The 144,179-nt window shown below is 35.5% G+C and overlaps 5 protein-coding genes across 8 annotated transcripts in view; 2 read left to right on the forward strand and 3 right to left on the reverse strand.

Moving 5' to 3' along the window:
- Positions 1 to 1,073: 1,073 nt before the first annotated feature.
- On the forward strand, positions 1,074 to 24,254 carry fbxw8 (F-box and WD repeat domain containing 8). Its single transcript, XM_058777531.1, has 11 exons — positions 1,074 to 1,678; positions 1,760 to 1,864; positions 1,994 to 2,158; positions 2,560 to 2,648; positions 2,749 to 2,900; positions 3,292 to 3,488; positions 3,684 to 3,908; positions 13,092 to 13,219; positions 23,271 to 23,444; positions 23,575 to 23,691; positions 23,776 to 24,254. Exons 1-11 carry the CDS (start codon positions 1,292 to 1,294, stop codon positions 23,927 to 23,929), a joined length of 1,893 nt encoding a protein of 630 aa, XP_058633514.1. The 5' UTR covers positions 1,074 to 1,291; the 3' UTR covers positions 23,930 to 24,254.
- A 753-nt stretch (positions 24,255 to 25,007) lies between these two features.
- Positions 25,008 to 33,072, reverse strand: tesca (tescalcin a). The gene is made up of 8 exons (XM_058776752.1): positions 32,947 to 33,072; positions 30,497 to 30,566; positions 30,184 to 30,264; positions 28,677 to 28,816; positions 26,092 to 26,153; positions 25,902 to 26,009; positions 25,763 to 25,810; positions 25,008 to 25,672 (listed from the first exon to the last, which is right to left on the reverse strand). Exons 1-8 carry the CDS (start codon positions 33,005 to 33,007, stop codon positions 25,589 to 25,591), a joined length of 654 nt encoding a protein of 217 aa, XP_058632735.1. The 5' UTR covers positions 33,008 to 33,072; the 3' UTR covers positions 25,008 to 25,588.
- A 1,172-nt stretch (positions 33,073 to 34,244) lies between these two features.
- On the reverse strand, positions 34,245 to 44,353 carry fbxo21 (F-box protein 21). 2 transcript variants are annotated; one of them, XM_058777718.1, is made up of 12 exons: positions 44,103 to 44,353; positions 43,294 to 43,429; positions 43,019 to 43,113; positions 42,805 to 42,926; positions 42,039 to 42,185; positions 41,632 to 41,768; positions 40,937 to 41,073; positions 40,246 to 40,425; positions 39,802 to 39,934; positions 36,958 to 37,148; positions 36,210 to 36,367; positions 34,245 to 35,929 (listed from the first exon to the last, which is right to left on the reverse strand). In XM_058777718.1, exons 1-12 carry the CDS (start codon positions 44,324 to 44,326, stop codon positions 35,691 to 35,693), a joined length of 1,899 nt encoding a protein of 632 aa, XP_058633701.1. In that variant the 5' UTR covers positions 44,327 to 44,353; the 3' UTR covers positions 34,245 to 35,690. The 2 variants fall into 2 exon arrangements, with proteins under 2 accessions (XP_058633701.1, XP_058633699.1); XM_058777716.1 differs by having other exon boundaries at positions 43,019 to 43,128.
- A 480-nt stretch (positions 44,354 to 44,833) lies between these two features.
- nf2a (NF2, moesin-ezrin-radixin like (MERLIN) tumor suppressor a) lies at positions 44,834 to 82,096 on the forward strand. Of its 3 annotated transcripts, XM_058776300.1 has the most exons (18): positions 44,834 to 44,994; positions 45,332 to 45,712; positions 48,532 to 48,657; positions 49,628 to 49,750; positions 54,391 to 54,474; positions 61,879 to 61,947; positions 63,671 to 63,753; positions 65,277 to 65,352; positions 65,678 to 65,812; positions 65,897 to 65,971; positions 66,427 to 66,540; positions 68,926 to 69,048; positions 70,972 to 71,088; positions 71,179 to 71,279; positions 72,280 to 72,385; positions 74,995 to 75,122; positions 76,039 to 76,198; positions 81,286 to 82,096. In XM_058776300.1, exons 2-18 carry the CDS (start codon positions 45,599 to 45,601, stop codon positions 81,334 to 81,336), a joined length of 1,785 nt encoding a protein of 594 aa, XP_058632283.1. In that variant the 5' UTR covers positions 44,834 to 44,994; positions 45,332 to 45,598; the 3' UTR covers positions 81,337 to 82,096. The 3 variants fall into 3 exon arrangements, with proteins under 3 accessions (XP_058632283.1, XP_058632284.1, XP_058632285.1); XM_058776301.1 differs by lacking the exon at positions 54,391 to 54,474 and having other exon boundaries at positions 44,835 to 44,994; XM_058776302.1 differs by lacking the exons at positions 44,834 to 44,994; positions 45,332 to 45,712; positions 48,532 to 48,657 and adding an exon at positions 63,514 to 63,571.
- A 48,747-nt stretch (positions 82,097 to 130,843) lies between these two features.
- The window catches only part of LOC131540807 (uncharacterized), a 15,463-nt gene continuing 2,127 nt past the window's right edge, over positions 130,844 to 144,179 (reverse strand). Inside the window, exon 4 of the mRNA XM_058776066.1 lies at positions 130,844 to 131,007. Coding sequence (XP_058632049.1) covers positions 130,844 to 131,007 — 164 coding nt within the window. The remainder of the gene's footprint in view (positions 131,008 to 144,179) is intronic.

Below are 144,179 nucleotides of genomic sequence, written 5' to 3' on the forward strand. Positions count from 1 at the left end.
TTCTCACTTATATTTGAATATCAGTTCAATTTAAAACTGATATATAGCCTAGCTTTTTTTTAAATATGTATTACAAAATAAAATAAAATATTTTATATATATATATATATATATATATATAAAAGAAAAATAAAAAAACATTTTAAAAGACAGTTTTAAAAATGACATTCCAAAAATGTAACAGATACAAAATAATACTTGTAACTACACATACTGTTCTCATAAAATATTAAAATTGTATTGCATTTCTGATATACATTGTATCATGACATGAAGGTCCTACATTTATGTTTCAATAAATATTAAGTAGGCTACATTTAAATGTAATTTTATTTTTACATTTCACCTGCATGCTGCAACTTCAACAACATTGCTCTTCTTTTGTAATTGTACTTAGATTTTTTTCTGTCACAACCATGTCAGTTTTGTTCTCAGAAATTGTAACGATACTATTTAGAATTTTTACATAATTTACCCAATTTCACCTAAGATTTTGTCAACAAGTTAGATTTTGTTTTGCTTAACTGTAGTGACAGTTCGATATAAGAAGCTAGTAATGAAACCAGTTGTCCCATTTCATTCTTTCAGTGACAAATGCTGTGTCATAAATTAGTAAAATATATATACACTATATGATAAAATATATGAATTGTTATAATATATTTTGTTAGTATTTATAATAAAATGTACACCTTTTTTTACATCTCCTAATGCTGACTAATATTAAGTGATAAACAAAATGGAAGAAGCAGGTGATGCTGAACACATTCATCCAAAATAATTCCCTGATAGCCATAAACCGATATTGTTTTATTGAAGCCTTTGTCTCAAACCTTATTAATCAGTGATGTAATATATTTTGGGCATCGTACACGAATGCACAATAGAATAGAATAGAACAGACAACGTATCCCTTTTATACGCCTATATGACCGTTGTTGGTATATTGTGTATTAAACATGTCTATACATTTAATAATTGTTTGTCTTACACACGGGCAGTTTTATGTACTATAGTTATCGCGGGTTCGCTAGGGATGTTCGAAATGCTGTCTATGTAGACAGCTCACTAGTGTCTGAGACACAGCCTTTGTCTTGTGTTGTAAATAATTGTTCGTTTGGGTGGGTGAGGAATAGGCGACTTGCGGAACGCTTCCGCGTGAACACGATGTTCCAGCCGAGGCCGTTTCACGGTCGGATCGCTGTTTGTTTTGATGGCAACAGCGGGGTTCCACAAGCCTTGCGTTTGAATAAAACGTCTGTAAATATGAATGAAAACGCGACGTGATTAAATGGGGATGGAAGAAGACGAGCTTGCGGCCTTCCGAGAACGATGGAAACAGGAGTTAACGAAAAATACCGAGACATCAAATAAAGACAAAGAGGGATATTTTGGGCATCCCAGCAAAGACAGCTCATCTCTTCACCAAAGCACAAACTTTTGGGAGAAACAGAGCAGTTCGTCTCAGCAGACTCAGCCCACACCAAAGGACCAGCCGCAGTACGTGTCGATCGCCGAGGGTTTGTTGGACGGAAGAAGCAGTCCTCTGCTGGACAGAATTGAGCAGGAGCGAACGCGCAGGAAACGCGCTCCCTGGAGCGAGGCGCTCAACACAGACGCGCCCCCCCAAAAAGTCAACAAGTGCAAGAAACTGCTTGAGCAGTTCCTTCAGGATTTGGTAACGCTACTGTTAAATAGCTGTTCTGTTCATGATATTAACTGTGCTTGTCTTCATAATAAATACATATAATGTGTTTAGAATGAGGTGAATGACATCCCATTCTTTGATGTGGAGCTGCCTTATGAACTGGCGCTCAAGATTTTCCACTTCCTGGGCAGAACGGATCTAGGACGATGTGCTCAGGTAAACATGTATGAGTGCATAATTGCATATTCTAATCTATTCTATTCTACCGTGATTTCCAGGTGCTATTTTTATTTTAAAGTGCTTGAAGTACAATGGTTGGCATTATCTTCATTTCTTTTGTTCCAGGTGTCTAAATCCTGGAAGGTGCTGGCTGAAGATGAGGTCCTGTGGCATAGATTGTGCCTGGAAGAAGGTTACAACAATGGGGCAAGTATCTCTGACTCCCCCTGCTGGAAGAGCACACTCAGAGACTGCCGCAACACTGAGAGCGTGGTGAAGTCAAATTGGAAGGTCAGCGGTCAGCACCATGCCTTTACAATCCCAGAAGAAAAAACAAAATAACAATTATTTTGAGTCTTGATCACAATAGGGCTAATATTTATTTTTATATTCAATGAGTGTATGGTTTTATTATGAGTTTTAAAATAATACAATTAAAAGTTATCTAAAATAAACAAAAATTTAAATTTAAAAAACTGAGATGCAAAAGTAATTTAATTTGTATTCAATTAATTCTCATCTAAAAATGTATTCCCATCTTCTTTCTCCCTCTCTTGTGGGGTTCCTCAGGGGTCTATTTTGGGGCCGTTACTCTTTAATCTGTACATGCTTCTGCTCCGTAATATCATTAGGAAATATAACATTTCATTTCTATGCTGATGATTCTATTTTTACACATTTTTAATTAACAGAATCGTGTTGGGTCCATTCGCCACCTGCAGTACGAGTTAGGAAAGGTCTTGTGTGACGTCAGTTCCTGTGCTGGTCTTGTAATTGCTGGGTATGTGTTACTAAGGCACATATAATTAATTAGGTGTATTTTTTCTAATTATCCAAACACTATGTATCACGTAATCATTGTGTGCGTCTGTTCTATACAGCTACACCTCTGGTGATGTGCGCCTGTGGGACACGCTTCACTGGGACAAGTCTTACCTGCACCCCACACATTCCATCAGAGATGAAACCCCTGCACCTTACGTTAGTCACGTACGCGTCAATAAGACCGTAGCCACAGCTGCTTATGAGAATGGTAGGAGATTTTGGGGTTTTAGGACACGTTTTCTTTCTGTCTGTCTGTCTTCCTTTCTTTTAAAAAAATCAGTATCACTTTAAATTAAGGTTTCATTTGTTACTATTTAAGTTCACCAAATAACAAGAACTAACAATGAAAAGTCCTTCAGAAGCATTGTGTTTGCGTCACATGCTAGAGCAAACCATCGGTTCTTGGTTCAGTGGTTTGCATGTGCATCAATTGTTGTTTAGATGTAAGTAAAAGCCTAAATTAAATCTGTTCATCATATAAAGTGATTGATTAACTCAATGTTTTATACAATATAGGGTGAGTAAATGATGATATAATTTAAATTTTTGCCTTTAGTGTTAGTTAATGTTAATGAGAGAATTTTGTCATGTATGTTTAGGCTGTGTAGATGTGTGGAGCACTGAAACCGGTCATGAGCCTATTCATCAGTACCAGCACCTCCAGAGGGTTCATGCTCTGGATCTAAATCCCGACAGTCCGGCTGTGGCCTCTGCATCAGGACCGGACGTGCGGGTGGACGCCCCAGATGAGCATGGCTACTGGAGATCACAATGTCTCGTTCAGTTACCAAAGCCTGTAAGTTTAATCTGAGACGAGCAGAGCAGATGCCAGCCATAGTAACAGTTGACAAAATGAGTCATGCATGTGGGCGCTTTTAGCACCAGAAAGGCATTCCATCGATTCAAGCTGGTTATTGCATCCACAACTCAGGCAGAATAATGCATAGCCACAAACCAATCATGCATTGATCAGAGAAACTGTGTTTTGCAGGTAGATGGGATATTGGTGGTACCAGGGAGGCGGGACGTCCCTTTGGTCACAGCGTGGGCAGATGAGAGTGTTTACGTGCTGGACTCCAGATGGAATGAAGAACAGGAACCAAGAGTTCTTCATTCTGTATACGGCCATCCAGTGACCTGTGTGGACGTGTCTCCCAGCAGAGCCGCCCTGGGGATCAAGAGCTGCGGATGGGGCATGAACGACGGGGGTAACAAGGTATCTGTACAAACCCATGGTGCACTTTTGTGCAATGTAATAAATAATAGCAATAGTAAATAAATAATGATAATAATACACAGAATACTTTTATTCAGTATGTAAGCATTAAAGTGATCACAATTGACAGTAAGGTTTATAATGTTGCAAAAGATTTGTATTTCAAATAAATGCTTTCTATTCATCAAAGAATCCTTTAAAAAGAGTATATTTCCACAAAAATATTATTTAACACAACTGTTTTCAACATTGCTAAAAATCTGCTTCTTTAGCAGCAAATCAGCATATTAGAATGATTTCTGAAGGATCATGTGACACTGAAGACTGGAGTAATGATGGTAATGATTTGCATCATAGGAATAAATTACATTTTAAAATATATCACAATAGAAAACAGTTAATTTAAATGGTAATAATATTTCACAGTATTACAGTTTTTACTGTATTTTTGATCAAGTAAATGCAGCCTTGGTGAGCAAAAGAGACTTACTTTAAAAACATTTAAAAAATCTTACTAACCCCTATTATTATTATTATTATTATTATTATTATTATTATTATTATAGATTTTCCTGTTTGGTAAGAATGATGTAAAAGATCTCTCACATCAAAACTGACCATATTTACTTTCTAAATGCATGTTTCTGGTCTTATTGTGCTCAACTGTGCATCATTTCAAAATGACTTTATTATGTTGTCTGACGTCACCAAGCACTCTTATTTTTCAATACCATTCGGGTATGCAATGCCCACTTTTCATAATCCAGTGAATTTCTAATAAATTAAATCAAGCCCTGCTATACATTTTTCCTGTTGAATATCTTATTGTCAATATAAGAAATCTTGCAGTGCTGTATACAGATTAGAGAGACTACTTCTGATAAATGATTGGCTATTTATACGGAAGGAGGCAAATTACATTTCTTTCTCCGTTTCCCGTTTTCAGCTGCCTTTTGTGTTGCATCATTTGCATATCCAATCTGATTGGTCAGTTTATGCATCAGAATAGACATTAGGGTTTTTGAGATTTGATTATTTAAAGCAGCCTCTTTCTAGAGTAATCTCTGAAACAACATTTAATTAGATTATTTTTGTTGTTAAATTTATATAAAATACATTTTCGAGGCTTACCCTTTCAGGCTGTTCAGATGTGATGGTGCATTTCAGCAAATGATAGTGGTGAAATATACACTTTGTTGACTTGTTTTTGATTGTACTTGACCTTCAAGCTGACTGAATAGTAGAAATCATGGCTAATTTCAGATTTCTATGACGTTCCAAACATTTTTCCGTTGGTTAGACAAGGTCCCTCCTAAACTCCATCCAGTGAGTAGTATTCAACATAGTCGGGCGGTGGCACAGAAATAACACATTTCATCTTTTAATTGTGCAAAACTATACTGCATAATGTATTTGCAGATGATGTTATCTAACGTGAATGACAGTAAATTATTACAGGGTCACTGGGGAGTAAGCTGAGGTTTTGAGCGTTGCTCAAGGGCACAGAAGTGATAGTTTATCGCTCATCCCTCATGAGTTTTGTCGCTACAGTTTTTTGGCTTACCAGCTGAGATCTTTAACCACTAAAGCCACACCACCACATGATGTCAACAAGTGCGGTCTGGTGATCTCATGTGGCCGATCACTGATGTTTACATAATTTGAGCCCACCAGTGAGGTTCAGTGTGTCCTTATTCCCAAAGTCACCATAAATAAAAAGTTGTTGTTATCTTAGGAATAGACCTGTTACTTAATTAACCCAACCTGGGGTCCCAGTGCTCCTAAGAGTCCCTAGTTTGTTGGCATGTGAAGCTCAGAGATTCATTTAGAGGCCATAGATGGTGCAAATCAGCATTATTTTAGTATGTACTATTATAGTTTTTGTTAATATTTTGAATTAAATGTTATTTTTATATTTTCTGTTTTAAATTTTATTTATTAAAATATGTATAAATTGTAATCAAAATAAATCTAGTTTTTATTACCTTTTATTTTTAGTTATTATTTAGTTTACATGAACTAAACGCAAATGAGAAATGTTTCATTATCAGCTAGCTGAAATTAGGGTTATTATTATGGTTAACTAAAACCATAGAAAATGTAATTAGTTGAAATAAAATAAATGATAACTGAATGACTTTATAAATAATAAATGTTTAACTAATGAACCTTATTGTAAAGCGTTAACCTGAAATTAAATAGAAAAAAAAAAAAAACTTATTTTATTTCAGCTAGGCCCGGTTTCACAGACAGGGCTTAGACTAAGCCAGGATTAGGCCATAGTTGTGCTTAGGAAAAAACATTACTGGTGTGCATCTTGAGACAAACCAAAGACACTGATATATTTTAAGATCAGTCAGTGCAAGTTTCTTTCAGTTGAAACAGCTCAGACTTACATTTTAGCCTAGGACTAGGCTTAAGCCTTGTCTGTGAAACCAGGGGCTAGTTTCCAAGGCAACATCTCATTTTCATTTAGTTTAGCCTAATGTAAAATAAGTAAAACTAGTTTAAAATTAATAAAAAATATATAGACTTATTTCAAAACAACTAACACAAATAAAAAAAAAACACACAACAAAATTACTAAAACTATAACTAAAATAATACGAAAGCATGAAATATAAAAATCCAATTCAAAATATTAACAAAAACTATTATCTCAATGTTACTAAAATAACACTGGGCAAAATAAAATAAATCTAATAAATAGCAATACATTATTTATGATTACAATTATCATTCTAAATTATAATTATTAATAAATAATAGTTAATAAAAAGTAATTAAGTAATTTAAATGTTTTATGTTTTTAGTTTTGATTAACAATAGCGACCCTAGTGCAAAGTTTCTCCAGAGCTTTGAGTTTGAGCCGGTGCGATCTTGTTCTCATACTCTCCTGATTAAAAGCTCAACTATCATGTGAAATAGAACTTAAAATAAACTTCTCCAAATCACAATAGCCTTCACGGCAAGTCCCCTGCGTATTTATGCAAGCGTTTAAATAGTCTGCGCTCGTGTCTGGGGGCAGATCAGCGCTCGAGGGGGAGGGATGGGTTTACTCAGGGGAGGCTGGTAGTTTTTCAGTGAAGCGACAGGCGTAGATGTTGACAGTAATCAGATGAGTGCTTGATAGATGGTTGCAGATGGTGTCCTGTTGTATCACACAATGCTTTGGCTCTCCTTCTCCACTGACATCACCCTCATTTAAACACTCTCATTAACCAAACGGGCACCGGAGCGGCTGTTTAGAGGCAGCTGAGAGTTTGAACGACAGGACAGTTTGTCAAAGTCAGGCTCTGCTGGACTGTCTTGTTTTACTTCTTATTTAATAGAAGGTGTTACAAGAATATCTCTTGTTGCTTATCTTGTTACACTGATTTTTTGAAAAACACATTTTTGCATGGCCTAACAAAATAGTGCTGCTTTTTTGTCACATACTTGCAGTACATAGGCAGTGAATTGCTTTTTCTGCTGGTCTGTGCCTGTTTAAACTGTGCATTTGAAAATACATTGACATAATAGAAACTTGTTGCTATAAGAATATAAGAAAAGGTTAAGAATAAAAATGAAATCATAGAAAGAAAGAAGACCATGCCATAAATGTTTTAGTATATGGATGTTACTCCCTGCTGAGAAAACTGGTTTGCTGGTCTTAGCAGGTTTAAGCTGGTTTAAGCTGGTCTAGCCAGCTGAAAAGTGTCCTCCAAAACGTCTGTAAAACCAACCAACAGACCCGCTTGACCAGGAGATCAAATAGAACAGTCAAACCAACTTAGACTGGTTTTCTTTTAAAATTTTAATTTAATTTAATTTATTATGTAAAATTTTACAATTCAGATACTTAAAAAGGGATATCATTATATTGCAATTGTAAGAATGTAGCACATTAACCTATGAATGTTTTACTATATAACTTAACTATACTTATGCCATGGTCTGTCTGAATACTCGATTCTGATTGGCTGGCAGACCATGGCATAAGTATAGTTCTGTATTAATGCGCTTCCTATAAACATTGGTAACCATAGTAACAGACAGTTAGTTGAATAGTAATACAGAGTGAGACAGTTACAGTAAACATTTCCGATTTACTTAGCTAGGCTAAATAGATGATTATCAAGTGTCATTTAATATGTGAATGCTGACAAATGACCATGGCATAAGCACTAGATTTTTAAATTATATGTAAGGGATAATCAACAGCTAGCTGTGCATTAAACGATTTGAATGCACTTCGCGGAGGCAACCACCCGACGTGCAACCTCCACGTCGTGCATTCAAATCGTTTAATGCACAGCTAGCCGTTGATTATCCCTTACATATAATTTAAAAATCTAGTTGTATTCAAAGGTTAGTATGATTTTTTTTTAAATAATTAATCCGATAAAATCACAAAAAATACAAAGCAGCACAACTGTTTTCAACATTTGTAATAATAATAAGTGTTTCTTATGCAGCAAATCAGAATATGGAAATATTACGCAGAATTATACAAAATATTACGCAGAATGATTTCTAAAGGATCATGGAGTAATGCCTACTGAAAATTCAGCTTTGCATCACAGGAATAAATGACATTTTAAAATATATTAAAATGGAAAACATTTATTTTAAATTGTAGTAATATTTCACAATATTATTGTTTTTTACTGCATTTTTTTAATCAAATAAATGCAGCCTTGGTTAGCATAATCTTATCAACCCAAAGCTTATGAACAGTGTATGTTAATATCATGGTACCTTTTGTAAGTATGATATGTTCTCAAACCTCGTCTAACAAGAAAACAACTGCTTATGTGTTGTTTTCCACTGGTCTTTATCATCATTTTACTTTGAAAAGTGAAACTGTTAACCTCACTTTGATTTGGTGCATCCGTCTTTAGTCTTTCTAGGATCTCAGCACTGTATCATGCAGCACATTTGCAGGAATTATACTCTTTGTTTCATGTTGTGTCATTCCTCTTCGAGTTTCCATTCTACCAATTCATGATTAGCACCTTTCCCGTCCGTGTGATGTCATGTCTGTCAGCCGCGGTGCATGTTGACAGGATTTTCAAACTGCGAGAGGGAAGTCAGACGTGCCAGAAACGACGCTGGTGAATCCAAGGTGTTTGAGTAGTTATTAAATGAGAAGGCATATGCCTCATTAAAACTTGTCAAAAACAGAGTTCACTGTCTGTGAGGTAACAGAGTGAGTCATAGCACGCTTTGGTGTTTATTTTTTACATTTATTTTACTGACTTTGAATTACTGTTATTACCAATGCACATCTACAATAATTAGGATGAGACTGGGATCTCAGCAGTTTTTACCAAGATGGCTAGTGTCTAGACGCTTTTAATCTGGTTTGTTTTTCTCTAGCTGCTTTATTTAGTGTATGTGGGAGTTATTTGTGTTATTTCAGCTTTTTGTTGTCATCGTCTTTGTTTTTAAGTTGGAGGACTGGAAGCTCTGGGCATCTGTTGTGTATGTGCATCACAGTGTGTGTTTGGAGCGCTGACCCAGACACACACACACACACACCGCAGATCATGCTGGCAAACCCTGAGGCGCCACTTTCATGTTTAACAGCCAGATAGGCTGGTGAAAATGTGGCACACTGTTGCACCTCCAGGTGCAGAAATTCAGAGACGTGGAGCAGTGTCTCGTGAGATCAGGATGAATCTGTTTAACAAGAAATAAGGGCTTGAAAATCTACGATTATACAGAATATAAAGGGACACACTACAGGAGTAAATGATGATTTTAGTTGTATTTGAGAGTTTTGGTTTCTACAGAGTAAACTTTGTTGACTACAAACATCTTTTTAGAAAATATCCAACTGTTTGAACAGCCAACTATTTTAAATTAATCACTTTTATCCAGTAAACAAAGTGCATTGGTTATCATTTCTCAGTTTTTTTCTTTTTTTTTTTTGATTAGTGTTTTGCGTCATCATAGGGACCAACATTTTATTTTAGATTTTGACATTATTTATTAGTTATTAGTTTGGGGCTCATTATTATTATTTCATTTTTTACATTTATTTATTTACAAATTGTACACTGTAAAAAAAAAAAAACTAAACTTGTCGTTTTAAGTTTATACAACAAAAAATTGAGAATCTCCCACAAAAATAAGTTGAGCAAACTCCAAAATCTACTGAAGCTGGTTGCCTTAAAATTTTAAGTTGGCTCAACTATTTTTTAAAGATTTTTTTATTTGTCAAATGTTTTAATTACATTTTTAACCTGTTTGCAGAGATCTGTGATGATTTCCAACCACAAAGTTATTGGTCACAAAAACATTAAATAAATAAATAAGACAAAATTATTTATATAGGTATTTTTAAATTTAATAGGAAACTTGAAAAAAGCCACAATACAAAACATACTTATACTAGAAAATTTTAAATACCGAATGTATTTTTTTAATACACTACTGTTCAAAGGTTTGGGGTAAGATTTTTGTTGTTTTGACATTTATTTGATAAAAAAAAAGTAAAGTAAAATCATTATTAAATGTTATTTTCAAATATTGTTACAAATATTACTGTTGCAAATTAAAATAACTGTTTTGTAGTGTAACATTTTGTAAAATGTATTTATTTCTAATTTGGTGGTCAACGTTTCTTATTAAATTTGAAAACATTTGGAACTGCGATACAGATTTTTCAGGTTTATTTGATAGAAGGACTTAACAGAAAATTCAAAAGAACAGCATTTATTTGGAAACATTAACATTTTAAATGTTTTTACTTTCACCTTTGATCAATATAATGTGTCGTTGCTGAAAAGTATTAATTTCTTTCCAAAAATAAAATTGGCCCCAAATTTTTGAAGAAATGTACATTTTAATAAAGTGAAAATCGAGTATTTTCACATGGCAAAGTTTAATCTTGATACAAGCAAAGGTGGTGATGTGTGTATGAAAATGCTATTTGTGAGAAATGCTCAACCTCAGCGCAGCAGCTAAATCATTGTTTACTTGTGTAAACGCCTCCATAACCTCCTGAATCCCGTAATGATGAATAAATCCCAAACATAATCCCAGTAGTCTGTCTTCTCGCCAGTGACATATGCACTCATCGCCGCTTCATTCTAATCAGCTTTCCTCCTCAAGTCTTTACATATTGTAGCTTTACATATTGGAAGCTTTTCCTCATGTCTTGATGACAAACTCCGGTTGGCTGTAATTTTTGGGTCCTCTCAAGGATTTTGGCTGGCAGCGCGGTGGCTCGCAATTAAGTGTGTCTGGCCCAAACTGGAGGCACTAAACAGCTGGCACGAGCTCAAATCTGACATCATGCAGTTCTTCTCTCTTCTCTCTCTTTTGTTTAACATCTCTATCTGTTGCCTCAATAATTCGCGTCCAATTTGGCCCGTGTCGTTGTCTTTCCTTTGCTCACTGTTTAAATGGCAGCTGATGCAATCAGTTAACCAATCTCTTTTTTAGGACTGAATTACCTCAGAGATGGCATTTAATGTGAGCGGATTGATCAAGAGCTTCAGATGTTTTAAAGCACCTGGATTGTGGGTACAATGGGCTCATAAAATACTTTGTGTCTTCAGAAAATTTTGATTTGGTAAAGTGAGGTGGAAGTGCGTGTCAAGACCTGCTTCTTAATGAACTGAACTGTAGGAAATTAAATGAATGCACACAAAAGTTATTAGAAGGTAGGCCACTGCTCTAAAATATCAATGCAATATTGTAAGAATTATAATATTGATGATATTATATTATAATGCTATAAATATAGACCATTTAGTGACGTAGACTTGATCCACTGAAAATTTCATCCTTTTTTGTTGTCAATAACTTAGCGGTTGGTAATTGTTTGTTTAATTTAAAAAAATGTAATTCAAAAAATAATTAAATGAATTTAAAAATCTCTTTAAAACACACACACACACACACACACACACACAATTTTGTGTATATAAAATTAAAACGGGCCTTTGTGCCTGTTATGACATTTGCCATACAGGAAAAACATTAAGAAAAAAGTGAATTGAAAGATGCTAACTCAAGCACTGCCCTACTATATTTTCCACTTTTTTTATATCCTATTTTTATTTTTGTACCCATAAACATGTGGTTTGTCACTTTGCATGTTTTAAGACAGCACTTTGGTGCTTATGACATCACAAAATGGCAAGGGCATATCTCGTGAATATTAATTAGATCATTTTTAAATAATTTAACATGATCTTTTCCTGTTTTGATTAATAGGTAGTTTGTGTATGCAGGTCTGTAAACAAGTATTTGCTCATTTCCAAGGCAAAACTGAATGAAGTTTCAATAGCACAATGTATTTTGTTTAATTTGACCTGATAAATGAACTAACGATTAACTTGATTTGCCAAGTGTTGATGTAAATGACAAGTTTGGCTAAAGTAGAAGTACACTATTGTTCAAATGTTTTTAATATTTTCAAACAACATCTGCAATTATTTGATTACAAATACAGTAAAAACAGTAATATTGTGAAATATTATTACAGTTTAAAAGAGCTGTTTTCAAATGTTATAGATTTTAAAAATGTAATTTATTCCTGTGATGCAAAGCTGAATTTTCAGTATCATTACTCTAGTCTCCAGTGTCACGTGATCCTCTGGAAATCATTTTAATACGCTGATTTGCTGCTCAAGAAACGTTCCTTCTTATTATAATCCATTATGAAAATAGCTGTGGAAACCATAATTTTATTTCAGGGTTCTTTGATGAGTAAAAGTAAAAAAAAAATAGCATTTATTTGAAATAGAAATGTAAAAGTATTTACTAGCACTTTTAATGGGTTTAATACATCTTTGTTGAATAAAAGTATTCATTTATTTAAAAAACAAATCTTACTGACCCCAAACCTATCAATTATCTGTGCACTTATCAATTCAGTGGTCCCTTTAACTGAGAACTTCAAATCCCTTTAGATAAAAGCCTCTGCATAATGAGCAGCTTTTACATGCTAAAATGCCAGTTAAACAGGTTGCTTCTGATGTTTTGAACTGACTGTGTACCTGAAATGTTAAAAGTGTGTTAGAAGTTCATAAGAAGGCGTGCAAGACTTGTGAAATGTGTTTTCTGGCATCTGTGGATGCAAGCTGTGGGCCTGACATTTGAACCTTAGCAGGTGTTATGGCACAATCCTGCCAGTTTTACAATCTATCTTCCATCTCACCAGGAGCAATCGTCCTCTCTCCTCAGATTCAGGTGTACAGCCTGGAGACCAGCCAGTGCGAGCTGACCGTGGGGAACTCGGCGGGAGACTTCACCTGCGTCAACCTGAGAGACAGCCACCCTCACCTGCTGGTGTGTGGGAACAAAGACAGGAGGTACGACACGCTCGCAAACATGTGTACCTCATCTATCACTGTTACGTTCACACACACTCGCTAGTTTCTGTCTTCTGTCTGGCAACTTAAAGCCTCCTGTGAATTGAGTTTCTTAAACATGGAGAGTTTGATGAGTTCCGATGGAATAGTAGCGCTCTCATTTACACCTGCAGCTGGTGTGAATTCTATTATTTTAGGCTGCATTACATTTCCCTGGAGCAGCTAGTTTTATTTTTTAGGATTAGTGGGAATTAGGGGTGTGCGATATGACGATTCTTGATCGTGGACGATAAAAATGTCTCCATGATCTGCTTTTGAAGAAATATCGTAGTATCGCACTACAGCGCACATTCTATCAATTACAGTTCTGGTGCTGCCATATCAATATACTGTACAACACCACATACATTCACATCAGTGTTAACTCAGCGGTGGAGTTACTCTCACGGGACACTACACTTATTCGCAATCACAAAAGTACATTATTTGCGTGTGTTTTAAAGCCTTGCCGGTTTAACGTTTCATTCACACTCTCGTCTGACGTGTGCCAAAGCGTGCGCACTAAAAGCCTGTTAAACAGCTAGTTAAATGCCTGATTACTGGACTACGTTATCTTTTGTGCTAATACTGTCAAAACACACAAGGTTTACATATAGACGCAGTTGGTTATGTCTAAAATGAAAGTAAACAGTTGAGAGAAAAACGGATGCGTGCAGGTCTTAAAAGGACAGTACTAAACATGCTGCTGTCTGTAATTAAAGAGATAGTTCACCCTAAAATTACATTTCTGTCATTATTTACTCATTCACATGTTGTCCCAAACCTGTATTAATTTCTTTCTTGTGCTGACACAAAAGAAGATATTTTGAAGAATGTGGGTAACCAAACAGATGCTGGTCCACATTGAATTCGATAGAAGGAAAACAATAGTGTGGAAGTCACTGTGGACCAGCAACAGGTTTAAAACTAATTTTGAGTGAGTAAATGATGGTATAAAAATACACAGACAGATTTGTTATTATTTAATGTTAAAACAAATCGCAAAGAGAAAAAAACAATAATAATACAGTGGCTTTAATAGGAATCAATCTATAATGAGTTTTATTTTTATATTTGTTCATTCAGTTTCTTGAATGGTCCTGCTAAATACACCTATTGTACCTTAAAATAAAGCACTGTTTGTTTTATTTGTGTATATTATGTGTATTTGTAATGTGTATCTTTGTTCATATTTTTAATAACAAAGATAAAATAATGACAAAGAGTTTTTTATCTTCGCCCACTTTGGCCTAAATATCCACCATTCTTTTTTATATTTTGTTACCTTGAAAGGCTTTGTCTTTATAATAGGGAAATTATTTAGGCTGCACTGCTCAGACAAAATAGTAAAACCAACATGACAAAGAATTGTGATAAAATCGTGAAATCGTGATAAATGTTTTTTAAAAAAAATCATGGTATGATATTTTTGCCATATCGCTCACCCCTAGTGGGAATGTTTTGAATGGTGTATCTCATGAAGCCTGGAGACACACAGAGACTTGTTTCCTCAACTCATTCTCTACTCTTATCCCTCTGTGGGTGAAACTCACAAAGCATAAATAAAATTGCGTAAATAAAGTGATTTTCATCACACACGTGTGTGTGTGTATATATATATGGGCCAATGACGAAATGCCTAAATTTTCTGTCCGATTGCAGTTAAAAATTGGTTTAAATGCATAAAGTTGCCATATATAAGTAGTACCTATCCCACATATGTACCAACTTTAACTTTTCAAAAAACATTAGTTATTTGTAATTTTTCTGTTATTCAAAGTGTCAAAACATCATGTGGTGCGACCGTCCGGCCATAACTGTTGTTTTGGAAACATAGTTGAAATTACCCTAAATTTATTCAGTTTAATTTTCTGCACTATTTGGCATGATTTCCAAAGTCTTCTGTAATCCTGTATAAAACTGCAAAGCATTTGTATTTATATTTCCATCATAATATTCAAACAAACTTTGTCCGATAATCTCCATTTTATAATATCATGTGGTGCGACCACCAAGAAACTACCATTTTGGGACTTTTATGTTGAAATACATTCAAAGATAGGACGTTGCATCATATACCAATTTTCCAAGGACCTGTAGAAGCTTCAAGCAGGTTTGTAACTCTCTCTCAAATTTTGAAAAAAAAAAACCTTTTAATGACTGGTATGTAGTTACCACATTTGGATGTCTTGTGGTATGACCTCAAAAAAAAACAAAAAAACAGTGAATATTAAGTTATTTCTACAAGCATTTATTTTTATTATAAATTTCATAGTGACCTTTCATGGGAAGCTAGCTTGTTTTGTTTAGGTGGCTAATTCTGTGCTTGTACATTTTGTCTGAATTTGAAAATGTCATGTGGTACGACCAAATATCATCAACCACTGCAGAGTGTTTTCCATTATAGATACATGTCCCAGATTGGCTGTTTTTGTGCTTTTATTTTCAATTAATGGTTTATCTACACAAAATACTTTATTTTTTTAATTTATTTATTTATTTATTTTTAATCTTTGTACAATGAGAAAAAAGCAAAAAAAATAAATAAATAATTTAGAGCATGTAAAATTATGCATTTATTAGTAATTTATATTTATTAATAACTATTTTAACCTATTTTACCAGATTCCACTGCCAAGCAAAGTAAAATAAATGCTCGCCATAGGCAGCATGTTAATTCTGACCCTGCAGTCAAGCACAAACTCCAGATGTAGTTTTCTACTGTAAGAAAATTTTTTATGATTTCATCTCAGAACCTGAGCCAGCAATTTCCCGCTACTCTAAATTTACCCTTCGCAAAGACCTGCCCTTAGTTACTGTTGCTACGTCCGACAAACCATCTGACAAACCATGGGATTTTTATGCCACGCGTCATGTTCTCATGCAGTGAAAATACATCACGGAGCAAGGAAGACACTGACAATGTGCTGACATACAAGACAGAGCCAGGGTACTTTTGGTATTAAACAAAGTTTCAGAGTTCAAATTTTGTCATTTTTTTAAAAAAGAAATTCAGACAACAAATACTGTTTTGTGGCTCTTTAATGTGTTGTGACAGATCGCTGTAGCACCTCAGTTCAAGCGGCATGTAAACCGATCATCTCTTACTAGTTATAGCACAAAATAAACATAAATGAACATCAGAAGGTATCTTGTTTCAGCTGTAAAAAGATATCAATACACACTGTTTTTCACATTCAAGTCCATTGATGTTAATCTAATCTCTTGTCTGGTTTGTTTGTCAGACAAAAATGGCAGATTTGGCATTATGATTGCTCAGATTGCCTGTTAATCAAACTCCCAGCGAAAGATCAATTGAGCAGCCAAGATTGGGGAAAGTTTAGAAATAACTGGGTCTAAAAAAATAAATGCAGTTAATGCCATGTGCTGCAATTTTTCTAAATCTAAATTTCTTTAAATAGATTTTTAATGATATAAGGTCTTTGTGTCATTTGGAGCGACCACTCATCATGTGTTGTGACCAATAATAGCAATAACTGTATTAAATTAAAAATACATTTTCTAATTTCTGTGGCTGAAATATGAATCACTGCTACAGTATGCTTATGTGAATGGTATTTTTAAAGTGTTTTTATCAGTTTTATGCAATTTAGCCTACAGAAAAAAATAAGTCTCTGAAACTATAAAATTAAACAACTCTGAAATTACAGAACAAGAACAAAAATATGAGATCATTATAAATCATAAGATCATTAAAAACTCAAAAGAAATGCAAATACTTTGTTTTTAAACACTTAAATTACTGAGAACATCTAAAAAAAATGTTAAGCATGTTAAGGAAATTAATTAATTTGAATATAAATCACGGTTGCATCACATCACTTTTTTTATGGCTACGGCTGATTCATCTAGATGAAAAAACACTAAAATCACTTAATTTTAAATTTTTAATATGAATTTATGTGTACACAACATTCTTAATATTTGAACAACTACAAAATATATTATTATCCTATACGTCAATGACCCATATATAAACTTACAACCAGTACAACACACATGTGACCCTGGACCACAAAACCAGTCATAAAGGTCAATTTTTCAAAATTGAGATTTAGACCTCATCTGAAAGCTTTCCATTCATGTATGGTTGGTTATGATTGGACAATATTTGTCCGAGATACAACTATTTGAAAATCTGGAATCTGAGGGTGCAAAATAAAAAAATTACAATATTGAGAAAATCGCCTTTTAAAGTTGTTAAAATTAAGTTCTTAGCAATGCATATTACTTACTTAAGTTTTGATATATTACAGTAGGAAATGTTCAAAATATCTTCATGGAACATGATCTTTACTTAATATCCTAATGATTTTTGGCATAAAAGAAAAATCTATCATTTTGACTCATACAATGTACTTTTGGCTATTGCTACAAATATACCCCAGCGACTTAAGACTGGTTTTGTGGTCCAGGGTCACATATGACTATAAAGACTATAGTCTGTTATGCTTCCTAATTAGGCTGCATTTATTTGATCAAAAATACAGTAAAATCTGAAATATTGTGAAATATTCTTAGAATTTAAAATAATGTTTCTATTTTTATGTCTTTTAAAGTGTCAGATTATTTCAGGAATTGAAAAAACATAGAAATTTCAAAAGAACAGCCTTTATTTGAAATATATGAATGTATGAATAAAAGCATTAATTGCTTTAAAAAATGTAAACATTTTTCTCTTTGAATTTTGTTAGAAAATGTGACCTGGGTATGTTTTTAAAAGGTTTATTGAGGTTCATCCAGAGATTTATCAGGACACGAGCCGAATTCGAACCTTCCACGTGCACCACAGTTCAATATCTGAAGGTTGTGCGCTAACTGCTAAACCACAGCTCTGAGAACACAAGTTTTTGATAAATTGATGGTTCATTGTCTACTGGCTACATACATCACTTTTGGACAGAGTTTAATAGATTTGCATTAGATATCCAAGATTAAAGCACTTAGAATAAAACACACCTAATTATGTCCAAAGCGGAAAAACTTTTTTATTTCCCCCACAGCTGTGGCCCTTTCAAAGCGCGACGAGCACTCGGGCTTGCTCTCGACTATTTTTGGCTTACCTTGAAAATCATTTTACGGAAAGCATCTGAAAAGCTCAGGCACTTATAGAAGTGGGAATGGGAATAATGAAAGCTCTCGGTTTGAAAGGATGGTGTTATTGTCAGCGGTGCATCACTGAGGGCTATTGATTTAGTGGACAAAGAGATGTTGGAGACGAGGAGAGATGCGGTACATCTGCCCAGCGGACTCCATACAGAATCCCATGCGCGGTCCACATCTGATGCTTGCGTCTCAATTAGTCTTCGCCGAATAAAGAGCCATTTCATTGACACTTGTGACAGCGGGAGCGCTATTTTGGCAGGTGGAGAGATGCTTGGCAGGTCTTTGCAAATAAATTCCAACTACATCTTCGCTCAGACACTATATAGAGTGCCAAGAGGGAGGACACGATGTCTCTCTGGCCAGCTGCGCTCTCTTTTAAAACATCCCTCTTTCTTCGTCCGTCTTTCCACGTTTCCGACAAAGCGAATGCTCTCACCTTTTGTTCGTCTTTGATGAATGAACGAAGCGAAACACTCCTTGGAGTGTCATTTTGGCTGTAATGATTTGACCCCATCTGATTCATCTGCGGGCAAAACACCAAGCAGCCCAGAGGAAATGAGGGCCCAGGTCCTGCCCTTTATTAGCGTGGCCAAAGGCCAGGACCTAATGCATCGCTTCTGCTCTCTAATTTGTTCAGCCTCTTTTGCTGTGGAGAGAGCGGAATCTGTGTTTGTGTTGTTGTGCCTGATTGGATCTGCCAGGAAGTGAGTAGGAGCCATAAATGATTGGTATGTTCAGCTCCAGGGATGAAAATTGAGAACAGAACAAGGATTGCTGTTGCTTCTTTAGAAACTGAAGCATTTATGATGAGTGTCACTAACATTGCTTCTGTCTTCTGATTTTATTAGTCATTTAAGAACCCTCCCGGCTAAAACCAGGCTAAGATGGATGTAGCTGGTTTTAGCTGGTCTCCCAGTCAGGCCAAGCTGCTGTTCAGCTGATTTTACACTCTTAAAAATAAAGGTGCTTCACGATGCCATAGAAGAACCGTTTTGTCTAAATGGTTCCATAAAGAACCTTTAACATCTGAAGAACCTTTCTCGAAGGAAGGTTCTTCAGATTATAAAAAGGTAAGAATGAGATGGTTCTTTAAAGAACTTTTGACTGAATGGTTCTTAGTGATGCCATAGAAGAACCATTTTTGGTTACACAGTGAAGAACCTTTTGAAGCATCTTTATTTTTAAGAGTGTAGCTGGTTTGTTAGCTAGTTCCCATCTTGGCCTGTTAAAGAAGTGGTCAAAACCCCTCGAAAACCAGCCTGTAAACCAGCTTTGTCCAAGCTGGAAAACAGGTGACTAGTTTAGGCTGGGTTCAGCTGTTCTTTTTTTTCTGCTGGGCTGCTTTATAAAACTAAAAAATTGCGTATAGATTTGTTTAAAGGGGTCATATGATGCGATATCAAGTTTTCCTTTCTCTTTGAGTGTTACAAGCTGTTTGTGCATAGATAAGATCCCTGAAGTTGCAAAGACTAAAGTCTCAAAACCAAAGAGATATTCTTTATAAAAGTTAAGACTCGACCACGCCCCCCTAAAACGGCTCATTCAAACACGCCCCCACATGTCTACGTTATGGTGTGGGAAGATTTGCAAAACACCGCCCATACGCAAAGAAACAGGGCGTGTCCTGGAGATGCTGTGTTTCGTTGTGAAAGCAAAACTACTTTGTTTGGGCTTCCAAAAGAGGACACAACTAGAAATCAGTGGTTAAGTTGTATTTACAACACTGTTCCAGAACGGTTCAACCCAAATACTGGAGTGTGTGTATTAGATATTATTAGAGCACATTTTATGGAGGACTATTTCCTGAACCTGGGAATAGCCTGCCAGTGGGGCAATTCCAACTTTGCAAGGACAGTCTGGCGCTTCTGACTCTCAGCCTGTAAGTATGTTTTCATATTTAGAGAATTTGCCACTGACTATTCAAACAGGAGTTTTGAGCAGTGTAGAGTAGTGCTTGTTGTTTGTTGTTTCTCCGATCACAAATGCAGACATGGTAATGTAAAAAGACAGTATAAGTCATTATAATAAGTAATTATGTCCCCATGGGATGCAACAAATGCCTCGTTTGTAATAGGTTTTATCATTTTTGTGTCGTTGCGCCGGGACACAGCATCACAATACGGTAAGGGACGTAACATTTCCGTCTCACGCTTGAGGTATTCAGCCAATCACAACGCACTAGATAGCTGGCCAATCAGAGCACACCTCGCTTCTCAGAATGATGAGCTTTCTAAAAATCGGCGCGTTTCAGAAAGCCGGGGGCATAGAGCAGCAACAATAATGTACAGTATGTGGAAAATGTTTTTTGAACCTTAAACCGCATAAACACATTGCATTACACCAAATACACAAAATAATGTAGCAACGTCATATGACCCCTTGAAATTGCTACAAATTTTATTCCAATTGTTAAAGCAGTTGGAAAAAAGGAATGCCTTAAAACTCTTTATTGCTTTCATTATATACTGATTAACGTAAAGTTTAATTTATGTATAATTTGCTAGTTTGCTTAGTATATACAGTTGAGGTCAAAAGTTTACATCCTCATTTCAAAATCTGCAAATTGTTAATTGTTTTACCAAAGTAAGAGGGATCATACAAAATGCATGTTATTGTTTATTTAGTACTAATTTATTTTAAAATGACCGTTCAAAAGTTTACATAATGATTCTTAATATCCACAGCTGTGATTTTTGTTTTTTGTTTTGTGATAGTTGTTCATGAGTCCCTTGTTTGTCCTGAACAGTTAAACTGCCTGCTGTTCTTCAGAAAAATCCTTCAGGTCCCACAAATTCTTTGGTTTTTCCAGCATTTTTGTGTATTTGAACCCTTTCCAACAACTACTTTATGATTTTTAGATCCATCTTTTCACACTGAGGACAACTGTGGGACTCATATGAAACTATTACAGAAGGTTCAAATGCTCACTGATGCTCCAGAAGGAAAAACCATGCATTAAGAGAGAACTTTTGAACAGAATTGAGATGTGTACATTTTTCTTATTTTGCTTAAATATATTTTTTTCATTTAGTACTGCCCTTCAGAGGCTACAGAAGATAGTTACATGTTTCCCAGAAGACAAAATAAGTTAAATTTACCCTGATCTTCAAATTCAAAAATTTTTCACCCCCTGGATCTTAATGCATGGGGGATTTATTGTGAGTGTTTTTAACAGTGATAATGCCTGTTATTTGAACAGGTTTAATAAAGGTTTTGAAAAACAACCTTTTTTTTTTAAACAAAAGTAATTTGACGATGGGCACATGCGTGCTATCCGTGTACATGTGCTTTTCATGGCCGTGTGGTGTTTTTGCTCACGGTTGGTGGCACTGGAAGTGCCTGTGAACAATATTCTTGATTAATTGAAGGAAGCCTGTCTGCTGACAGCTCAGTGAAACTAGATCTTGTTTTAGCATTAGATTTATGACCACTGCAACCTGCCAGTAAATATGTTACAGCCTCTTACAAGAATAAATGCTTCGATGAAATTAAAACAGGACAATAGATAGGCACATCCACATAATTACTTGCAGCATTAAATCCTGCTTGGCTATGCATTAACGATTCATTCTGACTAATATCTTTTGTCCTCCAAGTGTTGTTTTTTTTTTTTGGTCCAAGCAAAATTTAATTTTGTCGATTATCTTTTGGAAAGCACCAGCATAGAGTCATCCTTTGGCTGCCTCCAGTACCATTAAAGAGGACAGATGGAATTGAGCTCCTTTGGGCCTGTAAAAGTAATTTCTTTATACCAGCTACTAATGTCATCCCACAGTGGTGCTCTGTTAGAGGGGAAAGCTGTCATACTGCAGGTTCTATAACACATTAGTCTTGTGTAATCCGACTTTTGACTAAAGTATGGTCCACTTTACACTTTATTCTGCCCAAGATTTGACCATTTAGAGACTGACCAACCACAGTTCATTTTGTTTTAGCTTAGGGGCCAATATATTTGAAATTGGTTAGTACAGTCAGTGTTATTTTAGAATAATTGAGACACTATTACTAGTTTACTAATACTAGTTTTGATTAATATTTGGAATTAGTTTTTATTTTTATATTTTATCATTTTCTTTTTTTTTTTTTTTGTGACGTTTTTGTTAATTTTTATTTGTTTTGTTTTTAAAATATGTCTATATGGTTTTTATTAATATTTAATTAAGTTTTAGTTATTGTAATGCATCAAATTAAACAAAAATGAAAATTATAAATGTTGCCCTGGCAGCTAGCTGAAATAAATAAAATAAGTTGTAACTTTTTATATTTCAATATATTTCAGCTGAAGTATTTTTATTTCCAGTAATGAAATATGAAATATTCCAGTCATTTTATGGTTTTAGTTTTAGTTAACTTAACTATAATAACCATAATTACAATACTTTGTATATTAATATATTCAAAATGTGATTAAACAAATTCCAGGTTTGCTGTGCTTTTTTGTAGCTGCCCAATTTTGTAATTATATATCAATATGGCAATAAAATAATATGAAATAATAATCGGTATTAGGAGTAAATAAAATAAAAAAAAAATAGAAAAAAAAATATTTCTAAAAGAAATTATATTTCACCAAAAATAGTACAAAAATAAAAAAAGCATTTTTGTTTTACATTACAACTATAAAATAACAATTCTAATATTTATGGACATTTTATTAATTTTCAAATGTTAAACCTTTTATTTTGACGTAAATATATTTTGGTGGTGCGTATATTTATTTAAACACAGCAATTTCAATTTGATAATTGCACTAAGCCATATTGTGAGTTGGGTTTTATTTCAATTAATCATGCAGCCCAATTAGACGGTCTGTGCTTGAACCGCTGCCACTTTCAGTGGATCATAGGTGTAGTGATAATGACATTGAGTTGCTTCTCTATTTCAGAGTGAGAGTGTTTGACTTGCGCACGGGCTCGTCAGTGGTCTCTTTATATGCCCATCACATGGGCGTGACCACCGTCCAGGCAGATGATTGGAAGATCGTGAGCGGAGGTGGCGAGGGATTGGTCAGTGTGTGGGAGATGAGGATAGGAGCCAAACTCTGGGAAATGCACAACAGGTGAGAACGTTCATTTTAGTAACGTTTGTAACAATTGAATGAGTCAAAAAGACAAAAAGATAAGGCATTTCAGCCTTCACGGGGTTAAGACCATCCTGATGACACACAATCGTTCTGTGTGTGTGAACAGACACCCGGTTCGCCACATACGATTCAACACTAGCACCCTGGTGACGGCCAACGTCCCTGATGAGAAGAGCCCTCGCGGGGCTTGTATCACAGACGATGACCTCACCGCTCACCGCAGGTAAAAACATATATTACATTATGTTGTGCTGTCTTTGCTACTATGTTTCCACCTGTTTATTCTGTACTTTTATTATTTCTTTAGATACAGAGGGCTGATCTGTCACTATGACTTCTCAATGGACTCGTCTACCCTGGATCACATTCTGCCCATCTGCAGGTCCAACTACACCGAGTCCTCTGGATACAACTATAACATTGGCTTGGTGATGCCGTATGACATACTGAATGACCCTTAGATTGGCATTTGATACTCTGTTCTTTTAGGAGCAGTTGCACTGGAAAGATTGGCATCTTTTATCTTTAAGAATTTGCTGTTTTAAGATGATCTGGGGTCATATCCCTTAAAACTAATCAATAATTCAAACATGATTTGTGTAATTTCAAAATTGTGCGTTTGGATGACCCGTTAAGATCTATGGATTATACGGACTAGAATTGTATACATTTTTGCTTATTATTGATTGTAGATCTTTGTTTTTACATGTGTTGTTATCATATTCTTTAGTATGCAATATAATATTAAATCACCATCTGAGAAGATGAAATACAAATGATGCAAAATGGTTTCATACTCTCTGCAGTCAGTAATTCACCACACAAAGGTAGCATGATTTATTTATTTATTTCATATTTGAAAGAATTCTCGCCAAGTCTTATTTTATTTGATCTAAAGTATTAAAATATTTTAATGTTTTTTTTAATTGTATAATACAATTTATTCCTGTGATTCAAAGCTGAATTTTCAGCATCATTACTCCAGTCTTCAGTGTCACATGATCCTTCAGAAATAATTCTAATATGCTGATTTGCTGCTCAAGAAACATTACTTATTATTATTATTATTATTATTATTAATGATGAAAAACAGTTGTGCAGCTTTAATATTTTTTGGTGAAGCAGTGATTATATATTTTATTCATAATGCTTTGATGAATAGAAAGTTCAAAAGAACAGCATTTATTGGAAATAGACATTTTTAGAACATTATAAATGTTATTAATGTCACTTTTTAAATCAATTTAATGCTGAATAAAAGTTTTATTTTCTTTAAAAAAAACCTTTTGAACAGTAGTGTACTTTGTAGTCAACACACAAAGTTTACTGTTACAAGTGAAACTATATTTAATCTTTAAAAATTAATTTTTTTTTTTTTTTGAAGACATTGGCATTGAATATAAAAGATGAATTTGCGCCAAAATACCACAGAGTTCGACTTAACTCACAGTCTTTGACTAAAAATGGTATGGAATGTGTTTTATAACCTTGCATAGATTCATGATTTCTGACAGAGCGCTTTCACAAAATGCACAAAAGGAAAAAATGCTTTTAAAACTATGATTTTTATTCATTTCAGTATAAAGAAACGGATTAGTGTTCGTGCTAAGAGTTTCAATTAACAATAATATACACAATTATCATACTTTAATATCCTACAGTAAATGCGGTTGCTATAAAAACTATACACACCCCTGTAATAAATATTAATATATAACTTTGGTGGAAGGAAGCCAGATGAACTTTGGGTGTGGAATGTTTCAGCACTGGTTTGATTGTTGATTTTGTAAAGACTTCCTCCATTATAAAATGAGCACTTTGCTCAGAAGGGAAATTTGTGATCACACGGCTCAATTCCACAGTATACATAGCATCTGAAAGTATGTATGAATCAAAATGCCTTGCATTGTACATATGTAAATATATGAAGTCACAAAAATAGCCAGGCTTCATGTGGCTGATAAATGTCTTGCAAATACATAGAAATACTTTGTTCACTGCCTCCATATCTTAAGCATTCAATACTAAGAGTTGAACCCACGAGACGAATTTGACATGTTTTAGGTCTAAAATAAAGACTGTGCTGAAAATTAAGTGCTGCTGTGAAGCGGAAATGACTCTCATTTCCCACATGGCATCGTCCTGGTGTCCAAGTTCCAGAAGTGAATATTCATCTTGGTCTCGATCTCTAAACTTTTCAATATCTGTGGGAGAGATGTTCAAGTGCGAGGTATGAGCAGCGTGCATGTTTTACAGTTATATTTCATTATAATTCATATTATAAAAGTGCAAACCTGCATGAACTGTTCAAAGGTGATTCCCTCATAAAATTCATCAGGACCCTGAAACATAAAAAGTACCAGATCAACAGGTTTTAATTTCAAAATCACATTAGAACTTAATGTCAAAGCCCATCACAGATCGCCAGCGTACCATCTGACCCACGGTGACACTCGCCACCTCCAGCATTGCAGCATCTGAAATGGCTTTGGCGGTTTCTGCTCCTATGGTTTCATAGCTGGACAGCAGCTCCTCCACCACCTACGACCACACTGACACTGCGGTCAAACAAGCCATGACTGCGTTTGTAGTTTTATATGAAATAAGGGTAAATATATCTTACACGTCTGTATTCGTCCAGCGTGATGACGCCATCATTGTCAGTGTCATGCATGTTGAATAGAACTACAGAGAAGAAGATATGCTTTTACCAAGAAGTTTAAATAAAAAGGTAAACCTCAAAAATCGATTAATCGCATCCAAAATAAACGTTTGTTCCCATAAAATGTGTGTACTGTGAATATTTATATGTACATATAAATACACACACATACATACATGTGCTTAAGGAATATATGTGACCCTGGACCATAAGGGTAAATTTAAATAAATAAATAAGCTTTCCATTGATGTATGGTTTGTTAGGATCGGACAATATTTGGCTGAGATACAATTTGAAAATCTGGAATCTGAGGGTGCAAAAAAATCCAAATATTGATTAAATCACCTTTGAAGTTGTCCAAATTAAGTTCTTAGCAATGCATATTACAATCAAAAATGAAGTTTTTAAATATATGTAGGGTAGGAAATTTACAAAATATCTTCATGGAACATGAAATTGAATTGAAAATGAACATGGTTGGCTATTGCTACAAATATGCCCGTGCTACTTATGATTTATATATATATATATATATAATACAATACATATTTATGCAGAATATACATATATACAGTGGGGCAAAAAAGTATTTAGTCAGCCACCAATTGTGCAAGTTCTCCCACTTAAAAAGATGAGAGAGGCCTGTAATTTTCATCATAGGTATACCTCAACTATGAGAGACAAAATGAGAAATAAAAATCCAGAAAAAAAAAAAAAAAAACACATTGTAGGATTTTTAAAGAATTTATTTGCAAATTATGGTGGAAAATAAGTATTTGGTCAATAACAAAATTTCATCTCAATACTTTGTTATATACCCTTTGTTGGCAATGACAGAGGTCAAACGTTTTCTGTAAGTCTTCACAAGGTTTTCACACACTGTTGCTGGTATTTTGGCCCATTCCTCCATGCAGATCTCCTCTAGAGCAGTAATGTTTTGGGGCTGTCGCTGGGCAACACGGACTCCAAAGATTTTCGATGGGGTTGAGATCTGGAGACTGGCTAGGCCACTCCAGGACCTTGAAATGCTTCTTACGAAGCCACTCCTTCGTTGCCAGGCGGTGTGTTTGGGATCATTGTCATGCTGAAAGACCCAGCCACGTTTCATCTTCAATGCCCTTGCTGATGGAAGGAGGTTTTCACTCAAAATCTCACGATACATGGCCCCATTCATTCTTTCGTTTACACAGATCAGTCGTCCTGGTCCCTTTGCAGAAAAACAGCCCCAAAGCATGATGTTTCCACCCCCATGCTTCACAGTAGGTATGGTGTTCTTTGGATGCAACTCAGCATTCTTTCTCCTCCAAACACGACAAGTTGAGTTTTTACCAAAAAGTAAAAACTCAACTTGCAATCCTCTTCTGGATCATCCAAATGCTCTCTAGCAAACTTCAGATGGGCCGGACATGTACTGGCTTAAGCAGGGGACACGCCTGGCACTGCAGGATTTGAGTCCCTGGCGCAGTGTGTTACTGATGGTAGCCTTTGTTACTTTGGTCCCAGCTCTCTGCAGGTCATTCACTAGGTCCACTGTGTGGTTCTGGGATTTTTGCTCACAGTTCTTGTGATCATTTTGACCCCACGGGGTGAGATCTTGCATGGAGCCCCAGATCGAGGGAGATTATCAGTGGTCTTGTATGTCTTCCATTTTCTAATAATTGCTCCCACAGTTGATTTCTTCACACCAAGCTGCTTACCTATTGCAGATTCAGTCTTCCCAGCCTGGTGCAGGTCTACAATTTTGTTTCTGGTGTCCTTTGACAGCTCTTTGGTCTTGGCCATGGTGGAGTTTGGAGTTGGACTGTTTGAGGTTGTGGACAGGTGTCTTTTATACTGATAACGAGTTCAAACAGATGTCATTAATACAGGTAACGAGTGGAGGACAGAGGAGCCTCTTAAAGAAGAAGTTACAGGTCTGTGAGAGCCAGAAATCTTGCTTGTTTGTAGGTGACCAAATATTTATTTTACCGAGGAATTTACCAATTAATTCTTTAAAAATCCTACAATGTGATTTTCTGGATTTATTTTTTTCTCATTTTGTCTCTCATAGTTGAGGTATACCTATGATGAAAATTACAGGCCTCTCTCATCTTTTTAAGTGGGAGAACTTGCACAATTGGTGGCTGACTAAATACTTTTTTGCCCCACTGTATATACACATGTAAGTATTTCTTAAATTTCTTATACACGTATGTGTGCGTATTCATAAATACATATAAATATACACACATATTGCATAAACAAATTTTTATTTTGGATGTGATTAATTGCTATTAATTGATTTGACAACATTATTAGATATTAAAATAACTAAAAATAAACCATATATATATATATATATAGTATTTACACATATATTTGAATAAAAACTGTGTAGATATATACTGTATTAAAAAAAACAACAATAACACAAAATTACTAAAATTAAATTCAAAATAATAACAAAATTATAATAGTATACCAGTGATATTAAAATAACACTGATATCTGTAAAAAAAAAAAAAAAAAAAAGAGAGCTGCAATAGAAAAAACATCTGTATTCTCACAACGTAGTTTCTCCTTCTTGATGTTTTTCATCTCCTCGTCAGCAGTGCGTGGTTTGGGTGGTCTGAAGAAGGACAGGACAGTAACGAATTCCTGAAAACCGATCTCCTGCAGACAGCCCTTCTCTTTTTCACCCAAGTTCCTGGATGAAAGCACACAGACGTTATCATTCAGCATGTTAAGAAGCCTGACAAAATGATTTTAAAGTTGGATACACTTTTCAAAATAAAGATCTGAAAAAGGGGTTTTCTCTGCAGTGCCATAGAAGAAGAATTCTTGGTTCCCAAAGAACCTTTCAGTCAGCTTATAACCATTTTTGTTTCTTAGTGTGAAAAACATTTGAACAATGTAAAGATCTTTTTTTCCACTATAAAGGACATTTTGTGGAATAGAAAGGTTCCATGGATGTTAATGGTTTTCATGGAACCAATACGTCCAACTTTATCTGCATACAGTATACTTGCACAGAGTGAAATATACTATATAGTGTATCTCAGCCATTTGATTGCTTGTAACATGGCAAAATGTAAACTATATTATCACCCAGCTCTGCTACATGTGACTAAAGGGCATGAATACTGTATATTAAAAATATTATAAACAGTAACATCATGCTTTTCTGTCAAGCTGCTTTGAAATAACTATAACTTTTGGCTAAATAAATGCTATAAAGGTTCTCTATTATTATTCATGAGGGACATTCATTAAAGTTCATTAAAGGCATAGGGGGTAAATTTTGACAGCTGGAACCTATGTTTTTGAGAAGAAGACATTCTTGTGAAAAAAATAAATAAATAAAAAACAGGATACTATGTATCAAAGTAAATTTAAAATATGTATAATAATTTATTATACATTTATTTTAAATATGTTGTCATAAATATGCCGTCTTCCTCAACACATCTGTATTTAAAATGTATTTTAGGACACAATTGCTTTTCAGCTAAACCTAACGGTAAAACAAACATAAAACACAAAATGTTTGAAAATAATACCTTAATGTGAAATATAAAATCAAAATAATTTTAAATAAATTTAAATGCATTTAAATAATTAAAAATTAAATACATTTAAAAAATAAAAATAAATAATAATAATAATTTAATATGCCATCCTCCTCAATAGGTCTATATTTAAAATTTATTATATGACACTTATTTGCTTTTCAGCAAAATGGTGAAAAAATAACTATAAAAAAAAAAAAAAAAAAAAATTGGGAAAAAGCATTGGACGTTCCTCTCAAAGTACACTGTAAAAAGTGATAAGCTGACTTAACTTAAAAAAATTGAGGAAACCCGTTGACTTAAAATTTTTAAGTAAATGATAATTAAAAAAATAAGTTAAGTGAATTTTCAAGTTCGTTTAACTTTTTTTTTTTTAATTATTAGTTACTTAATAATTGTAAGGCAATGGGTTTCCTCAATTTTTTTTTAAGTTAAGTCAACTTATCACTTTTTACATTGTATGGACCCATAAGAGTTTTTTTTCTTTTTTCTTTTCTGAACGCACCTTTTATCAAAGAAGGCCTCAATGATCTGTCTTCGGATTGGGTTGAGGGCCAAGTTGCTAATATTCTCAAGGTGTTCACGTCTGAAATGTGTATTACACTTCATTATTACAGAAAATGAATCTCATCTGGCATCCTTTTCAAAACACACACAATTCAATAATACGTCATGCATCCTATTCTGCAACGCATAACTTGATTTAAAATCAGAAGTGAAACAGATATAAACAATAAAACAAGCGTTAAAATAAAGACAGATAGAAAATGAGTGTGTTAGATGACTGGTTATGACAGTGGAAGTCATTTGTACACTACCTTAAAGTGTCTTCATCTTGAGTCAGGTACATAAATCTGTTATGGAGGTTATTTATCTGCTCTATGGAAACTAAAGTGAGAAAAAGACAGCAAATTCAGGAACGTTTCAAAGAACTTCACAGATGAAGAAGGTCGCTGTGGTGACAGTCACAGCTGTTCTGAAGGAGTGATGGAGACAGAATATGTGTGTGTAGGTGAAGCGCAAGACGAGCTGATAATGAATAAACTCGTGCAAGGAATGCGTGTTTCATTCGGGTAACCATCAGAAACTCTAATGCCTCAGATTACATAACATGAGGAGAGGAGGTGCACAGATACACTCACAACACCGACAACATGCAACAATACAAACCGTATTTATAGAGATTTAGTCGACCAAAATAGATGTAATCAATCCCTGATCTTATGACAGCTGTCACCAAACCAGAATACTCTGCTATCTGTCACTACTAGCATCACTCATGTTCAGTGTGTGCAAACCGTATACTTTAAAAGTAAATGCATTTAATGGATTTTATGTTTGAGAAGAAAACACCGTGCCAGACTTTCTGCTTCAAAATTTCACATTTATGCGCAATTTCCATTTCTTTGTAATTATTTGTGAAATTTACTAGCAGCGTCTGAATGAAAACCTTTCAAGATTTTAGTACTTTTATTTTCAAATTAATTATATATTTAACATTTTTAGAGTTTCCCTGCCATACTTATAGACCAGTGCTTTCTTCTGGCAACTGAGAGACAGAAAAAAGGTACAAAGCCATCACATTATCCTAAGGTACAAAAGTTTAACATTTCTACCTTATTTACCCCTAAATTATACATATTAGCTATGTTAAAGGTACATATTAATGCTTTAAAAGTACATATTAGTCCATTTTGAAAGGATGCCAGCCCAGTGACCAATTTGTACCTTTTTTCTGAGAATGTGGAAAGGACTTGAAGAAGTCACGCACACACAAGAAAGGAAAAAGACAGAAAAACAAGTAAAACCAGAAAAACTCATGTTTAACATAGTAGTGAAACATATATGTCTGAGTTATACTGGTAACACTTTGCAATAAGGTTTCATTTGTTAACATTAGTTAACTACAGTAAACATCAACTAACAAATAACAATACTTCTACAGCCTTTATTTACGTTTATGTTCATTTCAACATTTAACTATTAGTCAATGTATTGTGAACATGAACAAACAATGAAGACTTGTCTTTTTAAACTAACAAAAATGCATTTATGTTAATGAATGGGACCTTATTGTAAAGAATACTGTTCTATTCTATTCTATTCTATTCTGTGAGGTAGTACAGTTAGTTTTGAGAAGATTTACTCTGTGTAATATGTGCTTGGTATTCGCACATTCACAGCTTTACAGTCAATAACTGTTGTGAAAACGCTTCTCCCCGATGATAGATATGAATGGGATTACTTGTGCTTCTCCAAAAGTCCTCCTACTTCTACATTCCAACTGAGTGACACTTTTGGTTCATTACATTTAGGCTGTCGTGTGTGTTCATGACGGTTAATCACTTTAGAGCCTATCTAAAGCCTATTTTAATATATATTTGTTCAATACAGTTGGAACTTAATAATAGCTTTTATGTCATAAACATATGTGACCCTGGACAACAAAACCAGTCTTAAGTCGCAGGGGTATATTTGTAGCAATAGCCAAAAATACATTGTATGGGTCAAAATGATAGATTTTTCTTTTATGCCAAAAATCATTAATATATTATGTAAAGATCATATTCCATGATGATATTTTGTAAATTTACTACTTTAAATATATCAAAACGTCATTTTTGATTAGTAATATGCATTGCTAAGAATTCATGTGGACAACTTTAAAGGCGATTTTCTCAATATTTTGATTTTTTTGCATTCTCAGATTCCAGATTTTCAAATAGTTGTATCTCAGCCAAATATTGTCAGATCCTAACAAACCATACATCAATGGGAAGCTTATTTATTCATCTTTCAGATGATGTATAAATCCCAATTTCGACTTAAAATTGACACTTAAGACTGGTTTTGTGGTCCAGGGTCACATATAATACTTAACAGGTCACTAGAGTAGTTAATAGACATTTAGTTATGTATTAAATCAATGTATAGCCTATAAAAATTTACATTTTAGTTTAATCAAAAATAATGAGTTCAAACAACTAATAATTTGTTGTATAATGAGTCATGTTTTATGAGATTTAAAAAAAAAAAAAAAAAAAAAAAGTCATTACCTCATAAAATTCACACAAAACACATTAATTTCTGTAAACTGTATGTTATATAGAATACAGCAACTTTTGGACAACTTGAAACAGTGCCATGATACAACCTTCTGATATCAGCATGTTACTTTGTCTGTAAGTGTAAAGTCACTTAGAAACATATTCTAAGCACCTGAGAAAACGTCGCTGTCTACATATAGAAATGTTTTATGGATACTCACAGCCAGTTTTATCAGCCAGATCTTGGAACATATGCACTCGTCCAGACTGAGAAGCTCCCATTTTAACGTCCGGAAGAGATCAGAAAGAAAGTCGTGTGAAGAATGGTCAAAACTTTCACAACTTGCCCTCAGACTTTGATAGCAAAGCTCCGCCCGCTTATGAAATATGCAAATACGCGTCAGTGACACACCTGAAGTTCTCGTCCGTGTTTTTTTTTTTTTTTCTTTTTTTCCCTGAGTGCGGGATCTGAAAATTCTTTTGAGACCCAGAAATGAAATGGACATTTGGGTTAGGTATAATCTCCATAATTTCTAAAAAAAGAAATCTTCGCTTTCTTGTCATAGCAGATGTTTGTGGTCGCTGTCAAAAAGATCATTTGTAAATAAACGAAATAATACTTATTTCAATATAAATATATAAAATATATATTAATGAATTAAAATAATGTTTTAAATAAAATAAATCAATATATTAAATACATAAAAATTAATTATTTTATATGATTATTAAAATAAATTAACTAAAATATTAATTTGTATCATTAAAGTACCTTAAATATATTTTGTTCTTAATATTAATGAAAAAATCAGTTCAAATAATGTTTTCGTGATATTCACCCAGGTATAGTGTGGTAGATGCTTATATTTGCATTATAAATATTTGAGGTTGCATGACTTTGGATGAGTATTCAAGTTAATGCAAACACACTCTGCTTTGGATACAAGAGGGACACCACCCTGACTTGTTTGCCATTCATTATCAGACTTTCACTTTAACAGAGCAGGGAAACAATAATCAGAAGCGACTAGTGAAAATGCTTCAATTTAGCCTTCTTTTCTAATCAACATAATATGCAGCATAGCAATTAAAGTAAAATGTTTCATTGACAAATGAAATTCCAGAACGTTGGAATATTTGATTGACATGGACATGACATGAACAAAACATGACAATCATGTTCTATAGAATGACTGAAGAATATTGCAACTTGTGCTTCATTTCACATGGTCAATGTCACAAATTTGCCTGTATTTGTATTTTGACCTTGAAATGCAATCGAAATATTCAGTTTGTTTAAGAGTAATACATCATAAAGTTTGGAGCAGACGTGCTCAAATGTTTGCTGATATACCAAATTAATATTTTATTTACATATTCCTGGGCAATCTGGAAGGGAATCATGATTAGATGAACACATTTAAATATTTAGTTCTATAAAATCTCTACACTTACAAAACAAGTAGATAATTCATAAAAAATAAAATAATAAATACTGTAAATAACCAGACCAGCAAAGTAGAGCTTATTCTTTTATTGTGATTCATTCTCTTATATTCTCAATACTTTTATATTTACAACCACTATGAGCCAAGAATTCCTTGAGCCCTTGTTCTCTAGGTTTTTTCTTTCTTTTTTTTTATAACTTTGAAATAAACATTACAAAATATTTTAAGGTGACAGCTTTAGATATTTTATCTCATGTCAAGTGCATGTTAGTTAACATATTAACATATGTGACATTAGTGCATTAGTTCAGTGAGATGTGTTATGACTGATGGCATAAGGAACGGGCCTGAAGCTGATCATCAACACATATACAGATATTCAGACCCTCTGTAGTGTAAGTTCACATAGTCTATACATACTATCTAGAGTATATTTTGTATCTGCACAAATACTGTAACTCAACCACATCATTTATACTCAACCACTCAAATACAACACATGTAGTTTCTTTCAGCTTAGATTACATTTGCAGCTCTGGGTCAAAGTTGCGTTTAAAACTAATCTAGGACCAGGATGTTGTAGTTGAAATGAATTCGAGAAAGACTACTGATCTTAGACTGGTTTTTGCCTTAAAGGAACTGTTCACCCAAAAATGAAAATATACTCATCATCAGGCCATCCAAGATGTAGATGAGTTTGTTTCTTCATCAGAACAGATTTGGAGAAATTTAGCATCTCTTGCTCACCAATGGATCCTGTGCAGTGAATGGGTGCCGTCAGAATGAGAGTCCAAACAGCTGATAAAAACATTACAATAGTCCGCAAGCAATCCACACATCTCCAGTCTGTCAATTAATGCCATGTGAAGTGAAAAGCTGCATGTTTGTAAGAAACAAATGCATCAAGATGTTTTTTATCTATACAATTGCTGTCTCCAATGAAATCTGGAGAGAAATATGCACAGATCAAGCACCGTTTTCCAGGGAAAACAGTTCAAAACAGTTCTGTCAGTGGATTTAGATTTTTTTGGGGGATGGACTTTTTCACTGGACAATGCATTATTTTGGATTATGGACTCGTAATTAAAGTGATGATTTAAATGCCTTAATGATGCATTTGTTTCTTACAAACATGCAGCTTTTCATTTCACAAGACATTAATTGATTGACTGGAGTCGTCTGGGATTACTTGTGGATTATTATGATGCTTTTATCAGCTGTTTGGACTCTCATTCTGACGGCACCCATTCACTGCAGAGGATCCAATGGTGAGCAAGTGATGTAATGCTACATTCCTCCAAATCTGTTCTGATGAAGAAATAAACTCATCTACATATTGGAAGACCTGAGGTTGAGTAAATGTTCAGCAAATTTTCATTTTTGGGTGAACTATTCCTATAACTAGTTCTTCAAACTTCAAATTCAGTCCCTTAACAGTTGTAACAGTTCAGGAGAAAGTGAATGACATTACGCATCTACAGAGGGGAGGGAGGGAAGGAAGGAGGTGGCATTCCTGTCTATGGATCTAACAAATCGTGGTCCTGGAAGTTGGCGGTGGGCTCCGGTGTCTGCCCTGAGTTGGGGTTGAGACCGTGGTAGAGCTCCTCTACAGTCCTGTGGGTCTTGCACATGTCCTCTGGGTAACGCGCCTGGAGCTCTTCATTAGCGATATAGTGTGTGTCAGAGAACTCGGTGAAGTAGCGGCCGACCTCAGGGTGAGCGATCTCCAGCGGGGTGGAGTGAGGCTCCAGATTCTCTACAAACGAAAAGAGAAAGTCAGGGTTTCTTTTTTATTTTAAGACTGCAATTGTCTCGAATCAATTACGACCTCACCCATTTGCCCCAAAAGAAATGATTCACTGATGCTGATGAAATTGAGAGCAATTAGGACAAAGACCTAGTTTTCAGATACCAGAAAGTTATAATAAATGAGTCTCCAAAAGTATATGCACAACCTAAAACTATGTTAGATTAAAAAGAAATGAAAAATCGAGTCATTTCCATTGCCTAAATCTTGAATAAATGGAAAAACTCACCTTGCGCAGCATATCTACATGTCCCATCCTGCACTAGGACGTTGTAGAATGGCTGATCAGCCCCCTTAGACAGCTGATGGACCCTCATAGTGTTAATCCACTCCTGACTCATGGTGCATTTAGGGTCCCACCCGTAGATAACACAGTTGTAGCCTGACCTATGAGAAACATCGGTTTGTGAATTTTAAATGTGATCCTGGAGGACAAAACCAGTCATATCATAAGTAGCACAGTTATATTTGTAGCAATAGCCAACAATACATTGTATGGGCCAAATATTGTCCTTTCCTAACATTCCATACATCAATGGAAAGCGTATTTATCCTGCTTTCAGATGATGTATACATCTCAATTTCAAAAAATTGACCCTTATGACTGGTTCGGTGGTTCAGGGTCACATATATTAAATATAAACACGTGTTTCATCTACAGTCTACCTAAAGTTATGCAAAATAAAAAAGTCTTTTTGGTTTGAAATCAAGATTGCATTGCCATCCTGTGCCAATAAAAGTCTGATTTTACACTGTATTATTTGGCCCAGAACTGTAGCATGTTTGCATCATAAATATGAGGTCCACCTGGAGAAATGCAGTAAGGACAGGTGTTTATTAACAAGTTACAAATTAGCATCACTTCTTTTTATAGACAGAAGTTCATGTTCCCCTTGCTGTTCTCAAATTTCAGATTAAACAGAGTTTCATATTCCACTTAGTTCATAAGTTTACCGCTCACACAAGCAGAAACCCACCTCTTATGCTTCATGATGAGGCCTACAGAGTACAGTACGTCTCTGTGCTCAGGCGTGCTGCGTCTCTTCACTTCCGGCTCTACCGGATGCCTCTTATGCTGGATATGCTCGAGAGTATGCTGCACCAGATACCCGACCGCTCCATGCTGAGACGGGTCCAGAGCCTGGATATGCTGTAGGATATCCAACACCTGAGATAGAGAGAGAGAAATCAAACAAACAAACACAGTGGTTATACTTTTCTCCCATGAGAATATTTACATAGACATGATGATGAAATTCACTTATTAGCCTTGATTATACAGTTCATATTTTGTGGTTTAACTGCCATGTTCACCAAATGTTCAATGCAAATGCAACATATACACTCCCTTATGAGTCTGTTGCTGTAAGGTGTCAAAGTGTTCTATGTGACAAAAAGTTTAAAACCCATTGAGAGACCCCATGTTCAATATTCACCTTCCCTTTTATTTTTTTACATAGTCAATGCATAGTCATTTTGTGACAAAGTGTGACATGCTAGAGCTAAACAGGTACTATTTTTGCAATAAGCTTCCCAAAGTTAGTAAAAAAACAAGTATCGGATGTCATTCAGCAAATATGATGCAGGGCGGTGTAATATAGTAAAAATAGCATATTACTTTTGTTTGCACACTTTGTGAATAGTACTTATTACTATCTGCAGTGTAACCAGGGTGGTATTTAGTACCAGTTATACGTGGAGCAAACAGTACCTACCTTCAAAATAGCAATTATCTTCTTTTATACTTGTGTTACTAGTGTAAGAAGTCACCACCTTTATATTTAAAGGCCTTTTTTATGTAATAGCAGAATGGAAAGTGATAGGAAAGTATTGGAACAGAAAGCAGAAATGGGATTAGGAAATTATGAAAGATGAATTCAGGGTTATTATTATAGTAAACTAAAACTAAAATTGAATTATAACCACTCATTACTTAAATTATTAATTAATTGGAATAAAATAAAAATTGATTTCAGCAAGTTGCAGCTAGTTTAGCTTGATTATTAAAATAACTAAAGCTGAAATAAAAATGATAATGATAGTCATGGCCAAAAATATCGGCATAATGATCAAAGGAGGCTGTGAAAATTAACCTGCATTTTTTTATCCTTTTGATCTTTTATTGGCACAATTATTGGCACCCCTAGAAATTCTTATGAGTAAAATATTTCTTAAGTATATCCTCATTCATATTCACAATTTTGAGCACTACAGGGTGATTATGAACATGAAATTATCCAGCCATGGCTTCCTGTTTCACAGAAATATAAATAGGAGGAAAACAAAGCCCAAATTCCTTAATCATCCATCACAATGAGAAAAACCAAAGAATATATTTCTGATGTGCAGCAAAAGATAATTGAGCTTCACGAATTAGTGAAGTGGCTTTAAGAAAAGAGCTAGAGCAGTGAAAATTCCCATTTCCACCATCAGGGCAATAACTAACAATTTCCAATCAACATAAAATGGACGTGTGTCTATATCGTCCTAATGCACAGTGAGAAGGAGAGTTTGAGTGGCTAAGGACTCTCCAAGGACCACAGCTGGAGAATTGCAGAAAATAGTTGCGTCTCGGGGTCAGAAAACCTTAGGAAAAATTGTCAAACAGCACCTACATCACCACATGTTGTTTGTGAGGGTTTCAAGAAAAATTCTCCTAGCTCATCCAAAAACAAACTCCAGCATATTCAGTTATCAGACACGACTGGAACTTCAAATGGGACTGGCTTCTATGGTCAGATGAAACAAAAAAATGAGCTTTTTAGCAGAAAACACTTGAGATAGGTTTGGTGAACACAGGGATAAAAAGCACCCCATGTGTACAATGAAATATACTGCTGTATTTTTGATGTTGTGGGCCTATATTTCTGCTGGAGGTCCTGGACATCTTATTTAGACACATGGCATCATGGATTCTATCAAATACCAACAGATAAAAAATCAATAAGTTACTGACTGTTAGAAATCTTATAATGGGCCATGTTTGGATCTTCCAACCGTACAATAATCCAAACACAAACCTCAAAAACAACACAAAAATGGGTCACTGAGCACAAAACCAAGCTTCTGCTATGGCCATTCCAGTCCTCTGACCTGAACCCTGTAGAAAACGAGTGGAGTGAACTGAAGAGAAGAAGCACCAACATGGAGCTGGGAATCTAAAGGGTCTGGAGTGATTCTGGATGAAGGAATGGTCTCTGATCTCTTGTCAGGTGTTCTCTAACCTCATCAGGCATTATAGGAGAAACTTTAGAGCTGTTAAACTGGCAAATGGAGGTTTCAAAAAGTATTGAATAAAAGGATGCTGTTAATTGTGGCCAATGTGTATTAGAGAAAAACATTTATTTCATAATGATATTTCTCCCCATTTTAAATTCTTATTATCCTATGAAAGGTTAGATTTTTGTGCATTTTTTTAAATAAAAGATCAAAAGGATTAACAATGCAGATTAATTTTCACAGCCTTCTTTGATCATATTTACCAAGGGTGCTGATATTTTTGGCCATGACTGTATATATACATATTTATATACAGTATATATACATAAAAAAACAAAAACTACTAAAAATGACAAAAACACAAAATTCCTAATAATTTAAATAAAATGAAAATGAAATAAAAAAATAATTCAAAATATTAATAACTATAATAGTATCTCAATGATACTAAAATAACATTGGACGAATTCAATCTAACATCCTTATGAGAGTGCATGTGTGCCAACGAGATGTGTTATCTTTTTGACTATTCTTTAATAAACAAATAGGAGAATTATGGACTGTTACTGACATTCAAGTCTCATCTGTGTGATTGAACTCACTTTCTCAGGCCAGATGCCCAGGTGGAAGTAGAGACGGGCCTGCAGCAGAAGATACTGCACATTATCAGGGTTGATAGTGAGGTAGAGATCCAGCGAGTCCCGCAAGAGCTGATATGATTTCTCATTCCCTTCCCTAGACAAAACACAAATGCAAGCACATTTTGTAACAAACGTGGGTCTGACAACTTCACAAAATCAGCTGACAGCCAAGAAAATGGATTTTATTTACATAAAACACTGTCTATAACTGCAGAATTCCCTGACTGGCTTACTAATGAGCATACAAGCAAGTCTTTTAAACACCTCCTTCATTATCAGTAAAACTTCAAGTACAGAGATTTAAGGAAACGATCATTAGGCAACACTACAACAATATGAATGTAAACAACATTTCACAACACATTGACTCATCTAAAGTAATCAAAACCCATGTGTGATTCTCACCCTCTTTTGCCGATGTTAAGCAGGTTTCCCACCATCCGCAGCAGCAGCTCGCTGGTGCTTATAGCGCTGTAGTAATCTGCTCCCACCTGGTGTCGGATCAGATTCTCACACTCTTTAGCAGCCAGCTGCTTTCCTTTACCAAACGTGTCAATGTATACATAGTCGTAGATGTCATCACTCCTGCAAAACAACTCATAAGTCAACTTTCATTGTAGTTTTATTTTTAATGCAAGCACAGCACAATTTTTTTAAAGCATATTGAGATTACAGCTATATGGGTATATTGTTGGAAAATGTAAACTATATTATTGCTCAGCGATAAGTTGGATATATAGTACATCCTACTTTAACTACTTAACAGTATGTTCACGTATACTACGTAGCAAATCTTGGATGCAAAATGTCCAACTTTATCTGCATATACACAGTATACCCACACAGGGCAATATATAGGCTACTATAAAGCAAATCTCAACTGCTTGATTGCTTGTATCATTGCAAAATGTAAACTGTATTATCTCACAGCTCTAAATGTGGCAATGAGGTGTGAAGATATCATAAACATTAACATCATGATTTTTGTAACAGCTTTGTAAACAGAGCTATAACAATAAATTTGACTTGAAACTGACTGGTGTTTGCTATGTAATTTCATTCTGATAGACTGCAATAGAATGTGTTAAACGCCCACCTCCTTTGATTTTGGCACCATCGGAGCAGGAAATGGTTGGGGAAGTTGACAGGCTCCAGAGGAACTCCTAATTTCCTGGCCAGAGTCATGTAAAGCACAGAGAGGCTGATGGGAATGCCTGTCTGACGGAGCAGCACCTGACCACAAGGGGGCACATTGTGAGAAATAAAGTACATTTCTTAAAATGTACACATTCAAAACAATGTTTTTTTCTTTTAGCACAATTATATGGACACATTTAAATGGTAACATGTTAAATTACTTCAGTGCTTTGTGGATTTTTCTTTTTTTTTTTTTTGTATTGATAGTGTTATACTTTTCTTTTGCTTTAAATAAGTGCTTATCACACCAAAATCCACTAACATTCAAACTTACATTGTTACAAAAAACTTTTATTTCAAATAAACACTGTTTTACCATTAATTTACTGTACCATTCATCAAATAATGAAAAAAATAAACTATGTCAAAGTTAAAATTAAATTACTCATACTTCATGTCATAAAATGCTTGCAGCTGTATTTTTGGAATAAATTGTATATATTAGAAATGTTACTTATTTTACAAAAATAATAATAATACAAAATACATGTTACTTGAAAAACTAATTTGTTTATGTAATGCAAGTTACATAATTATATAATGCATTGCCCCTAACATTGCCTAACTTATGATACCTATGATATGATATTATACCTGATGTATATATGAGTTGAGTGGATTGTAGTAGTCTCGCTCATTGCCCTTGTACTGTAGCTGGTCATACAGCACAGTATTCAGAGCACATATGACTTGCCTTTGAAACTCCAGGTTTTCCAGAACAAAGCAGTCACCTGGAAAAACACTCCAGTGAAGACACATATTGGACGCTACAGCTTTAAGAACAACAATGCTATTGTGGTTGCCCAATGCAGTCCACAGTAGATTAAAAAATGTTGAAAATTAAACTAGGAGACCTCCAAGACATTTTTTTTTATCTACATTAAGCTGAAAGCTTTTATCGGACAACAGGGAGAACACATGAGCCTGGCTACACAGGTCTGACTAATAGACCTCATGAGAATAGTAAATTGAATTTTCCGGATCTCTCCTTGTGGACTGACCTTGACTGGCTCGTAGACTTGGATGTGTGGCATTCTTTACTCGCAGACACTTCTTCACCTTGTCAGTGATTTCTTCTATCTGCGCAGATATGCTCTCAAAAGTGATATCAGCCAGAGGGTTGCAATACTGATCGACAAAAACAGCACCTGGAATTGGAGAGCAAACAAACGGATGCGTGTTATTTGATGTAAATCATTGAACCTCTATCATCCATAATAATATAGTGAGGAGTCGACCAACACTGCTTAATTCCATTGCGAATATTGTGATGTGCATGTCTTTGCTAGAAATTTTTTGATAATATTACAAAGCACAGTATGCAGCATACATATTTCAAGTTCATCATGCATGTATTTGAACTATTATTATTATATATGATAACAGTTACAGCACAACAGATATTATCATTTAACCTTGTTGCTGGTAAGATAAAGCATTATAAAGTAATTATTTTATATTTTTCAATTAAAGGAACAGTTCACCCAAAAGTTGTTTCTTACAAACATGCAGCTTTTCACTTCACAAGATGTTACTTGATGGACTGGAGTGGTGTGGATTGCTTGTGGATTATTGTTATGTTTTTATCAGCTGTTTAGACTCTCATTCTGACGGCACCCATTCACTGCAGAGGATCCATAGGAGAGCAAGTGATGCAATGCTACATTTCTCCAAATCTGTTAAATTTTCAGCAAATTTGAATTTTTGGGTGAATTATTCCTTTAATAAGAAATAAAACATTACTTCTTTTGTGAGACATCAGCTTACCTTCAAGGGCTGATTGTTGTTCTGGTGGTCTCTCAAGGAAAGCCTTCAAATTCCTCAGAATGTTCTGCTGCCGGAGGAAGTACAGGATTTTCTTTGCATAGTACTTAAGTGTCAAACATTTCCTGGGAAAGAAGGAAATGCATTCATTCAGTTAAAACACTTCATTAAGTGTTAAAAGAAAATAAAATAACATAATCGTGAGCTCCTTTCTAACCTTTTGTCCGAGTTCAAAATGCCAAGCAGCTCATCCTCACAGAAGTGTTCTGGAGCACCAAGAGACTCGATTTCCGCAAAGCTGTCTCCAAGAACCTGACCAACGCAAGGCTGAGTTACAGGTCTCTGGGTTAGTGACTAAAGCAAATTATTCAATCCAACTTACCATACAAATATACCTGTCCAACCGTAGCGTAATGACCATACCAAAAAGATAACAATTTTTGAGAAAATTATAAACTGCTTTGTAATTTAGTCACTTTTAAAGCCACTTACAACTTCTGTGAAGAACCTCTTGGAAATAGACTCTACTGTTCTTCTTATCTGTTGACCAACCATGTGCCGGGTTTTGAATTCTTTCAGCCAATCGTATGACTCATTTTGCTGATAAAATCTCTGCAGCCTGGGCCACCTAAAATATTAATGACACAACAATAATGTTTGACCTTGAAAAAGGGGGATGGCAAATATGTTAAACCTATTCCTTAAATGGGGCTAGTGTAATGTTGTGTGTCTTATTTAAAATTATATTTGTGCTAATATATCTCCTGAAGTAAAAATAAATAAATACTTTTAGTAGAGGGTTGCGTTTTGTCAATTGAGTTTAATGCAAAATCTACCTAAAAGGCTGTAGTTTGCAAGTATCTGTTAAAACACAATCGTAAGTAGTTACTGTTACTATAATAACTCTAAATGTAATAATCTTAAAACCATACTTCTGTTTAAAGCATCTCATGTTAACTTATGATGATTTTAATTTATATGATTTATTATGAGCACATTAGAAAATCATGCATTTCAGTGTTCAAGGTCACTTAACATTATCAACAATTATAAGTGCATTTGGTTCCACCTCCCACCAACATATAGGAGGTGAGCCTATTAAAACGAAGCATCACATTATGCATCTCTCTGCATGTGCACACAGAACAAATTTGGTGCATCAGCAGAATGAGAACACGATCTGACAGCTCTCGACTCACGCATTGAATGCACGTCTTAAACCACCTATCAGGGATCAAACACATTTCTTATGGAGGTTGATGGAGGTATCAAGCTTTAGAAATGTTTTTAATTTAAGCCACCTGAGTTTGTACTGATGCGCCCAGACCTTCCCCCTGCCATGGCACACGTCATGCAGCCTCTTGCACGTGCAGGAAACGTTGCAAATGTCGATATGGTTTAGAACAGGGAAGCTCAATATATGCTCTAATAATTCCGCTGGTAAATCGGTTAACTGTTTGGCGAAACTCTCTGAAATAACATCGTTTGTCCCTAAAACCCGATCTCCCTTGTATGGCGTCGCCATCTTTTCTGTTTACTCCGATGACATCATCTAAGCCCCGCCCAGTAGTCAGCGAAAACACGCCCCTTTCTGGTGCAAAGGGCTGAACTTTGAGCTTGAAATTATCCGAATATACACATTAAATGTTTATTTAAATATATTGAACATTTACTATAAAAATGCATATATTCAATATAGATAGCAACCTAAAACATATTTTAAAATAAAATTTTACTTTTTAAAAATACATTTTCAAAAAGTATTAAAAAGTAAATATTAAAATATTAAAAAGTAAATTGAAAAGTATATATATATATATATATATATATATATATATATATATATATATATATATTTTATTTTTATTTTTATTTTTATTAATTAATTAATTAATTAATTTATTTTCGGAAATAGTTGATTGGAAGGTATTTATTTATTAATTTATTTGTTTATTTATTTGGTACTTTGCAATGTATTATCCCTGAAAAAACGGGCTTTTAACTCTAGCTGAATGACGCGCGCTATTGCGCACGTCCTCCCGCCTCCTCGTGCACGCGCACGCGAAGTTTCAGCTGCAGTTTTGTTTGTTGGCCTGAAAGAATCAAACCAGCAGCTGGGTTTGTGTGTCAGGTGTTTAAGCGGGCGTGAATCACACACACTGCGGGAAATCAGCTGTTTTTACAGCTCGACAGGTGAGTTAGCAACCAGTTTAACGTACAAGCTGTCAGGCCAATTCCGTCAAACCTCACAACAAAAAAACAATGAGGCATGAAACCATAGATTAGCCTAAACAAGCGTATATGAGCACCTAAAATCTTGTGAAGTCGTGTAAAAGTTTGTGTTTTGCTACAGGAATGTATACTTAAGTGTTACGAAATAGGTTAATGTTTGTTATCAGATATGTGTCACTTAATAGGTATTTACGCTTATAGTAGTTTAAAAGCAGCTTCTTTTGTCTATTGTAATTGTACATGTACTCAGTTTCTAGCTAATAAACTTGTGCTCTTGTCTTTTTCCTTTATCTTACAGGCTTAATGAAGCTTTAGAGGAAGTAAACAGGGATAATATGTGTCCAACTACTAGTTACCAGTTAACGCAGGTGGTTTGACAACGTCCTGCCTTTAGAGATGCACTTTAATCACATTTTTGTTACATTGGCCAGTAATGCTAAATTGTAGCTTTTAACCAGAGTTCAACTCTATTGTGTTTCATCATAAGCTATGCTTCAGATAGAGAGTTAGTAGACAGGTTTATGTTGTTTCTAAAGAGGAGGAAGGTTTCCCATTAGCAGCTATTATGGCAAGTGTCCTTGCATCAAAAATGGGTCTCAACTCCCTTCGGAGGAAACAAGCCAAAACCTTCAATGTCACGGTTGTTACAATGGATGCAGACTTGGAGTTCAACTGCGAGGTGAGTAGCAAGTGCTTAGTTTTTATGTGGTGAATTAACTTAAAATGGTCTCTGAATGCGTACATATCACCTTTACATTATTTTATGGGAGTAAACCTGTTGTAGCCTACAACCAAACCTGCGCTGTCAGTGATCAATGCTTCTCATTAGTAACCAGAGGGCATGTAAGCTTAACTTGAGGAAGGCACCAGACTGTCGACATTTTAACGTCCCCGCTCACTGTTGTTGTGCCCTTGAGCAAGTCACTCAGCCTGACCTGTTTCTCCAGGGGAGCTGCGTCAAGACATCCCTGTCTCCTCGAGCTGCTTTAATGTTTGAAAAGCGGCCTTAAGGAATAGCTCTTCCAAAAAATGGAAATTGTGTCATTGTTTATTCGGCCTCATTCCGATCCTGTATTAATTTCTTTTCCACAATTAAACACAAAATGAGTACAAGCTACAACTTGCAATACAGCGAAAGTGGATGATGATTTATATTACCAAGCTATTAGAAAAGTCCTATAAAGGTGGTCCAAGTCTTCTGACAAAGCGATATTTCAATTAAATAAAATTTCATTTTCAATAAGTTAACCCTGTAAAGCTTGACATATGACATGATAGCCATAAATATATTTAAAAAAAGGTCTTCATATACAGTATGTTTTTTGAGTGTCATATTTTATGGCTCATATGGTATGACAATGAGACTACTTGCATAACATGCTTATAAATATCAGTTGTAAGCAAATATCTCCCAATAACATGTCATGTGTAACATCATCAAAGCTCTGTAGTTTTTATTGTGGGGGCAAAGCAAATATTGCAGTGCAAAACAATGATGATTGAGAGATGGAACAAATAAACATTCCCCAAAAGCCTGATGTATCATATTTTATACTTACATTTTAACTTGATTTTTCTTAGGTCTTACTTTCTGAAAATGGTTTTGCAACAGACATGTAAATCACAACCTGAAGGGGAATGTTTTTAGAATTATACTGAAAGGCCTTTTACTTGCTAAAAGACTATAAACCATCAATCAGACAAAAGAAGACTTAATGATAGATTGTGTACAAAAGGCTTTTCAGCAAATTTTGATAATGTTGACAGTTTAGAGGCCTTGGAAAGTTGAATATGAAATATGATACAGTAGGCTTTATGTCATTAAAATTATAATGTCAACAGTAGATCATGCTGTTAGCAACGCCAAAGTCATGGGTTTGAAAATAAGACAATTTCTTTCAGGTGAATATCAACAATAAACAACAACTTAATTTGGTTCTGTTCTTCAAACAAAGCTATCGCATGGCTTCAGAAGGCTAGAAATTTAGTTATATGGACTGCTTTTATTGTTCTTTTTGTAGCTTGGACATTCTGCCTAACATCTCCTTTTTGTTTAGAATATTGGGGAAAATAATTTTTCCTTAAAAATAATCCCAAAAAGTTTTTAAAAAACGCTCATGAGTGCTTCCGGGGAAAAAGTAAAACAAACATTCAAATCTACAAAGCAAGCAGCATCCTGTATGGCAATAATCATCATTCCCACGTATAAAGGTGTTTTGTACAAACTGAATCCGGTGGGAGTTCTGCAGGCATACAGGACTCATCTGTGGAGCTGCACTTCATTTGCACACAACATCCACTGAGTTTCTTGAAGGAAGGTGCCCTATTTTTACACAACAACCATCTCAGGGAGTGTTTTTGAATTAAGGGAAAACAGATGGTGGTAAGAGAACGGCGTGACAGACGGAGACCACGAGTTAATGTCCCATGAGGCACGGTGGTCCCACTCCACAAGACCCTGTGTACTGCTCTGTGCCTGCTTGTCTGTTTGCCTGTCTGTCAGTCTGATAAATGCTTGAGGAAATGATTTGGAAACATTATTCCTCTACCATGTATAATAGAGCAGGATATCATTAAATTCGAATATACTTAATTTAGGCATTTAAATTTTTTTAAAGATCATATTAAATTGTATTTTGTAATGACAGACATTACCTTTCAAAAAATTAAGGTTAGTAAGATGATTTTTTCAATAGCTTTGTTCAGCAGATGCATTAAATTGATAAAAAAAAAAGACCATTAAGTATTTTACACTAAAACATACATTTCTATTACAAATAAAAGCTGTTTTCAACTTTGTATTTGTCAAGAATGTTAGAAAAAAATATCATGGTTTCCAGAAAAAATATTAAGCAGCACAGCTATTTTCAACAAGAACAATAAGAAATGTTTCTTGAGCACCAAATCAGCTTATTAGAATGATTTATGAAGAATCATGTGGCACTGAACCTAAAAATGTAGCTTTGCCATCACAGGAATAAATTACATTTTAAACTGTATCAAAACACTTATTTTAAATTGTAAAAATATTTCACAATATTACTGTTGTTACTGTATTTTTGATCAAATAAATGCATTCTTGGTGAGCATAAAAGACTTCTTTCAGAAAATCTTAATGAGCCCAAACCTTTGAAAGGTAGTGTAAAACCAAACAGACTTATAAAACCAAACTCATTACCCTCTGAAATAAGCACTGTGGTATTACCATGGTAATGATTATATTGAAAGCTTGATTCATGTTGTTTTCATGGTACTTCAAAGGAGCTATAGTACTACTTTGGTACATGTCCAAAAGGACATGGTGTTACCATTTTGTCATGCCCAAAAATGTGGTATTGTCTTGTTTTTTTTTTTTGTCCTGGCACCAACTGTTTCAAAAGGAAATATGACACAGATAGGAATGGATCTTAAAATAGTTTAAAATTCAGCCTATGGTTCAGAAAGCAGTTCTTTAAAGCTTCATGTTACTAACCTTTTTTTGTAATCTTGTTTGGGCAGCTGAAGTGGAAAGGAAAGGATCTGTTTGAACTTGTGTGCCGGACACTGGGACTCAGGGAGACCTGGTTTTTTGGTCTGCGGTATGACGTCAAAGACACTGTGGCATGGCTGAAAATGGACAAGAAGGTAAAATGCTCATCTTAAACTTTCTTGCGCTTCAAAATAGTGTCAGTCTGATAAATGCTTGAGGAAATGATTTGGAAACATTATTCCTCTACCATGTATAATAGAGCAGGATATCATTAAATTCGAATATACTTAATTTAGGCATTTAAATTTTTTTTAAAGATCATATTAAATTGTATTTTGTAATGACAGACATTACCTTTCAAAAAATTAAGGTTAGTAAGATGATTTTTTCAATAGCTTTGTTCAGCAGATGCATTAAATTGATAAAAAAAAAAAAAGACCATTAAGTATTTTACACTAAAACATACATTTCTATTACAAATAAAAGCTGTTTTCAACTTTGTATTTGTCAAGAATGTTAGAAAAAAATATCATGGTTTCCAGAAAAAATATTAAGCAGCACAGCTATTTTCAACAAGAACAATAAGAAATGTTTCTTGAGCACCAAATCAGCTTATTAGAATGATTTATGAAGAATCATGTGGCACTGAACCTAAAAATGTAGCTTTGCCATCACAGGAATAAATTACATTTTAAACTGTATCAAAACACTTATTTTAAATTGTAAAAATATTTCACAATATTACTGTTGTTACTGTATTTTTGATCAAATAAATGCATTCTTGGTGAGCATAAAAGACTTCTTTCAGAAAATCTTAATGAGCCCAAACCTTTGAAAGGTAGTGTAAAACCAAACAGACTTATAAAAACCAAACTCATTACCCTCTGAAATAAGCACTGTGGTATTACCATGGTAATGATTATATTGAAAGCTTGATTCATGTTGTTTTCATGGTACTTCAAAGGAGCTATAGTACTACTTTGGTACATGTCCAAAAAGGACATGGTGTTACCATTTTTGTCATGCCCAAAAATGTGGTATTGTCTTGTTTTTTTTTTTTTGTAATTTATTGTCAGTGTATACAAGGCTCAGCACAACATTTGTCTTTACTTATCTTTGTAATAGGTTTTGGATCATGATATCCCCAAAGAAGAGCCAATAGTGCTTAATTTCCTGGCCAAGTTTTACCCTGAGAATGTTGAAGAAGAGCTGGTGCAAGACATAACACAGCACCTCTTCTTCCTGCAGGTGAGTCATTGGCTCAGGTGGGTTTAGCTGGACTACAGCTCAAATTAATTGAAATGTTTTGGTGTGTTGCCACTTTTATTGACAGAGAGGACAGGAAATGATGGAAAAAGAGGTGACTCAGACACGCATGTGTGCTTCTGCAAATTTCCTCAAATTAACATCCGTTATTAATCCAATACTACAGAGCAGTTTTTCATAACCAAAATCATGCTGTTTGTGTTCTGTAATTTAACCAGAACATATGCCTTCGTAAACAAGGATTCATTCAGTTGTCACTCACAAAATTTGCAGTGTGTATGTGGCAACTGGGTTGTCATAGTTCTGAATGTTGAATTTAGTTTTTATGTTTTATTTAATTTTTAATTGGTCATTTTAATTGTTTTCATTTTATTTTTAATTGGTCTTGTTAAATTTTAGTATTGACTGATTTAATATTGATTTATTATTTTTGTTAAAATATTTATTTTAGTTTCACCCCAAAAAATTGATAAATTTCTTAGCACGTTCATGTGTAATATACATGTTGTATATAAGTTTCTATACGCTTCAGGTTTTATAATACACTATATATTGGAAAATAAAATTAATTTGTATCAATTTTTTTTATTTTAAGCTAGTTAGTTTTGGAGTCATGAAAATCTGTTTTAGTTAAGGCTTAGTTTTTCCCAGTTATAATGAAACAAAGTTTTAAAAATAATGAACTGTTTGTGGTTAATTCTGCTACCTTTGTTTCGCAAGCCTAATTCCTAACCCCTTCATGCTCCAAAAGCAAGAGCAGAAAATTGATTTGATATCTGCATAGTGTTGTACATAATTAATCTAGCTGGACTGTAAGTATTGTTTGTATACAACAGCAGGTGAGGATGTGTCATTGAAGCCATTTCATTTCAAGAGCCCCTGTATTTGGCTTCTAGGTGCAGTTCTGTGTCAGAGAGGTTTGTGGGCTGTGCTGTCTGAGGGTTCAGCGCTCTCTTTCATTGTTTGGCGTGATTGTGTTCAGCCATGTGGAATCGGTGTGCTTCACATCAGGGTTCCTGTCTCTGATTCTATAAGCCCTGGGGAACACCTCCCACCGTAATACGGCTTCCTGCCCAGATTCATTCGGAGCGATCAGAAACCATTAAGCAATAACACCTTGATTATGAGCACATTATCAATCATTTCATTGAGCGAGCTGGTTGCTCGGCATGGGAGGTAAATAAGCACCTGTTTTGCATGCATTAACTTTCAGTACAGTTTTACCAACGAGGTTGTGACAACATTTGTTATCTAATGTTAAGTTATGGCAATTTGCCCTTCACTTTACAGTGTTTGTACCAATCCGGTAGATTTAATGCATTGTAAAGGGCACAAGATGAAGATATGAACATTCTCAGAGAACGTAAGTAGCTTATCTCCACCTCGTAATGGGAGGTAGACCCCCGCCACTTCAGAATGGCAATGCACTCTGAAAACGATTGTAATGAATTCTCAAAAGATGCTAATGAATTCTGGGAAGAAATGAGAGAACGGTGAGTCTGTTCTATCTTATAGCCTCTGCTTTCTGCTCGTATGTAGGCTTGGGATAGAGCCGCGTGTTTGGATGTGCAGATCCTGTTTAAAAATGCTCGCCTGGATGGGCTCTTATCAGGAACGGCCACCCTTCCCAGACTGCGCTCTTAAAGTGCTGTCACATTTGTAAAGCAGATTGAAAAGACGACCATAATAGCCAGAACATTTTTGACCAGTTATTGACACATTGCATGCTACTTTTGTGACTGTTTTCAGACTGATAGTCGGGTGACGGATAAAAGAGCAAGCGTGATGATTTTTTTTAATATTTGAAAGAGATGACTGGGAAGCAAGTCTTAACATGGATGGTTTACCTGGAAATGAAAATTCTGTCATTATTTAGCCTACACAAGTCGTTCCACTTTCTTGCATTCATGGAACACAAAATAACTTTTTTTTTTAAGAATATCTTGACCACTCTTTTCGGTATAACAAAGGTGAATGGGTAGTGTGAAAATCCAAAATGAAAAGAATATAGTAGAATAAAATGGCATAGAATGTCAGCCTTTATTGTGGTGGCAGGGTTATGTGTATTATGTATGCTTTTACAAAGTTCCAGAAATGTCATAAAAGAAGTATATGTGACTCATGCTCTATATTCACAATCATACTGATACACTACCGTTTAATACCATTTTTAAAAATATTTTTTAAAGAATTCTCTGATGCTACAGTAAAATCTGTTATATTGTTAAATATTATCACAATTTAAAGTAACTATATTGTAACTAATAACTTGTCTTTTTAACATTTTAAATGTAATTTTCAGCAGCCATCATTTCAGTCTTCAGTGCCACATGATCCATAAAAATCATTATAATATGCTGATTTGCTGCTCAGAAACATTTATTATTATGGTGAAAACAGTTGTGCAATGTATTTGTTTTGTAGAAACCTTGATTTTGTATGGTTATGTCTTTCCTCTCACTTTTGATAAATTTAATGCATCCTTGCTGAATAATAGTGTGAATTTCTTTAAAAAAATTTTTTTAAAAATCGTATGACCTCAATTTTAAACGATAGTCTGTTTATTATTGTAATGAATGAAGAAAGGCATGCAGACTTAAAACATGTAATTTTTGAGCAAACTATTCATTTATCGATGAGTATTTGTTTGTTTTGTTATTGTTTTTTAATAAGTTTGACCTTGTGCTAATTGTAGCCCAGTCATTAAACTTTTTTTGGCTTCCATGTTCTCGTTATTAAAAGCGATCCTTTTTCTTTTTGCCAAGCAGCTAATGGTCGGCACAGTGACCAGACGTCTCCTGTGGTTGTGCTTTTAGCAACAGCTCATTTGGCAAGGCAACAACATTTTAGTCGTAATTTGGCACTGGTTCATTATTGACTATTAAATACTAACCTTTCAGTGTGCACAAACATTTACGCATTTATAAGCTGTGTACATAAACAACCTTTTGTTTTGTTAACCACTTCTTTTGTTCATAAAGGTCAGGGGTCTATTGCTTCATCCTTTTATTAATTTTCTCTTTTGATGAAGCATGAAGTCAGAAATTAATTTGATTTTTTGATTCATTCATAAGTTTATCAATTAGTTGTTACAGTGCTTGCAAGGCAGTTCTGCATTGGAATTCTTTTTCCTTTTCTTTTCCACAGGTTTCTGGAATTAGTTCAGCTTGACTGCTTAACAGACTCCATTCAAACCTTTTGTAGATAATACAGCCTTGAATGTGGCATTTTTATGTCTACATTTTAATATTTTTTTTATTTTATTAACAGGTTAGCATCCATGCAACTTTACACATGTTTCTTATTTACAGTAATATTTTATTTTAGCTACTGAAAACTTTAACATTATTATTTTGCTGGTTTGTAAGCATTGCATTTATTTATTCATGCATGCAATTCAAGTCTAGATGATGGACACCCAAATTACATTGTTACAAACAGATATGCAGTGATTTCTGCCAGGCTTAGGAGTCTGCACTAGCAATCCTTTGCCAGGTCGCCTGTTTTCTCCCTACAGCCCCACTTGGAATTCAACTCAACAGCCCCACAACAGTGAATGTGTAACCTGTGAGCATCTGCTGCTTCTAGAGTTCTTAAAACTGACCCTGAAATATTCTGCCTTTGCTTTGTATTTGCAGCCATAAATGACGTCTGGGCTTTGCAGTCCATAGAGCCGGAAGGAGACAACCTCTGCTGGCTTACTAATGGATAGTCGTGACTAGGATAGCTAAAAAAAAAAGAAGAAAAAAAACAAAAAACACAGTGTTGTTTGTTCGGTCTTTTCAGAAAGTACCCAATAAAATATCTAGTTCTCTATAAAGCATTTAAGTTCTGTAGACTCTGACTATAGAAGTTTAACTAGTTAGAGATCTGTTTCTGACATTGTGGTTTGCATACTAAAACTACAGTAAGTAGCACGTCATAATTATTATAATTTTTTTTTATATCCAAGACTACTTGATCTTATGCTCTTTCTTTTTCCATGTAATAGTTGGCATCTAGCTAAGTTTACCTATTTATTAGTAGTATTTTAAATTTTATGCTTGGATGCATAAATTGAAAATTTTGGTTTGCTGTATTGATTTATTTTTCTGTTTATAGAAATGAATACTTTTATTCAAGGATGCATTTAACTGAAAAAATGACAAATGCATGTTTAGTGTTACAATAGATTTCAAATAAACAATTTTATTTTAAGCTTTGTATTCATCAGAAAATCCTGGAAAAAAAACAGTATCATAGTTTCCACAAAAAATATAAAGCAGCACAACTGTGATTAAGATCAATAATAAAATGAAATGTTTTTTAAGCATTAAATCAACATATTAGAATGATTTCTGAAGGTTCATATGATGCTGAAGACTGGAGTAATCAGCTTTGCCATCATAGGAATGAATGACATTAAAAAAAAAAAATATCTGGACAAGTAACCAAAAGAATACAAATTCAAACACTGTGAAGGAATGATCCTTCCACCAATGTGCCCTTTAGCAAGATCCAGGCAAATTTTACCGTAATTTATCATGATGGCATTGCATAAAATTTTTGGTAACGCATTCCCCTAAATATGTATTAATAATAATAATGTTAATCTTGCTCTCCTCTCTTCTGATATCCCGCAGGTGAAGAAGAGTATTTTAGAGGAGGAGATATACTGTCCACCTGAGGCTTCGGTGCTGTTAGCCTCTTATGCTGTCCACGCTAAGGTCAGTGCTCTTTCTAACACACCTGCATTTAAACCCTTCTTTCTTTGATAGACACACAGAGAGGTGTCAGAGCAAAACCTTAACCTCCTATGGATGTCCTTCAAGGTACATCGATCCCATTACACTCTTCCCACTGGAAGAAGCACATTTTATTAAGCAGGTGTCAGTTTGATTGACAGCTCAGGGGCAACAAGAACATGCGATTTATCCAAAAGCCTTGGCTAACTGCACACGGCTCACCTTGTGCCAATGAAATCGCATTCTGTTTCTCTCACGTCAGACACGGAGCAACACTAGATGGCTCTAAAACTTGATTGGAGTCCACTAAAGCTTTTGTTTGCATTGTTAAAGCAATTTGTAAGCTTCACATGGCAAGGCAGTTTGTTTAGCTGGTGTTTGAGCCTTGTGCTGGTGTGCTAAAGTCTTTTGATGGCTTCTCAAGGCTTTTTACAGCAGCTTTGGGAAACCTGCCGTTTTGTTTTCAAAGTTGCGCACAACTGATCATTTTTTTTTTTTTGCTTTGATATTGTAGATATAACAAAACAAAGAAAAACTTGTCATTATTACATAGTACCGGTATTATTGATCTCTAATGATTTTTTTGCATCATTTAAAGTTTTTGTGTTCGTTTCCCAGTCTTTGACAGATATTTATAATGTTACAAAGGATTTCTATTTCAGTTGAATTGAATCAACTTGAATTTATTTGGGTGACAAATTGAATTTATTTGGGTGAATACAGCATAGGTTACAAGATTTAAACTCATTTAACAAGCATTTTAGAAATAAAAAAAGGCATTTAGAAGTAGCATTTTAATTTAAGTGTATTCAACCGTTCTCTGTAATTGCTTTTTACTGAAATAGTGCTAATTCTCATGCCGGAGTGTCACCGAAATCTGAGCCGGTGAAGAGCTGCTGTTCACGGGGGAACTGCAAACTTTAGACTATGTTTCACTCGTAGCTGAGAGATGGTGTGACTTACTCCAAAACCTGCCCAAAAACAAACAGTACTGAGAACATATTTTAACATCAAATTAAACTACACTCAGTATTATAACAAATAAAATCAATTTATGTTATGCAAGGCAAAGGCGTTTCCAGCGCGAAACGACCGCATCTGATTGATATCTCGTCCTTATGTTTCAAGAAGTTTCACCGTAGACAAGCTCAACCCAACGGTTAGGTAGAAAAAAATAACCCAGCGTTAAAAAAACCCAATAAAATGACCCAACAGGCTGAACCCAGCATTTGGGTTAAAAAAATAACCCAGCATTTTTTTAAGAGTGTAATAATAAGAAAAGTTTGAGCAGCAAATCCGCATATTAGAATGATTTGTGAAGGATCATGTGACACTGAAAACTGGAGTAATGATGCTGAAAATTCAACTTTACCAAAACAAAAATGAATATAATTTTAAGATATATTAAAATAGAATTATTTGTAATTTTTATAATAATCCACAATATTACTGTTTTTATTTTATTTTAAACAAATAAATGCAGCCTTAGTGAGCATAAGAGCCTATTTAAATTTTTTTTTTTTTTTTTTTTTTTTTTAAATCTTAGTGACTGCAAACTCTACAAAAATTAAGTACACTTAGTGTTACCATTATATAAAATATCTGTAATTTTTGTTCATTCTGCCAAACGCTACTTGGTCCATTACTATGATTTCAATTGATGTGCAGTTACAGATATGCAATTATTTGGCTTTGGATCCAGCTCATCCACAAACATTTATCTGATTATCTGAAGCCGAATATTCACCAGAAGAGACGGACAGCAGCTCGTAAGTGTTGCGATACTTAGTCATAGATCTGTTGTTTAAATTATTTACCTGCTGTTGGGAAGGAATACTTTCGTTTCCCTTCTATTTCTATTCTGCATTTTCGTTGAGGTTTCGTTGTTTGATTGCACTTTCTGTTAATTATAATAATTTGCACCTCGGCTAAGAAGGAACCTGGATCATTTTCAGTGCTCCTTGCTAGCGAAGTGTTAGTTTCGTCTTGAGTTATTTGCACAAGGCTATTGGCTGGGCCAATCAGAAGCCGCCACAGCGACTGTAAAAGTATTTAAACTGCCTGTTCGCTATTACAAGTCGGGAGAAGCGAATATTCACCAGAAGAGACGGACAGCAGCTCGTAAGTGTTGCGATACTTAGTCATAGATCTGTTGTTTAAATTATTTACCTGCTGTTGGGAAGGAATACTTTCGTTTCCTTCTATTTCTATTCTGCATTTTCGTTGAGGTTTCGTTGTTTGATTGCACTTTCTGTTAATTATAATAATTTGCACCTCGGCTAAGAAGGAACCTGGATCATTTTCAGTGCTCCTTGCTAGCGAAGTGTTAGTTTCGTCTTGAGTTATTTGCACAAGGCTATTGGCTGGGCCAATCAGAAGCCGGCCACAGCTGTTTTCACGGTAGTGTGTTAAGGCTGTATTTATCAGAGGTCCGAGCGCTGACGCGGAAGCATCAGCGGAAGCGTTCAGCCTCCTCGTGTGAAGACCGACGAGGGTAAAGACCATCGACTTTTCCTGCGCGACTTTAACCGAGCGACACACTTAAGTATCTTTTCTTTTTTTCCCCCTTCTCTTACACACTTTCCGTTTCCATCCTCTTTCCTGCCACCTCTATCATGTGTTTCCAAACTATTCCGGTTCTCTCTCAACCACGCTCTAACGTCCCACGCAGACGGCAACGTAATCCTGCTAACCTGCGCCTTATCTCTACCTCCTTCACTACACCTCTTTCCTTCTCTGTGGGTCTCTGGAATTGTCAGTCAGCTGTCAACAAAGCTGACTTCATTTCTGCTTTTCTTTAAAATCCACGCTCAGCATCTTGGGCTTGACTGAGACCTGGATTCGTCCAGAAGACTCAGCAACCCCAGCTGCTCTCTCTACTAATCTCTCTTTCTCTCACACCCCGGCAAGTTGGCCGGGTGGAGGCACTGGTCTGCTCATTTCTAACAATTGGAAATACTCAACCCGCTCTTCCCTATGCAATTACAACTCATTTGAATCTCATGCCATTACTGTATCAGCTCCGATAAAACTCCAGATCGTGGTCATTTACCGTCCCCCTAGCCAAATTCTAGCCACCTTCCTAGAGGAGCTGGACGGGCTGCTGTCCTCTTCGTGGAGGATGGCACTCCACCCTAGTCTTTGGTGATTTCAACATTCACCTAGACAAGCCTTATGCTACAGACTTCCATGCACTCCTAGCTTCGTTTGATCTCAAACGCCTTACCACTACTAGCACGCACAAATCAGGCAACCAACTTGACTTAATTTACACACGCAATTGTACTGCAGATAACATTCTGGTACAACCGCTACATACTTCGGACCATTTCTTCATTACATTTACATTACACTTTGCTTCTCCTGTGCCACCAACCCCCCTACCAGTTACTTTTAGACGAAACCTCCGCTCCCTTTCTCCTTCCCATCTTTCCTCTGTGGTATCCTCCTCTCTTCCTTCACCCACCCATTTCTCATCTCTGGATGTAAACGCAGCTACTGAGACTTTATGCTCTACCTTAACCTCTTGTCTAGACGACATTTGTCCTCTCTCCTCTAGGCCCGCACGGGCTGCTCCTTCCAACCCCTGGTTATCCGAGGTTCTTCGTGAACATCGGACTACACTCAGAGCGGCAGAGAGAAAATGGCGCAAATCAAACGATCTGTCGGACCTCAGTAGGTACCAGTCTATGCTCACATCCTTCTCTGCTAAAGTCCACACTGCCAAATCCTCACATTTCCGCAACAAGATCGACAGCGCTCCAGACATGCGTAATCTCTTCAGAACATTTAATTCCCTCCTCTGTCCCCCTCCACCTCCTCCCTCCACCTCTATTACAGCTGATGACTTTGCCACTTTCTTTACAGACAAAACTAGATCAATCAGTGGTCAGTTTTCACCTCCACGCACACAGGACCCTCACCCTACCACATCCACTGCTAAAACTCCCATCTTTTCTTTCTGTCCACTCACTGAAGCTGAAGTATCCAAGCTTCTCCTCTCCAACCATCCTACAACATGTCCTCTTGACCCAATCCCTCACACCTTCTCCAAGCAATCTCACCCACACTCTTACCTGCACTCACACACATCATCAACACATCCCTACTCACAGGTAACTTCCCCATTGCGTTCAAGCAGGCTCGGGTAACCCCACTGCTCAAAAAACCTACATTAAACACTTCTCTTATAGAAAACTACAGACCTGTCTCTCTCCTTCCGTTCATAGCGAAAACACTTGAACGAGTTGTCTTCAACCAAGTCTCACTGTTTCTTTCACAGAACGACAAACTGGATGCTAAACAGTCAGGTTTCAGGAGGGCCATTCAACTGAGACTGCGCTTCTCTCGGTCACTGAAGCCCTGCGAATTGCAAAAGCCCATTCCAAATCATCAGTCCTCATTCTGCTGGACCTATCTGCCGCTTTTGACACTGTCAATCATCAGATACTCCTGTCCACCCTCTCATCACTGGGCATCTCTGGCATTCCACTTCGCTGGTTTGAATCCTATCTCACTGGTAGGTCTTTCAGGGTGGCCTGGGAGGTGAGGTATCCAAAGCACATACACTGGTCACTGGGGTTCCTCAGGGATCAGTTCTTGGACCCTCCTCTTCTCCACATACACTACATCACTGGGTCCCATCATACAGGCACATGGATTCTCATACCATTGCTACGCTGATGACACACAGCTCTACCTCTCTTTTCAACCAGATGATCCAACGGTAACTGCAAGGATCTCAGGTTGCCTGGCGGACATCTCGGCATGGATGAAAGAACATCACCTGCAGCTCAACCTGGCAAAGACTGAGCTTCTTGTCCTCCCTGCCACTCCGACTCTACAGCATGACTTCACGATCCAGTTAGGTTCATCAACAATAACCCCATCAACTTCGGTCAGAAATCTTGGTGTAATCTTTGATGATCAGCTGACCTTCAAAGACCACATTACAAAACTGCTCGATCTTGCAGGTTTGCACTATATAACATCAGAAAGATCAGGCCCTTTCTGACAGAGCATGCTGCACAACTTCTTGTCCAGGCCCTTGTCATTTCTAGGCTGGACTATTGCAATGCTCTTCTGGCTGGACTTCCGTCTAATACAGTCAAACCTCTACAAATGATTCAGAATGCAGCGGCACGACTGGTCTTCAACGAGCCCAAAAGAGCCCATGTTACACCTCTCTTTATCTCCCTGCACTGGCTACCAATCACGGCTCGCATCAAGTTCAAGACACTGATGCTTGCATATAGAACAACCACTGGCTCAGCACCCGTTTACTTGCACTCTCTATTAACAAACTACATCCCTCCAGAAATCTGAGATCTGCTAGTGAGCGACGCCTCGTGATACCATCACAGAGGCGCAAAATCACTCTCTAGATCATTCTCATTCACCATTCCTGGCTGGTGGAACGATCTTCCCACCTCTATCCGGAATGCTGGATCCCTGTCAATCTTCAAGCAACAACTGAAAACTCATCTCTTTCGACAGCACTTGACTTCATCCTAAACTTAAAAAAAAAAAAAAAAAAAAATTATCTTTACTTATTCCTTCCTTTGGTAGTTTGTATTTATTTGAACAATGTCTGAGACTTGGTGTTGCAAGCACTTCGTATGTCTGATTGCCTCTTCAAGATTAATCGCTCGATGTATTCCCCAATTGTAAGTCGCTTTGGATAAAAGCGTCTGCTAAATGACTAAATGTAAATGTAAATGTAAATGATTTACAAATTTGAGTAGCTGCATGACAGATTTCTGTCGCCATTTAAAACCACCAGGTGCAGGTTTGGAGTTATTCAAAAAGACAGGAAGTTAAAGAAGGCATGAGGAAAGAGAACGAAGAGATGTAACGAGTAAGAATCAAAAGAGGCATAGGCATATATATATATATATATATATATATATATATATATATATATATATATATATATACACACAAGTAAGAAATAAAAAAGAGAGGAGAGGCTGAGATGGTAGCAGTTTCTCCCTTACTGTGAAAACCTGTTCTTAATGCAGGAGCGAAGCTTTAGACAGCAACCATTCACACAGACACTTTCAAATGGGGATGCTTTCACATGCCAGTCTCCTCACAGCTGAGCAGCGTGAATCTGTCCGTAGAGCTCAAAATGACAAGCCAGCGTGACACTGATGGAGTATTACTGTCTTGCCTTTCTGATTCTGCATATCTGCTTGTTCTTCAGTTCCTGCAAGCAGTCCACAATCTGTAATGATGTTTATTTTGGAATAGTGACATTCATATTCCTTCTCTTACAGGAGCATACTGAGCTATTTTTATGTACTGCATCTGTGGTGTGGTGTTGATTACCACAGACAATTTCCTCAGTGTTTATAAACAAACAAACATATAGACAGTAAATACACCGTTTCAAAAGTATAACCATAACATTTAATCAACTCAACTCTGACTTAAGACCAGCACAAAAAAACCAAAGAAAACCTGTTTCAATTTGTATATTTGTGTGGGTACCAGAATGGGACGTGGATGTACACAAAATTTTGAGGTCAGTAAGATATAATTTTTAATAAATAAATACATTTTTTTTTTTTTTTTTTTACACAAGCATGCATAAAATTGATCGAAAGTAGCAGTAAAGACTTTTACATTGTTGCAAAATATTTCTATTTCAAATGAATGCTTTTCTTTTGAACTGTAGTTTCCACAAAAATATTGCTAATAATATGCAAATCTGCATATTAGAACAATTTCGGACAGATTATGTGAGACTGGAGTAATGACTTTTGAATATTCAGTTTTCCCATCACAGAATTAAATTTTAATTAATTACTACATTAAGAAATGTTAAAAAATTTGATTTTAAAATGTTTTACATTTTCAAACATTTGGTAATATTTCACAATATTATTCTTTTTACTGTATTTTTGATCAAATAAATGCTGCCTTGGTGAGCATAATAATACACTTCTTTCAAAAACATTAAACATATTACCGACCCCAAACATTTGAATGGTAGTGTAATTGTTTTTTTGTTTTTTTTAAATATCTAATTTCTCTGAGATATTCTGCATCATTTAAGTCCCGTAGTCAATTTACAAACCAACCATTTTGCTGTTGCAACATCTGTGTACAATGTGATTGTGCAATTATCTCTCTCAGCAGCACCTTTTTAACTCTCTACTTATCTTACCCATAATGCCTCTCATAAAAACTCACAGCTGTATTTCATCTTATTTTGATTTGAAAGTGCTTTTATGTTTTATGCAACAACGTATTACTCAATTCAATTTAAGTGAGAGCAGGTGAATATAATGGCTGTTTCTTTATGACTGTGTGAGTCCATTTTTTCCCCTCTCTCAGTATTCATAATTGAGCTCATTTTGATTTCTTATCTTGTTTCTGCAGTATGGTGATTATGACCCTAATGTCCACAAGCCGGGCTTCCTGTCCCAAGAGGAGCTGCTACCAAAGAGAGTGAGTGTGATGTTGAGATGGGCGTCGCTCCATGCTAATTATGCTGATTATGTTCGCAGAGCTCTGTAACGAGCCTGTAAGGCTTCGGCGGGCTTCCCGTAGGGCGTTAGATGTAGTGAAAGCTCTCGGCTGGAAGCAGTCGCTCGAATGTCAGTAAGTACCGAGAAAGAGCGTTTGTTTACTCCACTGGCATTCAAAATCGTCTGAAGGATTTAAATAGTCCCACTTATTTAGGAAATGTCCTTCAGCTCCATTAGCCATTGTGTTAACTGTTTTTACGCTGTTTAACTCTTGGTTTGGTTGATCGTTCTGAAACTGATTTCCTTTCTGCCCCAGATATACATTTTTATTTTGCTCAAAATATTTGTGAAATCAGTGCGTTTACCAAAATAAATACCAGCAGCAGCCGTTTAGCACCTTAGCTGAAGTGCCTTGGGAGAAGAAAAACTTTCACCACCAGTCCAAAACTCAACTCAATACTATCTGGCCCACAAGTGTTGCAAATGATGCAAAGAATGTGAGCTATTTGTGACCCTGGACCACAAAACCAGTCTTAAGTCGCTGGGGTATATTTGTAGCAATAGCCAAAAATACACTGTATGGGTCAAAATTATTGATTTTTCTTTTTATGCCAAAAATCATTAGGACATTAAGTAAAGATCATGTTCCATGAAGATATTTTGTAAATTTCCTACTGTAAATATATCAAAACTTAAATTTTGATTAGTAATACGTGTTGCTAAGGACTTCATTTGGACAACTTTAAAGGCGATTTTCTCTATTTAGATTTTTTTTTTTTTGCACCCTCAGATTCCCAATTTCCAAATAGTTGTATCTCGGCCAAATATTGTCCGATCCTAACAAACCATACATCAATGGAAAACTTATTTATTCAGCTTTCAGATAATGTATAAATCTAAATTTCCAAAAATTGACCCTTATGACTGGTTTTGTGGTCCAGGCAGGGTCACATTTCTTAAAAGTAATTTCTGTGGGGACCATTCACTATAAGAAATCCATTGTAATTATATGCCAAAAATATGGTATGTAGAATATACGGTTTTTGATCAAAAATACAGTAAAAACAGTAATACTGTGAAATATTATTACAATTTTTACAATTTAAAATAACTAGTTCCAATTTAATAGATTTTAAAATATAATTTATTCCTGTGATGGCAAAGCTGAATTTTTTTTTTTTCTCTCACGATCCTTCAGAAATTATTCTAATATATTGATTTGATGCTCAAGAAACATTGTTGTTGTTATAATTAGGCTATTATTAATATTTTCTGGAAATTCTGATGCCCTTTTCAGGATGCTTTGAATAGAAAGTTTAAAAGTATATAATTTTTAATTTGAAGTAGAATTTATTTATCATTATAATTTACAATAATAATAATTTTTTTTAATGAATGTTATATTAGAAATGTTTTTACTGTCAGTTTTGATCAATTTAAGGCATCTTTGCTGAACAAAAGTTTCAGTTTTTTTCAAAAAAATCTTTTGACATGGTAGTGCATGTCATCCACAGTTGTTCACGTCTCTTTTTTTTTTTTTTTGTAGATGGAAAGCAGCTTTCATTCCAACAAACAAAATGGATACTGATGTTAAACATAGTCTGGTGCGCACCAAGAGCTCCGTTATGAAAACGTCCAGATGAGACAGTTAAAGACTTTATTGAAGCTGATGACTGATCTTCACGTGTCTTTCTTTTGTGTAGGTTATTAATCTGTACCAGATGACTGCAGAGATGTGGGAGGAGAGAATCACGGTCTGCTACGCTGAGCACAGGGGCAGAACCAGGTGTTGTACCCTCTAGTCTCACTCTCAGATACCTTGCCCAAGGTTTTTTTTTCTTTTTTCACGTAACTCACAGAAATGGAGAACACCTTCTAAAATCAGTCTTCAATCAAGTGCAACAAGCAAACTGTGCTGGATGCCTTGCATGTCGGTCAGAATCAGCTGCAAAATTGAGCAGACTTTGTTAATAGTCAACAGTCTGTCTCTGCGATGCTATAAACGCACACTGTTGCACAGGCGCGGCTTCACTCTGTGTTATCTGCACTTTGGAAAGTCAAGACACTAACAAAATGGAAAAACTGGCCTGGCTTCTTTATGCAGAACCGGGCATAGCCTTGCTCAAAAAAAAGCCCAAATTGGTCTACTGTGATGATGAAACCGACTTCCTGCGACGCTTCGGAGCCTATTTAGATGCATGTAGGGCACTTTCTTATTTCCCACCTTCTCCTTACATGGAACAGCACTCCGGTGTGTATTCATAAAACACACTCACAAATACACAGTCTGCACATCTTTATCTCTCTCTTTCATACATACACGCAGCTTAATTTGATATCACACCCATAGCATTTTATAGCTTGAAGTCCTGTGTTTTTCAAGGTGTTTTGTACTAAAGCAGTTGTAATATGGTTTCAGTCCTCCAGGCCATTTAGCTATTGTATCTTTAGGACTTGTAAATATAATACAACTATGTAAATTACTACTTTGATAATTGTCTAACTTTTTTCACATGTGAAATGAGTGACTACTTTCATTCTTTTTAGAAATACTGTCAACTGATACATTTAAATTGAATTAATGATATGAAAAACAATTAATTATTTCTATACATTCTACATATTCTTTTTTATAAATAAATAGTTTTACTATTTTTTTTTCTTCATTTATTTGTTTATTTAATTTGATCTATTTTACTGTATTTTTATTTTACATTTATTTATGCATCTTTTTATTTTATTTTTTATTTATTGATTTGATATTGTATAATGTCCAAGGTGGTCTAATGGGATCCTTCACACAGAACATTCTTATATTTCATCTGTTTGTTTGTTTATTTTACATAATTGAAAGTAGTTTATTGTTTTAATATTTAAAAAAAAAATCAATTTCTATTTATTTATTTTATATTTCATTTGTTATATTTTGGCTGGTTTTTAGATGGCATGTTTAAAAAAAATTAAGCTTTAAATGTAGATCAGCTTTGAAATACTGGCTGTTTCTGTAAGCACAGTTTGACAAGGAATGTTGCATGCAAGACTCACAAGAACATGAAGGTGGTACTAATCTAGTTGTTTTTAGTATGATATTTTTAATTGGTGAGTTTATGGTGAGTATGTGTGTGTTACTGTATTAAGACATACTGAGTGACCTCTAGTTTCTGCACTTCAAGTTAGTCGAGTCTCATTAAAGCCCTGTGGTGAAATAGATTTTATTTTGTGTCTAATTTATTCTCTCTCTCCCTTTCTCCCCTTCTGTCTCCCTCCTTTCCTCCCTCCCACGTTTTTGTTTGTTATTGTGTGCTGCAGAGATGAAGCTGAGATGGAGTATTTAAAAATAGCTCAGGATCTGGAGATGTATGGGGTCAATTACTTTTCCATTAGGGTAAGAAATGCCTCTGCTGCTGTACAGCAGTAACAATCTGAGCTAGAACTACAGACAGCCAAATGCTTTTATTGTTGTATACCTTTATTATTGTATGTAATCAAACCTTTTATTATTGGTGACCTAGTCACCTTTAGCTTAAATCATCTCACACTTCCTTCGATGTCCACCCTGCTTGAAACTTCATTATTTCTGCCTTTTTGTTTGAAATATTACTTTTGCCAGCCATGTGACATCTGTTTCACTCTGAATAGCCATTGTAGTGTTATCATGATAGTAAAATAAATTAGACTGAGGGTCTTTAAATATCTTTTTATTTTTCAAGAATAAAAAGGGAACCAGCTTACTGCTGGGTGTTGACGCTTTGGGCCTCCACATTTATGACCCGAGTAACAAACTGACGCCCAAAATCTCTTTTCCCTGGAATGAGATCAGAAACATCTCGTACAGTGATAAAGAGGTACTCATTTTATGAACATTTCATACTTGTCCACTAACTGTGGTAATGTTGTTGGTGCACTAATTTCTGTCACTGTGTCTTCAGTTTGCCATTAAACCCTTGGATAAGAGGGCAGATGTCTTCAAATTCAACTCCTCAAAACTCAGAGTCAATAAACTGGTGAGTATTTCATGATGTGATGTAATGCAGTGATGAATGTCAAATTGTTGTTCACAAATCCACTGTGGTGTGTTATGGTGGTTTAAGATTTGGGCTGTTTGCCAGAAGATTGTAGGTTTAATAAATCTTTATGCCATTAATCAAGAGATGCTGTCATTTGTTAAAGGTACCCAGAATTAAAAATTGTCCTCATTTACTTTAGCTGATTGTCTAGAGTGCTCTTTTCCAAAGAATGGCCATATAAATCCATAAATCCATCATAAAATGGTCCCTTTAACCTATAACTAATATATATGCCATGTCTTCTGATGGCATTTGTGAGACACGGACTGACGTTTCAGTCATTAAAAAGTCATATAGGTGTAGAATGACATGAGGATGAATGATTGAATGAATTTTCATTTTTTGTGAAGGGTAAATAAATTTTTGATGAAGCAGTTGTCATGTGTTTGAAGATTCTTCAGCTGTGCATCGGGAACCATGATCTCTTCATAAGGAGACGCAGAATTGATTCGCTGGAAGTCCAGCAGATGAAGATGCAGGCTAGAGAAGAGAAAGCTCGCAAACAGGTCAGGAATGATTTTGGATTAACAGCATCATAGAGAGATTGTTTATGCTAAACAAATAAATGAATTAGATCTTGCCTTACAGCAGGGGTACTCAAGTTCAGAGGCCAAGCGGGCCGCATTTAAATGATATAAAATGCGAAGGGCCACAAATTACAGTTTGCATCATTAGACTTTATTTAAGACAATATTTGCAGATTTACTGATTTGGAAATACAGTTTATTACTTATCTAAGTCTTGCTTGTCCTTGTCCTATTTAAAATAACATGAAGCATGAAGAGAAAAAAAAAAAATTATATATATTTATTTTTATTATTTATTTATCTTTTTAAAGAGTAAAAATCTGGAACAAAAAAATGGATTAAAAGTTTGTTTTGCTATATTGATTCCAAAAAAAATTGCATTCATACTCAGAGTATTGAAAAAACTCAAAATGCCAAAGCTAAAAACATTGAGCAAATATAGTTCACAAATTTTTTTAGAAGTATTATTTTTTATATTTATATTAACTATATTGTATCAATATTTTATTTTTTAAATAGATATCACTATTCTCCCACCATGATTCTGAAAAAAACAGACAACTAAATAAAATAACGTAATTTACTAGAGTTTCTAGGAAAAATTGCTGCAGTCTGTTTATAGAATACAATATTCAACGAATTGATAAAGTTAAGTTAAACAAATGATTCATAACTTCATGACTTACTCAGTGTTTATATCCGAACTATAAACTTTTATTCCAGTACTTCTGTGATTATTTGAATGTTTGTGACACAGAAATAAAGATACAAAAGACTTTGTAAAGTTGTTTTATATACGTAAACTGCTCTCTCTGGATCAGCGGCAGCGCAAACGCAAATTTGAATGTCACAGAGTGTGATTAAGGCTTTAATAGACAATTTTGTCATTTATGAACAAGACTGACTGAATCTGTTCGCGATCTGGCTATTTATTTAAATATCCAACAATATACAACAGTAAACATACGACGCGACAATATGGTTTAGCTGTGTTCTTCAAGCCATCTCTGGTATTTTCATAATAATAAAGTAGCCTATATTTATAATCCAGTGCTAATCGACATAGCCTTTATTACCATATAGAATATATTATCTGCCTCGTTCTATGACAAAAACTGCACATCGGCTCACAAAATGAAGTTATTTCAAACACTCAACTGATATTGCGTTATTAAATGTCCTCTTTTGTTAGACAACGCTTCTCTTTTAAGTTGTTTGAGGCGTGAGATGTCAAGCAGCTTTTACTACTGCGATTGTATACATTTAATTAATACAATCAAACTGCCTAATATTTTGAGCGCAAATTGTAATGCAGACGGGCCGAATGCGGCCCGCAGACCGCCTGATGAGTACCCCTGCCTTACAGGATCAAAAGAAGAGAATCGCAAACAAAGTTGAAAGAAAAGAATAAAAAAAGCAAGTAGAGAAATATATAAAAAAAAAATAAAGCAGTAAAGATAAGAAGAGAAAACAAAAAGAGAAAAAAATATATATAAATAACTGATGATTTTTTTCTCTGGCAATGTGTAGCCAGTTCTAGATGACAAAATGTTCAATATAATTGAAAAACAAGCATCCATATTAATTTTTCATAGCTGTGATGGTTCTTTATAATTTTAAGTGACACACTGTACCTGCCTTTCTTAGTTTGGGGTCGGTAGGTTTTATTTTATTTTTTAGTGGTGAGTCTCATGCTTACCAAGACGGATCTTATTTGATCAAAATTACTGTAATATTATAAATTGTTATTAAAATTTAAAGTAACACTTCTATTTGAATATATTTTAAAACTTATTTTTGTGATGTCAAAACTGAACTTTCAGCAGCCATTTCCTTCAGGAATCATTCAGATTTGCTGCTTTAATGCCCAATAAACTTTTATTAAAATTATCATCAAAAACAGGTAGACTGATTAATGTGTTTTTTCAGGTTTATTTTATGAATAGAAAGTTCAAAAGAACAACATTTATTTAGAAAATATATATTTTATTACAAAGTAAAAGTGTTTACTGTCAATTTTGATCAGCTTGATTCTTCCTTTCTGGGGGGAAAAATTTCTTATGGATCCTAAACCTTTGAACAGTAGTTTATGTATAGACATGTAATACTATAACATAAGACATCCAATAAATGATTGCAGTTTTGGGAAACTGTCATGTTGCTTTGGAGAGCTTGAGAAGTGTCAGGCAAATCCTCCCTCCCTCTCTAGTAAATCTTAAGACTTCATGGTCACCATATGCATTGATTTTCCTGTTGCACCTCCAGGCACCTTTAACCAGGTGCTGGATTTGTGATCCACTAAACCCATTTAGCAGCGCTGCAATCCTGGTGAAATATGGATGAGCTTTTTGCACCTCTCTGTAGATGGAGCGGCAGAGGCTGGAGAGGGAGAAACAGTTGCGTGAGGAGGCAGAAAGAGCTCGTGATGAACTGGAGAGGAGACTGATTCAGTTACAGGACGAAGCTCACATGGCCAATGAAGCACTGGTGAGAAACTAAAGCATCATCCACACTAAATATACTTACCCTAATCGCTTCAGTGCTTGCTAGAGCACACAGGTATCTATACTAGGGCTGGTCCGAATACCATTTTTTGAGCTTCGAAGCTTTGGTAGTAATCAACACCAAATATTCGAAGCTTCGGAGGGAGGGGGCTGAACATATTCTTCTCTCTAATAAAAACAGGAATCTCTGTCTGTTTGCATTTTAATTATGTCGAGAACTGTTCATCCAGTCGACTTCACGCATGGCTGTTGTGTTGCTGCAGACCCAAGGGAGTGCAGTGTCGTATTTTAGTGCAATATGGACACACTACACGTTCAGAATTAATAAACTTTTAATAAACTACAGAACAGCGCGAGCCGGAAGCGAGGCGCCTCACACGGACAGGGCTTATATGCTCCGAGAACGGACACTGCACTAGTGATACAAAACGCACAGGTCTGTTAAGAGCAATACTTTTAATAAGCTAGCCTAACATTTTTCTAACAAACAAATCACACCCAAATCAGAAATTAGCAGCACAATAATTACTGACACCATAAAGGGTAGGCTATTTAAATAAAAGAACGAAAAATAAATGAACGAAGTTCAACGAACTGTAATAAAGCATACTTTCAATAATAGTATCACACATTTTAAGTATTTTCCAAGCAAATTAAGTGCACATTTTTATCGTATAAAATTACTGATTAACACGGCGTATAAAAGCAGCTCGTTTTTTTTACACCAACAATATACTATAGGCGTACTACTTACAGAACTCGGGTGATTTTTCAAACTTGATGTGCTGTTGTGGTAGGCCAGGTTTAAATCGCATATTTGGGACACTGCTTTTGTCTTGTCCTCAGTCAATTTAAAGTGTTCCCACACAGCTGAGGTCTTTGGCGTTTTTGTCCTCTCTTCCATATGAACTGAATCATGACGTTCACTCATGGGCGATTCATATTCAAGCGCGAATGAGAACCGTTCGAAAAAATAAATAAATATTCGAATCTCAAATTTGACAATCGAATGCCAACCCACCGAACGAATATTCGAGTAATCTAATATTCTGGTTCAGCCCTAATCTATACTCATCTTAGTGGTAACATATTTTGATTATCACTGATCAGCCAGTCATAATTAACCTGCCACAGCATTAAAAAAATCACTTTAAGGTCTAAGTCAAAATGATTGCAATTTTAGGGGGGAGAGGGGACACAATCGACCTAAATATTACTAAATGTACTTTATTATTGCATATAATAATATTTCTAAGGCTGTATTTCTGTTTTATCTCTTCACTTTCACATGCCATTTAAATACTTAGTATTTGGTGCACATTCTGAGGGTGTTTTGGCTCTTGCAAACAAAAGAAATTTGGCTTTTAAACTGATATAAGTGTGAGTACAACTGATAAATGCATTTCTCCTTATAGTTCACCCTCCGTGCTCAGGATAACGCTAATTCAAATAATCTTCTCGCAGAGTTCTGACTAGCAGAGGTCTTATTTTTTTCTTTTTTTAATCAAAGAGTTTCATATCCTTGCCATTCCTATGTTCTCTTTCGCTCGCTCTCTCAAATATTTATGAGTTTTTTTCACTTTCTTTCCCAAAAGTAGATTTGTTTTGAAAGATATATTTGGGAAGAAAAGACTGACCTAGTGACATGATTTCTGTGATGCAAATGACGTAAATGCGTTAGACTGAGCTTTATATAACAGTTTTTTGTGAGGTGTTACACAAATGGTGTGGAAACGAGTGAAACAGCAAAAGTTAAATCTATATAGAATAATTCAGATTCCTTAAATTATTAATAATGCTGCAGTGGTGTAGTATTCGGAACGTTTTCCATCTAATTCAACAAGGGCATTAAATGAAGCAAATGGCCGATGTGCATCTGTGCAAAGCATGTGGTCTCTGTTCTTAGTTATGCTCGGAGGAGACTGCAGATCTGTTGGCGGAGAAGGCACAAATCGCTGAGGAGGAGGCCAAGCTGTTGGCTCAGAAAGCGGCCGAGGCTGAACAGGAGATGCAGCGTATTAAGGTTAGTGAGCATTTGCCCACACCAGCTGCTTATAGAAGATCCTTTAGGAGCACTGAGGACTGATCATGCTCTAAATTACTCTTTATAAAGGTGACAGCCATTCGCACTGAGGAGGAGAAGAGACTCATGGAACAGAAGATGCTAGAGGCTGAGATGCTTGCACTCAAAATGGCAGAAGAGTCTGAAAGGAGGTAACCTCTCTGACACACACACACACACACACACATTCTGCTTATTTGTATGGATGTACTTTCATCAGATGGCGGCTTGACATGGTGATAATGTTAAATGACATATTTAGTGTTTAAATAATAATAATATTTAGTTGTGTATCGATGGTTGATGGATAAAAGATCATTTAATTGTTTGAAAAGTTATTCTTTTGATTGTCATTATTTTTTAAACCCTTCTGTTGTCTTTTGAATAGCCAAGTGGGTGCTAAATATATAGTTAAACTTTTTCACATTTATAAAAAAAATCAGTTTAATTAATTGTAATAAGGGTGATATGTTTTTACGTTTCTCTCTCTCTCTATATGAAAAATGTAAAAACATTATTAAAAAAACCTGAAATAATTTGATATGTAACTGAAATAAGTTGAAACACTAAAATCACTCATTAAAAGTAAATTAAAGCCAAATAGAAATATAAAAAAACTAATACAAATGACAAAAGCACATAACAAAATGAAACTTAATGAAAAAAATAAAATTAAAGTGAAAACTGAAAATAGGAAAATAAAAGCTAATTCCAAATATTAATAAATACTATAATATTATAGAATTTTTTTTTTTTTAAATACATTTTTATTTCTTTTTTGTGTCTATTAAACATCAGCTTGGATTAAAAGCATTGGATGAAAACAAGCAACATCTATAATGTATTATTCAAAACTCAGTATGTGAACACGCATCATAAAAGACGTCCTAGATTTTCTTCTCACAGCTGGATATATGCTGGTGGCCCTTCTCAAACCCATCTGCTGGGCCTTTACTTGGTATGTGGCACTCTGTTGGCATGCATACTGGGATAGCTGTTTGATTTGGTGCCTGTGAAAGTCTCAATTTTCTGCTGATCTGAGCATCCATTTTTCAATTTCCAGCTGAATTTGTGCTTTGGAGATCCCAGCACTGTGTCCACTTCAAAGGGTTCAAACCTTGAGTGAGTAACCCATGTATCTATTCTCCTCAGGGCGAAAGAGGCCGACCAGCTGAAACAGGACCTGCAGGAGGCAAGAGAATCGGAGCGCAAAGCCAAAAACAAACTACTGGAGATCACCAGCAAATCGGCGTACTCGGTAATCACCCATCCCTTACCAAAACCCTCCCCCACGGGGCATTCTGGAACATCTCCACAGATGACATTACATCAACGCTTGTCATTCTTAATCAGGCTGGTGTCCGAATCCAGTCCAATTTTATTTCTTGGAGAAAAAGGTTTTAAACTCTGCACCAGTTATGGGATTTTACGCTAGTTTGATATAGCCTCTTGGCCATTTGTCAATGTCAAGATAATTTGTTTAAACAAAAGTTGCATCAGACAACCATTCCATTACTTGCAAGAAAACTTTCCCCTGTCGTCCATGGAAACCTTCGAGAGTGTTTTAGCCTTGCAATAACCATCTTAATGCAATCTAGAAGGAATATTTATATTCATATTAAGCTGTCCAACTTAAAAAATGGTTAGGTAGCCCTCTAGGGTCCCAGGAATTGCACGACATGGTTGTAATGCTTTTTGGAATTGGATTACAAATGGGTTCGGAAACTGCTAGCAAGAGACCGCAGTTAACTTGAATACCTCCATTAAATGCATTGTGAATATCCGCCAGGTTCGAATACACATGATGACTGAGTGCACTTCATATCTGATTCAAATGGACGACTATTAAGGGATTGGCCTAAGCCTTGTATATGGATAATAGATATAATTTTTTTTTTCTACATAAATGTTTCCGGAGAGGACATTTTTCTACCTGGAAACCACATTTCAGTGCTATTACGATGAGTTCTCTAATTATTAGCCTAAGCACTTGGGAGCTGAGCTCTTCCGCTCTTTTAAAGCTTTGTGGATACTCTTGAAAATCCAACTGGCAGCTCATCCGCACATTTTACATGCACGGTAAGTTAGGGGTGATTGGAGGTCAGCGTATCATTTCAAACATTAGCTCTCTCTATGGGTGGCTAATGTTATATCTGTTCGACCACTTAAAAATCCAGGAGGCATTTCAAAGCATTGCCTCTGTCTATTGATGTCTTAGCAAGAATTTTGAAGTGTTGTTTTTTTTATTTTTTTTTATTTTTTATATATATATACCCTGAAGCTTCCTTTGGTCTTTTGACAAAATCCAACTAAGGGTGGCTAAGGCAAACCGGAGCTTGACTTTGTTTAGATAAGTCACCCTACCTGAGGCAAATTAAGGCAGCTTTTCTGAAGCTCATACTAGGTGCTTGAATTCCTAGTCGCTATACTGATCGTCAGGTTGACTGGTCAAATTCTACAGTGAAATGTCTTTTTACAGCTGCTTTGTAGCGGAGCTTTGGTTCTGCCTCATTTTTGAAGTTTGCATTATTGATTCTTTTAGTTTAATGTTTAATTCTGTGAAGCTGTTTTGAAACAGTCTCTATTGTTTAAATTGCTATCGAAATAAAGGTGACTTAACATGTTAGGCTTACATGAAATAAAAATTTGGGTCACCTCTTTTATTTTCTTAATACACGTTCTTTGTCTAATTCTTCTAGTTAGTGAACATCTTATATAATCAAATGAAAAAAAATGCCTGTTTAGCTTGAACATTTGCTGCGTTACAGAAGTAAAATGTCATGTTGCGTTTCAATTCATTTGTTTTGTCCTACGTATACTCATTTCATTCAGAGGTGGTTTAACCCCTTAACTGTCACTCACAGTTTTGAACAGAGACATTATAGTGCACTATCCAAACTTAAATTTGAAGATGAAAATATTATGTAACATGATTTTAATGTACCATTTCTATGGTAATGCAATGTCTGATTTTAAAATGGGTTTCAAAGGATGAATTTTGAGATTTTAAGTTTTCTACTGATAAATAATTTCTTATGATTTATAATTCGTGATAGAGAAAAAGGCAACTAAGAAGACTTTCTGTGACAAAGGTCAGAATTCATGTCATGATGTAGATTTTTTTTCAGGTGCACTCTTGTCATAAATTAATCTATTACTTTTCCTACATAATTTTTTAACAGAAAAAGTGGTAAACTACCTATTTAGGAGTCTTAGACCTTTCCAACGATATATAGTTTGTCATGATTAGATTAGGATTTAATTGTAAAATAGTGAAGTAAACGTAGGCGTCCCACAGAGGGGACGGTGACAGTTAAGAGGTTAATACAGTATATTTAAAGTAACTTTGTTTCCTTTAGAAATTTAAGAAATAGTGTCTAATTAACATAACATATAATATTATTATTGCAATATAACAGAACTGGTTATCTAATTTGATTTTAAACATTTACATGCATATATTTATATTCATATAATTTATATTATCTATTAAATATATTTATATAAATTATATATAAATATATTTAATAGATAAACATAACGTATTTTTCTTAAATACATACATGCATGTGTGTGTATTTATGTATACATAAATATATACAGTACACACACACACACACACACACATATATATTTATTTATATATATTTATTTATTTATATTTTATGTAAACAAAACTTTTATTTTGGATGTGATTCATTAATTGACAGCACTAATTTTAATACTGGGATGTTTGGTACAGCACTCTTCCTTTGTGATATTGCTTAATTAGCCTATTTTTGTACATTGATCTTTATTAAGCCCAGCCAGCTCATTTGATCCTGTTTTTCTCTTTCCTTCTCATCCTCTTTCTCTTTCACTGCATAGCCTGTGCCGTTGTCTGCCAACGCTCTTCCTCCTGATGGCCCGAACTTCAACTTCAGCATGGAGAACCTGAGTTTTGACTTCAAAGACACGGACATGAAACGTCTGTCCATGGAGATTGAGAAGGAGAAGTGAGTGCAGCCCATTTCAGGCATCAGTCCATCCTGATCACAGTCTCTGTCACGTCTGTCCACACCTTTTGAACCAGTTACATCAACTGAGCTGGAGTTTGTCCTCTCTGCTGATACTCAACTGAGGAACGGGATTTGTTTTTAAGTACTAAAACTCCCTGACACCTTGTTTGTTTAGACAGTTCCATTAGAATGACTACTTTCAGTTTGGCCAAATACAGTTTTACAATGTTGTGAAAAACAAAAAACACAATGGCAGTATGAACATGATGAGATGCTGTAGTTCTTAAATAATATTGATTGTCCAATTAATCATAATCCTAAAGATCTTTTTGCTAAAAATCTATGCCCATTTTCAGTGTATAAAATGCATTACTGTTCAAAAGTTTGGGGAAGTTGGAGTAAGCAAGGTTGCATTAAATTGATTGAAAATGGCAGTAAAGACATGCACAATGTATCAAAAGCTTTCTAATTCAAACAAATGATTTACTTTTGAACGTTCTGTTCATCAAAGAATGTCAGTTTCCACAGAAATATTAAGCAACACAACTGTTTTCAACATTGATAATAATAAGAAATGTTTCTTGAGTCTGGAGTAATGATGCTGAAAACTCAGCTTTGCCACAGGAATCAGGAATTAATATTATTACATTTGAAAATATATTAAACGAGTTGTTTTGAATTTTTGAGTTTTATAATATAATAGGAGATTTTTACTGAATTTTGATGGGCAAGAGACTAACGTTTATCTTACCAACCCACAACTTTTGAACAGTAGTTTTAGTTTCCAACAAACGCCTGTTCACACCTAAACAAGGAAGAGACAAAAGGACAAAAATGGTGTGAATAGGCCTTAAGACAGATGGAGACCAAGAGAAGCAGCTTTGTTACATAATGCGTCTGTCCTGTTTGGCAGGGTTGAGTATATGGAGAAGAGCAAACACCTTCAGGAGCAGCTAAATGAACTGAAGACCGAGATTGAGTCATTAAAGCTAAAGGAGCGAGAAACGCCTCTAGACATCCTACATAATGAGAACACTGAGAAAGGCACCAGCAAGCAGAGCAACTTTAAAAAGGTGGGTTAAATGCATCTTATACAAAGCCAGACATAGTGTGGTACATGGTTTTAAACCATTAAAATTCATGCTAAAGCTGTACTGTACCAAAAATGCCATTGAGCTCTATTTATATTTTCTTTTATAATGTCTTTCATTTTTTTTTAATAGTAGTTGAGAGATGAAAAGAAAGTAATGGGAAACAGCATCAGGAAATGTTGCAAGCTACTGTTAGAACCTTCTTCGCCCACAACAGATGCTGGCTTCAAACTCACTGAGCTGTATTAAGCCTCTGTAGTTTTTATATTTGTTTTCTGTGTATGATGGGGTAGCAGTTACACATCTGTGGCTGGATTCATGAAAATCTTCTTCATATGCAGTAAAGATATAAAAAGTTAAAAATATATAACTTTAGAGGACTATTCACAATAATTTTTATGAACTCTTTTCAGGAATTCTAATTGTTCTTCAGTATTGTATTTAGTACAATCTTAAGAAAAGGACATTCTTAAATGTTTTGGAAATACAAAGTATTCTTAAGTTAGGAAATAAGAAGAAAATAGCAGTTAATAAGAGTTTTATGTTTGGCCCCGGGCTGTTAACTGAAATGCACTCATTTTAAACTCAGGAAAGAAAACTGAGCCTGGAGAGTTTGAGTTTGTCAGTTGCTGTGGAGAAAGAGAAGTCAGTTAAATATTAAATATCTTAAAATCATCATATATCAGCAAAGACACTCAGTATTATTGCTTCTTCAGGTTTTGATTGTTAAATGCATTGTAGTCCGACACTTAAATATAGACAGAACTTAAAAGGGGACATAACACACATTTTCATCCAATCTCATATTAATCTTGAGTACCTGTAGAGTATCTCCAAAGAGTCTTTAGTTTTATCATATTTATAAAAGAAAGATATAGCTTTACGTTTCTCTCTATGAAAACAGCTGAGTTCCTGGAGGCGTGCTGTGGGCGGAGCTAAAGAGTCACGAGCACTTGCGTGCCAGCAAAACAATTTTAATGTAGTTTTACTTCATATTTACTTGGGATCTTTTATCACTGGGACCGCTCCATTTTTCAGTATCAAATGATGTGCAAATCCTGCGGCGAACTGGGCCTTGTTTATAAAACATTCGTAACTGAAATGATGGGAACAAACAAACACACTTGTGAAACTCCGTTGCTGCCCCGGGAAAAACACTGCATACACTGTTCACTAGGGCTGGGACGATATGCTAATCAGCCAATTCAATACTGTCCCGATACTTGTGTGCCGATTCATTATATATTGCGATAATTAAGTATTGCGTAGGGCTCGGCGATAAATCTATTTTATCGATTAACTCGAATGTATAGTTTACGTCGATTTGTTTGAATGAAATGTTCTCTCTTTAACATCCGCCGACGCTCCCGTAGTCCCGAAAGGGCTCAGCCCTCCCGACGCGCGTTTGCCATATTAGAGTTTAGGTAGGGTTTCGTGATCCCCCCGCAATCCTCCGCATCCCAATGTGTTGGGAAAGAAAATGACGTGTACTGCGGAATGCGGATCCCTTAAAGCAGTCTTACTCATTGAAAAACCTTACTGACTGATGTTTTAGTGCACTTCCTGCAAATATGGAAAAAATAAAGGGTCTCAATTAAATATGTGCAGTTTCACATGATTAGTGCAAATTGTCACATGATCAGAGCAGTTTATTTCCTGTTTGCACCTTGAGAAGATGATGACTGCATCAAAACTCAGAAACAAAAGGCTAGTAAAGTATGTTAACATAAAGATATGACAAAGATTTTTGATGCACATTATCTTTAGGGTGTCTAGTATTAATATATGCATTCACATATATTTAGTTTTGTTGAGTGTGGCCATAGAATGAGTAAACATGTTGATGGTCACAATAGTGGCCGGTGGGGTAACAGTGAACTTAGGTATACAATACAAATCCAATTGCAGTTGCTAGTGAAAATGACAATAAAATGTTGCAATGACAAAATATTGCACTAAATTAAAAATTCAAAGGTTACAAAAAAATGTACAATAATGATGTTGTAATACTCGTAGAATTGATATGACAATTTTATGTTATATTTTACAAAAAAGTAACAATTTTGAAATGCGGTGATGGTTGAATTTTTGTTTTTTATCTCAGTGTTCCTATCAGTGTTGCATAAGGTTTTTTTAATGCATAATATTAACCTTAGAATGTGATCAAACAGTTTAAAATAGCTGAGCTGATGTATATAACGATTTTTATGTCTGCAGAAATATGTGATTTCAGTACTCACCATATCCCACCGGTCACTAGCATAAAACACATAATTTGGATATTTTCATGTCTGGGAAAAATTTGGGATTAAATGGGTTAATCATACAGTTAGTCATGCTACCGAGCACCAGTAATCCAAAAAGAATTTATTCATCTTCTTTCTGAAAGGTTCAGCTACGTTTTCATCAAGGCTTATGAAACGGTAGATTAAAAGCTCCATTTTAGCCATAGAATCTTTTCCTGCAGCGTGTGAAATTGTCTCATTAGTGCTACGCTAATTGATTCCTGTGTTGTGATCGGTTGTTTGGATGGATGGAGTGCCCTCCGTGTGTTCAGTCGGTCTGCCTTGATGTGATTGTCTAATTGAAGCGAAGCTTGAGCAAATTGAGACGGACACTTTGGGGGAACGTCTTCACAGCTCTTGCGCTAACAGCAGCTAGAAAATCCAGCTCGGTCTTACACCCTTTGACAGCTGTTGTTTTCTTAGCCGATGTTGAGCCTGCATTAGAAACCTGTATTGGGACACTGTCCGACTCGTTGTAAATCACCATTGGTCAGGTAGTTTGAGCATTGGACCTTGGAGCAAAGTGACAAGGGTCGCTGGCTTTCCAGGTCACACCGGTGGAATGATTAATGGCTGTGGCTGTGCTTTCTCCGTAGCCTGGTGCGTCCCGCTGCTAGCTATAGCCTGAGGGAAAGAGATGTAGTGAGAGTGTCTTAATGCACTGACAGGCTCACCTGTTCCCTCAGTTGTTTATGCGGTAATCTATCAAAATCCCCAGCGACGCGGCGGCACGTAAGTGTCCAAGCGTTCCTTTGTTAATTGTACTGAATTATGGATAAGTAGAAGTTAAAAGTCGATTAACCTGTAGAGACCCCGAGCATTGATATTGATGTATTTGATGTATTAAGTGTTTTTAGGAAGCATCTGGTTCTAAAAAACATTTTTACTCATTTGGGAGAGGGATTTTGAAAAGAAAGTGCAAAATTGTGATGCAAATAGCTTTTAAAGGTTACAAAATTTCACACATTAAACACTACCATTAAAAAAACTTTTTTTTTTTTTTTGGAAAGAAATTAATACATTAATACTTTTCAGCAAAGATGCATTAAAACTTTATCAAAATTGACAGATATTTAGTAAAGACATGTTGCTTTTGAACTTTGCATTATCGTGGTTTCCACAAAAATGTTAAGCAGCACTGTTTCAATGTTGATAATAATAAGAAATGTTTCTTGAGCACCAAATTAGTATATTAGAAAGATTTCTGAAGGATCATGTGACACTGGAGTAATGACTACTGAAAATTAATCTTTGCCATCACAGAAATAAATTACATTTTTAAATATAATCAAATAAAAAATGTGAAATTATAATTATATTTAAAATAATACTGGTTTTACTGTATTTTTAATCAAATAAATGCAGCCAAAAAAAAAAAAAAACCCAAACAGTATGATAGTGTACAATTAATGTCCCAAAAATGATTGGACTAAGCCACAACTAGATATGGCTAAATGTCATTGCATTTGATTTTATGCAAAATATCAAACCAAATGGCCTCTCCAAAAAAAAACTCTTCTACATCACTTTTCTGATTTGGACCAATATGACCCAAAGGTCTCAGATTCAAACTCTGGTAGGGAAGCTGTATGAATTGAAGAGCTACACTGTTTCTCCAACAGTGACCGAGCCGATTGTTCCTGTAGATAGTGTGCTGGTAGTTGCTTTGGATAAAAAGTTTCTCCTAAAAAAATAAATATGAAATGCAATTCACAGCATTCATACCAACAGTGATTAAATTGCTGGAGGCCACCATGTTTCTGTACTTTCGATTGCCAGTAGACGTTCATACTCCGGCCGTTATCAGTGGCGGATTACGCAAGCTTCACTGTCTGTACTCCTATTGTACTTTTCTCAGCCATTTTTAGAAATTACTTCTAACCAGCTGGTCTCGAGGTGTTTTTGGTGGATGTTGAAAGTCAGTTCTCCCTAAGTTCACACAGTTGCCCCAGCAGAGTAACCACCGGTGTATTCATCACATTAACCATGAACCTGATCCACTAATGCTTTAAAACCACAGAGTCCAAATACTTATGTCTTCATTTCGAACAGTATATTTATAGTGACATTTACAACTCAAGATGTCTGATAACCACTGAGCAGATTGGGTTATTTCAGGGTGAGAGTCCTCGTGCCTTAAATCCCTGCAGAATGACTCATTAATAAAGCAGAAATGTACCATCTTCATATAGCATTAATTTCATCACTTTCCCATCTCCGTATCTCTCTTCCGTCTCTTCTTGTTTGTTTACACCAGTTTTTCATGAGGGATTCTGTCTTAAAGTGTCTTTTAACATCACTGTCAGTGAGTTCACACGGACTAGTGACAGCTGATCAGAGACACACATGCTCCCTCTGCTCTCTCTCTATTTCACTCTCTCTCGCTATGAATTCTGCGTGACTCCTAGGTATTGCACATGCCATACATGTCCAGTGCTTCTCATGGCATGAGCATAAATAATTAAAAACTATAGGTGCCAAAGTTAAAATGGTAATATATAGAACATATCGTAATAAATTTCCTTTTAGGATTCTTTGATAAATAGAAAGTTAGTTATATTACAAATGTCTTTGCTGTCACTTTTAGTCAATTTAATTGATTCTTGCTGAATAAAAGTAATGATTTCTTTATTAAAAAATAGAAAAGGTTACTGACCCCAACCATTTGAAACGGCAATGTGTGTATTTTATTTACTGTAATTGACACTTGATATACATGAAGATCATCAGTTCGGAGCTGAGCACAATTGTTTACACACCTCAATTTTCAATCTGTCTCCACAGCTCACTCTACAGAGCACCAAATCCAGAGTGGCCTTCTTCCAGGAGCTATAGCCATCCAGACACATTGGACTGGTGTTTGTGTGTGTGAATGATGTCTCGTTGTGTTTTTATCACATTCCTGACAGGCTGTGACCCATTCCCGTATGATCCTAGCAAATTCTGGTGATGAAGAATATATATGTGGTTAAAGTTTACATTACACTAAGAGGACCAAACTCTCATGTAAACAGAACTACAGAGGGAAAGGAGCTTTTCAAACTGCCCCACACACACTAACATAAACCAATTCACATACAGAGATGCACTACATGTTGTTTCCCAATATCCTTTTGTCTGCAGGAGGTCAAAATCCCATTATGAAGACACTACGGTTAAGCAGTGTACACACACTGACTACATATATCTCTGCACTGCGTCCTAAATTCATCTCTCCAGTTGCACAGCAGAAATCTCGTTCAATATGTATCAGAATAATTGGCTAAAGCAGTGGTATTGCACCCTTGTGCCGTATTAGTTTGGGAGTTTATTTTTTTTGGGTCCTATATGGAGCTGTCTGGTCATTCATAAAGGTTATATTAAACCTAATTGTTACAGTATAAAAGAGTTTACTTCCTCTCAGAGGATAGTTTATTTTTGGGAAAGAAACCCTTTGGGATCACACTATTTGGAAGACTATTACATGAAATATTTAGATTTTTTTAAACTGTTTACTCTCTTTGAAATGTTTTACAATGTTTTAAAGAATTTGAATATATTTTTGAAAATGTTTTTGTGCATAATGAATAAATGAATGGAAATTATCTTAAATATTCTTTGGCTGTCCTTTTTTTCTTTCTTTTCTTTTCTTTTTTTTTTTGTGGTAGAATTACTCATGTTCACACTTTGCTTTGAACATCTTTCTAGCCCTTTGAACATCTCACTAAGAATTGCACTTCAGTGTGCGACCCGACTGACCCACACCGACTGTGCCGCAAGCATGATTGATACCTCAAATCGTGACTCTTTTTCAGTGATCAGATGTACAATTTTCACCTGGCGGGCGATAAAACAGGCAAACCCCCTGTATTATGGCCATAAGCATGGTTAAGGATAAAGTGCAACAGCGACTTGCTCACATTATCAGCGGTCTATATGAATAAATTAATTAAAATTGAGGCACAAACAAACAAAATCTAAGAAAAAGACAAAAGGACCATTACTTTTTGGAATAAACAGCATAGCGCATGAAGTATTATGAAAGTTGTTATTGAGTTTATTTCAAAATAGATTTTCCAAGATAGATTTGATTGTTTTGCTGAGGTTCATGGGAGTGGGTGTTTTCTGGATGGTTGTCATTTCTATGCTAATAACTTCAGAAATTCCTCTGTTTTAAAAATTATATTGGAATCTGAAGTGACTTCTACAAATGCATATATCATCGCTTAACAACTTCAGAGAACATTGTGCATCTATCTTGAAAGGTTTATGTGTTATTGTTAAAAATCAATTTCTGTATGGAGAAAGCGAATGAAATGTTTACTCCCAGAACTGTTAAGCTTCACTGTGTTTTGGGATGTCTTTTTATGTGATTGTGTTTGTGTGTGGATGTTTGAAAGTACACAAATGTATTGAGAATGGAGATCAAACAGCAGGCTGTTGGATTTTCATCTTCCTGGGGTATGTTACGCAAGGTAAATCAATATAATCAGCCTAAAAATTAACAATTTGTATTCGTTACATGAAAGCTGCAACTATCTCAATTATAGCATGAAGGATTAGTCAGTAAATTAGAATTCAGTATGACGATTAATTCATTAGTTTAATAGCTCATTAAACTCAAAGCACTAAATATTGTGGAAATATGCAGTTTATGCATTTTAATCTCTTGTAGTTTTTTCCACTAATGGCTGTATTTGTAGTATTTGTTACCAGTCAAGATAACTATAATTTAGCTGGGCAGATGTCTAAGCTGTTTGCTTCATGTATCATACTTCCCATAATCCTCATTATCACAGCCTGAGACACAAACTCCCCATCACTCATCAGTTTCTGGCCTTCCTCAGTACAATGTCTGCATGTCTGGACGAGTGACAGCTTGATTGACAGCTGGTTTGAGCCATATTGACAGGCTGTCGTGGTCGAGAGAGGGATGTGCCTTTGGAGGTGACCATGTCACTATGCGTCCCATCAGTCCTTGGGGTGGCAGATGGAGGCCTTGGAAGATAAAACTGCATCTGTAGATGGTACCAAGGTGAAAAGAAGAATAGCTACTTTACTGAGGGTGAGAAAATCAGAGGCAGTGATAATCAATGGTGGCTTTTTGCCTTGGGAATTTATTATAGTTTTTGATTGCATCTTACTTGGATTACACAACATGCAATTTGATTGCCCAGACTGTTTTCTAAGGGCAAGCTTGGTTTCTGATCAAAAGATACCCTGACTTTAAAGGTGAAATGTGTTGTTTTTATTATAAATGCATTCTTCCATTCCGGTGTTATGTGCAGAGACTTCAATGAGGCATTTGTAAGTTGGCTTGTGTGAACACTGGCACTTTTTTAACATGAGCTTGCAGGTACATGCTCAATCTATGCACACTTCGACTGCTTTGTAATACTCTACCTGTCCTGCAGAGGACAACACCAGGTTGAGTGCAAAAGCAAGTATCTTCTGACCTCCAGGTACATCCATTATTGTAGTTTCCAACTTCGTCTTCTGTTGCTTTATTGGCATTTTCCACCTTCTTTGACTAGTTCTGGTCCCGGTTTGATACAAGTTGAGCTAAATCGACAGCATGTGTGGTGTAATGGTGATTAGCATAAAAACATTTCACTTCGTCTAGTGGGGTTTTTATATATACGCTCATGGCCAAAAATATCGGCACCCTTGATAAATATGATCAAAGAAGGCTGTGAAAATTAATCTGCATTGTTAATCCTTTTGATCTTTTATTAAAAAAAAAAAATCACAAAAATCTAACCTTTTATTGGATAAGAGTTTAAAATGGGGGGAAATATCATAATGAATTTTTTATTTTTTTCTCTAATACACATTGGCCACAATTATTGGTACCCCTAGAAATTCTTATGAGTAAAATATCTCTGAAGTATATTCCCATTCATATTCACAATTTTGAGCACTACAGGGTGATTATGAACATGAAATTTATCCAGCCATGGCTTCCTGTTTCACAGAAATATAAATTTGAGGGAAAACAAAGCCCAAATTCCCTTAATCATCCATCACAATGAGAAAAACCAAAGAATATATTTCTGATGTGCAGCAACAGATAATTGAGCTTCACAAATTAGTGAAGTGGCTTTAAGAAAAGAGCTAGAGCAGTGGAAATTTCCACCATCAGGGCAATAATTAAGAATTTCCAATCAACGTAAAATGTTACGAAACTGCCTGGAAGAGGACGTGTGTCTATATCGTCCTAATGCACGGTGAGAAGGAGAGTTTGAGTGGCTAAAGACTCTCCAAGGACCACAGCTGGAGAACTGCAGAAAATAGTTGAGTCTCGGGGTCAGAAAACCTTCAAACAGCACCTACATCACCTGTTGTTTGGGAGGGTTTCAAGAAAAATTCTCCTAGCTCATCCAAAAACAAACTCCAGCATATTCAGTTTTCAGACACGACTGGAACTTCAAATGGGACTGGCTTCTATGGTCAGATGAAACTAAAAAATGAGCTTTTTAGCAGCAAACACTCAAGATGGTAAAAAGTGTGTACAATGAAATGTACTGCTGTATTTTTGATGTTGTGGGCCTATATTTCTGCTGGAGGTCCTGGACATCTTGTTTAGACACATGGCATCATGGATTCTATCAAATACCAACAGATAAAAAATCAGTAAGTGACTGACTCTGTTAGAAATCTTATAATGGGCCATGTTTGGATCTTCTAACTGTACAATAATCCAAACACAAACCTCAAAAACAACACAAAAATGGGTCACTGAGCACAAAACCAAGCTTCTGCTGGCCATTCCAGTCCTCTGACTGATCTCTTGTCAGGTGTTCTCTAACCTCATCAGGTATTATAGGAGAAAACTCAGAGCTGTTATTTTGGCAAATGGAGGTTTCAAAAAGTATTGAATAAAAGGGTGCCGTTAATTGTGGTCAATGTGTAATAGAGAGAAACATTTATTTCATAATGATATTTTCCCCCATTTTAAATTCTTTTCCAATGAAAGGTTAGATTTTTGTGAATTTTTTAAATAAAAGATCAAAAGGATTTACAATGCAGATTAATTTTCACAGCCTTCTTTGATCATATTTACCAAGGGTGCCGATGTTTTAGGCCATGACTTGCAATTCTGTCAGAATTTGCAACCCTTCTCTCAGAAAATTGTTGCAGTTGCAAATGTTTTGGTACTCACTTTTTTTTTATTATTTGCATTAGAACAACACAAAAAAACAGAGCAGAAAAGTCAAATCTGATACAATGCCACACAGAACCCAAAAAATGCACTGGACAAAATTATTGGCACCCTTAACTTAATATTTGGTAGCACCCCCTTTGGAAAAAATAACTGAAATCAGTTGCTTCCTGTAACCATGAATGAGTTTCTTACACCTCTCTACTACAATTTTGGACCACTCTTCTTTTGCAAATTGCTCCAAGTCTTTCAGATTTGAAGGATGTCTTCTCCCAGCTGCTGTTTTGAGACCTCTCCACAGGTGTTCTATGGGATTCAGATCTGGACTCATTGCTGGCCATTTCAGAACTCTCCAGCGCTTTGTTTGTAACCATTTCTGAGTGCTTTTTGAAGTGTGTTTCAGGTCATTGTCCTGCTGGAAGACCCATGACCTCTGGTGGAGACGCAGCTTTCTGACACTGGCCACTGCGTTGCGCCCCAAAATTCTTTGGTAATCATCAGATTTCATGATACCGTTCACACAGTCAAGGCATCCAGTGCCAGAAGCAGCAAAGCAACCCCAAAACACCTTTGAACCTCCACCATGTTTGACTGCAGGGACTGTGTTCTTCTTTTTCTGTAAACAGTGCCATGATGTCCTTTACTAATAAGCTCTACTTTTGTCTCATCTGTCCACAGTAGGTTCTCCCAGAAGGATTGTGGTTTTGTCACATAAGTTTTGGCAAACTGCAGTCTTGCTTTCTTATGCCTTTGTGTCAGCAGTGGTGTCCTTCTGGGTCTCCTACCATAGCGTCCCTTTTAATTCAGATGGCAACGGATAGTGCGAGCTGACACTGTTGTTCCCTGTGTCTGCAGATCAGCTTGAATTTGTTTGGAAGTTAATCAGGGTTCTTTATTCACCATTCGAACAATCCTTCATTGTAATTTTTCATTAATTTTGCTCTTCCGTCCGGTAGGGAGGTTAGCTACAGTGCCATGGGCTGTAAACCTCTTGATGATATTGCGCACAGTGGACACAGGAACATTAAGATCTCTGGAGATGGACTTGTACCCTTGAGATTGTCCATGTTTTTCCACAATTTTTTCCACATCCACAGACAACTCTTTACACTTCTTTCTTTTCTCCATGCTCAGTGTGACACATCACAAAGGTTGAGTCAACTTTTCTCCATTTTAACTGGTTGCAAGTGTGATTACTATATTGCTCACACCTGTTACTTGCCACAGGTGTGTCTAAATACAAATTACAGGAGCATCACATGCTTGAAAAGCAATTATTTCTTACAATTTTGACAAGGTGCCAATAATTTTGTCCAGTCCATTTTTGAGTTCTGTGTAAAATTTTATCAAGTTTGACTTTTCTTCTCTGTTTTTATGTGTTGTTGCAGTGCAAACAAAAACAATAAGTACGTGAATACCAAAACATTTGCAATTGGAACAATTTTCTGAGAGAAGTGTTGCATTTTCTTACAGAATTGCAAGGGTTCCGATATTTTTGGTCATGACTGTGTATATATACTCTGTGTGCAGAATTATTAGGCAAGTTGATATTCCGGTCATATTTTTTTTCCAAGAACATTTGACCAATTCCAAACCACATCAATCTTAATAACTACTATTGATTTTGTATTTAATAATTTATAAGTGATATATAATTGTCCATGAAGGCTGATAGTCAGAAACTTCTTATTTCAGGTGTGCAGAATTATTAGGCAGGTTTTCCTTTACAGATAAAATGAGCCAAAAAAGAGATTGAACTCAAGAAAACAAGTTAAAAAAATTATTAAATGTCCATGAGAAGGATGCAATACTAATGCAATAATAGAATTAGCAAAGTTAAGGCATGACCATTGGGCAGCGAAATGCTCATTGGGTCAACACGGTCAGACAAAAACAGGTGGAGAGGAAAAGACACGTTAACTGCAAAAGAATTAAGAATTAAGGTGAAGAATTAGGTGAGAAACCATCAGGAACCATTTAGTCTCCAGCGCCACCATTTTCCAGAACTGCAACCTTCCTGGAGTCTCCAGAATTACAAGGTGTCAGGTTCTCAGAGACTTTGCATGGGTAAAAAATTCTTTAAAATGGCCCTCACTTAATAAGAATAACATGCTGAAGTGTTGTGAAATACATGAAGACTGATTTTGTATAGGATTTATGGACAGATAAGTTGTGAGTGACTCTTGAAGGACCAGCATCACATCCTCTTGTACCACTGTTTGAAGAATTTATCTTCCAGAATCTGGCAGTAAGTTTTGGGGCTCATTTTAGTTCATCTCCTATCCTGAAAAGTCTGTCTCGCAGGATTGATTAAAAATGAGCTCCTAAAACTTACTGCCAGATTCTGGAAGATAAATTCTTCAAACAGTGGTACAAGAGGATGTGATGCTGGTCCTTCAAGAGTTCAATCTCTTTTTTGGCTCATTTTATCTGTAAAGGAAAACCTGCCTAATAATTCTGCACAACTGAAATAAGAAGTTTCTGACTATCAGCCTTCATGGACAATTATATATCACTTATAAATTATTAAATACAAAATCAATAGTAGTTATTGAGATTGATGTGGTTTGGAATTGGTAAAATGTTCTTGGTAAAAAAATATGACCAGAATATCAACTTGCCTAATAATTCTGCACACAGTGTGTGTGTATATATATATATATAGTGTAGAAACAATTTTCACTCAGAAATTGCTAGTAGATTTCACAAATAATTACAAAGAAATGGCAAATATTGAAATGTGTGAAATTTTGAAGTAGAAAGAATTGTCTTGTAAAACATATTCAAATAATTTTGTTTTATTGACATATTAATCATTTTTACAGTATAGTTGCCAAAAAGTGTGTATATATATATATATATATATATATATATATATATATATATATATATATATATATATATATAATTAAATATACATATATTTTTATTTTATATTTATTCATATTAAATCATAGATTAAATTGTATTTTTATTCTAGCTATATTTCAGTTACCAGAAAACTATTTTTAACAGTTTGTTAAAATAACAACAATGCTTATAATTTTATAAAAATCACTTGCATCAATTCTTCTGTTGAAAACTGTGAAATATTTGTGCTGTAAAGTTGTTCACACTGAATCATGTAAACACATATAATGTTACCAAACATATATTTTGTGGCTATACCTATTTTAACATTTATGAATTTTCCTCTTTCACTGTAACCCACGTTTTTTTTGAGAAAAAGAGAGACAAGTGGAAATGAACTTTTTTGTGGAAATCAATATTATTATGTCACAAATTCTGTTGTTTCAGCTTAACTTGAACTTGCTCTTTCAGCTTTAGTAACCACTTAGCAGCTAACTAACCACATCTTATTAGCAATCGCATAGAAAGGCACATATTACTGTATTCAAATTTCGCAAGACTTGTATAACTTTGAAGCTTCAAATCTTTCTTGAAACTATTTTAAACTTTCAGGAAAGGCTTTGCCAAGCCAGCACAACAACTTCACTTTTCTAGTAATTCTTTCTGGTGCTAGGGGTGCAGAAATTACACACTTCAACTTTAATCTTCATAAAACATTAGTACTGTAGTACTGTAGGCTGACTGGATTGCTGATTGGATGTCAGCCCTTGTTTTTCACAGAGCTGGTTCTCCATGTTACCTAAGACGCTAATGAATGACATTGAGTTCAGTGATTCGTTTCTCTGCTTAAATTGTTTTAATAGGCTTCAGGTGACTTACAAATACCCCTTGACAGGATGGAAGAAAGCAGTGGGAGAGAGTGTGTGTGTGTGTGTGTGTGTGTGTGTAATTATGCTTTGCCCTCACGTCCATGCAACGCCTGCTTTGTTTTGTATTTGCGTCATTGGAAATAACAGTAGGACATGACTGTTATCTCAAAGGACTGCCTGCAAAAAATCACTACCAGCCTTTGAGATGATGATCAATGGGGAGCATCAAGCCTGAGCGCGTAGACTCACACACTCCATAAATTTATGCAAATCATATCCATGCGACAGAATATGTTTGAATGTGGCATGTGTTGAAATGTCAGGGGGTGTATAATCAGTTTAGCTCTATTGTTCTCGCTTGCTTTCGGTTTATTGAACCATTATACCAAACTATGGTTGAATGCTTGATTCTGATTGGCTGACAAACATTCCAGGGTCTTGATTAGTGTTCTGAAAATGTTCTGTAATGCTATATTTACTGACCAAATTATAGTTCTGTATCACATTGCTGCATTCTTTGTGAATTAACAAGACTTCAATTATAGGCAAGAGTATGACTGTTTACTCGGAAATGACTACTCAACTTGTATAGTTTACTTTTTTTCTGTGAAACAACAAAACATTTAAAAATTGTGAAGATACGGTATTGTTTGGACTATTTGTCAATCAAGTTTGGAATGAAATGAGTTGATCAATACTTAAATGTTGTATTTTCCATTCACTACTATAAAAACTACTAAATTCAACTACTAAACTACACTTATTCACTACACACCCAACTATGACGACTTCCAATCCTGAGGACCTTGGAAATGTGAAAAGGATCCATAGTATCTAACTGTAAAGTTGTTTCTAAGCGGGACATTTTGTCTGTGGTGTAAGAAGGTGGTTTTAGGGAAATGAAAAAGTCTTGAAATGAATAATACCACCAGTGGAATGCAGTAACTGTATTTTTACTGAATCCAGACCTGTGAATTATTGAAAATTGCAATCTTGAAGCGTGACTCACATTGAGGCCACATTACCACCTCTGGGTGTGCATTAATTTTCAATATTTTAACATTCTGTTGTCAGTTGATGTCTTTACTTGTATTGGCTGTCCTCTTGTTTCTTCAGTGTGAAGTCATGAGACAAATGAGACACCTGAATGTGATCTGAACTTTCTATTCATCAAAGAATTCAGAAAAAAAGTATCACAGTTTCCACAAAAATATTAAGTAGCACAACTGTTTTCAATAAAAATAATATGTAATGTTATTGAGCAACAAATTATCATATTAGAATAATTTCAGAAGGATCATGTAACGCTGAAGACCGCAGTAATGATGCTGACTATTCAGGTTTTTTTTTTTTTTTTTTGTCAGGAATGAATTACATTTTAAATTAGAAAATTGTTTTCAAGTTTTGAGCAGCTATAAATATCTACTTGGGCACTGATGCTCACTGGTTTTAATGGGCATTCTGGGAATTTCTAGGGAGTGTATGATTCGTTTCACTAAAGCAGTTTTTAGATTGAGAGTCTGGTAGGCAGTGTGTGTAATACTGAACTAGGATGCGCAGTGAGAACAACCCAAGTTTTGCTAGTTAAACTGAAGTTATATCATTTAAAAATGGATGTTTTGTAGGAACATTTTGGAAATGATGTACTATGTTAAATGTCCACATTTAGAATCATCCTGTGCACATCTTTATAAACGAGGCCCCTGGTTTTTAAGCACTCAGATGACGAGTGACAGCCATATTTAACTGTGTGTTTAAACGAGTTTGAGAATGAATTAGAGAGTGTTTGAAACTATGACAGCATCAAATCATTCATGCGCTGACTCAAGCAGAGCGTTTTATCACTGTCTCTTTGTTCCTGTCTGGCATTGTATTATCTTCCCCATCCTCACGTCTTGCCCGTCTAGTGCTGTGTCTGTCCGCCGATGGGTGGTGGACCAGGGGGAAGTATTACCTGAGCGAAATCACTCTGCGCCCATTAGGCTGTCCAATCACTGCAGGGTGGCCAATCAGTCTATTTTTAGCCCGCCGTTTTGCATTTCAGCCCATCAATCAAAAACAGACGCGGTCCACGCAGATGCTTTTCCTAAGCTCTGAACAGTCGCGCATTAGAAAACCCCAATAAAACCAACAGTAACTAATGTTGATCTGTCAGTTTATCAGCAGGGAAAATTAATTCATGAGATTTTCATAAGGCAAATGAGATTTAATATGCAGCCCAGTATTTAGCACAGTAAGACTCCTGCAGAGTTTTGAAATTATTTATACACGCTGCAATTATCAGAGAAGTTTTTCTGAATTTCAATATATTAAATCTTCTCAGTTATTTCCATATCCATTAATGCACTTATAATTGTTTTCTTTATAGTTCATTCTAGTAATGGTTAACTGAGTTTTGCCCTTTATGTAATAGACTAAATCTCACCATATTTTAATTGCTTTTTATCTTTACCTAACTTCCTTTCATGATCATCTTTATAGAGCAAGGAAGTTGAGCAGATAACATCTGATCGATACTATAGTTCATTGTACAGTACAAGAACGTGTGACTGGTGTGCAGAGCAACCAATAAACATTCATGTTGAGTTTACAGGATCTTGAGTGGTACATAAAAGATCAGTTCTGACGTAGCAGGTTTGACTAATGGTTATGTGCCAAATCAGAATTGACTTAAATGCTTTTTAGGTTCCAGTGGTCTATAAGAAAGTAGAATTAAAATGAATTGAAATTCAAAGGACTTCATGTCACTGTAGTTTTTAACAAGAAAAGCAATGTTGAAAAGTTTTTAAGTTTGAATATTTATAAGATACATTAAAAATCTAAGAGTTTTGCTTATGAACGGTGATGTACAAATTCTTTTCAATCCTTATAGATTCATAGAGTTCTAAAATTATGGAATTAATAGATTTTTGCATTCAGATTAGTCTGATCTGTCATTTTTGGTGCCATTTTTCTCTTCTTTCAAAAAATGTTATCATTAAGTTGCATGTTAAAATTAATAACAATAATTGTTAATAACAACCATTGTGTTGTTTCATTTGATTTAGACCTTTGATTTATTTTTTTTATATTATTTGACTCAGTATGTATATGATAAAATCTAGCTATAAATATATCTATAATATGAAGTGTAAATCTTTTATATTTCTAAAGCTGTTGATGTATTAATATATTTGTATATAATTTGATGAACTTTAATGTAACATCACACTTTAATACTTATGAATACTTATGAGGTCAGGCAGATCAATTCAGTTTTCTATTCAAATAGCTCTATAGCCATCTGATTGATCTGTCTCTGTTCAGTCGCCCGTCTGTCATTTATTTGATCTCTCTTTCCATGCTTCTTTGATCAGTCCGTCTGTTGTTCTGGTATATATATATATATACAGTGAGGAAAATAAGTATTTGAACACCCTGCTATTTTGCAAGTTCTCCCACTTAGAAATCATGGAGGGGTCTGAAATTGTCATTGTAGGTGCATGTCCACTGTGAGAGACATAATCTAAAAAAAAAAATCCAGAAATCACAATGTATGATTTTTTATCTATTTATTTGTATGATACAGCTGCAAAAAAGTATTTGAACACCTGTCTATCAGCTAGAATTCTGACCCTCAAAGACCTGTTAGTCTGCCTTTAAAATGTCCACCTCCACTCCATTTATTATCCTAAATTAGATGCACCTGTTTGAGGTCGTTAGCTGCATAAAGACACCTGTCCACCCCATACAATCAGTAAGAATCCAACTACTAACATGGCCAAGACCAAAGAGCTGTCCAAAGACACTAGAGACAAAATTGTACACCTCCACAAGGCTGGAAAGGGCTACGGGAAATTGCCAAGCAGCTTGGTGAAAAAGGTCCACTGTTGGAGCAATCATTAGAAAATGGAAGAAGCTAAACATGACTGTCAATCTCCCTCGGACTGGGGCTCCATGCAAGATCTCACCTCGTGGGGTCTCAATGATCCTAAGAAAGGTGAGAAATCAGTCCAGAACTACACGGGAGGAGCTGGTCAATGACCTGAAAAGAGCTGGGACCACCGTTTCCAAGGTTACTGTTGGTAATACACTAAGACGTAATGGTTTGAAATCATGCATGGCACGGAAGGTTCCCCTGCTTAAACCAGCACATGTCCAGCCCGACTTAAGTTTGCCAATGACCATTTGGATGATCCAGAGGAGTCATGGGAGAAAGTCATGTGGTCAGATGAGACCAAAATAGAACTTTTTGGTCATAATTCCACTAAACGTGTTTGGAGGAAGAAGAATGATGAGTACCATCCCAAGAACACCATCCCTACTGTGAAGCATTTTTTTAGATTATGTCTCTCACAGTGGACATGCACCTACGATGACAATTTCAGACCCCTCCATGATTTCTAAGTGGGAGAACTTGCAAAATAGCAGGGTGTTCAAATACTTATTTTCCTCACTGTATAACACTGTAATATCAAACCATAACTTATGGTATTTTTAAACTTTCAAACTATGTTAAGCAAGCATTCAAACGCTTATTTCATTTACTGCGTTTTTCATGACAGTGGCGTTTAATACCAAGCTGCCACAGCTTTATTTTTATATGCACAGTATTTGAGGAGAATATCCATTTTTGTAAGAGTTCTCTAACATTTAATTTTGGAATTCTGTAGCAGTTTTTTTTTACTGCTCTGGTCCTGCGCTGTGTTGATTAATGTATTAGTGAAACACCCACCATTCAGTTATGTGTGTGTGCATGTCTATGATAAATGTATTATCCTTTCTGCCATTAGCTGACACTAAATGAACAGAGAAGTCTGCATCATTATTACACTGTTCTCATTATAACATGAGTTTCAGTAATTAAATTTAACCATGAACCCTTCTCTGTGGTAGACTGTGTGCTCAGAAATACCTTAGGATCTGCATAACCCATCCAAATCTGAAACAGAGCAAACTACTGCACTGGGTCATGGGGCACTGTAAAGGTCATATGTATCCATAGAGCTGACTTAAAGACAGATGCTCAGTCTGTCTGTCAGCAGCAGTTTTCAACATTGATAATAATAAGAAATGTTTCTTGAGCAGCAAATCAGCATATGAGAATGATTTCTGAAGGATCATGTGACACTGAAGACTGGAGTAATGATGCTGAAAATTCAGCTTTACATCACAGAAATAAATTACAATTTCAAATATATTACAATAGGAAACAGTTATTTTAATTCACAATATTACTGTTTTAATTTGGTGTTTTTTATGATATATACAGTATAATGGGAAACACTGACCTAAACAAAACTGGTTTTAAGATAAGATGATTTTTCCTATACATTGATGCAGTGTTGCTCCGCGCAAAAAGTAGGACATCGAGGGACTCGTATGTGATTTTCTGTCAGTTTATTATGGTCTTTTGACCTTCAAAACTCATACGCATGCTCTGTCACAGCTGTGATCAATAGCATAGAGAAAAGATGGGTAATCAGATTATCTTCCTTAAAAAGCGTCTCTTTCTCTCTTTTTAACCCCTCGATGCAGTGGTTTTCCTGCCACATATGCACTTGTCTCATCAATGCAGGAACAGCGCTCACGGTGTCACTGCTTGTCAGTAAAAAACCACTGGGAGCCTCTCTTGCTTTTTTTGACGGCCTTGTTTTCTTCAAAAGCCACCCCCCCCTCTCAGTCCTCCTCTTCTCATCCTCTCATCCCTTCAACCTCAGCTAACTTGCTTTTCTGTCACACTGTCTACCTTTCATCCCTTGTGTTCCCCCTCTCTTCTTCCACCCTCCTTTTGTCTGTCTGTGTTGAGCATGACTCCTTGACTTCCTTCAGACTGTGTTGTTGCAGTCGTGTCATTATGTTTGGCTTGACAAATGCAACATTCTGTTATTGTACATGCTGCAATTAAACCTCTGATCCCTTCATTCAGAATCTATCTATCTATCTATCTATCTATCTATCTATCTATCTATCTATCTATCTATCTATCTATCTATCTATCTATCTATCTATCTATCTATCTATCTATCTATCTATCTCTATCTGTCTATCTGTCTATCTGTCTGTCTGTCTGTCTGTCTGTCTGTCTGTAATTCTATTGTTCTGCTACTCTGTCGTTCAATCTATCTGTCATTCTATCTATTGTTCTTTTGTAATATTACTATGTTGTTCTTTTGTACTATAGAACTATGACTCTATCAATCTATCGTTCTATCATTCTGTCGTTCTTTGCATACCATCTCTCTATTTATCATTCTATTTATGGCTCTATTCATCGTTCTATCTATAATTCTTTTGTTCTATCCATCGTTCTGTCTATCATTCTGTTGTTTTGTGTATAATTTTTTATTCTGTGATTTTCATATTATCGGTGTATTGTTTTCATGTTTGGAGGAAAGCAGGCACTGCTCATCACCTGCAGAGTACCATCCCAAAAAACAAAGTGTGCAGCCTCATGCTGTGGGGCTGTTTTTCAGCGGTAGGGACTGAGGGACTGAGTAGAAGGAAAGCTCAACACAGCAAAATATAGAGATAGCCTTAATGAAAACCCAGTCCAGAGCATTCAGAACCTCAGACTGGGCAGAAGGTTCACCTTCCAACAGGACAATGACCCTAAGCACACAGCAAGAGTGGCTTGTAGACAACTCTGTGAATGTTTCTTAGGTGGCCCAGCAACAGCCTGGGCTTGGACCCAATTAAACATTTCTGGAGAAACCTGAAAATGTCTGCCAGCCCCCATCCAAGCTGACAGAGCTTGAGAGGTGAAGAATTGCAGATAATTGCCAAATGTAAATGTGCAAAGCTTGTCGTATCATACTCAAAAAGACTTGAGGCTGAAAAGGTGCTTCAACTTAGTACTGAGGTAAGGGTTTGAATGCTTATGCAATGTACTTATTTCAGAGTTTTGTTTTTAATAAATTTGTAAAGTTGTCACAAATCTGTTTTGTGCTTTGTCATTATGGTATATGGAGTGTAGATTGATCTGGAGAAAAAAAAGTTTAACATAAGGCTGCAACATAAAACGTGAACAAAATTAAGGGGTATGAATACTTTTGCAAGGCACTACTTCTGTTATATATATATATATATATATATATATATATCAGGTTTTTTAAAAATTCTATCATTCTACCTATCTTTTGTTCTATCTGTTGTTCTGTCTCTATCTATCTATCTATCTATCTATCTATCTATCTATCTATCTATCTATCTATCTATCTATCTATCTATCTATCTATCTATCTATCTATCTATCTATCTATCGTTCTGTCTATTTTTCTATGGTCTCTTGCTCTAACATTCTATTGTTCTATCATTCTCTTTGTTGTTTTATCACCCTGTCATTCTATCTATGTAGTCATTCTGTCTATTGTTTTATCTATTCTGCCTACCAGTGCCCTATAAACATGTAGAACAACCCCACAACTGCCTAGCAACCACCCAGGACACCCCAGCTACTACCTAGCATTGCCCTAGAAACGTTTAACAACCTGTATTATTCTAAGGCCTATATGTGACCCTGGACCACAAAACCAGTCTTAAGTCGCTGGGGTATATTTGTAGCAATAGCCAAAAATACATTGAATGGGTCAAAATTATCCATTTTTCTTTTATGCCAAAAATCATTAGGATATAAAGTAAAGATCATGTTCCATGAATATATTTAATGAATTTCCTACCATAAATATATCAAAACTTAATTTTTGATCAGTAATATGCATAGCTAAGAACTTCATTTAGACAACTTTGAAGGCGATTTTCTCAATATTTTGATTTTTTTGCACCCTCAGATTCCAGATTTTCAAATAGTTTTATCTCAGCCAAATATTGTCAGATCCTAACAAACCATACATCACTGGAAAGCTTATTTATTCAGCTTTCAGATGATGTAGAAATGTCTCTTGGATCAAAAAATTGTTTTGGTTTTGTGGTTCAGGGTCACATATAGCCTTCAATCTGATACATTTATATATATATAAAAAAACAAAAACTTCTATTTCTACATTTACGTATATTCTCTTTTCTGTTTCTCCAGTTCTTTCATTCCTCAGTTTCATCATTTATTCCTTCCTTCCCTGCTTTCCTTCCTTCCCTCATTAGCGTCTTTTTCCTGTTTATTTCTCTCTTAAATCTTCTCTTCTCTTCCCTCCCTCCGTCTTGTTTCGGTATGATCACTGGTGATGTTTTCTGTGAGGGAGTGTGTCATACTGCTTATTCACTGGAAAAAAAGGAGGGAAAGTTTGAGTTTGCCCCACTTTTCCGTGTGCCAGTCAGGGAACTCTGCAGCTTTGACCTGGATTCTGCACAAGAGCCATGAGTTTCACGACTCAGAGAATCATTAGATAGAGTCTCGCTCTCTCTCTCTCTTCCTCATTGTGTCTGCGTCTGTCTGGACTCTTGTTTTATTAACTGTGCCGTATCCATTGAGAAAACGAATAAAAACCTCAGCAATTAATATTAAATAAACACATGAAAGGCAAAGGATTTCATAATTCACCTACATTCCCTCTGTCCTCACAGAACATCCTCCGCAGAGACTCCCGAGGCCAAGGATGGTGAGCCAAAGCGCAGAATATGCATAAGTGTGCTGTTATTAGCACCTCTCCTCATCATGTATTAAGGCCTAATTAGATGATCACAGAGTCAACGCGTGTCGCGGGGGATTGTTATGTCTGCCCTGATTTAGCGTCTTGTTTATCTGGATTTTAAAGAGAAGCATGTTTATGAACCCATCAATGCAGCCTTTTCTAGCTGTGTGGGCAGGACGCATTGTACAATGCATAAGTTTGGCTCATGAATATTAATTAGCTGAGTTGGTAATAGGCCAAAGAAGTCTACCTGAAGAAAGCTATTCGTTAGCATTCCCATTGATCTCATTGGCGGTTGCTCAGCTGGTATCGAACTCCTTGGAAGTCTGTGATGCTTTTTATCCTTTATATCAGACTTTAAATGTCATAACGGTTAGTCGATACATTGCCAAAAACAGTGATGCCACTATGTATGTCTTGACAAATGAATTTCGTTCTGCCAATAGTCCATTGGGAGCCATAGAGAAGACTCCTCCACTACAGCTTAGTGGAAATGAGAAATATTGACTGTAATTGCCAGCGTCTCCCAGTGGTGTCGGTGCCCCGGCGAGGGACATGGGCCGACATTTATTTTGAACACATGAGTGGTTTTAATTATAACGGCATTTCATCAGAGCCTATCAGTGGCGAGACTAGTCAGGCTGAGCTTCAAACCGGCATGATTAACACGCTCTTGTAAGGCAGTGTTTCTCTGCCAGCGCACCACCAAAACTTTGCTCAGACCTCATTTTTTGGAGAGTCCTCTAAAGTTATGGTTATTGTTTAAATGGTTATTGCTTTTTTTTAAATCTATCTATCTATCTATCTATCTATCTATCTATCTATCTATCTATCTATCTATCTATCTATCTATCTATCTATCTATCTATCTATCTATCTATCTATCTATCTATCTTTCTATTGTTCCATTGTTGTATCGTTCCATCTTTCATTCTATCTTTTGTTCTATCGTTCTGTCTATCTTTCGTTCTATCTTTGTATTTTTCTATCATTCTATGTATCGTTCTATCTGTCGTTCCGTTGTTCTATCTATTGATCATTATATTCGTCCTTCTGCCCATCAGTCCACCATTAAGTCTGTTTGTCCATTTGTCTACCTTTCTACTCATCCATTGTTCTACACTTCTACCCTTCTTCTTCTATAAATTGCATATCTAAACAAATACCAAATCTAAATTGGTGCATGTGAAAACAATACTGAGAGATATATAAGTACAATAGTTTGTACTTTCTTATTTCTTTGATCATGCCTAATGTTCTCAATCGATGTTTACTGGAGGTTTTATTTTTTATATTTCTTAATAAATGGAAAATATCTAGAAATATTTTAAATATTAAATATAAAAAGTCCTGACTCATTTTAATGAACGGTAACATGAACATTGTAGTGAAGGGTCCTAAACAGGAGGTCTGTCTATCAGTGATTGCTCTTAAATTGAGCATTTTAGTGTAAGATATAGCATACTTATATTCTGGAAATATTCTGGGAAAATGTGTTAATTTCAAACAAAGAACCAGCCTGAATTAGGTTGAAAACTCTTGCTGATTTATTCTCTTTGGCCATTGAAATTACTTTCAGTGCTTTTCAAATGAAAGAAAAGTTTTGCAGTGTTTTGTTAAACTTTGTGAGAGAAGGACGATGTGGGCTCTGGAAAAACACATTTCATGCTCTCTAGCTTCTAGCCTGCCAGGTAAAACTTCAGTGTGGTTTGCAATTACGGCTGTAATTCAATTGACACTTAATCACCCGCTGCAGAATGTAGCAATAGAGTTTGTGCTCTAAACCTGCAATCAAACCGCTGTGATTGTGAATTACGCAACATAGTACCACTAGAGCTGAACTCTCTTGAATTATTAGAGCTTGTCCTCCAAGCACAGTAGCCCGACACAGGGTATGAAAAGCCTGTTTTTGAAATTTTGCCTATGTTTTAGATCAAATAATGTAACTGAGCACTGAGAAATATTGCATTTGAGACACTTGCAGCTTTCTGCAGTCTGTCAAAGCAAGTGAGAGAGTGATAGCTCATGCTTTGACGTTGATATTGTCTGACTGCTTCTCAAAAATTGAAAAGATATTCATGGTTTGCCGAATGGATTGTCCTTTCCTTTGAGAATATTTTGCTCTCGGCTTCATTCAGACTTGTATATTCAGCTGTCCAAATCTAATATTTGTTTTGGAAAAACACCATTCTTTTTTAAATATGTCGTGTCTTTATAATGTTCTTCAATGAAACATTTTAAGAGTAATTCAAAGCGCTACACTCTAATTTATGTTCTTATCCGCAGTTTCGGTTACTTTCTTTTCTTGTTTGAAGAAGAATTATTATGTGAGCTCTCTTTTTACCCACACACATACTCTTATCCACAAATGTAGGCGCGAAATCAAATGAAAATGTAGCCTAGTTGAACATCCTACCATACTAATTGGAATATATTACTTGTAATGTTTCTGGGGAGCTTGTGGAGAGGTCCTCCTCTGCCATTTCAATGACCGTAACTGGACCCAGGGCTTTTTTTTGCTAGTTCACCAAAACTTACTCTATTTCTTGATTCACTTTTTCATTTTCATTCCAATACAGGCCTGAGACACATCTAGAAGCAGTGAAGTAAGATTGCTTCTTTCTCTATTATGCTAGTGATAAAGACCTTGTGATTGCAGTTTTTAAAAAATCTTTTAAGACTTATTGAATATTACAGCGTATACTGTATCTAATCACTCACTTGTACTATATATATATACATGTATACATTTACTATATACATTCTATACTGTGTATACGCATATAGTCACATGTATAAAATGCACACAAACACACACACACACATATGCACTAGTCAAAAGTTTTTGAACAGTACGATTTTTAATGTTTTTTTTTAAAGAATTCTCTTCTGCTCTCCAAGCCTGCATGTATTTGATCCAAAATACAGTACAGCAAAAGCAATAATATTGTGAAATATTTTTACTATTTAAAATAACTGTTTTCTATTTGAATATATTTTAAAATGCAATTTATTCCTGTGATCAAAGCTGAATTTTCAGCATCATCATTTAAATTTAAAGGGGTCATCGGATGCAAAATTCATGACGTAGTTCTGCACAGGCCGCTCCCACGATAGTAGATTGACAAGAATGTCTTACCTTAAACCCGCCCTGAGTGAGCTGAGAGCTGTCCGCCATTGTGTCGACTCCGGTGCAGGGGAAGACAAGAATGTCTCCGATTAAGTGATTGAGGTGTTTTGTTGTTGGATGTAATAATGAACATAGCAGTCATCATTTATTCCTGACATCTGAGCCGCTGAAGACGCAGAGGATTAAGGTTACTTTCGTTTTGAAGGGAATGCGCTGATCCTGATCGGCCTAAATGTGTCTATGTTCACGCTAATCATTCGTGATCCAGCTTCATCTACAGAAGAAGTGAGTGTAAGGGTTTTTTATGAATCTTTGCAAATCGCCTTTCCTAATAATGTGCTAGTTAGCCAGTTTCGCGGCTGAAGTTTACAGTCTGCTCCTCACCCCACGGAAGAGAGGGGCGGGGTCAGCAGAGCTCATTAGCATTTAAAGCAACATGGACTAAAATACAGCTTGCTGAAAACAGAGCTGATTTTGACAGGGTAAAAAAGTTGTTTTTTACACTACCATTGAGATATTTTGACCAAAGTATGTTATAAACTTTTCATTAAGACCCTAAAGAATTCCCATTCTTTAATTTGTATTTTTTTGATAATTTGACTATTATTCTTCAATAATAAAAAGTGAGTATATTTTTCTGAAAACTTTTGACTAATAGTTAAATATATTACATTTTATTTTAATATTACTTATATTATTAGCTTTCTATGCACCCGGAACAAAACCAAACAAAACATGCTTTCAGAAAGTATTCAGACCCCCTTCACTTTTTTTCAATTTTGTTATGGTGCAGCCTGATATTACAATTGCTTAAATTAATTTTTTTCTCATTAATGTGCACTCCATACTTCATAATGACAAAGTGAAAACAGAATTTTAGAAAGGTCTGTAAATTTATTAAAAAGAAAAAACTGAAATATGACATTTACATAAGTATTCAGATCCTTTGCAACAGCACTTGAAATTTAGTTCAGGTGCCTCCCATTTCTCTTGATCATAGCTGAGATATTTCTACACCTTGATTGGAATCCACCTGTGGTAAATTAAATTGATTGGACATGATTTGGAAAGGTACGCACCTCTCTATAAAAGGCTTCACAGCTGACAATGCACATCAGAGTGAAAATCAAGCCATGAGGTCAAAAGAACTGCATGCAGAGCTCAGAGACAGGGTTGTCTCGAGAAACAGATCTGGGGAAGGCTACAAAAAAATTTCTACTGCACTGAAGGTTCCCAAGAGCACAGTGGCTTCCATAATTCTCAAATGGAAGAAGTTTGGCACAACCAGGACTCTTCCAAGAGCTAGTTGCCCAGCCAAACTGTGCAGTTGATGGTGAAGGGCCTTGTCTAGACTGGTGACCAAGAACCTGATGGTCACTCTAGTTGAGCTCCATGATCATATATGCAGATGGGAGAACCCTACAGAAGGACAAACATCACTGCAACACTTCACCGATAAATAAATATTTATGATATTACTGGTTAAGGTTTGTACATTTAAAAATCAGTGCTGTTTGCCTGGAGTGTTTTGAATGGCTGCCAGACATTGCTATGCCATTTAATTTAGATTTTTTTGTGACTGGTCAGTAGGTCATGTAAATCCAAATATGGGTCTGAAAATCTAACAATCATACTCTGAATGTATACTAATTGTTAATTGTGTAATGCAGTAATGCTTTAAAATGTTGTTGCCTGATATTGCTGAAAGTTAAACTTTAATCCATCAGAACAGAAAGGCCAATTAATTCCATAACTTCTATCAAAACGATAACTGCCGTTTTCAACATTTGCCAAGTATATAATTACCCTGCATTGCTGAAGCCACAAAACCAAGTGGGCTATAGTGGTTGTGATAGTATATTATGTAAGCCAGATTGGACACTTACCCAAACCTGTGTTTGTAGTAGTTCAGAATTTGCAAAGAGGGGTTAATTACCACTTAATAACAAATGATATCTATCTGCATAATGTAACGTGGGTGATCTGAAGCCCAAACATCCGAACCGATCTCTACCTGCTTGCCTCTCGAACACAGTGGGCCTGAACTGCATTAACCTCTCACTGATCCATCAGCAAGAGACCCGATGCATCCCACACGAGCGGGAATGTAATGAAGTCCATGTGAGCGGCTTTATTTATCGTCCAGCTCTTCTCGAGCACTCTTAAAGCTGATGACCTTTTATGTGTGATGCTGCCGCTGTTGTAAACCCAAAGCAGGTAATGAGCATTTTTTGAGGCACAGTCAGGAAATGATCTTGGTCGATGGTGTTCAGGGTCAAGGAAAGGGTCGGAATTGAGTTGTGTCAAGGATAGACCCTGTAAACAGGTGTGAATCGTGAGTTATGACATCTAAAATGTCATCTTGTCTGTTTAAGTTGCAGCGGGAAGGTGGTGGGGCTGTTGTGATGGGTTTTGTCAGAGGATGTTATTGACTGAGATGTGGAAGTGAAGCACATCATGAGGAAATCCCTGTCTGCGGCGTTCGGGTCACATTGATGCATTACTGTTTTTCTCCAAAGTGCATCTGTCAGTGTTTAGGAATTGCATGTTTTAATGTGCTTTCTCTTGTTCTCTTTGTGTAACGTTCCCATTGGCTTCCTCCTACGGTTGTATAAACATAAATAAATTGTGGCGCACAATGCAGGAAACTGTGTCATCTCTGTAAAGGTCAGCCGTGTAAAATCAAACCGCTTTTTCCTAGAGAAACATAATGGGAATGAAACAAACAAGAAAAACAATACGTCTCTCTTTCTGTGTATATCTCCCTGTGAGTTTCACCACATTTTGTACAACAAAATCTTATTGTCAGAGTCTTGTGGATGGTGCATATTAACCAGTTGGTTAGACGATACAGGAGACTAGGGTTATTGGTTAATATTGTTTTTCCTCATTTGCATGTTTTTGGTTTGTCAGTAGAAAACAAAATTAGTTTGAGAGGCATCATGTTTTAATGAAGTTGCTCCAAAAAATGTAGACACTAATGTTAGGTTGTCCATGTTTTATGTCATAAATCAAGAAGTAAACATTATTTAAATCACAGTAACACAAAGTAATATACAAAATGTTATTTTATTGCGTTTTAGAAACTGAGAGGTTTGTTTGTTTATTTTAAATGCATTATTTTAAGCCATGCACCATTTATATGTATATTAGTATGGATACAAAATATAAGCAACTTTATGTCAGTTTTATAATATAAGAGTTATCAAGGATGTTGCAGAAAAATATAACATTATAATGTTTTTAGAACATTTTGTGTTTAGCATGCTTTTGCCTGTGGTTTAATAGCAGAGTATCACACACGAGGAGTTTTTGATGCTTTGGTGCACTTCAGATTCAGTTATGATTCTTCAGATAGAGCGCATATATCCTCTAGAGCCACATATATCAAAATTACCATCACAGGAAATTATTAGATAAGCTCCTGTGGTAAATAGTTTGCTTTGGCCTCGCTTCGCTTGAGCTTAGTCTGTGGCAGGCCGAAGTGCATTTCCCAATGGAGGAACGATCAAAGCAGACTCCTTTAGGATGCAGTTTAATGTATTTAAAGAGTTAGCATGAGTTTTTATAATTGATTGATATTATGCATAAGGCTGGATATTAAAATACTTTTTGCACATTTTTACTTCAGTTCTGCTGACTCTATAGAAATCAACTGCTAAATGTAATGTGATTTTTTTCTAGTGAAACGTAGTATTCAGCTGGAAATAACGTTGCGAGGACATTTATTTAATTCATCACTGTCAGGCAGTTATTATTTTTTATCACTGTCAGTGACATTGTTATTTCCCACCAGTGTGGCTATTAACTATTTTAACTAAAATTATTGGAATATGGTTGAAATCAAATAAAATATAAATATTAGATGGAAAAATGATTTTCCGAGATTAGTTATTACAACTTAAAATTCGACATTAGAATAAGTAACAGTGTGTTATCAACTTACAAAATATGTGTCTGTGCTAATGATAAATTTTTGTTAACTTTAGTTTAGTTAAGATGGATATTTAAGTTATCTCAACAACTTTTTTACATTGTGTTTGCAATTTGAGATAAAATAATTTGAAGTTGAAGTATTAAAATTACTAAAACTAAAACTGAAATAAAATAAATTAAAGCTAAATATAAATATATATATATAAATAAAAAAATCCAAAATCCAAATGACAAAAGCCCGTAACAGAACTATTAACACTTAAACTAAATTAAAATGAAATTTGAAAAAATAAAAAATATATAAAAAGTGTATAAGTAATACTAAAACAACACTGTTCTCCACCTGCATGGCCTTTGTTACAGTTTTTGATTAGATTAATTTAATGAAAGAATAAAGACAATGTATTTTGTTTCAAACCTGCAGTGATGTGATCAATCAAGATTCATAAAAACCAATGACTTTGGTTCAACAAGGTCAAAGAATGGACTACAAAATGGCATGTTGATTCCAAACACCATGGCTCTCATGTTTTTGTGACCAAATGTGTTATTTTTTGTTTGTAAAAAGTTCCCCTTAACTGTATTTACCCTTCAAAAATGTACGATTTGTGTTCCACAGAAAAAGAGGCTTGTCGAATTTTGTCTTTTTTAGGCGAACCATCCCTTTAAAAAGTAAAAAGTTGTTCGATATGACCTTTTTAAGCCACTTTATTAGTGCATATGTGTAGCGGTGCAGGGATCTCACCTCATTTCTTGATGTCAGATTGAGGTGATTTAATCTTGCCCCTGGCAGAACGGTCAAACGGTGAGTACTGTTTAATGCGCCTGGCACTGCACTGCAGGTTTCAGCCGCCTCTCTGAGGTAAATCGACAGGACAATGAACAAAGATTGAGAAAGCGAGACAGGAGGAGAGGGTCACAGAGATGGAGCGAGAGGGAAAAGGCGTAAGAAGGTGGACAATGCGATAGAGAAAGACGTGGCGAGGGAAAGGCAGAGTGATAGCGATAAAGAAATGCTTCTGCTGCGGCAGCGTGTGAAGGCTTAGGCTGCCTGTGGTGGAGAATGTTAATGGAACAGCAGCTCCGTTGCAGGGATTTTCCACTCAACCCCTGAGAGAGCCGCCTGACAGGAGAGCTAACACACAAACAAACAAACACACCCGCAGAAATTACAACCAAGGGAGCTCCTCGTAAACGGCATGCGGGAGAGACACAAATTCATTCCTAAACGGCAGCCTAAACGGTAGAGGTATGCGAATGAATACAAAATGCATAAATATACTCGCTCACAAGGAGATAACAGTTCGGATTAAACACCTTCGAGGTGAATAAACAACTTTGAACGTTGATTTTCAAGTTGTTGATTGACAGGAATAATGTGTAGTACATAAACCCAGAAGGGGAATTTATATACAGATTGAATTACATTTGTCATTCAAAGGCCTTTCACGCCATGAAATGACAGCCATTGTAAGTGGTGAAATATTCATTTTACGGTATGTCACTGTATATTGATGAAACTGTGGATCTTAGTAATTCATAAAATAAAACACAATGGCTACCGTCAAAAAAAAGTATATACAGGCAAGACAAACTTAATACTCGTGGCTGCTGATGATATATTGAGGTCCTAAGAAGCTAAAAATATTGATCTGTGCAAGAAATTGAACATTATTTACATTATTACCTGTAATGCATAGCCTCAGGACACTAAAAATCTGCAACAGATGAAATCTGCAGCAGCACCACTAAAGGAACTTTGCTAAAAAATATTATTTTTACACACACACACACACACACACACACACACACACACACACACACACACACACACTCATGTTTGTTTTTCTATACTTGTGAGGACTTTCATAGACTTCTATTGTTTTTATACTGACCTAACAATATTTTCTATTGCCCTACACCAACCCTACCCCTAAACCTACCCCTTACAGAAATCTTTTTGCATTTTTACATTTTGAGATAAACTTCATTCAGTATTTTTAATAATTTATTTCCCTTGTGAGGACCGACCAAATGTCCTCACAAAGTCAAAAATGTTAGGTTTTACTATCCTTGTGGGGACATCTGGTCCTCACAAGTATAGCTAAACAAGCCCACACAAACACACACACACACACGTTTACTTAGCTATCTAAATGGGGACTCTCCATAGGCGTAATGGTTTTTATACTGTACAAACTGTATGTACTATTGCCCTACACCTAAACCTACCCCTTACAGGACACTTTCTGCATTTTTACAAGTTCAAAAATACTTTGTTTAGTTTATTTTTAAACCCATTTTACAAATGAGGACGTCCCCAAAGGGAGGTTTTTGGAGATTTTGTCAGGTTTACCTCACTTTTGGGTACAAATTTGTCCCCAAAATATGGTTAAGTAGGTACACACACACACACACACACACACACACACAAATATATATTAAGCAGAACAACTGTTTTCCACATTGATAATAATAAGAAAAGTATCTTAAAGGACCATTTTGTGAAAAATAATCAGATTTTCCCATGTCCTGAAGCCACGGATTACAGATAAAAATGTTGCAAATAATGTTCAGTTTCTTGCACAGACTGAGCATTTCGCTTCATAAGACCTCAATATATCAACAGGAGCTGCAGACATTAATTTTGTCTTGCCTGTATATGCTTTTTTTGATTCTCAAGTGCTGGTAGCCGTTGACTTGCATTTTATGAATAACCACGAACCATGGTTTTTTACAGTTCTTCTGATAGAAAAAAAGTCATCTTGAATGGCCTGAGGGTGAGTAAATTAACAATAAATTTCCATTTTGGGGTAAACTGCATGAATAAATAAATAAACCATGCATTCCTAGGCTATCATGTCAAAATATTTGAATGTGGTAGATGAAAATAAATAGGATAAACCTGAGACATGACAGACACTGCTGCACAATCGCATGGACAACTAAATAAACATCGGACCCCGACTGTTTCTGGCAAATAACACCAGGTTAAAGATGAAATCTGCAGCAGCACCGCTAAAAGAACACTCATTGAATCCTAATTCGAGAACAGCGCAAGATCTGCTGGCGTATCACGTAACCGGTGGGCTTCACTGATACAGGTTTGCTGAACTACTCGTTCATAAATGCTATATGCAAATGAACACTGTTAGTTTGGGAAATCATGTTTTTAATATGGATGTTAATTGTAAGGGTTTTTTGAAACCCAATGGCAACCTGATAAAGACTTTGGGTATAGATGTGATTGAAGTGATTAATGCATGACGGGTTTCTGGTGTGGAGACTGAGAGGCCAAGTCTTAAGCCATGGTCACACTTCACACTCGTTCTCACTCATCATGTTGACACGGGGAACCAGAAGGCTGCATGCTTTGCAGTGTTGTGTGGTCTGAAGTAATTCTGCATGCTCAAAGCCTTGTGTAACCGCAGCTTAAACCTGCCCTGAATCCAAGTCAAGTCTCAAATCCATTTTAGTGATAGTTTTCTTTTTCTTTAGTCAGCAAGGAAGGAACTTTTTTTAATTTTTTTTTAAACCTAGTTAAATCTTTAATTCTTTTGTAAATGTCCACTTAATAGGAAGCTAAAAAACTATTTGTTTCCCTCTATGAATGGGTAATCTGATGATGCACATTTATAACCTGCGTGTGAGTGTATGTATATTATATTTTGTTGAACTTCCTGAATGCTAAAACATATTACCTTTTCCACAAAAATATTAAGCAGCACAACTGTTTCTCACATTGACCATAATATTCTGAAGGATCATGTGACACTGAAGACTAGAGTAATGATGCTGAAAATTCAGCGTTGCATCACAGGAATAAATTACATTTTAAAATATATTGCAATAGAAAACATTTATTTTGAATGGCAATAATATTTCACAATTTTACTGTATTTGTGATCAAATAAATGCAGCCATGTGAAGACATTACAAGGTCTCACAGCTCCCAAACTTTTGATGCAAGTTTGCATGGCAGGTTTCTGGATAAGTACATTTTTATGTTGTTGCAGTTTTAAACACCTGATGCTAGTAATAGTGAGTTCAGTTTTTAAATTATCACAAGATAATAGGCTGGCATCAGATGACATCAATATAAAGTGCTTCACTCTTTTGTCTGTTTCACATTTAGTAATGATCTCAATAAAAAAATAACAGTGAATGATGAATAAATTATAGACAGGTGGATTTTCCCTCAAACGTCTGGAAAGAAATGATAGTCAGAAATATAATAAGGACTGATTTCCTGGGAGACTTTAATATTTTACAAGACATTCTGAAGGTTAATGGAGGTCTCTCTCATGTTTTGCAAATTCTTCCCAAACGGTCCATACGCCCTTGAGAGATGCCATGGGTGCAGTTCTTCAGTAAGTCATAAGACTCTTCAGTAAGATCTCTAGCGATTCTTCTCGCCTCTGCAGAAGTGCACGGTTCTGACTGTCCCAAACAATGTGCTCGGAAGCCCTGGACCACATTAAACGTGACGGTGGCTAAATTGTCTCGGTGCTACAGCAGTGCAGACTGTCAAAGTGATTCGGTGGGTGGATTTTGCAGGGTTGACTTCAAAAATATTACTATTCAAATCACATTCCCTGGAGTTTCCAATGGAATATGGCTATGACTTGTGCTTTAAATTGAATTTCAGAACTTTTATAGAAGTGATTCCTTGTGGCACGACTGGTGTGATTAGAAGCTTTTAGAATGAGACTTATAGGCCTACTGCATATGAGACACATAATTCATGGTTGTGGTCTTCAAAACAGGCTGAGCATGCATTGGTGGTGCGTGGTGTGATCTTGCCTGTAAATTGCTTTAGCGAAATGCTCTGATTTTAAAGCCAATGACAGGCGCAATTTCTGCAGTGACAATTTTTAAATTGCAGCTCTCATTGTCCTCTCTTCTCTCTCTATATATCTCTAGCCTATTTCCATCTAGATTTGGACGTTGATTCTCTTTGGCACATTGATGCATCATGATTTTTGCCCTTTTATTTTTATTGTATAATCCAGGTATCTTTGTACCTTCATTTAATGAAGTCCTTTTTAGTGGGTCATATTTTACACTTTTAGAATTCTTTCCAACACTGAAGTTCACTTATAATATTAGTCACAGTTTCTTGTTATTTTAAAATTGCATGAACATTTAATTTTCTAATTAAACCAGCTGTTTAATTGTAAGAGCTAAAAATGAGTTCTTTATAACATGAGTCAGGTAGAGAGTCAGTTTAGTTTAGTAAATCAAACCCAAACAGCATGACCAGTGCAATTTAATATTAATCGCATCCAAAATAAAAGTTTTTGTTTACATAATTTATGTGTGTGTACTGTGTTTATTTATTATGTATATATAAATACACACATATACAGTATATATTTTGAAAATATTTACATGTTAATATGTTTATAAATTTATATTATTATATTTTATATTATATATAAATAAATTGAATATATAAACATATTTTTCTTAAATATATACATGCATGTGTTTGTATTTATATTAGGGGTGTCAACGTTAACGCGTTAACGCATGCGATTAATCTAAAAAATTTAACGTTAAGATTTTTTTTTAACGCAAATTAATCGTTTGATAAGGTTTGACCCCAATTTCTTCCCATCATCGCAGCGCGGAAGGTTATCTATCATTGTGTGATGAGGGTACAGCGAACCAGTGTTGCCAGGGTAATGGCACAAGTGGGCTATTTTGAAAATACAGTCGCGGGAAAAATGACAGAGTCGTGGGTTGCGGTTTTTTGGGCTACTTTTATGTAGACAAATAAAAATTAAAATAGATCCTTTTACTAATGTGTATTATACTTGGAATGTATACCTGGCAACTTAAGAACGGAGAGGCGGTTGTAACATCACAAATAACATGAGTTTCAGCAGAGCATACATGTGGCTTTTACACAGCAGACATAAACATGACAACAGCCACTATTGATTATATAAGATAATACACACGATTACAATAGGATATTTGTATGTGATTTTCTTGAGGTAAATGTGTACATCTGAAATGCTAAGTTGTGCAGCAAAATAAAAGGCTATAAATAGCATATTTTAACAACAGTAAATGACCAAATTCCACATGTGATCATAAAAAGAAAGTTATTACAAACACTCGATGGTGGTTTGAAGTGAGTTCTGAGTAAAAGTGCACTATTAATCTCATAAATTGTCTTATGAAGCATGATGCTAATATTAGCTCTAATGCACCTGCAGAACAGGTCCAATTCTTCATGTAAGGTCGCAAGAAAATGTTTTGTTGTATTTATTTTGAAATACTTTTGATAATAGTTGGGTAAATGTACACTGGGATTGAAGCGATGTGGCTTGGTAAAAGTTTTATTGCCAGTATAAAGGCTGATAATGGCTGAATAAAAACAAAAGAATAATGATAAAATAATAATAAGGATTATGTCTCATACCTGGCGGAAGTGTGAAAGGTTCTGTTTCCTTAAACTAGTGTGTCATGCATTTCTTTATTTCAACACATTTACAGGTAAATCCTAATATTTTAAATTTGTGATTAATCATGATCAATCACAGTCCATGACTGTGATTAACACGATTTAAAAAAAATTTGCGATTGACAGCACTAATTTATATATACATAATAGATATACACAGTAACCACTCATATACGATGTAAACAGAAACTTTTATTTTGGATGCGATTAATCACGATTAATCGTTTAACAGCACTGATATATACAGTCATGGCCAAAATTATCGGCACCCTTGGTAAATATGATCAAAGAAGGCTGTGAAAATTAATCTGCATTGTTAATCCTTTTGATCTTTTATTAAAAAAATTCACAAAAATCTAACCTTTCATTGGATAATAAGAATTTAAAATGGGGGGAAATATCGTTATGAAATAAATGTTTTTCTCTAATACACATTGGCCACAATTAACGGCACCCTTTTATTCAATACTTTTTGAAAGCTCCATTTGCCAGTTTAACAGCTCTAAATTTTCTCTTATAATGAGGTTAGAGAACACCTGACAAGAGATCAGAGACCATTCCTTCATCCAGAATCACTCCAGACCCTTTAGATTCCCAGCTTCATGTTGGTGCTTCTTCTCTTCAGTTCACTCCACTCATTTTCTATAGGGTTCAGGACAGAGGACTGAACCCTACAACATTTTTGTGTTGTTTTTGAGGTTTGTGTTTGGATTATTGTACGGTTGGAAGATCCAAACATGGCCCATTATAAGATTTCTAACAGAGTCAGTCACTTATTGATTTTTTATCTGTTGGTATTTGATAGAATCCATGATACCATGTGTCTAAACAAGATGTCCAGTACCTCCAGCAGAAATATAGGCCCACAACATCAAAAATACAGCAGTATATTTCATTGTACACATGGGGTACTTTTTATCCCTGTGTTCACCAAACCTATCTCAAGTGTTTTCTGCTAAAAGCTAATTTTTAGTTTCATCTGACCATAGAAGCCAGTCCCATTTGAAGTTCCAGTCGTGTCTGATAACTGAATATGCTGGAGTTTGTTTTTGGATGAGCTAGGAGAATTTTTCTTGAAACCCTCCCAAACAACATGTGGTGATGTAGGTGTTGTTTGATAATTTTTTTTTTTTAAAGGTTTTCTGACAATGAGACAACTATTTTCTGCAATTCTCCAGCTGTGGTCCTTGGAGAGTCTTTAGCCACTCGATTTCTCCTTCTCACCATGCATTAGGACGATAGACACACGTCCTCTTCCAGGCAGTTTCATAACATTTTATGTTGATTGGAAATTGTTAATTATTGCCCTGATGGTGGAAATGGGAATTTTCACTGCTCTAGCTCTTTTCTTAAAGCCACTTCACTAATTTGTGAAGCTCAATTATCTTTTGCTGCACATCAGAAATATATTCTTTGGTTTTTCTCATTGTGATGGATGATTAAGGAATTTGGGCTTTGTTTTCCCTTTCCCCCCATTTTAAATTCTTATTATCCAATGAAAGGTTAGATTTTTAATTTTCACAGCCTTCTTTGATCATATTTACCAAGGGTGCCGATATTTTTGGCCATGACTGTGTACACACACACACACACACACACACACATATATTTGGCATTTTCATAACTTTCATAATTATGATAGGACAGATCAGAGCTGACAGGAAGTGAAGTGGGAGAGATAGGGGTGGGATCGGGAAAGGTCCTCGAGTCAGGATTCAAACTCAGGACACCCATAGCGCAATGGCGCTGTATGTCGACGTGCTGCCCACAAGGCTATCAGCTCCAAAGAGAGCTGGTTCTTTTGAGTGAATCAAAACAATATTGTTACTGGTGTAGTCCAACTGGTTCTTTAACAATTGAGTCTTTTGAGTCAGTTCTTTTAGTGAATCAAACACATTCAGAGCAATGTAGTTACTGACTGACCGTTCTTATTAAAAAATATCACTTGGTCATCATTTGCTCAGTCCTTAATTCCAAACCTGCATGATTTTCTTGGAACACAAAAGACAAAAAGTTGTGTTACACAGATGAAAGTAAGTATATACCATTTTGGAATGACATGAGGGTGAGTAAATGATGACAGAACCTTTATTTTTTGGTGAACTGTCCCTTTAAGGCCAATTATCAAATTGAATGTATGCCACTTATTTTATTTTAACTTATTTAAAAAAAATCTCATTATTCATTTCTTTCTATTTCTACCTCACACTCTTAAAAATAAAGTTATATCAAGTTAAAATAAAAGTTAAGAAAAAAAAGAAAAATCATACATGCTTTATTTATTTATTTATTATTATTTTATTTATTTATTTATTTAGTGTGGCATTGATGGTTCCATGAAGAACCATGAAGATTCTTTAGATTTTTAACATGTTCTTCACGCTAAGAAAAACACGTTTTTTTTTTTTTGTTTGTTTGTTTTTTTTTCTCAAGAACTTTCCACTAAAAGGATCTTTTGGGCACGCAAATTAGTTTTTCTATGCCATCACTGCAAATAAATAATGATATTAAAAAAGCTTTTAGAAAAGGATTATTTTTATTACCCATTTTCCCAGTTTAATTTCCATAATTAGTCTGGATGGACTGTTAATGTCTCTTATTTTTAAAACGGCAAGTGCAATAATTTTTTCTATTTTATGACCTTTTTAAAGCAGCCTGGCCTCAATGTCCATACAGTATCTTAATTATGCCTCTCTGTCTTACTCTCAAAGTCTCTTTCTCAAAGTCACTGGGCATGAGCACCACATCGAGCATGTGAGCAGCTGTTAATGAGCACGCGCAGCACCTGTTGGGGGCGTCGCCACATCACCCCGACACAGCTCTCATCAGGAGTGACACTGCAGCCGGCCTGTGAAGTGTCTCATTAGCGGCGGGTCAAAATGCCGTCTGTCATTCAACCCGTCTCACCTGGCGATGCCCAATCCAATGCCCTCGTTGGCACAGTGCCTCTTCCCTTGCAGCGTCTGTTGCCATTGGGTTATAAATACAGCTGCAGGCTTTGATGGGCTTAGTAGAACTGCAGCTTTGTATCAGGCATCTTGAAGATAACGGATCTGACTACACCTGGACAGGTGGGATTGTGTGACACCCCCATACCGCCTTTACGGCAACCTGTTTGATAAGTCTATCTAGCCACTCCACGCTCAACAGATCAATGTGAAGGATTTAGCAGGCGGTTTGAGATTGAATCCTCTCTGAAGTCTCTTTATATTCCAGCTGTGTTCCGGATAGGATAAAGACACTCTCTTAATGAGGGATCCAGGTTGATGCATCAGGATTCTCCACCGCTTAAAGAAGAAAAAAGGCGGAGCTGATTACCGGTCATGCTAGAAAGCGAGGTTGAGAATCGCACGTCTATATTTGATATCTTCTCATTACAGCACTATAGGATTATGAAATAGCGTGGCAATGTTGAGCTGTGGTCTATAGATAGACGATCAAATGCGGGATCCACAGGTACAGTTCCCAAATTAACTACAGTCGAGCTGTTCTGTGTGTTTGTAAGTTATTGATTTCAGATGGTAAGTGCAGGTTATGAAGGCCGTTTTGCACTGTAGTGAAAACAAGTTGTGACATTCACTTCTGAGAAAATTAGATGCTTGTGTCTTTTGTCCTGTAGTTCATGAGCCATAGTGGCCCCCGATATATTTGGATGCTTAAGACACACTTAAAAGAATAGTTCACCCAATAATAATACAAAAAAAATCTGTTATCATTTATTCACCCGTTCATGCCGTTCCAAACCTGTATGACTTTATTTCACACCTGGAACCAAAAGAGGAATTTATGAAGAATGTCTTTCTTTATGATGATTTCAATTTATTGCAATTTCTCGGTAAAGTCTCTAAAGCATTGGTCTGCCATATAGCACACAAAGCTGTGGCTCAAAAAGACTTTATATATTAGACTGCTTTTAATATATTTTAAGGTGCTTTGTGCCCTTTTTGAAGCTTTAGTTTAGCTTCAGTAATTGCACGGAAATAGTTTTTTAATTTTTTTTTGTTCCAAAAAATGACATTTTGAACTTTATTTTATGGTGTAAGCAGAACACAAGTCTTATTTTGTGAATTGCTTTGCTTGAAGTATGCTTGTGCTATCTTTATTTATAATACACCAGTTCATTTTTTATTTATTTATTTATTTTTTATAAAACATTAAAAAAAAAAAAGTTAAATTTTTTAAAGCGGTTTTTGAAGAAGGCTGGATTTATTTAATTAAAAATACAGTAAAAATGAAATATTAATGCAGTTTAAAAGAACTGTTTTCTATTTGAATATTTTGTAAAATGTAATTTATTCCTGTGATTCAAAGCTGCATTTTCAGCATCATTACTCCAGTCTTCAGTGTCACACAATCCTTCAGAAATCATTCTGATCAATCATTCTGCTGCTCAAGAAACATTTCATATGTTAAAAACAGTTTTAAAAACACTGCTTAATATTTTTGTGTAAACAGTGATACAGTACATTGTTTTAGAATATTCAAAAGAACAGCATTTATTTGAAACTTTTTATTATTTTAAATGCATTTACTGTCATGTTTGCTCAGTTTAATGCATCCTTGCTGAATAGAAAAAAACCCCCAAATCATGCCAATTGATATATGGTTATCTAATGCGGTGACATTGATACATTTCAGTTGTGCTTAATTGTTCAAATAGCCAACGCTGAATGCTACTTTATCAAACAAACACCTTTGTCACCTCTAGATAAGTCACGCTGTTCTGTGAACGTCTGTCCTGATTTTAACAGCTTCAACGAGTCTCTGGAGTCTTCACCACGTTCTCAGGTTTTCACACGTGCACCTTAAAGAGCAACAACTCGTGCCAATGCATCCACACAGCTCTGAATCCACTGAGACGCCCACTCATTTAGATCCGTTTCATCCTTCACTGATTAATCACATTAACTTCCCTGTTTTAAAGAAAAAGAATGCAAGATCACAGTCTAGATAATATTTGAATATCTTCACACAAATATACTAGACTGTTTTAACATAAGCCTCTCACATCTCTCTCTGTCTTTTTTTTTCATTTTTCATTTTCTTTCTCAGGGAATCAGGGATGCTCCTTTGAAAAGCGGTTGACAGCTCCTCTCTTCGTGAAGTCATCATTAAATGGTAATTCATTGCCGTTTGATGAGTGGAATTCTTTTTTCAAATTGACTTCAGATCCAATTGGAATCCTTCACCTGCTGTTAGTCAAACACACTCGAGGATATTTGGATACTAGAGCATTCAAATAGATGATGAGATTTCAAGAGAATGTGCTGAAATCTTTAGAGGAACCATCAGCTTTTGATGTTGTGCAATTGTATGAGATAGACCTGTGTGGTTTAAATAAGCCATTTATATACACACACTGCTGTTCAAAAGTGTGTGGTCAGGTTTTTTTATTTTATTTAAAGAAATAAATACTCTTTTCAAAAAGAAAGCATTGCTGTTACAAAAAAATGCTGTTCTTTTGAACTTTCTATTTATCAAAGAATTCTGGGGGGAAAAGTATCACAGTTTCCACAAAAACATCAAGCAGCACTACTGTTTTCACCAGTTTTTTGACAATAATCAGAAATATTACTTGAGAAGCAAATCAGCGTATTAGAATGATTTCTGAAGGATCATGTGACACTTAAGACAGAAGTAACAATGCTGAAAAATAAATAAATTGCATTTTAAAATCTGTTACAATAGAAAACAGTTATTTTAAATTGTAATAACATTTCACAATATTACCGTTTTTACTGTACATTTTAAAATATATTGCAACAGAAATCAGTTATTTTAAATTAAAATAATATTTTACATTTTGACAGTTTTTTACTGTATTTTTGATCAAATAAATGCAGCCTTGGTGAGCACTATAGGAGTGTATATGTTGTCATACTACGCCAGTCAATATTTCAATGCGTTTCTTTCAGTGCTTGACATTCTTCATCTTACATAGGCTATAGTGTGCTCTTATAAAAATTATGCTAATTACTTTAGTCTTGATCTAGGCATCTGAAACCAACAAAAAATACAATCGCTAGAGAAAATAAGCACTGTTGTGACTACAAGCCCCATTTTATATTTATAGAGGATGTTTTCTTGCAGACAGCAGATTTAGCTTTCAATTATCTGGACTTGGACGCTGAAAAAAACACTCATGTTTTTGTGTGTCTGCAAGAGAAAATGGCACGTCAAAGGTTCTCCTTTGATGGTTTATTTTTCTGCGCTTTTCTCCTTTTACAGTTCTCTCCAAACACACAGTCATGACACCTTTACAAATTAACACAGCACTTTTGTTCTGTCTCTGGCTCCCTCTTCTATCTCCTTTAGCTCAGCTGGATGGATGTTTTTGCAGTCTTGCTATTCTTTTTCCCCCAGATATCAAGAATGAAGGAAAAAATAACCCCTAAAAGTTTCGAGACTTCCTAGAAACTTCAAGATAAGGAAACCGTTGAAGTGTTTGTCATACTACTGTCTCTTTGGGCCAAGGTGGAGTGCAAAATACAGAATGTTCTGACCTCAGGGTCAAATATTCACGTTTACTGACTTGGACACTGTAATAACAGAAACGAAACAGGCTCTGTAGTTATTGCTCTCACAGCTAGTAGTATTGAATTATGTGTCGGCCTCATTCCCATGTGAATCTGTAACATTTGCTTCAGGATTAATAACTGACACTAGCTCAATATTGTTTGATTTGCATTCATTTATTCAGGTCACTGTGGTGTCGATAGAAACTAAGGAGGTTACAGTAGCGTTGCGAATATGTTGTATAAATGTTAGAAACAGTTCTGTTGTCTCAAACTATAACGTTATCAGATGTAATCACAATTTTCCCTCTGAAATTGCTTGTAAATTTAAATATTAACTACAAAAAAAAAAAAAAAAAACTATGGAAGCCTGTTTCCACTATATGAGATAAAATGATAACTGTGAAGTTTTCTCACAATACTGAGAAAAAATATCAGAATTGTGATATATAAACTCAGAATTCTGACTTTTTCACAATTGCAAGTTTATATCTTGCAATTCTGAGAGAAAAAGTTAAAATTGTGAGATACAAAACAATAAAAAAATAAAAAATAAAAATAAAAATCCTGTGGCGGAATAAAGCTTCCATATCGAATTGAGTAAACTGTAAAAACGTTTAAGTAGAAAGACTGAAATGGCATTTTCTTGGGATGTTCTTTTAATCTGGTCTGAGTTAGTGACAGTGAAGAGGGCGGAGCTTAGAAAATAATCATTTCTAATTTTTGTCTGAACTGATAGTTCCATCAAGAGGTTTAGCGCTTTTCTCTTTCATAGAGTGTTGTGTAACACAGATTGAGGTTGTTGAGTTGAGATTATTCGTTGGCAATTTGTTCTGGAGAAATGACACCATTACGAATTACATCTACAAATCTACAGTCACTCCATATATGAGGATTAGAGTACCAGTCAATTTCTTTGTGGGTGTAATGACAAACTCTCTAGAGCCTTTTACCTTTGATAGGATCACACAGTGGGCGTTAAACTGCTAAGACATCAGCGAAAGCGAGATGAGAGTTTTTCCTTTAAATGTTCATTGTTCCATTAGCGAATGTGTGTGGAAATAAACCTAAACATTTAGAGTCATTTATAGTAACGATTATATCTTCATGATTCTGCTGGGAGGATTAAACTAGAGACACTGTTGCCTAAAAACGAGGCTTTGCTTTCACAATTCAACACGTTTTGGTATACTATCATTCAAAAGTTTGGGGTTGGTCAAATGTTATTGAAAGAAGTCTCTTATGCTCATCAAGGCTGCATTTATTTGATCAAAAATACAGTGAAACCAGTAATATTATTATAATTTAAAATGACTTTTTTCTCTTTAAATATATTTTAAAATGTAATTTATTCCTGTGATGCAAAGCTGAATTTTCAGCATCATTACTCCAGTCTTCAGTGTCGCACGATCCTTCAGAAATCATTCTAATATGCTGATTTGCTGCTCAAGAAACATTTCTTCTTATTATCAATGTTGAAAACAGTTGTGCTGCTTCACATTTTTGTGGAAACTGTGATACATTTTTTCATTAATCTTTGATGAATAGAAAATTCAAAAGAACAGCATTTATTTGAAATAGAAATAATTTGTAACATTATAAAAGTATTTACTGTCACATTTGATCTATTTAATGCAACTTTGCTGAATAAATTATTAATTTCTTTTAAAAATCATAATGGCTTAATACTCAGTACTGAATTAGCAATGTTTTTAATCATAAGTATTATTGTAAATAAATAAATCACTACTGAAGTTAAATAAGTATTATTTAAGTAAATTAAATAGTTTATTTAAATCATACAAATGTAGATGTTACATGAAGTTAAATGTAACAATAAAAACTGCATAAATAGAAAAAAAAGAATAAAAATGAAAAAAGTAAAAATATACATTTATATCTATTGTTTTATTGTTTGTTATTTTATTTAATGCTAAAAAGGCATTAAAAATAAAAATACTTTTCTGCATTTGCTAGCTGAGTTGAACAGTTTATGCATGGATTGATTAATTAATAAAGAAAAGTATCTGTCAAAATGTGAAATTGGTTAAATTTCAATCTGTGAAAGATATCCTGCTTTAAAATTTGGCTAAAATTAGGTGTTTTAGCAGAAAATATGACTTTTTCAACAGCCTTCACAGTGGGAATTTGTCCAAATAGGCTGTCTATGTAGGCAGCTCACTAGGATTTGGAACAGACTATAAGCTCTAGAACTGTGATACGAAATAATGTGCGACTCTTAAATCAAATGAAACCCCAAAACTGAATCTCTCTTGTCAATAGCAGTAAAAAAAAATCCATTAGACACTTACAAGAAAAGGTTACCTTGAGTCGGTTCAGAATGTGTGTCATGGAGGCAATCAATTGGCATTAACGACAGAACACGGTGATCAATGTGAACGCAAACAAAGCCTGTGTCACCAATTTAAAAAGAGATCACATTATGACAAATGTGGATTTAATCACAGTTCAAATAGCTCATTTGTTAACAAACCTGTTTAATGCATGCCGTTATTTGAATGCAATCCAGTGCAATGGAGTTAATAAGTGCTGGTGATATTGATGAAGCGATACAGTCTATATACACACTATTGTATTGTACTTCACTCAGTCCTCTTTAGACCCCAGATAACAATGTTCCCAGTGGTCTCGCAGTGTGTTTGCAGTGTCTTGCATGCACATAGTTACTCTCGCCCTCTTTTACAGCAGATTTATAAATGAACAGTACCTACTTTTTGGTTGTTTTGTGGTTTTATTATAATAACACTCTCTACAAGAGGCAGATCTTTTGGGTCTCTCTTAATTTCAGCCTCAGACAATCTTGCTAGTTGACTTGATAGTTGTACAGTCAACCATTCTGACCCACTGCTGGCCTCTGCCTGATGTCTGATCTGAAGATATAGGTGATGAAATCCATAACCAGTGACTTCTGTACCTAGTGAAACTGGGCAGATTGCAGTTGTAAGTGGATGAAAAGCTTTTAGTTGCATGTGGTTGAAGAGGTCTTGGTATTTTGATGCTTGAGAGGTTGTGTAATGTCAGGACAGGAGTCTATGCTATATGTCTTAGACAGGCCAGAAGAGTGGAGTTGCTGAACTATAATTGGCTTATTGGAGTAACTTTTCTGATAGCTTTCATACAGTCTTCAGAAATTTCCCTGTTGATTTTTAATGCCAAGACAGCCTTCACCTATTGCTTGCCAATATATGTGACCCTGGACCACAAAACCAGTCTTAAGTCGCTGGGGTATATTTGTAGCAATAGCCAAAAATACATTGTATGGGTCAAAATTATCGATTTTTCTTTTATGCCAAAAATCATTAGGATATTAAGTAAAGAATAAAGATCATGTTCCATGAAGATATTTAGTAAATTTCTTACCGTAAATGTATCAAAACTTCATTTTTGATTAGTAATATGCATTGCTAAGCACTTCATTTGGACAACTTTAAAGGCGTTTTCTCAATATTAAATTTTTTTGCACCCTCAGATTCCAGATTTTCAAATAGTTGTATCTCAGCCAAATATTGTCTGATCCTAACAAACCATACATCAATGGAAAGCTATTTATCCAGCTTTCAGATGATGTATAAATCTCAATTTTGGAAAATTGACACTTAAGACTGGTTTTGTCGTCCAGGGTCACATATTATATTGAGAAGGGATCTGTTGCTTATTTATTATGATTTTCTTTGCTATTAATTAATTAGTATTAATTTCCAATGTTTTAAATCATAAGTATTATTGAAAATAAATAATAAAGTTGACAAAGAAATTGTTTATAAATAAATAATTATTTAAATCATTTAATTTAATTCAACAAATGAAATTGAAAATTGAGTAACATCAAAAAAAAAAGGTAAAAATATACATTTATTTATATCTTATTTTATTGCTTTAATATTTTTATTGTTTGTTATTTTATTTAATGCTAAGGAGGCATTAAAAATAAAACTAGTTGAGTCGAACAGTAAACGGATGGATTGATTAATTAATAAAGAAAAGTATTTGTCAAATTGTGAAATTGGTTAAATTTGTCAATTTGGTCAATTTTGGTCCAATACTTTACTGAGCCTTGTGGAAGCACAATGCTGTTTTTATGCTTTGAAATGAACAATAAATTCAGTATTTCCCCAAATATTAAAATCGAGCAGGATGGTGGAATTGTGATTCCTGCCTTCATGGTTCATTAAATATTTAAAGCTCATAAGACAACCTCAAAGCATTACTGCATCATTAGTATCACTGAACACAATACAGTGTCCGCCTTGAACTTCTGAGATGATTAATGGAGCGTTTATGAGGTCAGCTGGAATTCTGAGCAGTAAATAAGTTAGTGAGATGGATTGCTGCTCGGTTTGGCTCACTACCAAGGGCACTACTGAGAATAAGACTTTTCTTCAGGGTATCACGGCTCTTGAATCTGTGGCTCTCAGCCAGAGGCAGTGACTTTTGTCAGACAGGAGATGCCTGTCAGTTGTCAGGATTTTACTGCTTCATCCATTCCTTGGCTTATTCATTTAGAAGCCAAAAAGGAGATGTAACATAATACAATAACAGAATATAACACCCAACTTGACACTAATCCACAACACATTTTCAGGTTTCAACAAGTTCCTTGGGGTTAAATATGCATTTATCAAACTTCAACACATTTATTTGTATATAATGCTAGTTGGTTATTTTATTGCTGTGTGTGTTGCTGATACACACAGAATAAAGGGAGAGTTCACCCAAAACAAAAAAATCTGCCATTTTTTTACCCTCATCTCATTCCAGATCCCTGTGCTGTTATTTTTCATGTGGAAAACAAAAATCAGCACTCAGAGCTGTTGAATGGCTTCAGAAGATTAGCACACAAATCATATGGATTATAATTTTTTTTTTTTTTTTTTTTGGTGCCGTTTTTGCATTGTTTGGGCCTTTTTACAGCTTGACAGCCTGTGGTCATGTTGCTAATTATTTTGAATTTATTTTTTAAAGATTTATTCCTAATCATTAGCAAAACTTTTAGTATATAAACCTATGCTATCTTGTTGTTAAAAAATGTGATAGTCCTGCAGCACTATTATTTTAGTTTTATTTGTACACTATGAAATTTTTTTTTTTAATATATTGAATTAGCTTTTATTTTTCAAGTTTTCATATGTTTAATTAAAAGAAAAATTAATGTGCTTTTAGAAAATAGAAAATGTATTTATTTAGCTACTTAATTGCATGTTTAAATCAATCGGTCACCTGCTATTTCTTTGAAATTGTGAAATTTACCAGCAATTTCTGAGTGAAAATTTTCTATACCAACTTCCCCAGTGTATTTGCAATTTATATATATATATATATATATATATATATAATATAATATATATAATTATTATTATTATTATATTTTTTAAATTTCAGTTTTATTTGAGTTTAGTTTTTTTTTTTTTAATTTGTTTCCAGTTAGAATAAAAAATAATTTTTAGTTAGTTGCCAGTGCAACGTTTCTCATTTTTTGTTTTTAGTTTTTCATCTAATATTTATATTTTATTTTATTTCAGCTTTATTTCAATTAGCATTTTTTTTATTTTAGTTTACATTTCATTTTAGTTTTCATTATAGTTTACAATACCCCAAAATATTATTGTATTATTGCAAAATAAAATAAATAGCATGTTATTCAAAGTCTTCTGAAATCATTTGATTGCTTTATGTAAAATAAATAAATAAATAAAATAATAATAATAATACAAAAATCACTCAGAATTGGATTGAGCGACTGGAAATGGAAATTGAACAGGAATTACATAATGATGTTTAAATAATGACAGAATCTGAGTAAAATATTCAGTGTAAAGCATGAGGGAAAAATAATATTACAGGGGGAGTGCCAAAAAAACCCCACATTAAAATTAAACTACATTTAGTCTCTTGATTTGCTATTTTCAAAATATCATTCATATTACTGATGGCAATTGAATTGTTCATTACATGAAATAGGTATTGGGAATAAGTTGTTATTGCAGAAATCCCTCTGGAATAGAGTGATAGTATTATAAGATGCAGTAATTATTTCCCAGATTAGCAGACCCAAACACATTAACACCTTCATCAGATGCCTGTTGAGACAGGAGCCTGAAACTGTCCATCATGTAGTAACCTTGATTCTATCGGCTCTACTGTCTTCCTCTTATCTGCTGGGCTGAAGCAAAGCAGGCAAAGATAAGGCTTGGACTACAAGGACAACTTAACCCCGCTTCTCCATCTGAGACTGAGCAACTTTGAGTGTCTGGCCGACTGACAGCCGGCTCTTCCGTCCATCACAGAGATCAACAGTGCAGATAAACACCAGAGAGCATGGACAAGACTCTGAGCAGCACTTATTTTCTGTGCTTTCAGATTAATTCACTATACACTTCAAACGCACATCTGGAACTGATCCTGCAGAAGATCGTATTGTGCAACATTTCATTGGTAGACATTGTAGAGAAAGGTCTAGAATATCTATCTATTTGTCTGTCTGTCTATATCTATTTTAGAATTATTTATACAGTACTGTCATAGTATTTCTAAATATTTTTAATTAGCTTTTTTATTTTCAGTTTTCATTTAATTTTAGTTTGTTTTGGTGTTTTTATTTGCTTTATAATTTTTATTTATTTTATATATTTCTATTTAGTTTTAATTCAGTTGTATTTCAGTAGTAGTCATTTTAGTGCTTCAACTTTTTAATCTGATTTTCATCTAATATATATTTTCAAATTTTCAATTACAGAAAATATTGTATTATTATTTTGGTTTTATTGATTTATAATAATAATAATAATTATTATTATTATTATTATTATACTTTTATAGTATACACTAATATATTTTTGAATTAACTTTTATTTTTGTATTTTTAGTTTTACTTTCATTTTAGTTTGTCATTTTATTAATTCTGTTATGTGCTTTTGTCATTTTTATGTATTTATATTTATATGTAAGTTTAATTTATTGTTAATTTAGTTTTTGTAATATATAGAACTTCAATTTATTTCAGTTAGTTGACAATGCAACACATTTTTAAAAATGTAATTTGATTTTATTTGCAATTTATTTAAATGTCCAAAAACAGTTGTAATATATTTTAACAATATAGTAGAGTTAATGAGTAACAATAGTTTGTCTTGACAAACTTTTGCTAATTAAAAACTTTCCATTCTATGAAGATCCATTTCTACTTTCTGAGATTTGAATTAAAATTCCGCATCCTGTTTTCTACCTGAATTCGAATTCAATACAAATTCAAAAATATTTCATTTAATATGCATTCAATGCTTCACAACCCAGGTGTGTTATTTCTGTGACAAAGATGTACTGTATTTACTGTACATTCATCTAACAACAAATCTGCCACGGTATTCCAGCTCTGATACTCAACTATATATCTCAACAAGAACAGATGAAACTTCTAAATTATCTAAGCTAACAGAGTGTGTTAAAAATGTAAAAGATTGGATGACCAATAATTTTCTCCTATTAAATTCAGATAAGACAGAGATATTACTTATTGGACCAAAAAAACAGTACACAGAATCTCTTGGATTACAATTTGCAACTAAACAGATGTACTGTTACTTCCTCTACAGTCAAAAATCTTGGTGTTATATTAGACAGCAACTTGTCTTTTGAAAATCATATTTCCAATGTTGCAAAAACAGCATTCTTCCATCTTAGAAACATTGCCACGCTATGAAATAAGTTACCTGTTTCCGATGCAGAAAAGCTAATTCATGCATTCATGACCTCTAGACTGGACTATTGTAATGTACTGCTAGCTGGTTGTCCTGCATCTTCAATAAACACGCTACAGGCAGGGGCAGACTTAGTGATTTGGGGGCCCTAAGCAAATTTCAGGTTTGGGGCCCCAACACAATAACTACATGCTCTTTTATGCTTAACCCTCATTTTGCTCTCTCTCTCTCTCTTTCATAGGTTATAGCTTTAACTAGTTTATTTACCCCTTCACAACTTAAGTAAATATTTAGTCAACCTGATGCTGTTCTAAAGCCATGTTAGTCTACTGTACCTTACTTTTTTCATATCACAAAAGAAGACATACACACACACACACATATATATATATATATATATATATATATATATATGTTGCCAGTTAACAAAATTAATAAACTGACACAGAATCAGGTTTTAGATTTGCTAATTTATTTTTGTATTTTAACTCAATCCGTTGTTTAGATTTTCTTGGTTGTAATCTTAGGCGATTTTAAATTAATGGTTCAACAAATAACAGGTGATAATTCAATATCACTCAACTTACAATGATAATACTCAGATTCACCACACGGGGTCACTATAACTGTGCTTAAACGGAGGTTTCACAAGAATAATCAAAAAGTAAATACAGAAAAACTCAAATAAAGTGTCAATTCTTCCAAATGTACAATTATTTCTAATGTTAGGGCACACTTTTAGGGTGAAACAATACTCTTTAGGATCACACAAACACGGCAGTGGCATCCTACACATAAACACAGAACGACTGTCAGCATTTTCATCATATGAATTAAACAATCCTACATGGAAATCAAATATAATGTACAAATGACATTAAGCACGCAATTCAAATACGTTATGCACTTAGACATCACATTTAACACTTACCGAATTCTGTTTTTACTGAGAATCCGTAACACTTGTCACGTGCAATGTCAAACAATCTCCGTTCATCCCAATCCCTAACCAAAAAATACACATTGTACATACACGGGATGAAACAAACACATTGTATCACAGCAGATTAAATGAATATCATCATATGTACTCACATAAATAATGGATTTAACCTAGGATGATACACTAGTATCTTCGTCTCTCATGCACTGCTTAAACGGTCTGTCTCTGTATCGCACCCTTAGCACGTCATCATTAGCAGCCGCTCTCGTAAAGGGGAAGTACACTCTTTGCGTGCCCCACACTCTAATACCACCCGGTTACATTCTCCCCTGCCGACCTGTCAACGCCCTTGGTGACAGTGTAAGAATTTCTTAGCTCTTTGACCGCTTCTCTAAAGAACACGGTTCCCAAATTGGCTATGATCTGAGAAACAGCATTGTGACTAAGGGCTGATCTAGGCTCATGGTGTTGATTTGAATGTTGACCCGCATTAGATCTGGTACTCTTTCGAGGTGGGGGCAAACTAGGAAGCCCACCTTGCTCTTGAGACCCTTCCCCAAGTTCTATACTGGCTGGACCTGTGGGATCACCAGGAGACACCTCTGAAGCACCTCTACCTGCATGCGTGACTTTCATCTCCGTTTGGGCCAGTACATTCCAAGAGCACTATACCTTCCTCCATCTCTCCTCGTCCACATCCCCCGTTGAAGCTTCACCCACTTCCAGATTAGGCTCAGCACCCTTCTTGGGAGCCACTGGATCAGGGATGCGCACACATGGTCTGAGATCCACCCGATTAACTTTCCTGATGGGACCTCCTTCCACCGGTTTCATGGTATGAGTAGTCCCTTGAATCTCTATCACCCGATATTGGGTCGGATGCCAGGCGTCCTGTATTTTATTCCTTCCTAGGGGTCGATTTCTCAAGTATACGATCTGGCCAAACTCAATGGTGGGGCAATACACTTTATCCTGGGAAAGCTCAAGACACTTTTTTCTCAGCATAAGCCTTGGCACGTTCATGAGCCTCCTTCAGCCGTCTCTGATGGAGGGCTAACCAGTCATGAGTCATCTCAGCCCCGATTCTCGTCCCACCAATGCATCCACCGGCAACTGAGGGTCCACACCGAACATCAGATAGAAAGGAGAATACCCTGTTGATGAATGCGGGGTAACGTTGTATGCGTAGACCAGTTCTGCCAGATGTTCAGGCCACTGTCGTTTGGTCTCAGGAGGGACTGTTCGAAGCAGCTCATGAAGAGTGCAATTGAAACGCTCACACTGGGCATTTCCCGTTGGATGATGGGGGGTGGTACGGCTCTTCTTAACCCCATATAGCTTGCACAATTCTGTAATTACCTCGCTTTTGAAATTGCGCCCCTGGTATGAATGTAGCTGTTCCGGCACCCCAAATTTCATGAACCACTCCCTCAAGAGAACTTTAGCTGTGGTGTCAGCCTTCTGGTCCCGCGTCGCAAAAGCTTGTGTGAACTTGGTGAACACATCAGTGACGACTAAGACGTTCTCCCTTCCATCAGTGGCTGGCTCCAGCAAAGTGAAATCTACAGCAACCACTTCTAGAGGCCGGCTAGCAAGGAATGACTTCATGGGTGGGTGCACTTTAGACTGAGGCATTTTCGTAAGAATGTAGCGCTGGCAATTCTTAATCCACTGCTCAACGTCTCCATGCATTCCCACCCAGTAACATCTTGGCTTCAGCAGTTACAGGGTCCTTTCAATCCCCTGGTGCCCCATACCAGCATGCACACTCTCAAGCACCTGGGTTCTTAAACAGGCAGGGACTAACATTTGGAAGTACTCCCCATGATGCACATCCTCCACTACCCGATACAACAATCCCTCCTTTTCCCTTAATCAGGTCCACTGCTTCAGCAAGGATTGTACAGATTTAGACAGGATCTTCACCTCCAAGCCTGCAGGTTTACTGATCCCAAAAGATCCTGAACTCCTTCAACACTGGATCTTGACTCTGAAACAGCCAGGCCCAAATAGGAGTACTCCCTTGCACCTCCATGGTTGCCAGTCCACCTGCTTCCACAGCACGCATCTGCCGGACTTTGCACCTCTCTATTCCTGCTTGGACCACTTCGGCATCAAGAGCAGTCCCACGTCGTACCAGGTTACAAATAGTCACACAGTTGTCATATTCAGCATCTTCCGGGTCTACCACGGGCTCCCCTGCCAAGGGCTGCCTAGACAATGCATCTGTGGCATGATTACACTGACCTGGTCGGTATTGGACATCGAAATCAAATGCCGCTAGCTGCGCCACCCACCTTTGTTCGAGGGCTCCTATCATGGCAGTGTTCAGGTGACATAATGGGTTATTATCTGTGATGAACCCAGCAAGTAGCTCCGGAATTTTTCAGTTACTGCCCATTTGAGACTCAGCAGCTCTAATTTCATGCTGCTATAATTCTTGTCATTCCTTTCAGTGTTTCGCAACCTTCGGCTCGCGTAAGAGATCACTCTTTTCTTTCCCTCTTACTGCTACAGAAGGACAGCTCCTAAGCCCTGATTGCTGGCGTCAGTCTCAAGAATAAATGGGGCAGTGAAATCAGCAAATCCGAGCACAGGCACACTAGTCAATTTCTCCTTCAAAACATCAAAGGATGCCTGACACTCAGGACTCCACTCACCGATCACCTTTTGGTTAACTTTAGCTGGAGGTCCCTCATTCAGACACTGGTTGACTAAATCATGCAGCGGCCCTGCGATTTTTGAGAAGCCAGGGACAAATCTTCTATAGTACCCGAGGAACGACCTAAGAGCTTTCAGAGTAGTGGGTACCGGCCACTGCTTCACAGCAGAGATCTTGTTAGGGTCGGTGGCTATACCCTTGGCGGATACCTGGTGTCCCAAAAATGTCACGGTAGGCTGTAGGAAGTGACACTGCCCTATTTTGACTTTAAGTCCAGTCTCCTGTAGCCTTGTTAACGCAGTCCGCAACCTCTCCAAATGCTCGGGAAATGTTTTGGAGAACACCAAAATGTCATCCAAATATATGAGCATAATCTGGAAAATTAGATCAGTCATTAATGTTTGCATTAATCTTTGGAAAGTTGCGGGCCCATTACACACCCCCATCGGCATTCTCAGATGTTCGTACAGCCCAAATGGTGTGGTAAAGGCTATCTTGTGCCGATCTTTTTCTGCTACAGCCACCTGGTGATATCCACTGGCCAGGTCGATGCTTGAGAAGAACTGGGCGCCCCGTTGCACATCAAAACTCTCATCCACTCGTGGCAGTGGAAATGTGTCCCACTTGGTCTTCAGATTTAGCTTGCGGTAATCAACGCACAACCTAATACTACCATCGACCTTTCTCACTAGCACCATGGGCGCTTGAACTCTCTTTGATAACACCCTTTCTCAACAGTTGCGCTATATGTTCCTTGGCCTCTTTGCATTGGTTCGGCGGAATTCAGCGATACGGCAGGTTAACAGGCACATTGTCCACCAAATGAATCTCATGCTGTACTCGGTACGTGAACCCGAGATCCTCATCCTCCAGGGCGAACACATGAGCATATTCAGCGAATAATGCTTTCAACTCTGCATGCTGCTCCACCGTACCTCCTATGTCCAGCTGAGATACCACTTTAGACCACTGCTCTTGATTTGATGGTGACTTGGCCCCCATAGAAATCTCTTTGGCATTAGCAGCAATGCGATGGAATGTTACCTCGTGTCCTGGGTCATTATCCACCAACTCTACTTGCAACAGGACACCGTGTGCGAGTCCTAGGGTGCAACCACACATCCTCATTAGACATGTTAAGAACTTGGACTGGGCCCTCATTATGGTGTGAGCTTACTACTGTTGGCATAACCAGTAAACCTCCTGGCAACGGTAAGTGTGTCTGCTCTAGCAGCCACTGGCATTCACCTTTAGCACTCACCAGCCATCCTTTTGCCATTACCATAGTTATGGAGGCCGCTGGCACATGGACGACACTCCTCCCTGCTACACGGGCCACCCGACTCTTATGAACATCACAGGTCTGTACATGCTGGAACACGTTTCTCCAATCAGTCTCTAGCCCCCCTTGCAACAGAGCCTAGAACTCAGACTGCACTATCTGCACCGACTTATGATGTTCATACCCACAATACAAGAAACAGCTTTTGAGGAGGGTGAAGGATCCTTTACCACTAAGAAACCGCAATTTGGGATCTTTCAGCCCATAGTCTCTATTTCCAACTCAAGATATCCCAAGTACGGGATGTCCAGTCCGTTGGCGGCAGTAATCTTGAGCCATCCAGCGGTTGAAAGCATGTCTTCATCATCACCACCCAAGTGCTGTTGGAAGAAACTTTCTGATATCGTACTAACTTGGCTGCCTGTGTCCCAAGAGACAGGATACTTCTACGCCAAGGACCTTAATATCTACTTGGGGCATGTTCCCACTGCCCGCTTCAGCAGTTCTTCTTGACTCAAGTCTACAGGTTGCAAATGGGGCGTCACATTTCAAGGATCTGCCTCCACTGTTCAGTGACTACATGGTTCCTGACATTTGAGGCTCTCCATAACACAAATTCACACTGGAGCGTTTGCCAAATATGTTTCAGCAATATCAGATGGGGCCCCCTGATTCCCCGGGGCCCTAAGCGGCCGCTTACCTCACTTATTGGTTAAGTCCGCCCCTGGCTACAGGTAATCCAAAATGCAGTGGCTAGGGTCCTTACCAGGTTAAGAAAATATGATCATATTACCCCAATTTTACGGTCTCTGCACTGGCTCCCTATTAAATTCCGTATCAGTTACAAAATATTATTACTTGCCTATAAGGCCCTAAATGGTTTAGCTCCTGCGTACCTAACTAGTCTTCTACCAAGCTACAATCCAACCCGCTCCCTAAGGTCGCAAAACTCTGGACTTTTGGTAGTACCTAGGATAGCAAAGTCCACTAAAGGAGGTACAGCTTTTTCACATTTGGCTCCCAAACTCTGGAATAGCCTTCCTGATAACGTTCGGGGTTCAGACATACTCTATCTGTTTAAATCTAGATTAAAAACACATCTCTTTAGCCAAGCATTCACATAATACATCATATAATCTTGTACTGCAGTTATATCTGATCAAACGCACATTATTATATAGCTTGGGTTGAACAAATCATTTTTGCTTGGATGGAACAGCAGCTACGCTAATTATGTCTCTGTTTGTTTCTCTGTTTCTGCCACGGGAAGGAATTACAGAAGCTTCAGTCTGGATCCAACCCTTAAATGATCTGAGATGACCAAACACCTGAGAAGAGATGACGCCAACTCTCAGACAATATACAGAATTACCAAATTTTGCCATAAGTTAAATATATTAAGTTTCTACAATATATTGTAGAAACCTTTATTTCCTGTAAAGCTGCTTTGCAACGATTTGTATCGTAAAAAGAGCTAAACAGATGAACTTGAATTGAATTGAATTGATCCCATATCAGGATGGTAGAAATTAGACAGCCTGAGTCTAACTGTAACTTTATTTCCAAGCACTGCAGTATATGGAGGTCAAATCAAAGTCAAAGATGCTCACGCAACCTCCAAAGCCTTTGAAATCAGCCGTATTCCTCTATTCATGTATTCTGTACAGACATAAGCAAGGTTTGGTAATGCTCATGAAGGCATTTCCCCCTGTAAACTATCTGCACCCCCCTGGGACCTCCGGTGGCTCAAGAGAAGGCTACCTGCAATTTGCTCATCCAGCCTGAAACATGGCCAGCTGTATTTCTGAAAACGCTTGACCTGAGCCTGGTATCGCATCAAATCAAACCCAAAATCCTGGAGACGGAACATTGTGTTTTTTTCTGGCTCTGTCCTCCCTGAAGGCTCAGAATGGATCCGACTCTAAAAAATTTTGCGGGGTCAAAAAAAAAGCACCAGTAGGCAGGTCAGTTCAATAGATTAGAGAGAGAAACAGCAAGATCACAGCTCTTATTAATCAGTGAATTTATGAGATAGCACCATCAGAGGGTGAAGACCCTGGAGAAGGAAGAGGGAGGGGAGGATGCTGGTGCTGATGGCTGCGTCTGTGGCAGGATCTGCAGATTGCAGCAGTCCTGTGACACCTGGGTACCCTTCACACACAGTTACTTCACTACTTCAATACACACACACAGATACATTTCCATCAAAAGTCAGAGTTTTGTCTCCTTTTATGACTTTCAGACTGTAAATTTCTCCTGCAGTGCATTTAAGTTCATGCTGCAGTGCATCCTGGACACCCCTCTTGTCATTTATCACATTTATCATCTTAAATGTGTTGGAGAGAAGCTAAATAAAGTTGAACTACTTTATATAATCAGTAGCTTAATCATGAGCAAGCAACATTTTAAAGAAGCCACTCAAATACTGGTTTCATTCAATAAGGGAAAAAAAATTACTTGATACCGGACACCTAAAAAAACACCTAAATGAGTTTGTTAAGCCGTTTTCTGGGAGGTGGGTAAAACGTGGTAAAAGATCTCTTCTGATCATCATACACCTATAAAACCAAGATGAGATAAAATACAGTAGTGTTCAAAAGTTTGAAGCAGTTTTCTGTTTGAATATATTTTAAAATGTAATTTATTCCTGTGATTCAAAGCTGAATTTTCAGCATCCTTACTCCAGTCTTCAGTGTCACATGATCCTTCAGAAATCATTCTAATATGCTAATTAGCTGCGCAAGATACATTTCTTATTATTATCAATGTTGAAAACAGCTGTGCTGCTTATATGTTTGTGGAAACTTAGATACATTTTGTTTCTAAGGATTCTTTGATAAATCAGAAATTCGGGAAGAACAGCATTTATTTGACATTGAAATCTTTTGAACCAAAAAAACAAAGTAGGCACACCACAGCTCCAGCGATAGGAAAATATTTATTTATGTTCTCACCACAGGTGACGTTTCGAGCTTAGACACTCTTCATCAGACAATGGACACATACATGACTCTGCCCTTATATACACAACACAGACCTAAATCACATGATTGCCCACATGACAACAACAAAAAAAAAAAAAAAAAATTTAATCCGCCAGGGCAATCAAGAAATCATATAACAAAAGGGCAATAAGCAAATCACATAAAAGTGAGAACAAAAATGAATTACAAACGGCAAATACATTTCAATAAATACCTGACTGCAAAATATTCAAAGCTGCATACAAAAAAATGCAAAAATACAACCAAAACCAACATCAAGACCAAAATATAATATAGCATAAGGTCGATTTTATCATATAAATCATTGTTACAATTAGAGGAAAGGGCGAATATCAAATTCTTCGTTAAGACCATTAGGAGATAACCTGTTCAAAGTATAAATCCAATATGCGTCACGTTTTAAATGGAGATTGTTAATATCACCCCCTCTTCGAGGTAATTTGACTGCTTCAATGCCAATGTATTGTAGAGTAGAAATCGAATGTTTAAACTTTAAAAAATAATGTGAAACTGGACTTCTAGGGTCATGTTGTCTGATTGCACATCGATGTTCAGCAATACGAGTTTTGAGTTATCTACTTGTTTTCCCCATTTCTTAAAAATCTTACCAGAAGAGAGAGGATTAAAAGTTTGTGTTTTGTATGTAAAATTACATTGTTGGCAGCAACCACACATAAAATTGGCAAAAGGTATATTACTCAAACAATGTGTAACCAACAGATCCACTCTAACCAGCATGTTGCGCAAACTGGGAGATCTCTTGTAGACCATGGTTTATCAAAATTGATTGCAACTTGGGATCACTCTCAACGATGTGCCAATATTTCTGAATTATACCATCAATGTTTTTTGCCAAAGGGGAATACCGTATAAAGCAATTAGCATGCTGCTCTTTATATTTAGATCTCTTAACCAGGCAATCTTGTTGGGAAGAATTACTAAAACGTGCTGCGGCGGCTTGGATGCACTCCTCTTTATATGCTCTCTGCCTGAATCTTTCTGCCAAGATCTCAGCTTGCTGTTGATAGTCCTTGTCTCTGCTACAGATTCTGCGAATCCGATTAAATTGGGAAATAGAGAACGTTTCAGAGGAACGGGGTGATATGATGATCCATGCAAGAGCGTATTACGGTTGGTAGGTTTATGATACAAACTAGTTTCAAGTCCAGTTTCCATAAGAATCACATTGACATCTAAAAAAATGTATTTGATATAGCTGGGCATCCATTGTAAATGTCAAAGTATCACTGCTTGCATTAACTAATTCATGAAACTCTAAAAGCTGAGATTCTGTGCCACTCCAAATAAAAAAAAAAGATGTCATCAATGTAACGTTTCCACAAGACAATACATTTGATAAATGGATTAGATGTTGATTAAATACAAACTTCTTCAAACATCCCACAAAATAAGGATGCAAAACTTGGAGCCATTTTCAAACCCATGCTAACTCCGGAAATCTGCAGAAAGAAATCAGATCCAAACTAAAAATAGTTATGAGTGAGCATGTTTCATGAGATCAATTAAACAAGCAGTGTTAAGGACCTGACGGGCACGTTTGCAAATCCCCTTCAAAAGGGACATCAACATCCATTGTAACTAAAAGCATGGATGTCAAAGGCAATTTAAATCTTTGCATTTTGAAATCTTTGCACATTGAAATCTTTTGTAACACGTCTCAATTTTAATCAGTTTAATGCATCATTGTTGAATAAAATAATTAATTTCTTACTGACTCCAAAATTTTGAATGGTATTGTGTAAACAACAACATCTAGTAAGAATATTCCTCATACAGCTTTGGATTGAATGCATCATTATCCTTCTTGACATGAGTGACAGATGTTGCTGATTTCAGTTCCTCCTGGGAAGTTTGTGCTTAAGTCATAATTAAAATGATATGCATTCAAGTCATTGTGAATAAGATGTATTGGAATATATTTGTATCTTTTCACCTGGCTGCCGACTTAAAACAGCAATAAAATAAAGAACAAATGAAGCACATTAGATGCTTTATTAATGTTTTTTTTTTTTAGGTTGCTATCACAGAGATTTTTGTTTTCACATAAGCCTGCCGTCTCATATTTTCTGCCAAGCTATATTGCTATTCTTCATGAACAGTAGTCAGAATGCAGCTAAATTGTGCAGTCAACATTCACAATTACAACTCAATTATGACTAATAACAATTAACTTCTGGCATGTTTTTCCTTTAATTGACAATCCCCTGATGCAGAAAGTCTGGGCTCAATAAAACCTCCTTGCAATCCGCTGGTAATTTTGACATTGTTGTGCATTCATCTCCTAAATACCATCATTCTGACATGACTTGAATGCAGCAATAATTTGAGGAGGGGAAAGTGATCTCGGATGTGTTTCTTTCTACTTACCATAAATCTTTCATTCATAGATCATCATCTCCCACACCATCTCCCTCCCGTCTGCTGGTGAATAACTATAAATCATATCCACAACTGCTTGGCTGCATTGACTGCGTTTTACCTTCATTTAATGTACATCTGCATCCCACTGCCGTATCTCGGCTCCTGATAGATTAGCACCATTCACAGCACTCTTTTGCTGCAGATGTGGCTCTTGCCTCCATCAGTTGGCTGTATTGAAAGCGGTGTTGACAGGCACCTGTGCGATGTGCGGGTGTAAATGTAGTTATGGAGTAATTTTAGTGATGTGTATGCGGGAAGATGATGTTTTGAAAAGTGCAGCAGTTCTTCTTCAAAATGTCTTTAATTTAAACGCTAAAATGTATTAGTATAAGTAATTATGATGAATTATAAATACAAATATATATTTAAATAAAACATAAAATAATAATAATTAACTCAAATATGATCAGTCTCACAAAAGAAAGAAAGAAAAAAACGTTGCTATTTTCTTCCCTTTTATGTAGGCCTATCAGTTTTAGTCTTTTTATTTTTGTCATATTGACTTTGATCCTAAAAAATATTAACTACATAATTTCCTTAAATTGAGTACCAAAATGTATTCATATTATTTAATTATTAATAACTGTGATAGTTATTTGTTATTAATAATATATTTTTAAATAAAATATAATTAAATTAATTATAAATCAAGAATTAATATAATATCAATCTCAGTAATTCACAGAAGATTTTTAATAAGTAATTTTTTATTTTTATTATTTATCTACTTTTCAATGCCTAATACTTTTTAAATGTTAAAATTTGGGAATCCATCATAAAAATATTAATTAAAACATTTAATTAGAAAACTGAAATGTATCAATATTATTTAATTAGAAATTGTGACAATTGTCCTAATAATAATAATAATAATAATAATAATAATAATAAAATATATAAATAAAAATGTAATAATAATTAAATCAATCTCAACTGTCAATGATTCTCAGAACTTTTTTTTTTCACATTTTATGTAGCAATTTTAGTTTTTGGTTTGGTTTGTTGGAATTTAATATTATTTAGGAATTATTTCTAGTTATCTGTATTAAATTGCATCATCTTTTTCAAACTAAAATAATAAATATTAAATAATTAAAATAGTACAAATCTCAGCAGTCAATTATTCACAGTATAAAACATATTGAGGTCCTTGTTGCAGCAAGACTCGATTCATAATTAATGTTGTCTTAGTGCAGTTTTCTTGTACTTTTTGTTTTGTTCATGGTTTTTCAGGATGAGGGTGTATGTTGCATCAGTCAGTCTCAAAATCTGTCAGTGTTTGATTTGATCGCAGTATTTGACATCAGTCAAATGTCAGTTTGAATACAGTAAGTGGATGTCCTGATGAAGGAGCTACGACAGGCTGCTTTTATGGTACTTCTATGGCTCTTACTTCTTGATATTTGAATCCTTATAATTTCATTTTATGGATCATGGTCATTTTCATGTAGAACCGTAGAAAGGTACGGCTGCAAAAACAGCCTTTCCAATTCAGTGTCAGAGAGAGTGTGTAAAATATCCTGTTTTTGGTGGAGAAAATAAACTGCTGTGGTATAGAATATGATTCCTTTACTGCACTTGCAATTGTATTTGAATGTTTATACTGACAAGTAATTCTCATTTGAGCACGTAGTCTGGGCCAGCATAAATCATATGTTTAATATTCTTCAGCTTGCTCTTTCTTACAAGAAAACGAAACATTATAATTCACGCTTGAGTTTGAGAACTCTTTATAATGATGTCAATCTGCACAGACAATGATTTTATGATTAGTTTTCCACTTAAGTGCTTCTACACTTCAGGCAAATTTAAAATGGAAGTCTTCATCTCAAAGTAATTCAAAAATGGGTGTGCGTGTAAAAGCGTATGCGCTTTTCAAAATATGATTTTGTGTGTGTGTGTGTGTGTGTGTACAGACAAATGTATTGTTATACATACCCACAACCAGAGAACAGGGTGTGTTTAGGTCTATTTCCATGCAGCTACAGGCTGAGGCATAACATCTCTGGGTCTCTCTCTCACTCTCTCTCTTTTTTTCAGCAATGCACGTCTTTCCTCTCTCTTTTCATGCTTCACTGAGCTTAATTCAAGCCAAACTGCACCCAAAAGCACAGCCACATCCTTTCGAGGGTGTTCCAGTGTGATGGGCAACTGATTGAAGAGCAAACCGAGTGGTGTATATACATGCATCATTTTCTGAAAACATCCCACCGCACTGCTGGAAAGGTGTAGAGGAGAGATGCACTGCAAGAACAAAATACAGCCCTGATTAGAATATTCTGACAAAATTTTGAATATATATATATATATATGAAGAGTTCAGATGCAAAAGCCTCTAAGTGCCATCTGAAATTTTCTTTTTCTTATCAGGCTGCTATGTTTATGTTCAGTTATTTCACTTTAATGGCAACAAAAGAACTTATTCATTGGCGTTAAAGTGAAATTACTGAACCTAATTGAGCATGATAAAAATGCTCATTTTTGAAGAAAACTTCAAATGGCACTTAGAGGCTTTTGCATCTGAACTCTTCATAATATATATATATATATATATATATATTCAGTAATTTCACTTTAATGGCAGAGCATATGTTTTATTCAGTTAATGAATGCCTTATTTTCGAAAATTTCCAATGTTATTTTCATAGGAGGCTGATAAAAATGCTTGTTTAAAACAAAAATCTCAGAAGGTTTTTGCATCTGAAGTTTTCAAATATATAAATATAATTATGTCACTCTCTCTTTCTCTCTCCTTCTCTCTATAAGTAAGAGGTTTAGATAAAAAGAAAAAAAAGAAAAAAAAGAATTTAATAAATAGTAAAAAAAAAAAAGAAAAGACAAATGGTTTGGAAAATATATAGATGGATATATATATATATATATATATATATATATACTCGTTTATCATTTCCTCTTATTGAAGTGATTATATACAATGTTTAGATTACCATAATTCTGATGGATTTTCATATTGAAAACAGTTCAAATAATATTGATCTCAGCTGTCAATAAATCACAGCAGAAAAATAATTGTTGGCACAAACCATGTTTATCTTTATTGCATTATTGTTGACCCATATTTAACATTGTCTTGGTGCTGCACCTTTTTTACCTTTTGTTTCGTTCATAGCTTTTCAGGATGTTGCATCAGTCTATCTAAAATATGGCATTGTTTGAATGGATCACAGCATTTGACAAATACCAGTAAATCCACTACTGCAAATCTTAGTGAATTATGTTGCACAATTTATTTAAATACTCTCCTCCCATAAATTTTGCATCAGAAAAGGAAACTACAAATGCTTATGCAATAAGATAAACCTCAAAAATAACTGTCTATGCTTTTTTCATCGCTAATTTTTCACTGTCCTGACAATAGGTTTTAACACCAAAAAAGGGTTTGCACTGTTAATAAATTTGGCCTCAAGCCGATGTCATTTTAAATATGCCAATGTACAAATGATGTATGTAGGATCTATGGCAGGGAACTTTTGGTACTTCTATGGTTCTTATGTTTTGTAATTTATGTGATGAAGACAGCATGGTAAAAGGTTTCCAAGATACTTTTATCCATATACTTTTGCAATGTCAAACTGGATTGATGCATACAGGAATGATTGTGCAGTGAACAACAGCAGTTTCTCTCCAGCTGGCTGCATCATAGATCATTGGCTGAGGTCAGGGCCCAAAGGACTTCATATGCAAACATAAACAGAACATCGATTAGACAAACACCAGCAAGTCTCATCACATTCACTGAACACAAGTAAGACGGCTAATTATACACAAGCTCCAGTCTGCACTGTTTTAAAACTTTAACAAAATTTTAAACTTTTTTTTTTTTTTTGATTACAACAGATTACAACTTTTTTATTAAATGAAAGTAGCCTAATTCTTTTGGGAACTCTTACCATGTCAATCATTGATTGCTGCTTTTCAAATAGATTTTTTTGTATCACTTTTAGTGTTTTGCTCTTATGTTGACTTTCAATAGTAAAATAGTATACATAAAAGTAATGGCTGCTAAAAATTCAGCATTGCCATCACAGAAATAAATTATATTTTGAAATATATTAATAAAAAAAAACTGTTATGTAACTTGTAGTATTTCACAATATTTCTGTTTTTAATCATTAAACACATCCTTGCTTAGCATAAGAGACTTCTTTCAAATACATTACAATTTTTTTACTGACCCTCAAACTTTTGAATGGCAGCGTAATATTCTTATAGGTTTAGACAACAGGCTTTTGACTCTTGTTATAGTTTTGTTGTGTTTGTTGGTTGTGTTTTGTTTTAAAGGGTTAGTTCACCCAAAAATGAAAATTAGCCCATGTTTTACTCACCCTCAAGGCATCCTAGGTGTATATGACTTTTTTCTTTCAGACGAATCCAATGGGAGTTATATTAAAAATTATCCTTGCACTTCCAAGCATTAGAATGGCACTGGGTGGATGTTTTTTTTTTTTTTTCAACAGTCCAAAAGTAGTCAAATAAAGGGCATCCATCCATAATAAAACGTGCCTCACATGGCTCCGGTGAATAAAGGCCTCCTGTAGCGAATTGATGCGTTTTTGTAAGAAAAATATCAATATTTAAAACGTTTCAAATAATTTTCTCTCACTTCCTCTAACTGTCATATGTGCAAGCCATATGCGTTGTGCGTGCCTGTGAGATATGCTAGTCTCGTGAGTTTGTTTACAGGAGCAAAGGTAGCAAAAGAAAACAAGTCTCCTCTTGGCTTATATCAAAATCCTCCAACATTTTTCTTTACAAATCCTCGTTTTCTGCTTCTAATTCGCGACCGGTGTTTTGTTTTGCTGCCTCTCCTCCGCTCTTCCGCATTCATCACTATGTCCTGTGTCATCCGCCTGGAATGGTTGCTGCATACGACAGTTAGCGGCAGTGATTTATAACATTTAAACATTTTCGTACAAAAATGCATCAGTTCGTTACAGGAGGTCTTTATTCACATCCCGGAGCTGTGTGAGGCACATTTTATTATGGATGGATGCTCTTTATTTGACTACTTTTGGACTGTTAAAAAAACAACAACAACAACAAAAAAAACATTTGCCCAGTGCCATTATAAAGCTTGAAAGAGCAAGGATAATTTTTAATATAACTCCGATTGGATTTGTCTGAAAGAAGGAAGTCATATACACTTAGGATGCTTTGAGGGTGAGCATGGGCTAATTTTCTTTTTTGGGTGAACTAACCATTTAAATTCTCGCATTCCTCTTTTGAATTCTTTGTAAATCATACAGTTTTATTTTTTGTGGAGATTAATATTAAGTGCCTGACCTGATTCCAGTTGTAATTCCTCTTACAATATGTCATCATGTGCTATCATATAAATATGGAATTTAAAAAATATTTTGAATTTGGAGCTAGTTCAATTTACTTTGATGGTTAAGTTCACTGTTTTAGAAGACCACGTTAGAAGAACTTCATGGCAGTTAATTAAATTGGGAAGAATATTTTTAAAATGTAGCTTATTATGGTTTACAGTGTTGTTGATGCTGCTGATGAGCTCCATTCAAACCAAACCCAATTAAACCAAATCATTCTTGTTGCAGAACTTTAGAGAGCAATTTCAGACATCCGATCAGAGAGCATTTCTTTCCCTGATAATTCTTCCTTGGAGCTCATGCTTGCTCCCTGTAGTGACAAATACGTCAAAAACCAGATGGATCTTGACCTGAAGATATAGTATTATAGTGATAGTGCTTTCCCATGCTAGTTCCTTGTAGTACACCTCGTACTTATTACTCACCATCAAGAGCACCAGCACACATTTCTGACTGAACAGACATTCTTCAGATGTGAGCGTCCGGATGTGGCACAGTAGAAGTCCATCACACTCAGTCATTGGCAGAGTAATGTGATATTAGATGGCATTGTGTCCTGGTGATTGAATGGTCGGGCTATATCCTAAAAACCCTTGTGGCTACTAAACCTGAAAGCGTCTGACCAGCGCTGTGCTATAGAATGTAAGGATGGATGCCATATATAAGCTGCTTTAAAGGAATAGTTCACCCAAAAATTTTAATTTGCTGAAAATTTATTCACCCTCAGGCCATGAGGATGATGATGAGTTTGTTTCTTCATGGAAACAGATTTGAGGAAATTTAGCATTACATCACTTGCTCACTAATGGATCCTCTGCAGTGAATGGGTGCCGTAAGAACGAGAGTCCAAACAGCTGATAAAAACATCACAATAATCCACAAGCAATCCACATGACACTAGTAAAGTGAAAAGCTGTGTGTTTGAAACATAATAAATGTTTTATAACTTCAAACCATTGTTTCTTGACTAAAATAAGTTCTCTATCCATAGTATTGTTTTCTCCAGTAAAAAAAGTAATCTGAATCAAGAGAAATATGCAGAGATCAAGCACCGTTTATAAAAAGACTGAAAACTGTTCTAAACAAAAATGCTGGTGGATTTTGATGTGACTCCTGGATTACTTGTGGATTATTGTGATGACCAGCTGTTTGGACTCTCATTCTGACGGCACCCATTTACTGTAATGCTAAATTTATCCGAATCTGTTCTGATGAACAAACTCATCTACATCTTGGCCTTGGGGAGTAATTTTTGCATGAGCTGAATTTTTGGCATTTTTGCATGAGCTGTAAGGTTCATTGACACAATGTCAATTAGGGGTGTGCAATATCGTCTGCGATAATATCATAATTGTTGTTTTAACGATGTGCAATTTGACATTATCGAGTATTTTGCAAAAACCATTCAAAACACCTACAGAGTGCACTCATTCATTACTTGATGTCTAGACTAGTGCACGTGCGTGTGTAGTGTGTGTTCTTTCACTGCACTTTCACTACATTTAGAATGATCACAGAATTAAAGACATGGTCGCAGAAAATGTATATAGGCTATTTATACCACTTCATAAAGCCTGGTTAATCAATTTCACACGAAGAGTAACAAAAAATAACACTCCAAGAATTACCATGAATACAAATGTGATAATGTTTTTTTTTTGTTTTTTTTTTAATACAACAGTTCAATAAACAAGAAGTTAATTAAGAGACTTACGTTTTAGACACCATATTTCCTGTTTTTACTTTATTTCGGCAACAAAAATCACTCCAATCACAGCCACAGCACTGTTTTGCGTCTCTGAGTAACCTGACGGCGTTTCATTCCTGAATGAATCAACTGTTTGAATGATTCGGTTCAATCACAATGAATCACTTATTAACAGTGACTTGCTGCCACCTGCTGGCGGTTTTAATTTCACATTCAAAGTGTCTTTTATTATTTAAATAATTTCAAATATCAGTACTTAACCTTTTATGTTTAATATATGAAAACGTGATTTATGTATTTGTAATTTCAGGTTAAATGTATTCATGTCTTGCATTAAACAGTGAGAACATCTAGATGTCACTTCAGGTGCAGCCACTTCTGATTTAATTTGCTTGGTAACAGCCCAAAAGTCTCATTATTCTAATTCACTGATTAAATGTAAGAATTTGACTCAAAAGATAATGGAGAATTTTATAAATAAATGGCTTTTAAAAGGTAAAAATGCTCATAAAAATTTAAAAATCAGTTTAAACTTATTGGAAAAGATTAAGTTCTATCAGTGTGAACTGACCACCACACAGAATATGAAGAATATCAAAAACTTTCGGAGTCAGCTGTCCACGACAGTCCTTAATGTACCAGTACAATAACACACTCAGCAAAATATTGTCTAATTATCGATAAAATCCCAGCAAATATCGAGATATTATTTTTTGTCAATATTGCACACCCCTAATGTCAATGTTTTTTCCCCCCATTTTGACTCATTGAATAATATCATTAATATTATTAGAGCAGCTGTTATTACAATGGTTCACTTTTAGACTAAAAAACTGTTGTTACTGTGGCTGAAATAAAAAAACAGGCCGAAGTATCTTCCCTCTGCTTTAATGAGACACTTGAGCTTGTTTGTCTGTCACATCTTGACAGTTCTGGGTGCAATCATAGAGATACTTTCTCTGAGAAAGGCCTAATGGTGAATTTATTTATAAATGAAATCCAGGTGGGACTTTGGTTAACAAAAGTAAAGTCATTTTCATTCTTTGTATGGTGGAATATAAATAAAGCAAACTCACCAAGCATGAAA

The sequence above is a fragment of the Onychostoma macrolepis genome, chromosome 05, assembly GCF_012432095.1.
Source record: "Onychostoma macrolepis isolate SWU-2019 chromosome 05, ASM1243209v1, whole genome shotgun sequence".
Taxonomy (NCBI): Eukaryota; Metazoa; Chordata; class Actinopteri; order Cypriniformes; family Cyprinidae; genus Onychostoma; species Onychostoma macrolepis.

What these genes read in the sequence shown, in the direction of transcription:
- fbxw8 (XM_058777531.1), top strand. Translation starts at nt 1,292, where the DNA reads ATGGGGATGGAAGAAGACGAGCTTGCGGCCTTCCGAGAACGATGGAAA. An exon ending in TGAACGACGGGGGTAACAAG is followed by an intron (nt 3,909 to 13,091) that starts GTATCTGTACAA and finishes CTCTCTCCTCAG; the next exon opens with ATTCAGGTGTACAGCCTGGA. An exon ending in CTCTGGGAAATGCACAACAG is followed by an intron (nt 23,445 to 23,574) that starts GTGAGAACGTTC and finishes GTGTGTGAACAG; the next exon opens with ACACCCGGTTCGCCACATAC.
- tesca (XM_058776752.1), bottom strand. Translation starts at nt 33,007, where the DNA reads ATGGGAGCTTCTCAGTCTGGACGAGTGCATATGTTCCAAGATCTGGCT. An exon ending in TCTGGCTGATAAAACTGGCT is followed by an intron (nt 30,567 to 32,946) that starts GTGAGTATCCAT and finishes TTCTCACTTTAG; the next exon opens with TTTCCATAGAGCAGATAAAT. An exon ending in CGCTGGACGAATACAGACGT is followed by an intron (nt 26,010 to 26,091) that starts GTAAGATATATT and finishes GTGTGGTCGTAG; the next exon opens with GTGGTGGAGGAGCTGCTGTC.
- fbxo21 (XM_058777716.1), bottom strand. Translation starts at nt 44,326, where the DNA reads ATGGCGACGCCATACAAGGGAGATCGGGTTTTAGGGACAAACGATGTT. An exon ending in ACAACAATCAGCCCTTGAAG is followed by an intron (nt 42,186 to 42,804) that starts GTAAGCTGATGT and finishes CTCCAATTCCAG; the next exon opens with GTGCTGTTTTTGTCGATCAG. An exon ending in TGGTGCCAAAATCAAAGGAG is followed by an intron (nt 40,426 to 40,936) that starts GTGGGCGTTTAA and finishes GTTGTTTTGCAG; the next exon opens with GAGTGATGACATCTACGACT.
- nf2a (XM_058776300.1), top strand. Translation starts at nt 45,599, where the DNA reads ATGGCAAGTGTCCTTGCATCAAAAATGGGTCTCAACTCCCTTCGGAGG. An exon ending in AACTCAGAGTCAATAAACTG is followed by an intron (nt 65,972 to 66,426) that starts GTGAGTATTTCA and finishes ATGTGTTTGAAG; the next exon opens with ATTCTTCAGCTGTGCATCGG. An exon ending in ACATGGCCAATGAAGCACTG is followed by an intron (nt 69,049 to 70,971) that starts GTGAGAAACTAA and finishes CTCTGTTCTTAG; the next exon opens with TTATGCTCGGAGGAGACTGC.